This window comes from Siphateles boraxobius, unplaced genomic scaffold (genome assembly GCF_051911475.1).
Source record: "Siphateles boraxobius isolate OS27281-9 unplaced genomic scaffold, OSU_SipBor_1 19, whole genome shotgun sequence".
Classification (NCBI taxonomy): Eukaryota; Metazoa; Chordata; class Actinopteri; order Cypriniformes; family Leuciscidae; genus Siphateles; species Siphateles boraxobius.
In genome coordinates this window covers 11,023,444-11,167,622 of record NW_027508799.1, presented here as the reverse complement: position 1 = coordinate 11,167,622, position 144,179 = coordinate 11,023,444, and the positions used below count along the sequence as shown (strand labels likewise).

Here is a 144,179-nt window from a genome sequence, read left to right as displayed (position 1 = left end):
CAGAGTCTTTCTGTGTCGAGGGGTGTCCACTCAGACAGAAGAAAAAACAACTTGCGGAAGGATGAGTCAGAAGGGGCAACAGATGTAACTGTGCGGCCCTGAAGTGGTCCCAAACAACTGGACTGCCTGGGAGTCTCCACTCTCTCTGGGCCAAATGCTGTCGTGAGGCTCGTCAGCGGCACAATTGAGCAGGTCAGAAGTAATAAGTGGAATGAAGCGACCTCAGAAGCTTCTGACTCCAAGGAGGAGGTGGCGGGCGAGTTGCAACATGCGAGGGGAGCATAGCTCAACGGTCGCCATGTTGTCTTTTCGGACCAGTACATGCTCGTTGAGCATACCTCAAAGCAAGGTGAACTGAAAGCAACTTGAGGCAATGGATGCCAATGCATTCGGAGGGCCGCCCAGACCTCCGTTACTGCATGCCCTTTATACGTGGCCACTCAGGCGGTATTGATGGACACTTGTTCTAGGAGCCATTGGCCCGGAGAATCAAAAGGTCTGTTATGGACTGAGGGTTTGGCGGCAGGCCAGGGTGCTTTCACACGGAGCGTGCCGCTTTACCACGACCAAGTCAGTGCTGAAATGCTCTACATATGGAGGAAGCCAAGCGGCTGCGTCTACCATATGCCCCAGGAGCCTCTGAAGAGTTTCATGGGACCCTTTCTCACTTCTATACAGCACTAACCATCCACATACCCTTTTTCAGATATGCAGTGAACCGAATCCATCTCCAAACTAGAAAAGAGATCCTCAGCCCGTGGGCGAGTTTACTCTTTCCCAGTTGACCTGAGGACCCAACTGGCTATGAACACTTGGAGGGTAGGACTTTGTACTGATACTTCACACCTTACAAACGCATGAACACAGGATGGCCTGTGGTGCGGAAGGATAGAGATCTGAAGTACATGTCTCTCATGGTCGAACCCTGCAGACCAATCTTGGGGACGGAGCATTTGCAAACGCATCTCTGTGTAACAATTTGAACGGACGCTTTCAAAAAAGGGCCTGTCTCAATTAACACAGGACCAAGATGGTCGTGACCGTCTCTAGGGTACAATGAAGTGCGGGCTTATAGAACCCGGCCTTCATATCGGCTAAAGGGAGCAGCTGCATCGAGCAGGAGCATTGCTCAACACCTTGGTGTGATAAATATCACAAATTTTAGGAGCATATCTGCTCAACACCTAGGTATGATGAATATCACTTAGCTTGGGCGGAAGCCGAGCGAAAAGGAATTGCGAGTCTGATGGTATAGTTTGGGGCCATCTAGACCGGTTGGGAAGCATTTTTGGCTTCCATGAACCGGGCCAGGGGTAAAGGACAGGGACCCGGCACGGAAGGCCCGAAGGCGGTCCGTAGCAGGGTCTAAATGTGGTGCACAACACCTACCTGTCTCCACGAGGCGGCCAGGGATGCGGAATGACCGGGTCCTCAAACCGGCCGGCTCAATGCTGAGGCCTGGCTAGAGGCTGCTGCGGAGGCCCAGCTGGAGTGGCAGCAGGGGAACGCCCTTGGTGACTAGCAGGCAGAGGAACTGCCACCGGCGGCAGGGTGGATGCAGCAGCGGGCCGCAGGAGCAGGATGTGCCAGATGGGCTCCGTCTGCTCTTGGGCGGCAGAGAACTGTTGGGCGCAGTTCCCCGCCACGTCGCTGGGGAGCACAAAAACCGAACCTTGTCCGCATCCACCATATCAACTTGGCTGAGCCAATGATGGTGCTCCTGAACCACCAAGGTGGACATCGCCAGACCGATCGAGCATGCCACGACACTCGTGCTCCGGAGGGCGAGGTCGGACGCAGTGTGGTGCTCATCTATCATTTATACTTCTGCATCGTTGTCCGCATTGACGTGCAATTACACATGCAGAGGGAGCATGTGAAACCCAAAGGTGAGGTTCTAGCAGACCAATCACATCGCTTGCAGTCCACGTAGAATTGATGCCTTGTTACATTTTTGGAGAGGTGCACGTCAGAGTACATCATAGGCTATGTGTGCTACACACAGCCTACCAGTGGCGTGCACTAGAGTCCTGCGCGGGACTGTTTTCTTCATCCCGCTCCCGCCCGCGCCCGCCGAATTTCTGACCATTACCGCCCGCTCCCGCAACGTATGTGTTACACTCCCGCCCGCTCCCGCAATATGTATGTCCACTCCCGCCCGCTCCCGCAAAACTCGGAGAATTTATTCCCGCACAATAATAGAGATGCACTGACTTTGTGTCTTCTCCCGTCCCGCAGGAAAAAAACGCGTATTTGTATTGCTATTATTAAAGAGATTCATGGGTTTGTTATTTTCGTTTCCCTGGCCTGCATGTATTCTGATGCACTGATCAGGAAGATGAATAGTAAATGTCAGACTTGCCTTGCTCAGGTTTTGTGCTGTAAATACCCAGTTTGAGGTTCTTTTCCACATCATTGACATCTCCATCATGTCGTTAGGCAACCTCCCGATCCCGCAGGGTTTTTTTTTGCCCGCCCATTCCCGCCCGCAGCAAAGTTCAAACCGCCCGCTCCCGCGAGATTTGCGTTGGGTCCCGCGGGACCCGGCGGGACTCAATCCCAATGCAGCCCTCTAGCGTGCACATACCTCCTCAGGGGCAGGGGCGGTAGGACCAAAAAGGGCAAAAAGAAAAAAAGAAGAGTTCCTTGTTTTTTATCCTTTAATTCCTTAGCATTCTATGAAAAGATGTTGATACAATTAGAATGCATAACACATCAAACGAAAATAGGGAAATTATTATAATATTACGAAGTATTATTTAGAACACAACTTTTATGAATTTTAAAGCGTACGAACAACACCACGTTTGCATGACTTCAACATCACCATCACTAAGCTTCCGACAACTCTTTCAGGGTACGTTTACATGACAACGATGTACTAAAAACGTCTACGGTTACGTATGTAACCCTCGTTCCCTGAGTAGGGAACGGAGACGTTACGTCGGATGACCACGAATGGGGTTTCGCTTAGAACACCCATCGACTTCGAGTATTACAAAACGAGCCAATGGCAAAGAAATGCCATGGGTCTGCGGAATTTGCATAGCGTATCTCCGCCTTACCTCGTGGGTATAAAAGGAGGACGCCAGCAACATGCAGATATGTTTCTTCGCTGAGGAGCCAAGACTGAGCTCAGGCGATCCCCGCGGTACTGCGGAAAGTGGCAGGCAGACGTAACGTCTCCGTTCCCTACTCAGGGAACGAGGGTTACATACGTAACCGTAGACGTTCCCTTTCGTTGTCACTCCGAGTTACGTCGGATGACGACGAATGGGGTTACCAGTCTAATCATGCCACCTTCTCAGCTGTCTTCCAGTGCCCTGCGTAAATCGAGATCCCTGTCAGCCTGGACAAAGGACTCCATTTATCACAGGAATACCAAAGTTCACTGAGAAGCATATCCCAAGCTTAGGGGAAGTATGCAATTAATGCCAGCCCGGAGGGGGGGGACTTAGAGAATACACATATGACCCGAAGGAAGCATATGGAAAACACTGGGGTGTCCAGCCGCAGGTGGAATATTTCAACCCCAGGGGTGGCAAGGTGGCTTGCCAAGGGAAAGACACATGCTCAGAGAGGCTTACAGTGGAAATACACATGTGGGGGTCGCTCAGAGGAGGGACCATGCACACGGGAGGCACCTAGCCGACGCGCAGTCAATAGACACTGGCGCCGACGTCAGGAGTGCTGGAGGAGCTCAGGGCTTTCAGGAAAGCTCACCTGAGGAAAATATCGCACGTATCCAGTCCGTGGAGTGGAATGGCGAGCAAGCGAAGACACCTGAGCGGGTCCGGTACTAGCTGGTTGAAGCGAGTACACGAGAGGACACAGGCTCCACTCGGAGATTATAGAATCTGGCGAATGTGTTAGGTGTCGCCCAGCCTGCAGCTCTGCAGATGTCTGTTAGCGAGGCGCCATGCGCTAGAGCCCAAGAGGACGCCACACTCCGGGTGGAGTGGGCAGTCACACCAAGGGGGCACGGTCGACCTTGCTGCTGGTATGCCAAAGCAATGGTGTCCACTATCCAGTGAGACAACCTTTGCTTGGAGAGAGCCTTTCCCTTCAGCTTCCCACCATAACAGACAAAGAGCTGGTCTGAGGTCCTGAAACACTGCGTTCTGTCTACATAGGCGCGGAGAGCGCGTACTGGACAGAGCAGTGCCAAGGCCTCCTCCGAGGGCAGCGCTTGCAGGTTCATCACCTGGTCCCGAAAGGGAGTGGTAGGAACCTTGGGCACGTATCCAGGCCGGGGTCTCAGGATCACGTGAGAGGTAGCCGGCCAAAATTCCAGGCACGCTTCGTCAATGGAGAATGCGTGCAGGTCCCCAACCCTCTTGATGGAGGCCAGTGCAACCAGGAGCACTGTCTTCATAGACAGGAACTTAAGCTCGACTGATTGCAGGGGCTCAAAGGGAGCACTCTTCAGGGCAGTTAGAACCACTGAGAGGTCCAAAGAGGGAACGAGAGGAGGGCGAGGCGGATTTAGTCTCCTCGCTCCTCTCAGGAACCTGATGACCAGGTCGTGCTTCCCCACCGACTTACCTTCGATGAGGTCATGATGTGCGGCAATGGCGGCAACATAGACCTTCAGGGTGGAGGGAGACAGCCTTCGCTCCAACCCCTGTTGAAGGAAGGAAAGCACAACGCTGATCGAGCATCTCCGGGGGTCTTCTCGGTGAGAAGAGCACCAGTTGACGAAGAGGTTCCACTTCAACGCATAGACGTGTCTCGTGGACGACGCTCTAGCGGAAGTGATGGTAGCCACCACCGCTGGTGGTAGGGTACTCAAACCTGCCTCGTCCCATCCAGGAGCCACACGTGGAGGCTACAAAGATCGGGACGAGGGTGCCATAGGGTGCCCCGTCCCTGAGAAAGAAGGTTCTTCCTCAGAGGGATCGGCCAGGGAGGTGCTGTCGCGAGGAGTACTAGTTCGGGGAACCAGGTCCGGTTGGGCCAGTAAGGGGCAACCAGAATGACCTGCTCCTCGTCCTTCCTGACCTTGCGCAAGGTGTGCGCAAGAAGGCTCACTGGGGGAAACGCATACTTGCGGCCCTGCGGCCAGCTGTGCGCCAGAGCATCCGTGCCGAGCGTGCCCTCGGTCAGGGAATAAAACTGGGCGCAATGGGTCGAGTCGTGAGAGGCAAACAGATCTATCTGCGCGTCCCCGAACTGGTCCCAAATCAGCTGAACCGACTGGGGATGGAGTCGCCATTCTCCGGGGAGGGGCTGAAACCGTGAGAGCTCGTCGGCTGCACAGTTCAGCGCTCCGGGAATGAAGATGGCTCGAAGCGACCTCAGATGCTTCTGACTCCATAAGAGGAGGTGGCGGGCGAGTTGCGACATACGGCGCGAGCGTAGACCACCTTGATGGTTGATGTACGCTACTGTGGCAGTATTGTCTGATCGGACTAGTACGTGTTGACCCCAGAGCAACGCCGGAAAGCGGTGCAGGGCAAGGCGTACTGCCAGCAACTCGAGGCAATAGACATGCCATACTGCTCAACACTACATGCGAGAATCACTGAGCTTCAGGAGCAACCTTGCTCAACACCTGGGTGTGATAAATCTCACAGAATTTTTCAGGAGCATTTCTGCTCAACATGAGAGTGTGACAGCATGTCCATTGCTCATGGCGCCCCAGCCCGTGGAGGCATCTGTTGAGACAACAACATGCCGGGAAGCTCGTTCCAGGGGCACTCGGGCCCGTAGAAAACTGAGGTTCGACCACGGGGTGAGTACTGACGGCAGGTCGGAGTAACTGGTACTCGGAGGGTGCCGTGTTGCCATGCCCACCTCGGGACTCGGTCGCGAAGCCAAAGCTGAAGCGGTCTCATATAAAGCAATCTGAGCGGCGTACCGCGGCTGCAGATGCCATATGCCCCAGGAGCCTCTGAAAAAACTTCAGTGGAACCGCACTCTTGCGCTTGATAGTCTCAGGCAAGTCAGCAATGGCTGAGTGGAGAAGGCGACCAAGTCCATAACGAGAAAAGAGATCCTCTGCACGGGGCAAAGTTTACTCCTTCCCCAGTTGACCCGAAGGCCCAGACGAGCTAGGTGCCGGAGCACTGGGTCCCTGTATTCGCAAACCTGGTCTCAGGAGTGAGCTTAAGACAGCCAGTCACCGAGATAGTTCAGGATGCGAACCCCGTATTCCCATGGAGGAACAAGGGCTGCCTCAACAACCCCTGTGAAGGGGCGAGGAGACAGGGCTAGCCCGAATGGGAGAACAGCGTACTGATATGCGCGTGCCCTGACAGCAAACCGTAGGTATGGTCTGAGTCGAAGGAGAACGAAGACATAAAAGTAGGCGTCCTTCAGGTCGATCGCTGCAAACCAATCCTGTGGCCGCACACATCCAGAAATGCGTTTGGCCAGGAGCATCTTGAACGGCAGCCTGTGAAGGGAGCGGTTCAGATGCGTAGGTCCAGGATTGGCCGTGACCCACCAGACTTCTCCGGGACAATGAGGTAGGGGCTGTAAACCCGGACCTCATTTCGGCTGGAGGAACGGTCTCAATCGCACCCATCGCCAGTAGGGTAGCAACCTCCGCTCTCATGATAGGGGCATAGCCACCGACCAAAGTGGAGCAGACTCCCCTGAAGCGGGGAGGAGACCGTGCAAACTGAATCGCAAGCCGAGCCGATGGTTCGCGCGACCCAGCGGAACAGAAGGGAAGCTCTAGGCAGGCTCCCAACTGTACCAGCGGCGTCAAGAACCACAGACGTCCCCCCGGTGGTGCAGCGAAGCGGAATGACCGGCCCAGACGTGGACGGCATAGCGGCCCGGTGTGGGGGCAAGGTCATAACCGCGCCCTGACAGAGGAGCCCAGGGAAGGACCAGCGTTCCACGGGGGCCTGCTCTGTCAGGGGTCTGGCGACAGAGGGGGACAGGGGCGAAGCGGCCCGTGGACGGCACGCCGTGTCAACCGCCTCTGGAACAGAGGGGAACGAGGAGAGCACGGCTTGTGGGCGGCGCTCTGTGTCGTCCGAGAACTCTATATGCTCAGAGACGAGAGAGTCAGTTCTTTCTGAATAAGGATTCTTCGCCAGCCCTCCACCGGGGAAAGGAGTGGCCCTGCTACCAACTCCTGGAAGAACTGAGTCTCATCTCTGAGCAGCCCATCTCAAAAGTGCCGCTAACCCGGCGTTTAGCGGGGGGCGGGGCTGGAGAAGGCTGTGGCGTCCCACCTACGGTCTTCCAGAGCCAGGCCCGGGTGAATGGGCGGGGTTGGAACCGTAGGAGGGTGCCTTCGGCGGTGGGCAGACTGAGGGATCTGAGCGGACGGCGGGGCCGTCGGGCAGAATAACCTCAATCTGCTCATGGGCGGTTGAGAACTGTAGGGCATAAGCACTCAACCGCACCGCCGAAGAGGCCGACTTGGGAGATGAGGGTGTCGAGCAGACGGGTCCACCCGACATCGTGCACATCAGACCGGTCAGCCCCAGAATGGTGAACATCACCTGACTCCGAGAGCGTACGGCCACTTTCGTCGCTCGGAGAGCAAGGTCAGTGGCGGCGCGCAGCTCACTGAAGAGCCTCGGGTCAGTCCCGCCCTCCTGCATGTCCATGAGCATCTGGGTCAGGTAGACCAGCAGAACGGTCATGGGATGCAGTGAGGCGGCTGCCTGTCCTGTGGCACTATAGGATTTCGCCACAGATTAGTGTAGACGAAAAGAACTACAGGCTTTGGACGGGTGCTTAGGATTGCGCCGGGAAGCACTCTGAGGACACAGTAGCATGGCAACAGAGCGTTCAACCGGGGGGACCCCATTGTGTACCCATGGGCAGCGGCCCCTGAGGGGAGGAAAGGCGGATGAGACCAACGAGCGGACCCGTGGTCTCATCATGGACGTCCGGGAGGAAAGATATTGGGGTTTGCCGTGGACGCGGGTCGGCGGCCTCACCCAAAAACCAATCGTCCCGGGAAAGCATGGCCGTCATCTCCGGATCAGACTCAGGCACAACCGTATGCACACCAGAGGGTGGCAGCTTGGACGAGTCGTCATTTCCAGAAGAATCAAGCCCACCTAGTGATGCTGCTACAGACACAGCATCATCCTCTGTAGCTTCAAATGAAAACACACGGGCCACCCCTTTTTTTTTTTTTTTTGGGGTAGACTCGTGGAATCATCAGTTCGCTAGCGGGCACCGTCATTAAAGAGGGGGGCTGGGGTCGCGGACACAGAGTCGGCGCCTTGTTCCAGACCAACACCCTCAGGTCACCCTGGCCACCAGCCGAAGATCGGGGGGTGGATGAGGGGACTCTCACTCTTGCGAGTTCACCGAGTCTCGACCTATATATGACGCGATGATCACGTTCCCAGAGAGAACATGAGTCATCCACGAGCGCTGTTCAAGCATGATCAAAGCCCAACACACTAGACAGCGCTCGTGCCCATCAGAGTCCGATACCAGTCCGCTGCAACCAGAAATGCACGGGCGAGCCGTCTTTAAAAAGACGTGCCGCATGCAAGCTCTTTTAAGAGAGGAGAAAAAAACTCCGCGATGTTGAAGCACACAGGGAGACACACACACACTGGCAGATCACTGCACAGATCAGCAGGCACTGTGAGCTCGCTGCAGATCGCCGTCACACCAACATCGGAGAGAGAAGCTCGTCTCGTAGAGCGAAGTCAGAGATGACTATGGACTGTGGAAGAAATATTCTTGGCTCCGAAGCGAAAAAATATCTGCATGTTGCTGGCGTCCTCCTTTTATACCCACGAGGTAAGGCGGAGATACGCTATGCAAATTCCGAAGACCCATGGCATTTCTTTGCCATTGGCTCGTTTTGTAATACTCGAAGTCGATGGGTGTTCTAAGCGAAACCCCATTCGTCGTCATCCGACGTAACTCAGAGTGACAACGAAAGGGAACAGAAGTTTTCGCAAACAGACAACATAAAAAAATCCTCTTTCACAAGGATTTGCGAAAACTACTAAAAACGCTGGATATGCAAAGCAGGCCAGTAGTTGGAGGTGTCACTTGTGAAGAAACACTACACGCCTATAGACTGACCACGTAATACGCGTGCGCATAACATCACGGTTTTCAAAATCTTGCACTTTCAAACCCGAAAAGTTTTGTCATGTAAATGAACAGCCAAAACTTTTTAGTTGAAAACGGTGTCATGTAAACGTCCCGTCAGTCTTTGTTTAAAAGCATTTTCCCTGAAAGTTAAAGTACGAAATGTTTTCAAGAGCGCGATTATAAACACAACGAGGCTGCGAAAGCCAATTAGTGAGTAGATAAGTTTACCTGTTCGGCTAATGACATTTAATGTCAATGACAACCTCTGTAGCCTTTTTTAGCAACTTGTTAGCAATCGCCTTTTACAAGACAAGTAAAAGCTTAAAAAATTCACAAGAGAGTATTACTGAAGTATTTTATAAGAAAAAGTGAAAATATCTTGAGCTTGTGCTCGCCACAGACCTAATTTCAAGCATTTAACCAAAAACCCATTCAAAAAACCCATTGTCTTCAAGACAGTACAACCAAAAGTGCTAAAAATGCTAAATCTTCTGTTTCTGGGTTTTGGCCAACAAACGTTACGTCATCCCTGCACCACTCTATTGATTTTAGTGAATTTCCGCAACAAGATTCTCTTCAAATTGTTGCATCATCATGTACTTTACCGAACAAAACAGTGAGAATCAAGAAGGTAATTATGAGGAATTCATGTTTAGTTTTGTTGATGTTGTAAATTTTATCTCTGCATATATCTATATTATTATTTTATATATATATATATATATATATATATATATATATATATATATATATTATATTATATTATATTATATATATTATATGCATATAGTGTTAGCTATCATGAAATCAGTACCACTTTACAATAAGGTTTCATTAGTTAAATTTGTTAACATGAACTTATAATGAACTGCACTTCTACAGCATTTATTAATCTTAGTTAATATTAATTTTAGCATTTCCTACAACATTATTAAAATCAAAAGTTGTATTTGTTAACATTAGTTAATGCACTGACTGTGAAATAACATAAACAAACAATTAACAGGTGTATTATTATTAACTAAGATGAACAAATACAGTAACAAATGTGTTGCTCATTGTTAGTTCATGTTAGTTAATACATATATAATAAGCAAATGAACCTTATTGTAAAGTGTTACTATTAAATCAAAGATATGATTCCTTATAATTTAGAGTTGGACGTACACTTAAGATTTCATTTCACTAGATGTATTTCCCCAAGCTAATAACACTTGCCTTGGATAAAAAAGAATGACACTGTCAGACTCAGAATGCGGCTGAAATCAAGTTATACTTTTATTTTAGCTAAGCATAACTTGCATGCTGCGCAACTTTTACAGTAGCACGGTAGGATAAATATAACTTTTCCATATTAGCTTACGTTACCAGCTGCTCGTGTAGTTTGAAGACTCGAGTTGAACTGCTCCGCATGTGCTGTAGAGGAAACTCCTCCTACCACTTCATCTCCGCCAAATGCTTCCTCCAGAATAAATGTTTATATAATATTTTTTGTTTTATTATTGTAAGTGACAATAGTCTATAAGTTTATTGTTATTTATTATATTATTTATAATAATAATTATTATTATTATTATTATTATTTACAATTATCAGAGGGGGGCACAATACATTTTGAGACAAAAGGGGCAGGGGCTTGAGCAAACAAAGTGTCAATTCTACACGGACTGTAAGCGTTCACTAAAAAAAACCTCAATAGCGATAGAACTTCTAAATCAACACAAATTGAAATTATGGATAAGAAAAATATGGTCTTAGCCATAGGGAGCCTAAATTAGGAAGATAAAGAGGGGAGCATGTAAAAAAATAAAGGTGTGTATGCAGCTATCACTCATAACGTTATGAGTACAATATTATGCATAAAAAAACAGGCTAATATTTTTGATTTTGTAACTGTGGCGAGCAGGACGAGGATGAGGGCCGTGAGAGAGCGGCGCAAGGCCGGTAGCGTGATTGATAATGAGGAACCCCTGCATGACGCACCAGTCTCGTATCTCTCACGGAGGAGCGGAAGCATAAAAGGAGGCGCGACAACAGTGAAGATCAAGAGAGGAACAGGCCTGGACTTAAGTTGTGTTTTATTATATGTGACAGCAGTCGTCCGTGAGGGGCTGCTGTCTTTACTTTCATTTGGATTTGTTTATTTATTTTGATATTAAAGTTGTTGAATGTTCGCCGGTTCCCGCCTCCTTCCCACAACATATAACTTTGCTACAGTAACACAATGTAATTTTTTAAAACAAATGTAACATTGCTCACTTTATTAATGTTTTACTGTACGGTTGTGCAGTTTTGGGGTATCTATGATATTTTTTTATCTGCGTCAATTTGTAATAATTAAAATATATAGCCTACAAGTATATAAAATAGCTACATTTTTTGAAAGAAAAAAACCTTTAAAGAGGATCTTCATTTCTCTATTTCATTAAAAATGTGCCATTGTGTATTGGTAGATTGCTGCAAAAAAATAAAAATTAAATGAATTTTTAACTACAGACATTAGATGGCAGCAGAGGTTTACTCTGGCTCATATACCATTCCCAAGTTTTTCATTTAGATAAAATAAGTAATGTTTACACATTATAAAATCATTATTATAACAACAATTTAACATTTTTGTACTTAATGTGGCAGGGTGGGTTTGACCCCGCCCTATTATTTGTGGTTTTCACGTGAGTGATGTATGTGACAGCCTATTGGCAGCCGTACCTGGCCTATTTAAGGTGGAGTTCAGGCCACCTGGGTATGCGTCATTGTCGCGATCGCTTCTGTGTGAGTGCGGGCAGCTCTGCGGGAGGTTATGGCTGGGATCAGTGCGACCTTGCTTTTGGGTGCAGGCTGTCTTTTACTACAGCTGAGGTGTGTGATCCGATGGAACACCTGTGCATTTGTGGTTTGCCTATGGTGAACGAAGCTGTGAGTCATTGAATATTTTGTGGGTCTAGCGATTCACTACTGGGTATGTATATCTAACCACTTGAACATTATTAGGTGGGTGATTTTAGATTCATTAATTAAATTTGTCTGTTTTTAGTGCGTCAATCCGCTCGTGAGCGGTTCGTCTCTGTGGACTGCGGGGCAAATGCGCCCTAGACAATGCTGTTAGACTGCACTGTTTGTTCTGCTGCCATTTTAAATGTCCGAGCGAAATGAAACAAAATGTATATCTACATCTGGGGAGCGATATTTTTTTTCCTAGGATGGTAGGGGAGGACTCATAAATGGTAGTAACCCCAGTGAGGGGTAGGTTTAGGGATGAGGTAGGTCATTTATTTATATATACAGTAATGTAACGTTAAGTCAACGGCGTTGATAAACACGCTGAAAAGCGATTATGCGTGTTGATAGCACGCCAAAAATGGAAATACGAATTGGCGTGTCATACTGTTACGTTCACCTAAAGCAAGGTGAAGCAACATAAAACTGGGGAGACCACACATGGAACTCAATTTAACAATTAACATTTAATTGACAAAACATACACAAGACAGTAACCATAAATCAAAAATAAAGAAAAATAATTCAATCTGGAACTGAAGAGGAAAGAGCCAATGTCCCAGTCCAACTCCGTCAGTCCTTTTGTAATCGCCAGTTCCTGACAAAATGCAATCAGCCAGTAATCCAGCACACCTGATCACCGAAGATTCACCACACCTGTTCCTGACGCTCCTCCAGAACATAGAAAGCCACCTGGTGGAGAAAATACTAAAGACCATAACACCTCCCCTCTTAAAACAGAGGCCCCTAAAAGGGAACTCTGCAAACTCCAAACTTAACATACTCTGCATTCGTAGGCTGACATACAAATGTCACTTACCCCTTTTCTTCTCATCACCTACCCCAACTCCAACTTTCAATGTTCTCAGACACCTTGAAAACACTAACAGACAAGACCAAGATCAAGGGCAAATAACATGCGGTAACATAGATGGTCTTATTCATCCACTGGGGAACGGGAAAATGCATCCGCCATTACATTATCTCGCCCCCGAATATGGCGAATTTCCAAACTGTATGGCTGTAATAATATGGCCCAACGAATAAGTCGTTGGTTAGGTGTTCGCAACGATTTCAAAAAAATCAGTGGATTGTGGTCCGAAAAAAACAACAACCACCATCGAACCACCCCCCACATACACATCAAAATGTTGCAATGCCCACACCAAAGCCAATGTTTCCTTTTCGACAACGGAATAATTCGATTGATACGAATTAAACTTCTTCGAAAAATAACTAACTGGCCTGTCAACCTCATTATCGTCCTTTTGCAATAGAACAGCTCCTGCACCTACTTGACTTGCGTCAACTTGGAGCTGAAACGCTCGATCCCACCGAGGAGCAACTAACACCGGAGCAGTACTCAGCAGAAGTTTTGCATTTCTAAATGCACCCTGACAGCGTGAAGACCATTCAAACTTATTTTTTGACTTCAACAACTCAGTCAGTGAGGCAATTACCGTCGAGAAATTTGCGCAAAAACTACGATAATATCCGATCATTCCCAAAAATCTCATCAGCTCCTTTTTAGTAGTAGGAGCAGGGAAATCATCAATAGCTCGCACCTTTTCCCGTACCGGACCCTTGTCCCACCACTTTTCCCAAATAAGTTACCGTGGCTTTAACAAACTCACACTTCGCAAGATTTATTGTTAACTTGGCCTCAACGAGACGAACAAACAGGGCCCGGCAACACTGTTCTTCCCACGTCTGACTATATACCACGACGTCATCCAAGTAAACCGCACATCCTTCCAACCCTGAAACCACTCGATTCATCAGGCGCTGGAAGGTAGCCGGAGCGTTTCGCAGACCGAAACTCATAACCCTGTACGAGTATAACCCTGAAGGTATAACAAAAGCAGAGACTTCTTGTGCCCGAGGAGTCAAGGGAACTTGATAATACCCCTTTAAAAGGTCGATCTTCGTTACAAATGTAGCTGAACCCACGGAATCTATACAATCCTCCATCCGGGGAAGCGGAAAAGAGTCGGGCTTTGTGACGCTATTTAATTTTCTATAATCAGTACAAAATCGAAACGTCTTATCCGGTTTTACAACCAGAATACATGGTGACGCCCAACTGGAATAAGATGATTTCGCAAACTCAGCATTGATCAAGTACCTGACCTCAGCTTCCAAATACTTCTGCTTTTCAGGGTGTACCCGATAACTTCTCTGTCTAACTGGCAAAGAGTCTCCAACATCAATATCATGATAGATCAGGTTGGTACACGAAAGCGTATCAGAAAAAAGTACAAAAAACTCCCTTATCAACCTGATCAATTGTTCGCGATTTACTTCGGGCAAATATTCCAACATAACCTCCAACTTAGCCAGTTGTTCAGAATTACAAAGTCGGGGTTGAACAACACAATCAGACGTAAGACTATCGCCCTCAGTGCCATTTAACTTCGCTCTTGAGGAATCACTCACCTCTGAAACCACCGCCACCGATTTTACTTCAGCACCAAGGACAGCATTGTCACGTGTACGGCAGAAATAAGGTTTTAACAAATTCACGTGGCATAATTGTGTAGATTTTCTCCTATCTGGCGTCGAAACAATATAATTTTGGTCTGATACCCGCTTCATCACATTATAAGGCCCAGCAAATCTTGCCAAGAAAGACGATCCAATAACAGGAAGCAAGATTAAAACTTGATCTCCGGGACTAAATTCGCGACGCTCTGACCTACGATCAAACCAGGTCTTCATTCTCAATTGTGCTTTAACTAGATTTTCTCCGGCCAATTTCCCTGCCAGATATAACCTATGGCGAAATCCATTAACATAATCCAGGAGATTTACAGACATTTCAGGTCCAGTCATGTTATCCTTCAGAAGGGATAACGGGCCTCTTACCTTGTGACCAAACACCAAATCGTTAGGGCTAAAACCTAGGCTCTCTTGAACAACCTCACGTGCGGCTAGCAGCAACCAAGGAAGCCCCTCCTCCCAGTCTTTATTCAGTTCGTTACAATACGCCCTCAACTATTGTTTTAGCGTTTGATGAAATCGCTCAAGAGCTCCCTGGCTTTCAGGATGATACGCACTACTTTTATGATGTTTCACACGCAGTTGCTGCAAAATCTGCTCAAACATACGAGAAGTAAAGTTGGTTCCCCTATCAGTTTGAATAAATTTAGGAATACCAAAAACTGAAATAAATTGGGACAGAGCTTTTACCACAGACCTTGTGGAAATCGTTCGCAGGGGATAGGCAGCGGGATAGCGAGTTGTCTGACACATGACAGTTAACAAGTAGCTAGAACCCGCTTTGGACGGTTTTAACGGCCCCACACAGTCAATGGTAAGATACTCAAAAGGATGGCTCACCGCAGGAATTGGAAACAACAGCGCCGGAGCCAAAACCTCATTAGGTTTACCCACCATTTGACAAGTGTGGCACGTCTTAATAAAACTCGCCACATCTCTTTTTAATCTAGGCCAGAAAAAATAGCGCATTACACTGTTGTATGTTTTCTTGACCCCTTAATGCCCAGCTATGTCTCCCTGAGCCGTTCTCAACACCAAATCACGCAACTCCTCCGGAACAACAATCTGATATATGGGTTCACCCAAAGCACGATCATTACAAGGCGTCCACTTGCGAACTAAAACGCCATCACTCAGGAAATAACCAGAAGCCATACTTTCAATTTCGGTAGTAGATTTAACCAACGCAAACAATGTTGTCAACCCGGCATCTATTCCCTGAGCCAAAATTATCACGGGAAATCGAAGGCGGCAACAAGGATAAATTACCCAAAGGATCGAAAGAAGAATTTTCTAATTTTTCGCTGATCTGGGACACATTCTTTTCAGTGTTCATAGCTCGAGTCACTGCACAGGAAACAAAAACATCGGGAAACTCCTGGACACTCCTATCTGCCTCTGAAGATAAATTTGGATTAACCTTCACAATGGGAGGTACCACCCCACCCCAGACACGATTTCCAGCCAAATTATTTCCTAAAATTACATCTACACCTTCCACAGGTAACGAAGGGCGCAACGCAATTTCAACTTCCCCACGCACCAATTCCGAATCAAACTGAATCTTGTGTAACGGAGCAGAGAATATTTCCAACCCAATTCCCTGAATCAGAACACTATTTCCTGTACTAGACCCAGAAGAAAAATTCAACTTCGATTCTAAAATAAAGGATTCAGAAGATCCTGTATCGCGCAGAATTCTTACGGGTACTTTGACTGAACAGTCAACTAGCGAAACATACCCCGTTGTAATAAATGGACCATAATCCGACTGGAACCCACCAACCTTATCTGCGTTTTGATCTTTCCCTTCAACAGGGATTCTCCCAACCCATGATGTTTCACAAGCAGTAAATGCTGACGCAAGCCCAACAGCTTTTGCACTGGCCTTATACTTGCCTTTCAGCACCGGGCATTCCTTTTTCCAGTGGCCCCTTTCCAGGCAATACCTGCAAGTAGAATTTGATCTACATTTCTATTTGGCCTATACTCTGCTTTTAACGACTTCGGTCTATCTTGATTTTCAAGGTGATCTCTTTGGTAAACTGAATTTCTATGAATCAACACAAATTCATCCGATAAAACCGCAGCTTCTGCCGCGGTTTTCACCTTTTGCTCATTTAAGTACGTCACTATCCGCTCAGGAATAATATTCTTAAACTGCTCCAAGATTATCAAATCACAAAGACTCTCAAAAGAATCTATTCCTAAGGAAAGGCACCAACGATTAAACTGGGTTCATGAGCTCTTGCGCCACCTCCACATGCGTTTGCCTTTCTCCCTTTTTCCATCCCCTAAACCTCCGACGATAAGCCTCAGGAACAAGTTCATAAGCTTTTAAAACTGCGTCTTTCACGACCTGATAATCTTTTCGCCCTGCTGCTGAGAGTGAAATAAACGGTTCCTGAGCTTTACCCTCAAGAACGCTTTGCAACAAAAGAGTTCGTTCTGCATCATTCCAACCTCTATCATCAGCAACGCTTTCAAACAACGAGTAAAAAACTTCTAGATTTTTCTCATTAAATCTGGGCAGCAACTTGGTCATATTTGCAATATTTAATGTTCTATTTAACCCCAGTTGACCACCCAAGTCGCCAATACTCCCCATTCTCCCTTCGGCAACCAATCTTAACCGTTCGGTTTCTTGAGTCAACTTAGCCTCCTGAATTTGTTTCTCATACTTAAATTTCTCAAATTCCCTACCACGCTCTCGTTCTTCAATTCTCAGTTTTTCCAATTCAAGCTGTCTATCCAAATCACGTTCCCTACTCTGCATCTTCAAAATTTGTAACTGTTGCTCAAAAAGTAAACCCACTCTGTACTCCCGTCATAAGCGGCCTTGACGTACCGTCTGGTGAAATTACTTCTTCTGATGGTGCATCTGCAGTTAAAATCATCCTCTCCACTAATTTCTCTTTTACCATATCCCGAAACTGTTTTACCTTCGTACCTTTTGTTACCACTACCTCAAAATTAAAATGTTCAACTACCTTGGCTAATTGATCTCTTGAAAGATCATTCAATTTCTCCCCCGTAGGAGCTGCCAAAAACACCTGTAGTTGATCCATTTTAAACTTCACGTATTACCGTTTCATCTCTTTTTCGAAGTCAAAATAAACTAGTTGTTCCCCTTTTCCTAAACTCCCAAACCGGAAAATGAAAATGCACAAAGACCAGGGCAAGGCAGATAGCACTACAATGCCAGGACAAATCAAGAGCCGTCCCGTATCTAACTAAGAAATCATCTAAATAACTCAACCCTAGTCTTCAGTACGCCCACCTGCAGCTCAACGGCTAATCCGTCTACCCGCGTCCGACGTACCAAAAACAACAAACTAAAATAAAAAATTAAAACAAAAAAAACAGCGTCACCGCTCTAACACCTAACACGGGAGTTCACGTGGCTCTGATGGTCTAACCAATCTCATTAATTCATCCCGGCAATTATAGTACAAATCCGTCTTACCTCTAGTCATGCACAACAGGACTCAACCCCGTCAAAATTCAGATACTATGACTTCCAGACACATTTTTTTCTCCTCAGCCCCAGCAATCATTTACCAAATTATAAAACCAATCAAATGTTCCATGGTATTTTATCCCCAAGAATAATTTGAATCAACCTCATTCAATCACCTCCCAAATCACAATTTTGCCAAATAACCTTACCCGAAATTCTTCTCTGAGCCTCTCTCAGTTTAGTAGACGAGCCCCCATTATGTTACGTTCACCTAAAGCAAGGTGAAGCAACATAAAACTGGGGAGACCACACATGGAACTCAATTTAACAATTAACATTTAATTGACAAAACATACACAAGACAGTAACCATAAATCAAAAATAAAGAAAAATAATTCAATCTGGAACTGAAGAGGAAAGAGCCAACGTCCCAGTCCAACTCCGTCAGTCCTTTTGTAATCGCCAGTTCCTGACAAAACGCAATCAGCCAGTAATCCAGCACACCTGATCACCGGAGATTCACCACACCTGTTCCTGACGCTCCTCCAGAACATAGAACGCCACCTGGTAAATACTAAAGACCATAACACCTCCCCTCTTAAAACCCCCTCCCCTCTCTTTCAAGACACCTTGAAAACACTAACAGACAAGATCAAGATCAAGGGCAAATAACATGCGGTAACATAGATGGTCTTATTCATCCACTGGGGAACGGGACAATGCATCCGCCATTACATTATCTTCACCTGGTGGAGAAAATACTAAAGACCATAACACATACATATGCCATTTCATGAGATCAGTCTGAAATGTGACCCGATCTGAACCAATCAAATAGCTTAGAAATATACACAAACGCTGTTCATTTGTCGATGGGAGGCCCCGTAGGCCCACGCGATTGGTCCAGCCATCCTCCTGTCAGACTCTCAGCGCTCTGTATAAACAAGCTAACAAATCTCCTCAGAAAGATTATTAATGAGAAATGTCGCTGTCAAAAGAGAGCAAAGTCACCAAAGCGTTGAACTCACTGGAGGCTTCTAACCTAAGCTCTGCTGCTGGTCAGCAAGAGTGGCTAAGGCTTGTCAGTGACTTTTTTGGATCTGGAGACGTGTCAACCTCTGATGACAGCGACAGCGAAAGTGACAGCCCCGTAGAAGAGGATCACGATGAGGATGAAAATGTTGAACAGCATGTGACTGATGTCGGGGAAGTTAATAGGGTCATGTGTAGTTGTGAAGCAGTTAGTTGTGAGCGAGATGACGAGTTAGCAAAAATACGTGCATTTTGCTTTAAAGGTTGTAAACTCAACGAAGGAGAGCCTTGTTTTCAGTCATTTGATGAAGATTTCGTTCACGAGATACGTTTGTCTATGGCCTCTCTCACCGAATACGAGAAAGACCTGGTCCTGTTGGGAAAACTGAGTTGCCACTTTCACAATTCCAAGATGACAAGATGCTCAAAGAAGAAAGTGCAGCAAGATCGTCAGCACCAAAGGACAGACAATTACGTCAATGGCAAGAGAGTCTGTTGAGAGACATTAAAGTTTTTACATTGGTAAGTAACTTTAAAAATTTAAGCAGCTCTTAATTTTATTTAAACTTAAATAAATAATTTTAAACAGCTCTTAAACTTCTCTGCATTTTAGTGACAGTGGGTTGTTCATGTTTTTATTTTAGCATAAGCCAAAACAAGTTGACAGCTCTCCTGAAGCATTACAAAGAACATGGGTTGACCCCCCGTGTAAAAACATCCGGTGGCCGTCAGAAATCAGACAAGCGCCTGCTCACGCATGAGCTTCACGGACTGGTTGTTCCAGGTTGAGGCCCTGGCTACAAACGTTTTGATATCAAGTTACTGCCCTCTCATTACAACAAGGCCACAGTTTTTTGTGCCTATGAACAGACAGCTAGGTCAGGAGGTAGGTTTTCTTTATTAATGAGCATTTCAGTGCTGAATAGATAAACCTATTATGCTGAAAAATAACTTAACAATGTGAAAATGAATGTTATTCATTAGTTTTCCACATGTAGCCTATGCTTGCTGAGTGATCTTTAGTTGAAGGCTTGTCAGTTAATGACAGACTGTAATTGATGGAACATTTTTAAAGTGCATTAATAGTGCATCAAAACCAAATTGAGGAAGTTCTTCCCCAACTTTGTTTTATCAGAACATCGGGTGGTCAACATTGTGACCTTTCGGGGCCTGTGTAAGACCATTGTGCCCTACATAGTCCGGACGAAGCCAATGACTGACTTGTGTTGGGAATGCCAAAAAAATAACTCAACCATCTACAAGTCTGCCAACCTGACCGAAGCAGAGAAATCCGAGCGATGCAGAAACCAGGAAGACCACCTCATGAAAGTGATATTAGAACGCTCACTGTATCAAGACATGGTTCAGAAAGCCAAGGATACTGTAAAAGATCATGGCATTCATGAACTCGGTCCTTGTGATCCATGCTCCCGAGAAATTACAAAGCATTACTCATTTGATTTTGCCCAGCAGGTGAATTTTCCCTCCAATCCACTTCAGCCCGGTCCTATGTACTTCTTGACCCCTCGAAAATGTGGCTTGTTTTGTATTAACTGTGAGGCTATTCCAATACAGGTTAACTACCTTATCGATGAGAGTGTATGCATCACCAAAGGGCCAAATGCTGGGGTGTCATTCCTTGATAATTTCTTCACTCAATATGGCATTGGTGAAAAGCATGTCCAGCTACATTGTGACAACTGTGTAGGCCAGAACAAGAACAATACTGTGCTATAGTACATGCTATGGAGAGTTCTTCATGGATTGCATGAAACAATTTCATTGAATTTTCTCATTGTGGGCCATAGAAAGTTTGTACCAGATTGGGCATTTGGGTTGGTGAAACAAAGCTATCACCGAAAGATGGTATCATGTCTGGACGATATTGTTGATGTTGTTCGAAGCAGCACACTGACTGGAGTTAACATCCCTCTACTGGTTGGACGGAAAGATGGGGAAGTCATAGTGAAGCAGCGTGATTGGCAGTCATTCCTGAAGCCATTCTTCCGACATCTCTCGGGAATAACCCGACACCAGCATTATCGGTATGTAATTTATGGTACTCTATACTAATGGCATATGTTTATTATGCTCAAGTGCTGTTTGTGGGTGTGTGCTTCTGTGTTACATGTGTATCTGCATTATAATTGTGAATGGACCTTTTACAACTTTTCCACAATCTTCTGTGTTTTTGAGAATGAGCAGTGACCATCCTGGCTGGTTATTTTACAAGGCCTTTGCCACCTCTGAGGAACAAGGAATATGCTTGCTCCAAGAGGACGCACCACCAATCCAGAGACACCCTGTCATCAAGCCCCCTGGCCAGGACTTGAAAAGAAAGACATATCTGTACAAAAATAAAAAATCCATGAGTTTTGCACATAAAATACAAAGGACATTACATGCTCAAAACCGCCAGTTGAGAAAGTAAGTTGTCTCTTTCCCTGCCCAGCTAAAAAGAAAAGAGCTGGAATGTGAATTTAATGTCCAATTTGGAGTGATTGTATTTATTGTGTATGGATGTGAGTGAGTGCAATTATTGTGTGAGTGTATTTATCTGCAAGGAGAATCCATTACAATGTGTTTGATTAACCCAATATTTAACTGTTGGTATCTCCGTTATGACTGTTATTGTCAACTAGCCTACACAAAGATTTGATTGCATAAGCTAGCATTATTTGTTCTCTGTTTCCTTGTCTCTCTGCCTCTCTCACTCTCTCTCTCTCTCTCACACACACACACACACACACACAAACACACACACACACACACACACACACACACACACACACACACACACACACACACACACATCTGTTCAATCTTTCTGATTTTAGTAAATTTTTGTGAAAGTGCCTTATTTCTTCAATTATTTATTCAAATAAAAACTTAAAATAATTTGAGCTTCAGCCTGGTTTAATAGCATTTATATATATATATATATAATATATATATATATATATATATATATATATATATATATATATATATATATATATATATATATATATATATATATATGCGGATTGTCTTTGGTGCCAATAATGCTGAAAAGCTGACCATAGAATTGGGCATGCCAAAGTCTGTGGAAGATCTTTCAAATGAGATCAAACGTCAGTTTGATATAGAGGGGGACATTAGACTCCAGAACATGGACAGCGACTTTGGTAATAACTTAGTTAACCTTAATCAAATTAGTGATTTACAAGACAAGAGTACAGTGAAAGTCATCTCATTGTCTGATGCTTCAGATGTCAGTCCAGGCTGTTTGAACCAAGAGTGGTGAAGACACATCTTCGTCCTCTGACACAATAATACTCTCCTCCCCTGACTCAGCGACTGCTCGATCACAGTGGCCTACAGAATTTCAAATACCTAAGTTTACATATGATGTGGAGATCCAACTTCAAAGTGCAAACCAGGCCTTCATGTCAAGCAGAGTTCTCCTAAACCCCATTCATAAACTGAAGTCAGACATCTTGGAAGGTCTGGCTCAGCAAATAATTCAGTTCAAGGCGTATCCTTCAAATTTGGAAATATAATCTGTTGCTGAAGCTTTAATCATAGCTCACCCATGTTTGAGGGAACAAGGATCATCTAGTGGTTACTACGGATGGAAAATCCCCCTCAAGTACAAGATGGCCAACTATCGGACCAAGCTAAGAAACTTGGGGTGCGCAGAGATGAGCATTAAATCCCTCAAGAACATACCTGCAGATAAGTTCCATCCGGTCTGCAGATAAGACCATCCGGTCTCTCCTGCTGGAGAGACCCAGGACAGCCTTGAAGGCAAAAGAAGACACAACAATGCAGTTATCAAGGAGAAGATGGCCAATACCTTTGCGTATAGGAGACAGGAGGTAGTCAGAGACAAACCGATGATTGCAGAGTTCAAGACCAGATGGCCAGGACTGTTCACTGTGCCTGAGGTATAAACTGCTTCTTAAAACATCCATAATCAATGTTATATAATACATCAAATGACAGTGTGAAAGGATTATAGAATACAGTAACATATGGTCTTTTTACTAAAATTTTAGTACACCAATAACAGGTTGTTTGTGGACATTATTTAAAGGTGGAAGCAGAATTTATGAAGATTACCACTGTTCCCCTCGTCACAACGTTTTTTGCACAACTTGATCACCACGCTGATCAGCTCCAAAAAGTGCAGAAGAAGACGGGTGGATCTAAAGGAAAGAAAATTAACCTCACCTTTGCTCCGACTGCACAGGTAAATTGACTAATTGCATAATCAAGTAAATCAAGTAAATGGTCATTGTACATGTGCCTACTTTTATAGTTAAAGTTTCACCCATTTCACATAATTATAGAAGTGAAATAGGTTTGTATATTATGTATGTTGATACTGTTTTTTTTCTATTTAGAATGAAACTTGAAAAGAAAAGGGAGTGCCTCCTCAGGGCACTTTGTATCTATCTGCTATATTAGATGACATCAGATCATACAGGTGTACTTAATAAAGTGTCCAGTGAGTGTACAAATAGTGAGGAATCAGTTTGGACCAAAAGTTAATAATAAAGCACTATTTCAAAACCTTAATGGAGAAAACTGCAATGCAAATGAGCTCTTTGGAATTATGTAATTGGCTGGTGATTTTTATTGTTGGCCTTTTTTTGTGTGTGGAAAGGATTCAGATGGCTGTGCTGCCCAGAGGGACCTTGAACAAGTTGTCTTTGGCATCTACAGCATTAATGTAGAGGGAGGGGATGCCACCACCACTCCAGCTGATGTTGGAATAGTGATTGAGGGTGTTGAAGTGCTTCACGATTTGGGAGACATCACTTCTGCATGTGCACTCTTAATGGTTGTCATATATGCAATGAACCTCAGTTATCCTGAGGAATTGAAAGCGTTTTTTGAGTTGCTTCAGAAAATCTTTCTACAGCTGGATGCTACCAGACTCTCAACGAAGGTACAGATGCTTAAAAACAAACTGTACGAGTGAACCAACATTGAGCGTGTGGGGTTTAACATGAAGGCCTTCTTTTTTTTGTGACACATTCTGGGTGACATGTTTCTTTGTCATGTATTGTGTGATACTTAAACTGAGTGAACCAACATTGAGCATTTTAAAAAATGTATGGACTTTAACATAAAGGCCTGCTTTTGCACTTGAAAAAATTTAATAGAAAAACAATAGAAAGATTATATAACTTTTTTTTTTTTTTGTGACACGCACCACTGTTCTGGGTGACAGCTGTGATGGCCCTGCCTAGTTGGGTTTTTTAACTGTGTGTTGTTGGGCAGTTTACTGTTCTCATTTTGTCTCTGAAGGTATCAGTGCCCGTTAGCCAGACTGGGAGCACCTGCACCAGACGCTGTGGGAGGAAAAATCAATACTCCGGCCCTTTTGCTCTCCCTCTCTCTGATCTGGTCCCACTCCTGCCAGAAGCAGCAGTACATCTTTGTTTTGTTATCCCTCTTCAACACCCAAACTTCATACTCCCTCATCCACATTTATACCACTGACTAACACACTCTACATGTTTAATTATCTGTTTAATTGTTTAGGTTGTTATAATAAATGTTTACTTTTGGCAATCCTCCGTGCATGTCCTCTTCGCATTTGTTATGGCCTTTGAGCCGGGTTATGAAAAATTGAGGGCTCGTCCGGGATCCGCAATTTGTCATAACCCTGTTCAAAGGCCATGACAAATGCGAAGAGGACACGGAGGATGCGCTAGCGCACCACGCCTGGATCATGCCACCGCTCTGCTCTGCTGTCGACTCCCGCCCATTCAACAATCACCTTCCTCCGGACTGCATTAACGTCCTCCAAGAAACTGGACTACCTCGCCGTCCTCCACACAGAGGCTCTGGTCGTATGTTCAATTACAACTTTTCAACTTTAAACACCATTCCATCCATTTGGTCTTACTCGCGCACTGCAACTTCCTCATCACAACAAACAACACGTGGTCCTATCTATTCTTCGCCCTTTTCCTCTGTCCTCTCAATCCATCCCAAAGCAACTGAACAGCCATCTGAAACTGGCTTTGCTTAACACCCGCTCACTAAAATAATAAAAGTGTCATTTTAAATTAATTCATAACTGACAATAACCTTGATTTCCTCTGCATTACTGAAACCTGGCACAAACCTGACATGTCAAATTTTCGGCCCATTTCCAATCTCCCCTTTCTGTCAAAGATACTGGAACGGACTGTTGCCAAACAACTCATAACCCACCTCTGCTCATATGATCTTTTCGAACCATTTCAATCTGGCTTCCGTTCGAAACACAGCACTGAAACAGCCCTCTTCAAAGTCACCAACGACATCCTTCTCTCCACGGACGCTGGTCATCTCACCATCCTACTCCTCCTGGATCTCACTGCAGCTTTTGACACTATCAACCACTCCATACTTCTCTCCGGCCTCGAATCTTCCCTAAACATTACCGGCACCACCCTTTCCTTGCATCAATCGTATCTCACCGACAGAAAACAGTTCATCCACATTAACAATTGCACTTCCTCCACTGCTCCACTGTCCCAAGGTGTCCCCCAGGGTTCGGTGCTTGGTCCTCTCCTCTTCATAATACACATGCTTCCCCTTGGCAACGTCATTCGCCACCATGGTCTGTTATGTCTGTTATAAGTGTTATGCCGATGATGTTCAGCTTTACATCTCCATCAAATCCATCACCTCTGTCACCCACTCTACTATCTCCAATTGCCTCACTGATAGTAAATACTGGATGCACACCAATTTCCTTCAACTTAACTGTGAAAAAACAGACATGATCATCATCGGTCCCAAATCCATCACTAAAACCACTCACAGTTTCTCCCTGGCTGTTGATAACTCCACCCTCTCTCCTTCCCTTCTGAGTCGCAACCTCAGAGTCATCTTTGACAATAACTTCTCCTTTGAGCCGCATATAAAACAAATCACCAGAACTGCCTTTTTTCACTTAGAAAACATTGCCCGTCTCTGTCCTTCACTCTCATTCTCCGCTGCTGAAACCCTCATCCACGCCTTCATCACTTCCAGAATCGACTACTGTAATAGCATCTTGTACGGCACAACACTGAAAAGCTTAAACAAACTCCAATATATTTAGAACTCTGCTGCTCGTCTACTCACCCACACCCACACCCGTGATCACATCACCCCAGTCCTTAAGAACCTCCATTGGCTCCCGGTCCCACAACAAATTCAGTTCAAAATCCTTCTCCTTACACATAAAGCCCTTTATAACCAGGCCCCTTCCTACCTCACTGACCTGCTCCACCGTCACAACCCATCTCGTTGCCTTCGCTCTTCTGATGCAAACCTCTTGACTCTACCTCCCAGGACCAAACACCAAACCTGGGGTGATAGAGCCTTCTCTGTCGCTGCCCCCTCCCTCTGGAACTCTTTACCCCCAAAAATCTGTGACTGCACTGACCTTCAAAAATTCAAAACCTTGAAAAAAACACATCTTTTTAAAATTGCTTTTAATGTTTAAATTAACCCTGTCTGTTTTTAGTGTTTCTTACTTTCTATGGTGTTTCTTCTGTCTTACGATTTTCTGTAAAGGTTTCTTTGAGTACTTAGAAAATGCTTCAAATTAAATGTATTATTATTATTATTATTAAATTGTTTACAACACACACAAAAATAATAATATTCCGGACAAGCAACTTTTTACTTGGACAAGTGAATGCAAGATTTACTTTTCCACTCCTGAGCGTTAGCATGCCTCATCAGAAGTGATGGTGTCTACCACATGTTTGTGGTAGATCACCCAGAACCACCGTGTTCAGGTCGAAGGCTGCAGACCATTCTCGGAGACGGAGCATTCGAAAATGCATCTCTGTGTTCGCAACTTGAATGGGGGCTGTACCATCCGCTCTTACGCTTATGACTTGCAGGAGAGACTAGAGTCTTGATGCTTACGGTGTACTAAAAGAACAGCTTGTGTTAGGCCTCAAGGATGACTCACTACGACGTAGGATGAAGAGGAGAGTCAAAGCTGAGAAGGACCTGACATTTATCCAGCTTATGCAGGAAGCGATTACTTGGTTGGAAGAAGAGAAGGTGCAAGTTCCATGCAATTTGAGAAGCAGTACTCGTCGACACATGAGGTGTCGTCCAGGCTAGTGACAGATAGCCCTCTCACTCTGGAGAAGCTTCATGAAGCTATTCAACAGATAGCTGCCAGACAAGAACTTGGGTCATGGACAGGTGCGTCCCCAAATTGATAAGACGGCAGTAGTTGCAACCTGTCCAAGACCCAAGACCAGAAAGGAGGTGAGGCAGTTCCTGGGGCTGGCGGGATAATATAGAAGGTTTGTACCTAATTATTCGGACCTCACCAGCCCGCTGACTGACCTCACTAAAAAGAAAGCGCCAGATTCAGTCCAGTGGACGGAGCAGTGCCAGCAGGCTTTCACCCAGGTAAAGGCTGCCCTGTGTGTTACATTCTCCTAACTTTTCTCTCCCTTTTTTGTTCCAGACGGACGCATCGGACAGGGGGCTTGGAGCGGTCCTGTCCCAGGAGATAGAGGCAAGGCAAGGCAAGTTTATTTATATAGCACATTTCATACACAATGGTAATTCAAAGTGCTTAACATAGAAGAAATTAAAATAATCAAAAGAAATCAGAATAATTAAAACAGTTTAGAATAAAAGATAAAATACAGAAATAATCAAATGAAATCAGAGTAATTAAAACATAAAATAAAATACAGTGCAAACAGTCGGACGAACAGTGGCACAGTGCTCATTCAGTAAATGCACAGCTAAACAGATGTGTTTTGAGTCTGGATTTGAATGTGACTACTGTAGGAGCACATCTGATCTCTTCTGGAAGCTGGTTCCAGCTGCGGCTGGCATAATAGCTAAAAGCAGACTCGCCATGCTTAGAGTGAACCCTTGGTATTTCTAGCTGATGTGATCCTAATGATCTGAGTGATCTGTTGGGTTTATATTCAGTGAGCATATCTGCAATGTATTGAGGTCCTGGGCCATTGAATGATTTATATACCAGTAATAATACTTTAAAATCAATCCTAAATGTAACTGGCAGCCAGTGTAAAGCCCTGAGGACTGGTGTGATGTGTTCATATTTTCTGGTTCTGCTCAGAATCCTAGCAGCAGCGCTCTGTATGAGCTGCAACTGTCTTATGCTCTTTTTGGGAAGGCCAGTGAGAAGTCCATTACAATAATCCACCCTACTGGTGATGAAAGCATGCACAAGTTTTTCTAAGTCTTGACTGGAAACAAAGCATCTAATTCTTGCAATATTTTTCAGGTGATAGTATGCTGATTTAGTTATTGCTTTGACATGACTACTGAAACTAAGGTCTGACTCCAGAGACACACCAAGATTCCTGACTTGATTTTTAGTAGTTTGACCCCTAGATGAAGGTATGCGTTCACCTTGAGAACTTCATCTTTGTTTCCAAACACAATGACTTCAGTTTTGTCTTTGTTTAACTGAAGAAAGTTTTGGCACATCCAGTTGTTTACTTCATCAATGCATTGGCAAAGGGAGTCAATGGGGCTGTAATCGTTAGGCGATAGGGATAAGTAGAGCTGTGTGTCGTCTGCATAGCTATGGTAAGCGATTTGGTTCTTACTCATTATTTGGCTCATTGGGAGCATGTACAGGTTGAATAGGAGTGGCGCAAGAATTGAGCCTTGAGGGACTCAGCATGTCATAGTTATCCACTCAGACTTATGGTCTCCTATACTCACATTATAACCTCTGCATCCTAAGTATGACCTGAACCATTTTAGGACTATCCTAGAAAGCCCGACCCAGTTTTCCAGCCTGTCAAGAAGTATGTTGTGATCGACAGTGTCAAATGCAGCACTGAGGTCGAGTAGTACCAGCACTGATAATTTGCCTGTATCAGTATTTAAGAGAATATCATTTATTATCTTTATGAGCGTGGTCTCTGTACTGTGGTGCGGTCGGAATACAGATTGAAAATTGTCAAAGTATCCATTCGAGCTTAAGAATTTGTTCAGATGTTTGAAGACAACATTTTCAATGATCTTGCCTATGAAAGGAAGATTTGAGATCGGTCTATAGTTGTTTAATATGGTCTTATCCAGATTGTTCTTTTTCAGGAGGGGCTTGACAACTGCAGTTTTCAGGGAGGTCGGAAAACTCCCAGAGAGAAGTGAGGCATTTACCACTTCTAGGAGATCTGCTTCTAAGCTGTGTAACACATTTTTGAAAAAAGATGAGGGAAGTGCGTCAAGGGCGCAGGTTGATGTTTGTAGGTGCTGTACGGTTTCTTCCAAAATTTTGCCATCAATTTCTTCGAAATCAGACATAGTGGCTACTTTCTCAGGCTGTTGTCTGATCTGCCTGACCCCAGCGCAACTCAAGGATGAGCTGATCACCTTTCTGATATTATTGATTTTCTCTGAGAAGAAAGAAGCAAACTCACTGCACTTGCTCTCTGAGAGCATTTCACTGGGAATCTGGCTTGGGGGGTTTGTCAGTCTCTCTACAGTAGCAAAAAGAGTGCGCGTGTTGTTTATATTGCTGTTTATAATATTCGAGAAGAAAGTCTGTCTAACTTTGCCTAGTTCCTTATTGAAAGCATGGATGCTGTCTTTGTAGATGTTATAATGGACTACAAGTTTTGTCTTCCGCCACATGTGCTCTGCTTTTCTGCATTGTCTTTTCATATTTTGCACTGCTGTTGAGTTTCTCCAAGGTGCTTTTTGTCTGCCACTCTTCTTCCTGACTTTCACAGGAGCAATATCATCAATTACACTCTTAACTTTTGAGTTAAAAGAATCAAGGAGAAAATCAACAGAGTCAGCAGATATGCTTGGTGTTAAAGATATAGCCTTCATAAATAGTACACTAGTGTTCTCATTTAAGCATCTCTTCTTGACAGACACAGATCTAGCTTCAATGGCAGGAGAGATCAATGTATCAAAGAAAATACAAAAATGATCAGACAGTGCTACATCCTTAATAACAATTGATGAAATGTTTAGACCCTTACTGATAAGTAAATCTAGAGTGTGTCTACGATTATGTGTGGGTCCATGTACATGCTCAGTCAGATCAAAAGTTTTTAAAACAGTTTTGATTTCTTTTGCCATATTGGTTTCTGCATTATCTATGTGAATGTTAAAATCTCCAGCAATGGCAAAGCAGTCAAACTCTGAGGAAATTGTTGATAACAGTTCTGTTAAGTTCTCAGCAAAAGCTGGAGACTATTTTGGAGGCCTGTAAACACTGATAAGTAAAATGCGTGGAGCACCTTTTAACACAATACCCAGATATTCGAAAGACGGGTAATTCCCAAATGATATTTGCTTACATTGATAGACATCTTTAAAAAGAGCAGCTAAACCCCCACCTCTTCTGACAGCTCCGCAGACACTCATAAAAGTTAAGTTAGGAGGGGCTGTTTCATTGAGGACTGTTGCACTGCAGTTGTCTTCTAGCCAAGTTTCATTTAGCATCATACAGTGGTGTGAAAAAGTGTTTGCCCCCTTCCTCATTTCCTGTTCCTATGCATGTTTGTCACACTTAAGTGTTTCGGAACATCAAACCAATTTAAACAATAGTCACATAGGACAACACAAGTAAACACAAAATGCAATTTGTAAATGAAGGTGTTTATTATTAAAGGTGAAAAAAAATCCAAACCATCATGGCCCTGTGTGAAAAAGTGATTGCCCCCTAAACCTAATAACTGGTTGGGCCACCCTTAGCAGCAACAACTGCAACCAAGCGTTTGCGATAACGTGCAATGAGGCTTTTACAGCGTCCTGGAGGAATTTTGGCCCACTCATCTTTGCAGAATTGTCCTAATTCAGTTACATTAGAGGGTTTTCGAGCATGAACGGCCTTTTTAAGGTCATACCACAACATCTCAATAGGATTCAAGTCAGGACTTTGGCTAGGCCACTCCAAAGTCTTCATTTTGTTTTTCTTCAGCCATTCGTGGTGGACTTGCTGGTGTGTTTAGGATCATTGTCCTGCTGCAGAACCCAAGTTCGTTTCAGCTTGAGTACACGAACAGATGGTCGGACATTCTCCTTCAGGATCTCTTGATAGACAGCAGAATTCATAGTTCCTTTTATCACGGCAAGTCTTCCAGGTCCTGAAGCAGCAAAACAGCCCCAGACCATCACACTGCCACCACCATATTTTACTGTTGGTATAATGTTCTTTTTATGAAATGCAGTGTTCCTTCTACGCCAGATATACTTGGACACACACCTTCCAAAGAGTTCCACTTTTGTCTCATCGGTCCACAGAATGTTGTCCCAAAAGTCTTGGGGATCATCAAGATGTGTTGTGGAGAAATTGAGACGAGCTTTGATGTTCTTTTTGCTCAGCAGTGGTTTTCTCCTTGGAACTCTGCCATGCAGGCCATTTTTGCCCAGTCTTTTCCTGATGGTGGAGGCATGAACGCTGACCTTAACTGAGGCAAGTGAGGCCTGCAGTTCTTTGGACGTTGTTGTGGGGTCTTTTGTGTCTTCTTGGATGAGTCGTCGCTGCGCTCTTGGGGTAATTTGGGGCGGCCGGCCACTCCTGGGAAGGTTCACCACTGTTCCATGTCTTCGCCATTTGTGGATAATGGCTCTCACTGTGGTTCGCTGGATTCCCAAAGCTTTGGAAATGGCTTTATAACCCTTTCCAGACTGATAGATCTCAATTAACTTTCTTTCTCAATTGTTCCTGAATTTCTTTGTGTCTCGGCATGATGTGTAGCTTTTAAGGATCTTCTGGTGGACCTTACTGTGTCAAGCAGCTCCTATTTAAGTGATGCCTTGATTGTGAACAGGTGTGGCAATAATCAGGCCTGGGTGTGGCTAGAGAAATTGAACTCAGGTGTGGACAACCACAGTTATAGTATGTTTTAACAAGGGGGGCAATCACTTTTTCACACAGGGCCATGATGGTTTGGATTTTTTTTCACCTTTAATAATAAACACCTTCATTTACAAATTGCATTTTGTGTTTACTTGTGTTGTCCTTGACTATTGTTTAAATTGGTTTGATGTTCCGAAACTCTTAAGTGTGACAAACATGCAAAGGAACAGGAAATGAGGAAGGGGGCAAACACTTTTTTCACACCACTGTAAAATCCAGGTTGTATGTGGTTATTAAGTCGTTGACTAGAAGTGATTTATTTTTAAGTGAGCGGATGTTTAAAAGTGCTAACTTAACAGTCTTACTTTTTGTCCCCACAGCGATCTTAGTATGTTGTGTAATAGGCACCAGATTAGATGGGTTTGCTGTACGGCTTTTGAAGGCCTTAGACTTTCTATCATGTAATCGAACAGCAATAGAAAAAGATACAGGCACACTGGGTTCCCGGTTGTTCTGTAAACATTTGAGAAAGTTATTGTTATAATAGCGGGGACCCGACACATATCACTGAGAGCTGGTATCAGTTGCTTTTGGTTCACCTCGAGACGCAGGTGGAGGGTGTGGGCCCTGGCGCTTTGGCAGAGGCCAAAGAGCTCTCACAGGGGGAGGGAGAGGGCGAGCTGGGCCCGCAGGCTTTAGTGGTTGTGGGGCCTGACGTTTTTTGGTTGGTATCTGGGGGCTCGCAGCAAAAGAGTGGGATAGTCTAGTTCCAGCATGCACCAGTTGTTCCATTTTCTCTGAGAAGCACAGAAGTGGAGATGCTGGAGAGAGGGATAACGTTTCCGGTGAGAGGGGTTGTTGCTCTGGTGTTATTGGAGGCTGTAATATGCTGTCCTGGTTTCCCTGGCTGTTTTCCAGAAAGTTGTCCTTGGGTGGTGAATCTTGGAGCAGTGCTAGTATGTCACAGTCTGTCTGTGGTGAGCTCTGTGGGCAGGGCTCAGCTGAGATTGTGTTCGTGAGCAGAGGTTGTTGTGGCTGAGTGGTGTTGTCACTGTCCTTGTGTGATGTGTCAACCGCATGTCCATTCAGGTGCTGAAGTGAAATCCTGTGGTCATTTATACTGTATCCAGGTGTGTGTGTGCCATTCAGGTTGAGTTGATTGGCACACATTGCAGAAGGATGACGGAGGGAGAAGTAGATATTGTCATTTAGCACTCTTGAAGCAAGTTGTTTGGTCGGTGGCCATCCTGTTGAAACAGTTGCCTCTGACTCCAGAAAAGATTGAAGTTGTCAATAAAGTTCACTCCTTTTATATTGCAGGTTTTTTGCAGCCATGTATTAAGCCCAAGCAACCGTGAAAACCTGTTTGTTCCTCTTGCTGGGAGTGGTCCACTGATGAATGTCTGAACTTTCAGTCTTTTAAGTGTTTCAAAAAGTTCATTGAAATCCTTTTTAAGAAGTTCCGACTGCTCTTTATGAATATCATTCTTCCCCACATGAAGGATGAGTCGATTTGCAGTCTTATGTTTCATCAGAATGTTCTGAAGTTCCCTGTTTACATCAGATGTTGTTGCTTGTGGAAGGCAGCACGTTGTTGTATCCCTGCTATTAATGTTTCTGATTACGGAGTCGCCCACTATCAGAGTCCTGGGCCCGGCTGCGCTCTGAGCTGAGTGCCGCTGTCTGCTCGACCTTGAGCCCCAGTTAGCATCAGTGTTAGCTACTGGCTGATTCAGTCTGTGTTTGATCACATTCATCAAATTTGGGGATTCCTCATTCATTAATAATTCAAATATGTTCTCAAGATGTATAGGAGGTGGTAGGAGACCAGTATTTGCAGTCCTTGTCAGAGCCGTATCTGGGGTAGATGATACTACTGCAGTAATATGTGATGCTCGTGACAATCTGATGTCTCGAGTGCCTTTGGGTCTCGCTCCCTGTTTGTGCCATCGATTAGTAAGTCGATCGGCTTGTTTCTCTACACTCAGTATGGCCTGTCGAGGAGCACTAGATTCATGGGACTCACCGGCTGTATGCTGAGGGCGTCCATGACGAAGCTCTGTTGTGTGTTCCGTCTGGTTTGGTGGTCCCGCAATTAACTTTGTTTCAAGAATTGCAATCCTTTGTAAAAGTCTGTGGCAGTTGGAGCAGCAAGTAGATTCCAGAGGAGGCATTTTCTTATACTTATGAATGTGGGTAGTTGTGTTTTCTCTTCCCCGGAATGTAAGCTTTCAGTGGGAGGCTGGTCGAATAAAATAATTCTGCTTTTTTTGTAGTAATCCAAGCGTTTGAGCACTGTGCTGATTTGCTGAGCGTCCGAACAGTAGCTGAGCAGGAAGAAGAATGAGAGGGTAAGGAACAGCCGGTGCTGTACATCATTTGGAAGCTCTCGAAAAGAGAGACGATGTCTAGCGATTAGGTGGGCTGTCCTCTCCCTCCGCTATTATCTCCTGGGACGGGAATTCACTCTCTTAGTTTTTGTGTGTGTACAACTTTTCAGAACTGTGCTAGTTAATCATGTGCTGATTAGCATCTTTGAGTTAGGCTCAAAAGTATCTAAAGTTGTCACTACCGAAATAGTCATAACCGAAACATGTCATCATTGTTTTGGTAGTGACAAAAGGGAACACATAATCACTTGTTTGGAGGAATAAAAACTAAATTTTAGAACAGTTATGCAAATCATTAGTATCTTTGTATGTTTTAGTAGTGTTTCAGTATGCTAAATTCTGTAATGTGATGTGGTCGCTACCAAAACATTACTGTCACTAGCAAAAATGTGCCGTCATGAACGAAACATGCATGTTTTGTCTAAAATAAAGTATATTGAATTATAAACTAAGATGTTATTACAGTGTTAGGTTAAATGTATATTCAAACTAATGAATCTTTAACTTTGAAATCAGTATGATTAACTTGAATGAATGCCTTTAACAAAGAAAGATTGGATTCAAAATACAACAAATCTTATAAATCACACTTGAAATTGTCACATGTATGTCCAGTGTTTCCCCCGTTCTTCGTGTTTTTGGTTCAGTCCTGTTGCCAGTTCCCCGCTCCTCGTTAGTGTTTAGTTAAGTCACCTGTTTATCTGTCATTATCAGTTCATTTGCCCCAGCTGTGTCTTGTTTCCCTAATCTGTTCCCTGTGTATTTAAGCCCTGTGTTTCAGTCAGTTCTTTGTCGATCGTCATCTTTGTTTAGTTGTGTGAACTGAAGTCCTGGTATGTTTTCCTTCATCTCTGTAAGCTAAATGTGTAAATAAAGCATCTAAATTGAGTTCCTTTCGTCCTCGTCTTCTGCATTCTGCACAATGCCTGACAGAACGACCGACCGCTCTAAAATGGATATCCCCGCTGTCCTCCTCCTGTGTTTGGAGCAGGGAAATCAGACCTTGCAGGAACACATGCGGACCTTTTTAGAGACTGCGCATCTAACACAACCCGGACGACTGCCTCTGCACGTTTTTTAAGGTGAGCCTGAACGCCGTCTGCAGAGAGCAGTTAACCGGAGAGGGTCCGCAGGATAACTTTGCTGCCTTTGTGGAATGGGTACTGGCGAGCTGTAAATCTCCCTACACCGTATGCTTCAGCCTGTCCAGCACAGAGCCTTCACCACTGGTCCCGTCCAGCCCAGAGCCCTCGCCGCCGACGCCGCGCAGCCCAGAGCCCTCGCCGCCGACGCCGCGCAGCCCAGAGCCCTCGCCGCCGACGCCGCGCAGCCCAGAGCCCTCGCCGCCGCCGCCGCCGCGCAGCCCAGAGCCCTCGCCGCCGCCGCCGCCGCGCAGCCCAGAGCCCTCGCCGCCGCCGACGCCGCGCAGCCCAGAGCCCTCGCCGTCGACGCCGCGCAGAGCCCTCGCCGCGCAGCCCAGAGCCCTCGCCGCGCAGCCCAGAGCCCTCGCCGCGCAGCCCAGAGCCCTCGCCGCGCAGCCCAGAGCCCTCGCCGCGCAGCCCAGAGCCCTCGCCGCCGACGCCGTGCAGCCCAGAGCCCTCAAATTTGGGGAGAGGAAAAATATTCCAAGACTTTCTGAACATACAATATGATAATTAACTGCACAATACTAGAAATCTGTACCTTGAATATTATACAATTTGCATACATACAAAATTTGTGAAAAAATACTTTTTTTTTCAAGACGTTTCCAGCTCCAATTCTGTAGAATGGCCTATATACGGACTTTTTTTTGGAAACCTACCGCTTTCAATATGTTTCGGAGAGCTGACTCTTACCATCCGTTACCCTTAAAGAAGTAGTTATTGTAATTTATAGTGGATCAGATGATTTTAATAACCATATTGCTGATATAAAGAAATCTTCTTATTGTAAAGGATTTATTGTGTGCATTTGCTTTGTTCTTTTAAAATATTGTTTCGTCTCGTGTACCCAATATTGTATATCGTTTTGTGAGCTAAGTGAGTGTATTATCACAGCCCTATTAGTGAAGTTTCACAACGTAATTTTGGGAGGAGTGAACCCATCTAATCTTTCAATTAAATGGTAAAATGGAATGGAAAATAAACTGCATTTATATAGCGCTTTCAAAGACCAATGGCCACCAAAGCGCTTTACACATTGCCTCACATTGACCCATTCACTCACTCATGCACACACCGACGCACACCGACACTTGATCTACACTCAAGTTGAAGCTGCTTCCTCGAGCCCCTCCACTGCGAACAGCAAACCAAATACGCTTAACCTTATTAGCTTAAAGATTATATGGGCAAAGGAACTTGTGAAACTATAATTAAAGCCTAAAGTTGCTAATATATTTGATACTCATAGTACAAAGTAACCAAAAAGATACTTAAGTACAGCAACTAATTACATTTACTCAAATACTTTACACCACTGAATCAAACGCCTGAACAAGCAAATCAATGTCTTCAGGATTACTAGAAAGCTACAGCCTGGTGAGTGGCCCTCCAGGACCTAAGTTACCCATCCCTGATATAGACCCATGAAGATTTAAAGACTACTCAATATTTTTACCTTAATTTCAACATTCAACTAACTATAAGTAACTTTGCAACTACATGTCAACTAACTGTCATTAGAGTATTAGTAGACTGTAAGGTTATGTTCCGGTGTTATTGTTCGGGTAAGTAGAATAAGTTGACTTGTAGTTGCCAAGTTACGTATAATCAGTATTATGTCTGTTGGGGAGCATCAAAATAATGTGTTAGCAGATATTAAGCATATGGTCTACTAATGCTCTAATGTGAGTTGGTTGACGTAGTTCCAAAGTTACTTATAGAATGTCTAAAGTGGACTATTGAAATAAAGTGTTACCCATTATTTTTCTGTAATGGTGTTTTGAAAAAGTGTGCACCATTCAATGAATCAAAACTGAACTGACCTCAGCTGGACAATGACACTATTGTCATTTAATAATGCAGTGCAATGTTCAATGTCGCATTCAGTTTGTCATTTTATTAATAATCTTTAAATTTACACAGTGAAATTTCACCACGAGACAGAAGTTTTTTTTTTTAATTTTTTTTTTTTGAAACTGAATCAAATATTTAAGGGCTTCCATAATATAATCATAATTAGAGAGCATCTACCATAACTACTTAGTATTTAAAACTATAGCAAAGGAAATTATCAGGTGTGGCCATATGAGTTCATGTGTACATGACAAAAGAAAATAAACAGCCTCAAGGCAAAGTAAAAAGTGAAGGATGCAAATAAAAGATATGGAAAAAAGTGTTGTGGAAGTATCTAATCTAAGTATCTAATATGAGCCACATTAAGGCCTGTGTGGGGATGAGCAAGATAGACACAGTGTGGCTCAGATCTCAGAGAGGCATTTATTTATTCTTTGGGCTGCGGCGTGTGAGGGGGAATAGCAGTCTGGCATCCTAGTCTGTTGGCGGAAAAATTTTCCATCCGGCGACATGAGCACTTAGAGGCACAGGAATCTTCCGCACTACCCTCCTATACCCATGAGGACACCAGCAGGGAAAGAGAATGTTGCGAGTGCTTGAGTCGTCAGACCCGTGTCTGGATTGGAAAGCATGAGTGTTGCAACTGACAGGCTAGGATGCCGGGCCACCATTCCCCCTCACGTGCCGTAGCCACTGGGTAGAGCGTCTTGAAAGAAGCCGCCACCCCTCACACCCTGGACCAGAGAGAGGGAAGCACGTGTGGCCATCGGACCCCGTCCTCTTACCTGAACCAATCCTGACTGAACACTGACCCTCCTTTACAATTCCCCAGCACAGTGAGGGTGTTACAGCCCTGGCTCTAGGGATGCAACATAAAGGACACAAAGACAGAGGTCTGCCAATCAAAACAAAGTTTATTTAATCTAAAAAAGAAAAAAAAAGGCACTGTAGAAGCAAAAAACTGCTACTGCACTGCCGGCTGCAAGATGAGAGATAGAGAGCAAGAGCATGCGTCCTAGATTTAAAGTAACTCCTATCAGGTGACACCAATTAACCGGTTGATTGCAGGTGATCTACCAGGGAAACTGCAATAACATACAGATTAGAACACTCACACATAACACTTCCACCCTTAAAACATTGCTATAGAATACCCTATGGCAAAGTCAACAAGTACATGAAATATAAGCAAACACAAGGACTTATGACCTTGATAAAGCATCCGCCAAAACAGTATCCTACCCCTTTGCGCAAAAGCTGGCGTTTAACAGGATTCACCCTATACGGGTGCTGCATAATAGGGTTAGCTCAGCCTACATCAATGTCATGCTCTAGCACATTGGTACAAGATGGAACATCAGAAAACAAGGCCAAATATTGACCAATTAACTGAATAACATCCGAGCGCTCAGAAAGATTTAGATACGACAAATAAATGTCTAAATCAGCCAAAATTTTTAATTTGGCAATCTACTCTGACCAATCTCAGAGACAGCAACACTTCCTTCTCCTGTCTCAGTAGATGGAACATTCACCCCTGTAGACACAGTTTGGTTACGGTTAAAGTAAGGCTTAAAGGGATACTCCACCATGTTTTCATATTAAACTATGTTATTCCCTTAACTAAGACAAGTTGATACATACCTGATGCATCCGGAATACCATAGCAAGTGCTTGGGAGCACTTCGACTAGGCGCAGTAATATCATCACTCGTGAAAAATCCTCTCACCGGCCCGAGTGATGATATTACTGCGCCAAGTCGAAGTGCTCCCAAGCACTTGCTATGGTATTCCGGATGCATCAGGTATGTATCAACTTGTCTTAGTTACGGGAATAACATAGTTTAATATGAAAACACGGTGGAGTATCCCTTTAAGTAAATTCACATGGCACATTCGGGTTTTCCTGACCCCCAAGTGGCATGACAGACAATGATCATGGGCGAGATACAATATGTCAGATCGATAACCTTCTGGAACCACCACTTGAAATGCACTGCTCCAGTTATCCTCACATGGTATTTTTGGATCTGTCCACTTTCTCATCAAAACACCATCACTAACACAATAACCAGAAGCAGCATTTGATAGTACTTCATCAGACACTAAATCTTTAAACATGGGTGACAAAGTAGGGTCTTGTTTTTGCTCAAGTATTAACAGTCCACGAGATGGAAACATCTTTCCACTCCCTGATAAGTCCATGTCACCTAGAGCCATGAAAGTATCATAAAGTGGCATCACCGATTGACTGCTGGAAGATTTGTCTTCAGCTTGCCTCTTAGCTGAGATGGCACGAGTAGTTGCACAAACAAGAAAAGTTTCTGGAAAGGCCAACTCAAGCTCATCTGGAACATCTGACTTGAAGACAGTAGAGCTTACTTCAGGGACAGCTAGCACTTTCCCACCAGCTAAATCATTCCCTAGAATAAAGGACACACCATTTATGGGAATCTAGGAACAAAGTGCAACAACAACAATCTCAGAGATTAAATCTGATTGGAGATTAATGCTATGTAAATGCATAGACAGATGCATAGCGGATTTCTGTTTCTTACTTAGAACAGGACAATCTGTGATAAGATGGCCTGGTCTTTTACAATAAAAACAAATCCTTTCTTAAATCAAACCATCATTAGTCATTTCATTGGCAGGTGATGAGACAAAGGGCACAGACTTTACAAACTGAGACCTATTGTGCTTACTCTGCTCCTGAACCTCAGCTTGTTTGTCACCAAAATGTACCTTATGGGTTAAAACAAACTCATCTGCTAAGATTGCAGCTTGTTCTAAGGTCACTGCCTTCTGCTCATTCAAATAAACAGACACTACATCAGGCAGACAGTTTTTAAATTCCTCAAGCAAAATTAGTTGTCTAAGATGTTCCTTACTTTCCACCTTCTGAGACATACACCACCGATCAAACAGATTCTCCTTCTGTTTTACAAACTCAACATAAGTGTCTCGAGCAAATTTGGTACAACTTCGAAAGCGCTGGCGGTAAGCTTCAGGAACCAGCTCATATGCTTTCAATATAGCTGCTTTAACCTCATCATAATTAGCTCTCTTTTCAAGGCTTAGAGCGGAATAAGTTTCCTGAGCTTTACCCACCAAGATACTTTGTAAAGCAAACTCGACATCGCGATGCCGGCTAAACGATATCGTCCATCGCCCCTATCGAAAATGATATCGTCCATCGGCCCAACCCTAATTGTCAACCAAAACATTTCTAATGATTTCCTTCACACTATCCTTCAGTCGCTTCTCACTACTTGTGATGGGAATATCATAATGAGAGGACAACGGCGAAAAGTTGATCCTTTGTAAAAAAAACTCAAGTAACTCTTCTGACCACGAGGAGTCGAGAATCGAGGAGTGAGGAGGCTTTCAGAGGAGTCATAAGCGAGGATACACAGATGTATCCTATGCGGAAGAGTTTTATTGACTAAAACGTGACGCACGTATAAATTCTCCTCCCCCTTCACATCCGTGACAATAATTTTGATTTATACTTTACCTTTGCAGTTTATATAAACCACACATCTCACATATTTCAACAGGGTATCCTGCTTCATTAATGTTGTTATGAATTTCTTAAATAAACAAACAAACTTCAACAACATAAGGGCAGATCCTCTGAGCGCTGCTGATGACGCGGTGAAGTGACGCTCGGGTGATCAAGTCTTCCAATGTATTAAAAAAGCTTTCATTCGATCCCTCCGTCCTCGCATCTTTTCCTTGCAGCCTTCCCTCGCATCCTACAGGGGGGTGGAGCTGAGACACGAGGAAAGGAAGCAAGGAAAGGAAACGAGGATGCACAAATAAGAATTGAGAAGCACCCACAGATTCGAACACTCACACATAACAGAGGTCACCAGATTTCCTGTTATTTGGTCAGTTTTTACTTTTATTATTTCAGTGCCATACCCACTGTGTGTGTCTTGCTCGTCCCACCAAGTCATATTTGAGCCAAAAATCAGATTTGGCCATCATTCCGCTGGAGTGTTAGCGTAGCCTTAATTTTACACAAATACGTGTTTTCTGGTGCCATTTTAAATGGCTGAGCCATTTAAAACTCTTTCCACACATGGAACACAAATGGGGTCTCAAATCCGCATGTGTTTTCAAGTGTATCTGTAAGTGTGATGCCAAAATAAATTTTTTATTACACTGTTCACAATTAAATGGCCTTCCTCCAGCGTGAACGCACAAGTGATTTTTAAAATGGCTCCTTATTCTAAACCTTTTGTCACATTCAGAACACTGTAATTTCTTTACAGAATGAGTTCGCAAATTACGTTTCAGGTCTCTTTGATATGGGACAATCTCTCCAGCGTGAAATTTCATGTGAGTTTTGAGGCTCACATGATGTCTGAAACTCTTTCCACAGTGTTTGCACATGAAAGGCCTCTCTCCAGTGTGAAGTCTCATATGAGTTTGGAGGCTTACATTGTGTCTGAAACTCTTTCCACACTGCTGGCAAGTAAATGGCTTCTCTCCTGTGTGAACTCTAATGTGAGTCTTGAGGTTTCCTTTATGTGTGAAATTCTTTCCACAGTGATGACACATCAAAGGGTTTTCTCTAACATGAGTTATTACGTGGCTCCTAAGGTTGTTCCTGTTTGGGAAACTCCTTCCACACTGATTACACATGAAACACTTATCTTTTGAGTGAATGCTCATGTGATAATCAAGGGATTCTCTACGTGTGAAACATTTTCCACACTGAACACATATGAATGGCTTCTCTCCAGCGTGAATTCTCATGTGAGCCTTTAGATTACCTTTGTGTGAAAAGCTTTTTTCACACAGTTTGCATGTGTGAGAGCTCTCTCCAGTGTGAATTCTCATGTGGGAATCAAGGGTAGCTTTATATGTGAAACTCTTCCCGCACTGATAGCATGTGTAAGGCTTCTCTCCAGTGTGAATTCTCATGTGAGTCTTAAGGCATTTACTCAATTGGAAACTTCTTTCACACTGATCGCATTTGAAAGGCTTCTCTCCGACATGAATTATTTTGATGTGCCTGTTAAGGCATTGCTTATCTGGGAAACTCATTCTACACTGCTGACATAAAAAACAGTTCTCTCTTGAGTGTACTCTCATGTGGCAATTAAGGGTTATTTTACATCTGAAACTCTTTCCACACTGATTACATGTGTAAGGCTTCTCTCCAGTATGAATTCTCAAGTGATACTTAAGGTTTAGTTCTGCTTTAAAGCTATTTCCACACAGTTTGCAAATGTAAGGCTTCTCTTTAGAGTGAATAATCATGTGCCTGTTAAGAGTTCCTTTTTGAGTGAAACTTCTTCCACACAACTGGCAGGTGTAAGGCTTCTCTCCAGTGTGTATTCTCATGTGCCTTTTCAGACTTCCTTTTTCAGTGAAACCTTTTCCACATTGTTGGCAGGTGAAAGGGCGCTCTCCATTGTGAATTCCCATGTGGACTTTAAGGTCACCGTGTTGACTGAAACTCTTCCCACACTCAAAGCAGGAGAAATAACTTTTAGTTGTTTTCTTCTGAGCTCTGTTTTGTGAGGAATTCTTTACAGTCTTTGAGCAACTAAAAGAGTTTTCTCCACTTGATTCTCCACTTGAATCATTATGTTTCTCAATTTTAACTTTATCCTCAATTTCTTCACTCTCCTCTTTTAGCGGCATCAAGTCTAAGGCAAAAAGAGACAAAGACAAGTTATCCTCAGTGTAATGACCCACAGCAACAAACATTTAGACATTTAAAGCATCAAAACCAACAACATGCTAAATCATATACAGACAAAGCTACTGACAAGAGGTGTTCCGTTTCAGTAGGTCACATTAGACATTATGTCGATGTCACTGACGTATTGGGATCTTGCCTGAAAGCCCAATCACCTTTGAGTAGGCTTGGGTATCGAGAATCGAGTATCGATTGGAACCGGGACTAGCTTTACGATTTTCCCGGTATCGTTCAAAAGTTTAAATTTCGATTCCTAGTTTCGACTCGAGAGTCGTCCAAATGCTGCTAATAGCGCGTCAAATTCGCGCCAACCGCGTCTAGTTATACGCTTGAACACTTTGAATCCATTTGCACGTCAAGAGCGAAATTGACACACGTAAAAAAGGAATATTCGCGTCTATATAAACATAGACATTATAAACTGAAAACTGGGCCTGTCCCCATTCGCGCCGCAGGAATTTTTTACGTGCGTAACGCGTCTTTGCATTGAAATCACTCGCGCCAGACGCTCTATTCGCGTCTGGTGTGAATGCAGCATCAAACCAAGGCATGGATATGTTCCAAAAGTGCTCTTGCCGCCGTTCGGGGCACAGGTTATTTCACTGGTTGCTCTCTCCGCGCCAGATGACGAAGGTTTTACAAGTTGTTTCTTATTGTTTATTTGCTATTCTGCACTAGGTTAGCCCATCAGTGGGAGCACGGTAACATGTTTAAGTACCTGCAGCATCATACACTCATGTGTAAATGTGTTTTCATGAGGTTTTCAAAAATAAAGCTCACTTGAGGAAAGTGTACCCCTGTGAAAATATATTCATAATTTATAATATTTATATTCAAGTTCATAGATTTGATATTTATATTGTAGTTGAAAACAACCCTGTGAGAAATTCATAAAAAGTAAAAAGTTCATAGAATTAAAATTGATGGAGAAGGTTAGACTATTTCCTTCAGAAAGATCGTTGGTTAGCTAGCTCATTTAAAATATCCTAAACTTTTTTGACCCTGCCTCTTAAAAGAATCGAGAATCGTTAGGAACCGGAATCGAAACAAGGAATCGAAATCGAAATCGGTATCGTTCAAATTCAAACGATACCCAACCCTACCTTTGAGTGTAAACTAAACAAGCCAATGGAGATTGGTGTGCGAGCTTTGTATTTCCGCCCCTTAAGTATATACGGAATCAGATGCAATGCACATTTGTCTGCAAACATAATTGGCCAGTCCATATGTATTATTCCACGTTACCTCCCCACGGTCAGGATGTGGCCTCCGTAGCATTCGTTCCAAAAAGATCTGGAAAGGCATGCTTTCCCAGTGTTATCCAATAGTCACTTGCGAAACAGCAGTGATCGACACTCTCGATGTAATCTTCTGCCCCAAGTGTTGCGGGGGGAGTTCTAGGCTTATGCAAGGCACCGGAAGGGGCAGCAATAGTGGCGCTTTGTTAGAGATCTCAATACGTCGGTGATGTCGGACGTGACCGATTGAAAGGGAACGTCCCGTCGCCACAATTGCTGTACCCTGCTGGCTGACCAGGTCATTGGCTCGGCTCCTCAGTGAAAAGTAAATGTGCGTTGCATCCACTTCCATATTTATACCCATGCTGCGGGCCAGAGAAAACCAATCTCCATTAGCTCGTTTAGTTTACACTCTAAGGGGATTGGGCTCTCAGGCGAGATCCCAATACGTCAGTGACATCGATGTAACATCTCCGTTCCCTCCTTCAGCGAACGAGGGTTACATACGTTACAGAGACATTTTCTGTAATATCACAATCTCTTATCAATATTGTTAACTCTTTGTTTTCTTTAGGACACCTCCCAAAACTTTCAAGCTGGCAGATGTTAAACCCTTTATCAGAAAAAAAAAACACAGCTTGACCCAGGATAACAGCTCAAGACAAGTCAGTCCAGTGTGTTTATATTAGAGCAGCATCAACTAATTGATAATATTGCCAAAAAAACAATAATAATTGCACTAATAAATTTGATGATCAATTAACCATGACTGCATGCAGTGCATGGAAATACATCCACCAGTCATGCCACTTTACAGTAATAAATAACCCAAGCAGATTAAAACACGAGAATACATAATATAAGCACAACTCATTGAGCACTAACATAAACTAACTCATAAATAATTATTGACATTTTTTCAAACTTTTTTTTAAAAAGACGAGTAGAAAAGTTTGAATTTAAACCACTGCTTTTTATTTATTTATCCAAATTATTAAGGCAAACAACTAATTATATTAGTATTAGCAGTCAAAAACTAAAAATGTAAACAAAAATATCTTCTTTATGTTAAATAAAATATTACAAAATGTGTGCAATGTAAAAGTGTAAACGTAGAACAATCAAGGCAAACTTTGATGTAGATCAACATCTGTAGTAAGTAGGGGTGTAATGGTTCACAACATTCAGGGTTTGGTTCGATACGACACAGTGGTGTCACAGTTTGGTACGTTTCCAATACAGCGAAAAGAAGGAAATGGCAGAGAAATTTCTTTGATTTTTAAACAAGTGTGAATTTTCCTACATCTTGAAACTTTTAGTTTTATAAATGGGGGTAATATTTGAAGGATGAACAAATAATGTTTTGGTCATCACATTAAAAATAACATTTAAATATGATAACATTTGAGTTTTGAAGTGGAAAAAGATGTGTGAAAACTTGAAACCATTTTACTATTCCTGCCAAACATTCATGGTTACAGTAAGTGTTACTACATTAAATCCATGTTGAATGTTGCTGATCTGTGGACTTAAAGCCTATTAATAGCCTAGTCCAGAATAAAATAAAAATTCTGGTAACGCTTTATTTTGATAGTCCACTTTAGACATTCTATTAACTATAAGTAACTTCGCAGCTACATGTCAACTAACTGTCATTAGAGTATTAGTAGACTGTCTGCTTAATATCTGCTAACTCTTTATTGTGTTGGTCCCCCAACAGATATTCTACTGACTATAAGTAACTTAGCAACTTGTTTTCCTAACCTGAACCCTAACACCTAACCATAACCTGACAGTCTACTGACAGCCTACTACAGTCTACTAATACTCTAATGATAGTTCGTTGTCATGTAGTTGAAAAGTTACTAATAGTTAGTAGAATGTCTAAAGTGACTATCGAAATAAAGTGTAACCAAAATTCTTACTGACCCCAAACTTTTGAACGGTAGTGTTTAATGTTACCAAAGCTTTCTATTTCAGATAAATGCTGTTCTTTTGAACTTTCTATTCATCAAAGAATCCTGAAATAAAAAAGTAAATAAGTGTTTTTAACATTGGTAAGTAATGATGTAATGATGCTGAAAATTCAGTTTTGATCACAGGAATAAATTACACTTTACTTATATTCACATAGAAAACAGCTGTTTTAAATTGTAATAATGTATCACAATATTAACGTTTTTTTGTATTTTTAATCGAATAAATGCAGCCTTGGTGAGAAGAAGAGACTTCTTTTAAAAACCGTCCCGATCCAAAACTTTTGTGTACAGTTTGCGGTTTACACATTGTAGAATCTGCAAAAACTTAATTTTAACAAAATAGTTGAGATCATAATTGCATTACATTATTTTTTATTTAGTAGTGCCGTGAATCAGCCATTTCACATAAAAGATGTTTGTGATATTTGTTCATGAGTACCTTGTTTGTCACGAGCAACAAAAACATCTCCATATACAACATGAGGCTTTAAGAGTCAGGGGGTATGAACTTTGTGAACAGAATGATCAGGGTAAACTGTACTTATTTTCCCTTCTGGTAAACATGTTGAAATGTTTTGTGGTCTAATACAGGCACCAATAATTTAGCAGTATCTCACAATCTTTACCAGAATTTAGTGGGTCTAACAGGTGGCACTAAATATTGTGAGTTTGATTATGTGTTTCTTTCTTTTTGCTGTATTGAAAACATACCGAACCGTGAACCACTGTGTTGTGTCGAACCGAACCGTGAATTTTGTGAACTGTTACACCCCTATTACAGATGTTGATCTACCTCAAATTTAGCCTTGATTGTTGTACGTTTCCATTTTACATTGCACACATTTTGTAACATTTTAAGTTCAAGAATTTCTTTAACACTTACTTTTTTATCTTAATATAAGACAAAGAAGATTTTTTTGACTGCTAAAACTAATATAATTTGTTGTTTGCCTTAATAATGTGGATAAGTAAATAAAAAACAGTGGTTTAAATTAAAACTTTTCTACTTGTCTTTTTTTTTTTAAGTAAAAAAAAAGTCAATACTCAGCAATGCCGAGCAATATGATACATTATATTGTGACAACAATGCTTGTTTGCTTTGTGGTGTGCGTCTCACTAACATTTGCCTTGTTGTTGGATGTTTCAATAGTAGGTGGTTGTGCATAGCTGTCATATTGCTGTTGTATTTTAAAAGCCCACAGAAGTGCCTTGAAATGCGCAGCTGTGTATGATGTGTTGACGTAATTTCCTGAAACAGGAAGCTAAGGCGGGACATATTGAATGGCTCCTCCGCCTTTTCAAATAGCCAATAGCATTTAGTTTCCCAAAAAATCTGCGAGTTGTACTTGACAGCACCATTGAAGCGAATCCGAGCGCTGAATCTGATACATTGGATTCAATAGTAACGTTAGAGTTGTGAATAAATTCTAGCCATTTCATTCTGAAAACGGAATAAAACTCGAGCGTTTGAGCAAACAAACACGCATCTTCAACCCATATTGCTCTGTAACAAAGATATGATGTCTGGTTCTTGAACGAATCGTTCTTTTGAACCGGTTCTTTTTTTTGTGAACCATTCGAACCAGTTCACCAAATCAAACTGAATCAGCGCTGATCCAGTTTTCTAAAGTTACTCGCTTTCGGACGTCCCTGACAGTTACTCCGACTCGAAATAAACAATATCCCGGAGTATATGTTACTCCAGTAACTCCGACAATTAACTGATGAGCACAAGCAGCTGACACTGAGCATGCGTTTACTGCCGAACATACAGCCACGGTCGATTTGGCCAGGTGGTGTTAATAACATAGGGGGCGGGACGCTTCAGATTCAAGAGAGCATTTGATTGGACAGAAGATGTGATGAGAAGCTGAAGTGTGCGGTGATGTCATAAAAATCCGAAATCCATTTTAGCGGATGTGAGGGTGTACTCACACTAGCCAGTTTGAACCGTGCCCGAGTGCGTTTGACCACCAAAGCGCGGTTCGTTTGACTAGTCTGAGTGCTCCGAACCGTGCCCGGGCGCGGCTCAATTAGCCGGCCCTGGCCCGCTTGGAAGAGGTGGGCCAGCGCACGGTTCAGTTGGACTCGGGCGCGGTTCGCATGCAGTGTGAGCGCTAACCGTGCTGGAGCACGGAACAGGACGCGTGATGTACGGGAACTGTTATCCGTAATCAAAGCTGCAAAGTCCTTGCTGCACTTCAGCTGGTACCTTGCAAACCTCCTCATACGAGCAGCATGATTACATGAAAATTTTCGCGCCACTAAGGCGACACATCTGTTTAACAACAGGCTGTGAGAGGGCTGTGGACCACCGTGGACCAAACGACACAAAATTATCCACAAAGAAAACAGAGCGATGGACTCCATTGTGTTCAGAGAGCACCGGTCTTCTTGTTTATCCCGAAACCGTCGCACCATAATGACGTAAGTGTGCTCCGGCACGAATGCTGAAACCCTATGTGAGTGCAGGCCAGAGGGGGAGTGGGGAGGGGGGACAATCGTACTCGGCCCCGGTTCATGGCAACCGTGCCTAGTGTGAGTACACCCTGAGAGACTAAAGGTGTGTTCGACATCGGCTGCGGCTGGATGTAACCGATCGGCGAGAGTTGCCGCGTGCAGGCGGGGAGGAGCTGCAAACAGAGACGTGAAGTCGCACACTTTCTGTTCCCGTAGTGAAGATTCCGTAGGATTTCACGTGGTGTTTGCATACTTTACCACAGCTGAAGTGAAATAAATGCAATATTTGCAAAATATACAGATGTTTCAGAGACATTTCCATTCAATACTTTATGTACTGCTTTATACAGCGTCTGTTTGAACAAGAATAAAGTTACTACTATCAATGAGGTGGAATCAACGTTTTTTTATCAGTTTTATTTTGATAAACATGACACAATATAACATCGTGACTACATGAAAATAGTTATAAAAATGATTTGTGAGCTTTAGTGTAACTAAAGGTGTGAGAATAAACAGGAAACACATGTGATCGTTGTCATGCGGTGAATCTGGCCAATCGTGGAACAGTTGTGTCGTCATCAGAGCTCATGCAGCTACTCTTGAGAATCTGCGCTGGCTGCGTCCTGCGGCTACTCTCGAATCGCTCTCGCGCTACTTTGATGGCATACGTCACAGTCATGTGGCGTCGGCGCTGCATCAAGTCGGACAAAATTTCTAACCGGCATGCACTGCTTCAAGTCAGCCACCGATCGGTCTGCGCAGAGCTGCATGAAGTCGAACAAGCCTTAAGTTTTGAATGCTTATATCTCCTGAATGTGAATTTTGTCATTGTTTTGGAACACACCAGCTTATTTATAACATAAAGGCTAACATATTCATCCTAAGAGCTAAAAAAAAAAAAATTTACATTTTGATTTCAGGGGGCCTTTAAAGTAGTCTTAGTTCACATATTGCGTCTTTTGCGCACTCAAGTTTGTTATTTCAAATAAAAATAGGCGCAGCAAGAGCACTCATAATGGAAGCGATGCAGTCGCGACACGCATGCGGTGCAATGCTCTCGTTTTTTCCAGGCGCAGTGAGATGAAAAAAAAAAATCTCAACTTTTCAGAAAGCCGCAAGCAGGTCATGTGACAAGAACCAACCAATCAGCTTCACCCTTTCCGTAACAACATAAGACTGCCTATGCTATGACGGTCACCAGACTTGCTCACCAGACTTGATAAAAAGCAGTAAATAATATATATTTGCCTACCTGCCTATTAAAACACATGCAGAAGCAAAGTCTCTGTCTACAGATCAAGTCCAAGTTTGTCGCAAAAATCTCTCTCCATCTTGAAACCTTGTTTTATTTAGTCCTGCAGGCTTTGATTCATTTGTTTGATTTGAATTTGAATTTGATTCATTTGTTGCTATAGGAGAAGAAGAATTTTGCAAAATCGTTAACTCATCTAAATCGACAACTTTTATGATAGACCCTAAACCGACTAAACTATTGAAAGAGATGCTTCCAGAGGTAATAGATCCTCTTCTCAATATCATTAATTCGTCTTTGTCTCTAGGTTACGTACCAAAACCCTTTAAGCTGGCTATGATTAAACCGCTTGTTAAAAAAACTAAACTTGATCCTACGGAATTAGTCAATTACAGGCCGATCTTGAATTTGCCTTTTCTGTCAAAGATATTAGAAAAGGCAGTATCCTCACAACTGTGTTCCTTTCTTGAAGGAAATGCTATCTGCGAGGATTTTCAGTCCGGATTTAGACCGTACCATAGTACTGAGACTGCCAGAGCCGGCCCGTGGCATAGGTGGAATAGGCAAATGCTAGGGGCGCCACTCAATACCTGATTGTGACGGATGGCCAAATTTACATGACATATTTTAGATTAGCATTATAGTCTGCAATAGATACAGTGCCAAACGGAAGAGAAGAGGATAAAAGGGGATAAACACAGAGGTAATGTAATGTATGAACAGTTTATCTAATTGCATAGTAGTAAGAAATATAATTTAATGGCAGTTATTTTTACCAGAGGCCACAGACAGTGTGATTTGTAACAATCACGTCAGTTTTTTTTTTACGCATTCACTATCACTTTTATTAATTAATGTTTTACTCTACAGTTCTGCAGTTTTGAGGGGGATATATGGCATTTTTTAAATATATTTGCCAAAATTATTAATGATATTTATATAGGCTACAGGTTTATTAAAGGTAGCAATGTTTTATGTAAAATTAACCTTAAAGAAGACATTTCGCAGTGTAGGGTATGGACCAATCAGACACATACTAATTATTCATTATATACAAAGGTTTATGAAACTCCTCACACAGCCCAAATGAACAAACACAAGGGCAGAAACAGTGTCATGTTACAGGGCATGATAAGGAGATTTTACGACCTCCGAGGAATGTGGCCACATACTCAAGAGAGAGACTATGAAACAGAAACCCTCTTTAAAACAGACTTTGCTGCATTAATCATAGACTAACTGATCTATAAATGAACATGCATAAAACTGTGAAAGAAACAGTGTAAATGGTTTACTGTCTCGTGTACTATTAGGTATATATTATGGCATGTATCCTGGTATACAACCAACTAACGATCAATGTAACCTCACCTGTATCATGCCTCCTACCTAATTAATCCTCATTTAATGACTCACACTTTGATGTACATCACCTTCTTCTAGAATGCAGTGTGGATGTGTTATAGCTATTTTAGCATTAATGAAGGTATAATCATGCTAGGGACAAAGATCCGTAAATCAACTAAGAGGCACTTTCCCTCTCAGACATGTCCCCTTTCTGATTGGTCGAGTTCAACCCTTAGGGGAGGATCTTCTCCAGGCCTTATTAGAGACAGTCCACATGTGACCTCCCTCTCTTAGTTCTTTCATCCAGCCGCAACACTGTTCTGGTGTTCCTGGGTGTACCCCCTCCCCCTCCACGGGAGCCCCAGGGCCCAGCAGGCCTCGATCCAACCAGATATGGGCTCAGTCAGGAGAGAGATGACTCTCTCACAAAGAACCAAGGACAATCTCAAGAGTTTTGGAACAAAGACTCCAACCAACAACGACTCCAATCACCCATCCTTCCGACTTCCTCACTTCTCCTGGGTGCTCGGCGTGGCCTCAACAGAGTCCAAGGCCTTGCCCAAACCAGCCATGCGTTCCTTGAGAAAGAGAACGCTCAACCAACTTCCACTTGACACTGCCGGAACCATCAACGACTTCAATTTTCAACAACTTCAAGAATTGTTCCCATTACAAAGGCAAGTATTCAATTCAATGAAATGTGAAAATGAAATTCTGATGGTTCTTCTCATAGACCCTCTTCCGGTTTCCAATTTCATCCTATCACTAACCTATTTATGTATTCATGTGTGTATGTTGTTTAGTTTATTTATATTCATATAAATATCTATATTTAGTTAATAAAACTTGTACATAATATGTATTTGGTTCTGTTTTGTTTGCAATACAAGTCACTTTACGATCACGGTTTTTGCTACTGGCTCAAAGTACTGTACAGGCGAAGAAATAATTATTCTTCTGTGGCCATGGAAGATACCCTTTTCTTAGAATAAATTAATAATCAAAAGAGTTCGTTGGAAGAACTCATTAATTGATTGTAATATTAATTCAGCCACATCAAGTTAATCCAATTAACTGACCCAAATATTTATAATTAATAATAACAAGATATTATTGATTATTAATATTTCCAAAAAGCTGAGTTCCTTACAGCAGTTTCATTCATGGTGAAAACATTAAACGTGCCATAGTTTAGTGGAAGATTGCTGCCATCAACTGCAAAACAAACACTTTTGCTAGCACTCAATGAATAGTTTGTGCATGAATGACATTTGGACAATGACATCACTGTTTTATCCAGAGCGGCTATATATACTGAACAAAATTATAAACGCAACAAAACTGTAAAGCTGTAAATCTGCCTTGAAATAATCTATATTGTAAAAAAGCGCTATAAAAATAAATGGGACTTGACTTGAATGCTAGATGTAATGCTTTTGCTATTTGTGTTTAGGCTGTAATGTGTATATATATATATATATATATATATATATATATATACACACAAGTCCTTCTCAAAAAATTAGCATATCATGAAAAGGGTCTCTAAACGAGCTATTTACCTAATCATCTGAATCAACTAAATAACTCTGAACACCTGCAAAAGATTCCTGAGGCTTTTAAAAACTCCCAGCCTGTTTCATTATTCAAAACCGCAATCATGGGTAAGACTGCCGACCTGACTGCTGTCCAGAAGGCCATCATTGATACCCTCAAGCAAGAGGGTAAGACACAGAAAGAAATTTCTGAACAAATAGGCTGTTCCCAGAGTGCTGTATCAAGTGGGAAGTCTGTGGGAAGGAAAAAGTGTGGCAAAAAACGCTGCACAACGAGAAGAGGTGACCGGACCCTGAGGAAGATTGTGGAGAAGGACCGATTCCAGACCTTGGGGGACCTGCGGAAGCAGTGGACTGAGTCTGGAGTAGAAACATCCAGAGCCACCGTGCACAGGCGTGTGCAGGAAATGGGCTACAGGTGCCGCATTACCCAGGTCAAGCCACTTTTGAACCAGAAACAGCGGCAGAAGCGCCTGACCTGGGCTACAGAGAAGCAGCACTGGACTGTTGCTCAGTGGTCCAAAGTACTTTTTTCGGATGAAAGCAAATTTTGCATGTCATTCGGAAATCAAGGTGCCAGAGTCTGGAGGAAGACTGGGGAGAAGGAAATGCCAAAATGCCTGAAGTCAGTGTCAAGTACCCACAGTCAGTGATGGTGTTGGTCCACTGTGTTTTATCAAGGGCAGGGTCGATGCAGCTAGCTATCAGGAGATTTTAGAGTACTTCATGCTTCCATCTGCTGAAAAGCTTTATGGAGATGAAGATTTCATTTTTCAGCACGAGCTGGCACCTGCTCACAGTGCCAAAACCACTGGTAAATGGTTTACTGACCATGGTATTACTGTGCTCAATTGGCCTGCCAACTCTCCTGACCTGAACCCCTTGGAGAATCTGTGGGATATTGTGAAGAGAAAGTTGAGAGACGCAAGACCCAACACTCTGGATGAGCTTAAGGCCGCTATCGAAGCATCCTGGGCCTCCATAACACCTCAGCAGTACCACAGGCTGATTGCCTCCATGCCACGCCGCATTGAAGCAGTCATTTCTGCAAAAGGATTCCCGACCAAGTATTGAGTGCATAACTGAACATAATTATTTGAAGGTTGACTTTTTTTGTATTAAAAACACTTATTTTATTGGTGGGATGAAATATGCTAATTTTGTGAGATAGGAATTTTGGGTTTTCATGAGCTGTATGCCAAAATCATCAGTATTAAAACAATAAAAGACCTGAAATATTTCAGTTGGTGTGCAATGAATCTAAAATATATGAAAGTTGAATTTTTATCATTACATTATGGAAAATAATGAACTTTATCCCAATATGCTAATCTTTTGAGAAGGACCTGTATATATATATATCTTGCTATATATCTGCAGGTAAAATCTTGCTTAGGGCAGCAAATTGGCCAGGGCCGGCCCTGGAGACTGCTCTCATTAAAGTCACAAATGATTTGCTCTTATCATCCAATCGTGGTTGTATCTCTCTATTAGTGTTACTTGATCTTAGTGCTGCATTTGACACCATTGACCACAACATTCTATTAGATAGATTAGAAAACTATGTTGGCATTAGTGGATTTGCACTAGCATGGTTTAAATCATACTTATCTGACCGTTATCAGTTTGTAGCAGTAAATGAAGAGATGTCTTATCGGTCAAAAGTTCAGTATGGGCTGAATGCCACAAGGCTCAGTACTAGGACCGCTGCTGTTCACTCTGTACATGCTACCGTTAGGAGATATCATTAGTAAACATGGAATTAGTTTTCACTGTTATGCTGATGATACTCAGCTCTATATTTCCTCAAAACCTAACAAAACTTACCAATTCACAAAATTAACGGAATGCATAGCTGATATAAGAAATTGGATGACTAGTAATTTCCTTCTGCTAAATTCTGAAAAAACAGAGATTCTAATTATTGGACAAAAATCTTCCACACGCAATAACCTAGAATACCGTCTAACACTTGATGGCTGCTCTGTTAAGTCTTCGTCGTCAGTTAGGAACCTGGGTGTGCTCTTTGATACCAATCTCTCATTTGAAAGTCACGTGTCTAGTATCTGTAAAAGCGCATTTTTCCATCTTAAAAATATAAATAAATTACGTCATATACTGTCATATGCTCTACTGGGTGGTTGCCCTGCACGCTTAATAAACAAACTACAGCTAGTTCAAAACACAGCCGTTAGAGTTCTTACCAGAAACAGGAAGTATGACCATATTAGCCCGGTTCTGTCAACACTGCATTGGCTCCCTATTAAACATTGTATACATTTTAAAATATTACTGATTACTTACAAAGCACTAAATGGTTTAGCTTGCAGTACTTGAGCGAGCTCTTAACCCATTATAGTCCTTCACGTCTATTGCGATCTCAAAATTCTGGCCAGTTGATAATACCTAGAATATCAAGATCAACTGCTGGCGGTAGATCCTTTTCCTATTTAGCACCAAAACTTTGGAACAATCTTCCTAACATTGTCCGGGAAGCAGAGACAGTCTGTCAGTTCAAATCTAGACGAAAAAACATCTCTTTGGCTTAGCATACACATAACACATTATAGATTGCTATAATTCAATGTTAGGCCGCATAGTTTAGATCAGCCGGAACCCGGGAACACTTCCCATAAATCCTGATGTATTTTGTACATCATAAGAAGGATGGCGTCTACGCTAATATTTATCTCTCTGTTTATCCCGAGGTTTACCGCAGTCTGCCGGATCCAGGCCATATCCAGATCACGACGACAACATAATAAAATATTAAAATTAATAATAAAATTAACGAATTCTTTTGAGGTGCACTTGAAGGCAGCATTGATATTTGTCTGGTCATGTGATCTCAACAAGTCTGTCCACATGAGGTGACCCATTTCATGTTAAATAAAACAACTTTAATTAAGACACTCATTTGAAATCCTTCAAAATTATAAATTTCTGTAGGCAGGCGTAAAAAGGATCAAATGACTGTGTTCAGTTTTGAGAATAAAACCCACCTTTTTGTTCCTCAGTATCTTCTTGTTTCATGCTGAATACTTCTTCAATCTTGATATCTTCACTCTCCTCTTTAATAAACGCCATATTAATAATAGTCCCGTGGATCTCAGTTGCTTCACCAGGAGTTGACTTCACTCTGTCATGTTTAAGATGAGAATAATTAACAGAGAGAAAAATAAATCCAAACTAAATCCCTGAATGCATTTCAGTGAGCTCCCTAGTTCAGTAATCAGCGCACTGGCGAGGGATATGTCTAAGGCTCAGCTCGCAACAAGCACAGACGGACTAAATTCAGCATTTCTCCACCAATTGTAAGGATGCGTTAAATCCGTCAAAGTGATTTAATTAAGGATGTATTGATCTTGTCAAATACAAATTTTTAGCACATTTTACAGTAAATTTACTGTTTAATTGACCACTTACATGGGACAATGTATACCCCATTGCGCCATCAGGTGGTATTTCTCGGCTGTCCGAGAATGCATTAAAGCGGATATAAGGTCGTTATAGTAGAGCTCTATATGTTTATAGTTCTAAAGAAATCCAAATATTCAGCACTTTTTACTGTACATTTAATTTTTTTATGAACCATAACTTGGCATCTAAAGCAATGCACAATGAGCTGTATCATGCTTTCAGCCCGTTTTGGGGCGCTGTTTCTAAACCGCGTTAAAGTGACCATAGGGACATTATAGTAGAGATACTCCTCTTACGAATTCATTAAGGTCGCTGAAATGCAACTTTACGCACAACTGCCAGCCTGCATGGAGAGGTTTTTGAGACTCCAGCGGCTTCAAATACAAAATAGCATTCATGTAATGTAAAAAATTATAGTAAACTATCAAATGTGAGGGGACAAGAAACATTAACAAAGCCTTTTCCAAACTTATTTACCTAGCATTATTATTACTTATTTACGTAGCCTTCAGTAAATTAACTTGTCTAAGAAAATGATTAATAAAACAAAAAGGCCTAGGCTAAATATCAGTTGACTGACCTATATGTTTACTTTCTTCACTGACACAGATGAAAATGAAAAGACAAAAAATATTAAATATTAAGTCAAATGAGGGGGAGAGACAGGGCAAGATATGAAAACTGAGAGACAAAAGAAACAGTGATGGAAATGATGAGAGATTTGACACATAATCTACTGCCCACTGACATGGTTTTAAAGCTATTGTTATCCAATTTTTTTGTTGCCTTCAAACATTAAAATGCACATATGTATTTCTCGGGGGAGCATGAACCACCCTAACTACCTCAAATTTGAGACCTCTGTAATTATAAAACCATGCTTACGGCCTTGACTGCACCATTTCATGCTTTTCATCTAATGTACAGAAAGATTTTTCATTCCCATATTGCGTGAGAAATGTGACTTGCTTAATAATGTGAAAGAACCTTTTTAAATAGATTTTCCATTTACCTATATGAAGACCTACAATTTAACAAATCAGTCTGAGATAGATACCAGTTATATATATAAGAAAAATATACCCCTTATTTTGCACACTTAAGGTGGACACCCTAGCGGAGAAATGCTTCAATGCCGGTTATTTCTAACAGCGTTTGTTGCGAGCAGCGCCATAGACAATAGGGAAGCGTTAGGTCATTTAAACGGAGCTTAAACGAAATACTGGATTCTGCCTCGCTTTTCAGTTACTAGTGTGGACGCACGCACTTCGCTCACAATCATAATGTTTATTCATGTTAGCTAAAGCACTACACAATTACAATTAATAATAAATAATTAAAAGCTCTTGTAAAAAATAAAAACAAAATCCTAAAAGGTATGCATCGGTTTAAATGCTTAAAAAAACAAACCTTTCTTCAACCGAATCACTGACGCAGGGGCGCGGCGCAGTCTTAAGACGTCATGTCGCCAGACCAAAATAAACGTCCTGTTCATGCGCTACAACCAGTGCATAAAACGTTAACAAACAATAATAAATTATAAAACAAAAATAATAAAAACACATTTAAGTGAGTCAGTGTTTGTAATATAATTTCCATCGCTCCGTCCAAACAATAAGATCCACACATTTTACCACATGCCCAAAGTTGCACCCCCCCCTCTCTCTCTCTCTCTCTCTCTCTCTCTCTCTCTCTCTCTCTCTCTCTCTCTCTCTCTCTCTCTCTCTCTCTCTCTCTTTGTGTGTGTGTGTGTATTGAACACATATTTAAAGGCAATTAACAAATACCAGTCAAATACTGATCACAAATCAAATAACTGAAATACAAATCAAATACTGAGACCAACAAAAACAAGTGACAGATTATGAAATATTATGTATTTTATGTAACAAAAATAAAATAAAATAAATACCACTGATGCATATTTTTTTCCTCTGTATGTGTATAATGTTATCTTTTTGTTTGTTTGTGAAACTGTTCTTAGAAATATGATGTCATTTCAGTCCTGTAGAGGTTTATTTTTTGAAGCATAATAATGATAATATATAAAAATGAGTCTTTGATTCGGCAGAAGAAATGTGTTTTTTTAAGCATTTAAATTGTAAAAAATATATACAATAAAGGGTATTTTTACAATAATGTGATATTAATAAGTGTTGCACACAATGCTATAATTCTGTAATCTGACATCAGGTTTAACAAGCAGGTAGTGTTAAAGATTATTTTGTATGTATTTTTGTGTCGTCAGATTATATGTATTTTAAAATACATTTGATAAGCAAGTATTTCTAATTTGTAACAAGATACTTTTTTAACGTATCTGTGTCTTTATTTGCAAATTAATCGTTTTAGCATGTAAAAACTGAACTTTTATTTTGGTTTTTGGGCGATGCGACGTCATAAGGCTGCGCCGCTCAAACGTCTTGATTCGGCAGAAGAAAGGTTTGTGTTTTAAAGTATACGAAGTGTTTAAGTCAATGCAAATCTTTAGAATTTTTGCACAGTTTTTATATTAACTGCGAAGAATTTGTAACTATGAATGAATTGCATTTTACATTAATGCCTATCATAATCATGCTTTATTTTATTAAATGATAGTCACATTACAAATAATAAACATGACAGAAATCCAACCTATAGTATAAAATATTGAACAAATATAGACTACAACAAATAGGAAAAGAAAATATACAGTGTAATATATAAAATAATAATACAAGAACAAAATAAAGAAAATAATTTAAGCAGGAAAAAAGAACAGGTATGAGATCATCATATAAATAGCATAACAGCTTCATAAAGAGACCTAGTGCGTTTTGCTATACTATTTTTCAATCCAAGTAGTAACTCAATATAATTGTTCATATCTATCTGAAATAACAAAAAGTTGGGTTTTCCTTTAGCTCATTTTGGTTTATGTATATATAGTATTTCTCCATAATCAAACAAAGATTAACAGTAAAGGCCACATTTGGTGCGAATATTTGTCTATTAAAATAAAAAATACATATTTTTCATAAAAGTAAACTTTCATGCTTTATATAAAATTAACAAACTGTATTTGCGTCTCATCAAGTCTCCGTTCGTCCCCTATATCGTAAATCATAAACACTAATTCGGTCACTGGCAATTAGTGATGGGAGAAACTGAACTTTTAGGAACAGTTGAACCAATCACTTCGCAGAATGATTCACTTGAATCGCATGATCACCTATTGGTCAAGACAGTGAACATGCAACACGAACACAAACGTGTAATGACAACTTTTACAAACCAATTGCAAGTGTTTTTATGAAAGAGCATCTACTGAAGAGTTTTTAAGCAGGGTTTGGCTAATCAGATTATTTATGACTATCATCACTCTCTAACTGACATCTCACAAACTAGGGAGCTGAATGAGATTTAGCTTGGAATTATTTTATTCTTTGTTCTTTTTTGTCTCATTTTATACACAACAGTGTCCAAACACAGACAAACCTGGTGAAGCAACTGAGATCCACGTTACATACTGTTATAAAGATGGCATTTATTAAAGAGGAGAGTGAAGACTTCAAGATTGAAGAAACATTCACAGTGAAACAAGAAGATACTGAGGAAGAGACAGGTTGGTTTCATTCTCAAAACTCTAAATACATTAATCCTATTTTTGAAGAGTGTTATTAGTGTCCTAATTAAAGTGGTTTTATTTAACATGGAGCGGGTCACCTTATGTGGACAGACATGTGAGATGATCAGACAAATACTAATGATGCCTTAAAGAGCACCTGAGAAAATCAAACTTCCACGTTGGTCATCATTATCATGACATTTCATTCAGAAAACAAGAATAATCATACTGAAGTAGCCAAAGAGCTAATCATTAATCATTTAAGCTTCTCATTTAACACAATATCAACACAATAGCCACACTAGATGATTTTCAAATCTTAAAGGGGAACTATTATTCAACAATTATCTGTTCAAACATTATCCGTTCAAACACCTTATAAAAATGTGTTTCAACAGATGTGTGTCTACAGTGTGTGTAAACATCCAGCCTATAAATATAAAAATCCACCCAGTACTTTTTTATAATCCCCATAAATAATTAACAATCTCTCCAAAATGTTTCACATTTCCCCTTACTCTTACGTAAGCTCCGGCCATGGCTGGTGACGATCTGCCCTATTAGCATAGATCCCGCCCTGAGTGAGCCTCAGCAGTCGCCATTTCTGTTTACTCGCTGTAGCAGCTGGAGATTTACAATGTCTGTGCCAGAAAACAATACGTTCTGTTGTTGGATGTACCAACAAACATAAGAGCCTCCATAGACTCCAGGCATTTGAGCCACTGAGGACACCGTGGTTTAAGTTGTTAGGAACCGTTCGGTATTTATGGAATGGACTATCGGAGGACTATAGGGGAGGGTCATGTCTTTTTAGTCTTTGTTTAGGGGAGGGTCATCCAGCTTTTTTTACACTAAAGGGAGGGTCACCCAACTTTTGTATTCATGAAAACAGCAAAATTTCAAAGTGGCTTGTTTGGTGCATATTTTTCCATGTAGCTCCATGTAGCTCTCTCAGTCTCGGCCCCCCATCGTTAGCAGATCGGTCGACCCATTGCTCTTCATTCCGAATGCGAATGAAGTCCATAGGCGTAATATAGGGGTGGGACATGTCCCCACCACTTTTTCTCAGGATCGATATTGTCCCCCACCATTTTAAACATAATGGGGCACGGATGGTCCTAATACAAATAAATAAAACATCTCCAGTTAACTAGCAGAGCATTAATTTAGTTTGTTATTAAAAAAGAGTCGATCTAGTGCTAAAATGTTTTGTTTTTGAAATCAAGCTGAGCGCTCGTTGCCGCTGCTATCAGTTGCATGAATACAGTTGTTCTCTTGTGGCTTGCGCAGACTTCACTCGGACGCGCACTTCAATCTATCAATCTGTTCGTTCCGGTGAAATCACAAAACACACACAAACGTGTTTCTGCTTGAAATCTACTGTAACCACTGATGAACATATTTGGATTTGATGAGGAAAAAAAGAAGAAAAAAAGCTCTACGTGTGCAGATTAGAACCCAGAACCTCTGACATGCTTGCCAAGAGATCTACCACTAGACTTACAATATTAGTAGATCTCGTTACAAGACTAATTAAACCTAATGTAACGTTACTATTGAAATTGATTTCTAGACATCGTAATGTTATTTTATTTTTTTCACACACATGTCCCACCCACTTTTTAAAACACACCACTGGAATGTCTCCATATGAGGATATCCTCCATATCCTTCACTAACGACAAAACAACAAATTATCCGTGAATTTATATGGAACTAAGCTTTAGAAGCTTTCCATCTTTACTCTCCTCCCTGTTCAATGCCTTCGGAGATCGACTATTTTTGACTGATAAAATGCCGGCGGCCGGAAACAACAACAGCTACTAGTTGCTAGCTAGTGAGTTGTTCAAAACCTAAGTGTTTTAAAAATAGTGATTTTTTTATGCTATCATAATAGTGCCCCTAGCACTCCCATTCAAAAGGCAATTTGTCCGAAATGAAAATCTTAAAAGTGGCGTTTCCATCTAGGTTGCATTTTGGCGAATGTTACGCTTTAAGTCGTTTGTCAGGGTTGTAAAAAAACAATGGGTATCTGAACATCTTTGCCAAGTGCAAATCAGTACAGAAGTAATCAATAAATTATCGGGGAGGGTCATGCCTTTTTTCACAATCATTTTGGAGGGTCATAGAAAAATGTATTGCTGGCGAAGGGAGGGTAAAGTCTATTTTGACTATACATCTCAAAACTCCTCCGGTAGCCCCTTAAATAAAAAACTAACAGTCCACTACTCAATAGGAGTTGTTTTACGGATATAAAGTTTACCAGTTTACCAAGCACCCACACCGTTCTAGAAAGGGGGCCGGGAGCAGCAGCTCCTTTGTTTCATTTAACTGGCAATTTTAACAAAATGATCTGTGGTTTTTTTTAGCTAAAACTTAAACACACTCTGGGGACAACAGAGACTTATTTTACATCTCTTATTATGCGCAGTTCCAGGGTTAAGAAACCACAGATCCAAATCATCGTAACTGTAGCAGTTATCTAGGCTTACTTTTTTCCATCAACTTAATAATGACAGAATCCTTTAGCACATCAAATAAAAACATTTACAGTCATTTATTTAAGTAGTATTTTCATGGGGCTCTGAAGTGCTTAAAAATGGCGAATTATGATAAATCACATGAATTTGTAACTTTTAAACCAATGAAAAAAAATGTGCGGCGAGATTTTATTAATAGTTGACAGTATGTTTTATACAAGCAATTGTAGAAATGGCTGAGATTGACTGGGGGGACCTTATTTGGAGACATGTTTTATATTTTTTTTAGGGGTGTAACAGTATTCAAACCGAACCGAAAATGTTCGTATTGCAATAGTCTCATGGCGTAACGAACGTGCCCAGCCCTAGCCCTAGCCCATTGTTGAGGTTGTTAAATATATGCACGATATTAGCATATATACAGTGGGGAAAATAATTATTTGATCCCCTTCTGATTTTGTAAGTTCCACTTACAAAGAAAAGAAGTGTCTATAATTTTTTTATGGTAGTAATATTTTAACGGACATAGACTGAATATCAACAACAACAAAAAACACAAGAAAAACACATTATATAAATGTTGTAAATTGATTAGCATTTGATCGAGTGAAATAAGTATTTGATCCCCTACCAACCAGCAATAATTCTGCCTCCCACGGATTGGATACTAGATGATCTGAAAGATCTGAATGACCTTGATTTCGCGTGGCTTCATTTGATCTTCTGATTTGTTCACGCATTTCGAATTTGTTATTCGTTGAGTCACAGTTGCTTGATGTGAATTTTGGCTCCTGTAGTGCTTTTTTCTTTTTCTCAACCTTATTAGATGTTTATTTGTAATTAATTATTTGTTTTTTATTTTTTGTAATCATGTTCGAATTTACAAATTTGATTGTGAATCCGATGCAAGCTGAGCTGTTTCATATTAACAGTAGATCTTATGAAAATTGCTGCTCATTATAAGGTCAGTTTTCGTAATACTTTATCTAAAAGTGAACTTCAGATTTTGCTTGTTGATTCGTTACATATACAGGGTGACATGAGGAAAAATGTACAGATTATCCTGAATCAGCTAAGAGTAGCTAAGAGGATCTTGCGATGCAGATTAAGAAAATGGAGCTGCAAGCTAAAGAGCACGAAAAAGTTTTGTTAAGGGAGAGAGGAATGGGAGCGTGAGAGACATGAACAAGCTTGCCACCTCAAAGAAATGGAGTTGAAAGCTTGTGGAAGGGGTGTAACAGATACTCCTGATTTTAACGTGAGTCATAATATTCGTATGGTTCCTCGAGAGCAAGAGGAAGACAAGTTTTTTGCAAGGGGGTAATCCATCAGCCGGAAACTGAAGCCTCCCGGGGGCCGCCATTGTAGCAGAACTTCACCTGCTGTCAGCATTCCATTTACTTCCGTTCATTTTGGCATCACTTTGACATCGAATAACTTTACATCTGAGGCGTCCAAAGACTTCATTTGCCCATTATGTATTTCTAAAGAAACATGACAATGTATAAAAGGCTCCATTACTTTGTATCTTATGTTATGGCCCCGTAGAAGCCGTTTTTGTAAAAATAGGCTAAAGATTGCGTCATAACCACTCGACTCTGTCGCACTGTAGATAAATTACCGTATAGAGATGAGGAGAAGCTCACAGGCAATCGTTTACTGTCTATGAGGAAATCGGGGCGACAAGGGGGCATAAAGTCAAGGGAGAAGCCAATAGATAGAGAGTCCATAAAAGCAAAGGGACAAATATTTCAACAACGTTTTTGAGGAATTAGGTGATTAAGATTTGTCTTGGCACAGCTACTAGAGGATTTACAACTGTCAGACTGTCGTCAAGCTCAGTTTGAGCCTGCGCAGTTCGCTCAGCCATCAGGAAGTGAGTGCTTCTAATGGGCTTCAGTTTTCTCCATTGAAATCAAGGGGGTCGCTGTGTCCATTTCTTTTACTGTCTATGGTTTCTTTTCTTTTTGAACGTGTTGCCACCAATATGAAATGGCCGAAAACATTTTGGCCTATATTGTTGCTGTGTGTTTTTGTGCGTAAATCCAACGAACCGTTTTCTTCTCAAGATTTAGACTATCAGCTCATTAGGAGGACTCTCCATGAACTCAAATGGGTGCGTCAGATAATGCTGCGGGCCACACCACAAGATATTCGGACCAATTTCTCCCCTTCCCTCCCCTTAAGTGACTGTCAGCAAAAACATCTTCATTTACTTCTGTTCCAGTCTCGTCCGCTAAATAAATAGCATGATCTGGAGAGATACTAAATTTCTGCTTGGCTACACAAAAAAGACATTCAAAACTGAATAAGAATAGGTAAATAGAAAAACAATTGTAAAAAAGGCGTAATTATCATAATGAGGTAGTGCTGAATAGGGGTGTAACAATACATCGGTATGCATCGATCAAACGTCTAACGATACGATGAATTGATGCCACACATAAAATATTTTTTGACACTCTTCACATCCTCATGCTACTTTTCTAAGCTGAAATAGACACCTGACAAGATTGACTGAACCCTTTGTCACAAAAGCCGGTATTTTCCACTGTCAAGGCTAGGCCTGTAGCGGCGCATCGATGACGTCGACGTCATATTTTTTGGTCGACACTTCTGTAATTTTTTTATTTTTTTTCACCGTTCCTGGCAGTACAGCTTCCACACACACGTGGGAGACTGAAACATTGCAGAATGGAGGTCGAAACAGCAACCTCTTCACAGAATTCCCAACAAAGCCATGCAAAAAGCCCCAAAAAAAGAAAAAGTCCTAAAAAAACAGCTCACACTAAATCATCGAAGGTATGGGAATACTTCAAATTTAGTCCCAAATGTAAAGGTGTCGTTATTTGCGCTCTTTGCCAAATGGAGTTGACATCCTGTCTCCCGGAAGTTCCGGGAGTCTCCCGCTTATTGATAGCGGCTCCCTGATGCCCGCAAATTAGTTAAAATCTCCCGGAATCTAAACCATGTAGCACGCGGCAGAGAGGGAGAGAGCGAGAGACCTTGCTTGTGTGTGCAAATGTGCGTGTGTGCCTTATGAAGCGCATGTAAACACCCACCCCCCAAACAAAACCGAACAATCAGTCCGGATGTTTTTTATGAGCACTGAAAACATTAAAATGAGCACCACATCCAAGTGTGATCCAAACATTTTACAGTGTAGATACTCTGTAAGAACCAGATCAAAATTGTTGTGCATTGAATGTGCTCTCCTGCAATTTCCATGTTACAAAAAATAATCGTTCAATTAGTCATTAGATTAGTCGACTAATCGATAAAATAATCGCCAGACTAATCGTTTAATTAATAATCGTTTACCCCAGCCCTTGTCAAGGCATCGCAAGTTCATGTTTTACAGCAGAAACGACGAGCACCCTTGTTGTTTGTGAACACAACCCGAAAAGTCTGTTTTAGCGAATCAGTGCGCAGTATTCAGGTCAGGTGACAAGGCTGCTAGTCACTTTGAAAAGACACACTAGCTGAGAGGAGTTTCGTCAAAGCCGATTAAAAGTGATCAAGGATGGATTTCAATGAACTTGATGAACCGGTAATATCTTCTTCGGGCGTAAAAGGAAAATAAAAGCTGAAACTTTTCACGGAATCTTGCTAAAACAGCACGTCAGTGGTGAGGGAAAAGCTCTCTTTAGTCCGTGTATGTTAATCACAACAACAAAGTTTGACGGGTGTCTATGTCAGCTGAGGAGATTAACGTTACGGAGATTAACGTTACAAAGATTAAGTGTTTTATTATGTATCATAGCAATTACTTGGCTTTGTTTGACTCTGAAAGATGAAATGTGGAGTTATCTGCATTTGCCATACACACAAAAAAAAATATATAAAAAAATACTTTCAATGAACTTTAATTTTATAAGTTACCTGTAGATTTTAGTTATTATTACTTAATCAAAACAACCCAGCTGCAGTTTGATTGATATTGATATTGAAATGAACAACAAAAAACAAACCAAAAAAAACATGATATATGAAAATGAACAAGAACGGATTTATCTGTTTTTGCAAATGAACTCTTCTGTTATAGAGTTAATTTGCAAAAACAGATAACTCCGCTCTTGTTCATTTTCATTTATCATGTTTTTTTTATTTGTAACAAACAACTTCTAAATGTTCCAATTGGGAGAGGGTGAGCAATTTTCAAAGAATTTAATTAAACTTTCATATTATATATTTGTGGATGCATTTGTGAGTTAATAAACATAACTGGTTGTGTACACTTGGCACATAATAACTAAATATCGAAAAAATCGATTGATATAGCCCTAAATCGAATCGTAATCGTATCGCAGAATTTTTTGAGGTATGTCATGGTCATGGTTGTCATGGTTACTGATATGATTAGTCCTCTTTGTAATGATAATAATAATTTGTTACATTTATTTAACTCTTTTCTGGGTACTCAAAGCGCTTTATATTGAATGGGGAATCTCCTCAACCACCACCTATGTGCAGCATCCACCTGGATGATGCACGGCAGCATCCGTGCATCATCATTTTTCGAAGGGCATCCTGGGATTTTTAATGACCACAGAGAGTCAGGACCTCGGTTTATTGTCACATCCTCTTTGACAGTATAGTGTCCCCACCACTATACTAGGGCTGAGGCACGCCACCTGGATGATGCATGAACACCCACCACACACCAGCTAACTGGTGGAGAGGAGACAGTGATGAAACCAATCAGTATATGGGGATGATTAGGAGGCCATGATGGATAGAGGCCAAGGGGCAAATTTGGCCAGGATGCCGGGATTACACCCATACTCTTTTTCGAAGGACATCCTGGGATTTTTAATGACCACAGAGAGTCAGGACCTCGGTTTATTGTCGCATCCTCTTTGACAGTATAGTGTCCCCCATCACTATACTAGGGCGTTAGGACCCACAGAGACCACAGGGTGAGCGCCCCCTGCTGGCCTCACTAACACCTCTTCCAGCAGAAACCTGGTTTTTCCAGGAGGTCTCCCATCCAGGTAGTAACTACGCTCAGCCCTGCTTAGCTTCAGTGGGCAGCCAGTCTTGGGCTACAGAGTGATATGGCTCCTTTATGTACTCCTAATAAGTACACCTTATTAACCTTGTTTGTACCACTAATTAAGTTCCTTTGGTCCCTCAGTTAATTGACGGTTGTTGTTAGTGAACTAGCACGCTGTTTCGTATGTTGACTTGTTATTCTGAGTTCATAATAAATCGTATGTTCTTTTATAATCATCTTCGTCTTCTGAGGTTCAAAGCGTTACAGAACATCCGACCAAGATGGATTATGCAACCAAACTGGCTATTGTTTGCTTGTGAGAGCAAGGATTTTTTAACCTTCTCCATAAACATTTTCTGTCTCACCATCCCCTGTCCATTCGACGATGAGACCCTGAAGTCACTGTTCTGAATCAGGGCTAAATCCATCACCCCGTGAACCTCCCTGACGCCACTGGACTGAGTTGGAGAGAAGCAATCATTCAGTGTCTGAAGAGTGTTGTGCCCCGGTCCAGAACACAGCCTGACCCAGAGCCCGAATCACCACCTTCGACTGCGTAGAAACTTGTGTGATCCCCCCGCAGATGGAGAGCTTCCTCCCGCAAAGACGAGTTAGCCAGAACCCGAGGACATGTGGACAGTGCGGACCCTCGCCCTGGAGAAGGAGCCCCCCAGTGAGTCTGACCTGGGGTGTGAGCCTGCGACATCGATGGCCAAGGGTATTCTGGTGGAAATAGAGACTGAAGACTGGCTGATTGACTTCATCACGGAGGTATCATCTCCCACCTTATCCCACCTCGTTTCTCAATGTTCATTACTGTTGTTATGACCTGCATGGACAGTTTGGTACCTTAAACCTTGTCATGTCTCCATCTGCCTCCGTCACCACCCTTCTCCAGCCCCCCCTCTGCTGGAGGTTTACATCCCTACACCATCTCCGGGAATGCCATGCTGTGAATTCGAGTCGCAGGTCATGCAACCACCATCAGCGCTTGAGTAAGTGGATCTTGTGGCTCCGCCTCCAGCCTCTGATCAGCTCGCTCTGTCTCGGCCTGTCGACCTGTCGGCTCCAACTTGGCTCCTCCCGCCTTCTGCAACCACCAGACACCCTCTGGCCTTCGACTCTCCTGAGTTCCCTCACCCCACCACCTTCACCACGGACTTGAAGATCTTCCGCAATGCTCCGTTCCTCCACCCCTATGACTGCAGCGGGCTCCTCCTTCCCTTCGGGTGCGCTTCGGTCCCCATCACACCGGCATTGCCTCAGTCCTTGGGCAGTCTGGCTCCGCCTTCGATGTTCATTGCCACGGCATCGCCTAGGTCTCCAGTGCCAGCGGTATCGCTCGATTCAATCGGCTGTCCGTCTGTGCCTGTGGATCCATCGGTCTCGTCTTTGCCTGTTGTCGTCAGCCTCCATACCATCGTGGCTCCTCCTTCCTTTGTCTCAACCATTGGCTGTCGCCACTGGAAAGCTCATGGTCTGTGCCACCTGGGACATTTCATCATTACGGCTGGGGTCTTGTCGTCATCCTCCCATCACCATCCCTTCGCCTTTCTTTCACCATCACCTGTCCACTTCCAGAGCCCTCTCCGGCCCTCCCTCAGTTATTCCGTCACGGCGTGAGGTAGCGCCTTGCCGGAGGGGGGGGTAGTACTGTCACATTCATGTTCATTTTGTTTTGTTTTCATTCAGTCACGTGTTTCCTTTGTCTAATTTCCCGCCACCTATTAGTTGTCATGGTTACTGATATGATTAGGCCCCTTAGTTCAGCTGTGTCTCCTTATTAACCTTTTTTGTACCACTACTTAAGCTCTTTTGGTCCCTCAGTTCATTGTCGGTTGTTGTCTGTACACTAGCACACTGTTTTGTATGTTGGCTTGTTATTCTGAGTTCATAATAAATCTTATGTTCTTTAATAATCATCTTTGTCTTCTGTGGATCAAAGCGTTACAAGGACAGCATGCAATTAAATGGAAATTACAACTTGGGGCTTTTAATGTGACTAATGCTGGAACGATTCATTTGTATACTCTGTATTGCTCACAGACACATGAGCTCAAAGTTGATGTTAAACCAGTTATTAATAAAAAAAAATATATTAAAAAAATTATAATTCGACTCTTACCATGTCTTTCATTTGCTTTTAATCTCAACTTTCCAACGAGAGAGCCACCATTTTTTCAAAATGATTTGGTCGTCAAATGCGGACCACATTGATTAAATTACTTCAAGTTCCCGTATGTATTATTAACACTAAACAGGAGTTCGGAAGTGCAACACTAGAAAATTGCACCGCTTGGGCCACAGTTTAACACAAGCCGGTGTTACAGTATATGTACACAAGGATTTTAACAGCAAAAATTCAACACCACAGAAATTCCTGTGTGCAAGTCATGGTCTATGTTGTCTAATAGGGATGTGCATCTCCATAACTGAGGCCGATACGATACGAATATCGATGCATAGCCAACGATACGATACATTAAAGATACATATAAGCAGCTACCGTTGCGATGCAAAACGATTCACTACTATTACGATGCAGTGCGATCCGATTTCGATTCGATTCAACGCGATGCTATTCAATGTAATACATACAATTCAATGGAGAAAAATATGACGCTATGCAATTCAATATGGTATAGGTAGTTAACTTTTATTTCTTTTGTTCAGGCATAGAGCAAATCATAAAGTAGCTTAAGTGCCATCTGACTTTTAACGCATGGCTCTTTTACAAACAAAATATTTGGTTTTCTCAAAACCAAAAGATTAAATAAAAACAGACATTCTTTTCCTGCTCTTTTAACTTTTAACAGCTCACACATTTAACAGTGAAAAAAATGTCATGATGCTCAGGGATAAACAATGAATACATTTTCAATAACTTGCCAGCAGGCTAATGTGATTTCAGCAGGTATAGGTGTGAGCAGAAAGCAGGTGCTGTTTTAACATAAACAATAATAAATAAATAGCGGTGAAGGTCTTTGCGTGTTACTGTCTTTTCTCGCAGAAAAGTATTTTTGGTTAAATGCAATACATTTTCTCATATGTATTTTCTCGTTATTTCATCTGACTCCATAAATGAAAAAGGTTTTAATGATATCTGTGCATCATTAAATGTGAGCGAATATTTTACTATTCTTTTAAACTCTTGAATGAAAATAATGTCAATTAGAATAATCAAATATCACAATTTAATATGTCAGGTAAATGTATCATTACAATTCCATAATCAATTCAAGGATAATCAATGCAAAACATCAAATGCTCTAGAACAAAGAGGAAAAAGTTTACCCGACAAGAAATGCGTGAGGCTGAGAGTCTCGCAACTCTCAGCCTCACGGGCCGATCTCAAATATAGAAAAGGCCCTGAGCTCTCGCTGCGTTTCATTATATACCCAGACCTCATTTCAAATCTAAACATCATTCACAGTGGAAATTTACCTGTAAGTCACCATTTGCTAGCAGTGGAAAATTAGCATTCAGTCAAATGGTCGAAGGTGTTAACTCAAAGACACACACTCCAGTATTGGAGGGTGTGGAAGATATTTCTAAACTTCCTAAGAACTTTATTACCTTTTGGGTTTACTTATTTGAGAATGAGACATTTGTACCAGTCGTACCGAGACATTTCAAATAATACCAAATATGTATAAAACTAGATGATAATCATTCACATTAAACCATTTAGATTCTTGTGTGAGTTTGGGAGACCTCTGCCAGGATGAAGAATGGGGGACAGAAATGTAGATTAGGATGAGGAGGGGAGACCTTCGTCTCAATAGTGCATGAGGGGGAGTTCAAATGTTCATTTACTTTGTTTTCTCAGAGAGTGGCCCTCTCTTAAAGTCCTTCAAGTTTTTCCAGTCTTACAGATTGGCCTCTTGACCACGTGGGTCAAATTCAGATGAACACTTACGTGGTCACAGTAAGACGGTTGTTGTAATCCTCGAGACGTAACTCAAAAATTGTCTTTGCAATGTTAGCATCTGTAGAAGCTCAGAGGGCTGTGTTCACCTGCAGAACGCCTGGTCTCACCAGGTGTAGCTTGAGTTCAGCAGGTGGATGAATGTGTTCAGATTTTCTTCTTGCGTTTCAGCCTAGAATGTGACCAAAGTTCATAGAGTCAATCTGGACCTTTGTGACTTATTCAGTCGACGTGTCATTCCTTCATAGAGAAACTTCTGCTTCTCTGGCACCTTCCCCATGATGATAATCTGACCCTTCTTGACCAATCCTGTCACCTCCAGCGGTGCGGTTGTCTGGGCAGACCTCGATAGATGAAGGTGTTCTCCTTGGTTCCACACTGCTTCGTGTGAGACCCTGAAAATCGTCTTAAATGTCCACTTCACGATTGAGCACTTATGAACTTAAAAACGTGCGGAAATGCATACGAACACATAATGCAACAAAACAAAAACAAAACAATGGATGGGTTCATGTCAGCAAGTGCGATTGGTACATCTGGTCTCAAATGTTTCTAAAGGTCCTGAATGGTAAGGTGATCTCATTTTAAATATCCAATTCTCCATTACCACTGTGATGAAGTTAAATGGGAGTGGAATTATAAATATTCTTGGTCTGAATCATTTAAAGGAAACGCAGCAAGAGGTCAGTGTAATCTAAACAATCAAATATATCCTATGCATCAATAAATCATGTAATAATAATAATATTCAATCAAAAAGTATGAAGAAGTACACACATATACACATATATATCACTGTGTTTGTTCAGGAATCTTCTAATGCAAGTCACCTTTGCAGATCTAAGTGACTTGTTAAGGGACATGCTTAGTCATTCAATAATGTAGATAGTTCATTCCTTGCAACCGTTGGTTGTGACTGTGAGTGTGTGTGGGAGAGAGAGAGAGCGATATAGAGAGAGTGTGTGTAAGAGTGTGTTCTGGCTAAGTCACAGTCGATGAAAGGGTTAAATTGTAAATTTTGTAATTGATTGAAGCGCTCACACTTCAGATCTATCCGTTTTTTATGATGTTTTTGTTATGAGTGGTATGTTGAGAAATCTGGGGCCCTCCGATTTTCCAACCACCCTAACAACAATCAGAAAATTTTAACATTTTGAAAATTGAATAGCAGGTCTGTCTCTGCTTATAATTTGCATCATCGATTTGTGGCTGTGGCCATTCATATGTATATTACAGTGTTTTTGTGTGAGTGTTGTGAATGGAGTATGCTATGTGCGTCTCTGTTAGACTGTCATCATTGGATCAGCTCTATCATCCTATATGTGTGAAGCTATCCGGATCTGTTAGTGTGAAGATGGACAATAGGTCTTTAGTGAGGTGATCTTCTTATGATGTGTAGTGTTCAGCCTGGATAGATTTGATCTATTCCAGGTGATGGTGATGTGAGGGTGTAATGATGGAGGAGTGTGTTCAGTGTTCATGTCTAGGAGATGGGTGGAATCTAATCTATAATAATTGTGTTGTAAATTTAGTTCCAGTTCTATACTGGGAGGCCATGCTTATATAGTGATGTGCTATTGTGAGATGTTAATGGCCTCTTGAAGTGTCTTTTCACCCATCTCCCGAGTCTCAGGTTATGTTCTAACAATTCCGCTGTCCTGGCTCTGATGCAGGTTGGGTCCGGCCCATCCTGGCATCCGTCCTTCAAGGAATTGCAGTAATACACCTGAGACAGAAACAAATGCAGAGAGAACCACAGTTAATCCTGATGTTTTCAACAGTTTCAAATTCAGACATGTGGAATTCTTTTCCTTTCTCCATTATCATGTCCATTGAAATTTTAATTCCAGTTGTCACATGAAACTGAGTTTCATTGATCAGGTCTGAACTATTGCTGTTGTTTCAGCGCAGTGTGTGACACCTAAAAGCTGCTTCTGCAGTGGAGCCTTCACAGTCTGCTGTGTCATGAGCATTAGAGATCCCTGTTCTGCTGGGCAAATTTTCTGGATTAACCAGAGTTTTTCTCACACATATTTTTATGAGATCAAATGGGTCGATGCCCATGGCTTTATTTCAAAGTTGCTCTCTTTACAGTCAGATCTGTGGGCAGAAATTAGTTCACCTGTTTGGGTGTTGCCTGCTTAGCATTTGCTTTTTTGTGGTGTCATTCACACAAGTCCAGATCTCTTGTGACATGCAAAAGGCTGTGATACTTCTGTTCACACCCTCCTTGTAAATTTACTTCTCTGATCCAATTCAATTTTAGTTGGTGCGTCCCAGTTAAGGATGATTTGGTTTGCTATTACCTGTGCCACACTTCTGTTTGTGTTTTTGTAAAGGCAAAAAATAAAAGCACATCCCTTCCCCCCTTTGGCACTGGGTAGCAGGCCAATGAAATCGAATTGTAAGGATTAAATGTCACACTTCTCCAATGAATGCCCTGTTTGGCGATTACAATATAATGTATATTATAATTTGAGTTATAATACAATTATATTATATTAAAAGGAATATAAATTAAATTATATTGTTTCTGGTCTCTAAAGAGTCTCTGGAACAACTTAGTTGTCAAAGTGTCAAAGTTGTACTGGACGGTGTATTGTATGTACAACAACGGCCAGGCTGATAGCCAATGAGGAATTCTGTTGTTGTTAACACCCAATGAGCCGCAAGCACATGCTAAACACATGGTCAAATCTCTGCTCATTCTAATGTCAATACATTTGAATATGAAAAGGTTTCTTGGCTCAGGGCTGATTAGAAGCACATTCGCGGTTTCTGATGTAGATTTCAAATGTTCGTTTAATTTAGTCTTTTTAAAGATTACATAAAGGCAACGTGGCCATTTTAACGTTTGATTATTCTATTTACTCTATTTTATATTTTCCCCGTTTTTAGATTAGGAAACTGTCGCTTAGAGGTCCTCACGTTTTCTGTCTTAACGTTGGTCTCACGATCACAATTCCGATCAGTTTCATCACAGAACAGTGGTAATTGGCTATATACCTGAGATTTGCCGTATTCACACCTACACAATCAAAGACACTTTCATAGCCCCCATGGAATTGCATCTGTCTGAATTTAATTTAGTCACTTTACCTCAGTAGAGTTTTTGGCCACCATTAAAGACGCTAGTCGACCAACTTCACTTCTCTTATAATGGCTTTGGTATGGCCAAGCCCGTGGTGTCCCACGTCACAGTTATCTGAAATAAAGCTAAACCAATATAGACAAAGCAGACGCACCCGAATCTAGGTTGTTCAAACAGCATTTCGCTCTTCTAGATGGAAATAACTCGTCTTTGCAAACCATGTACACTTGAACCTGTGTAGAATATTGGTCGTCACCAATCTGATCCAAAAATTGCGGTAACATACGAATCTGTTTCTGATTGAGAAAATAATTGTAGAGCAATTCAGAATTAATTCAAACGTAACCCTTTTAAATGTAGGCGAAAACAGCTCCCATAGAATGGAGAGGTAAAGTATGCGTTCTCTAAAGCTTGTTGTTTCTCTTTTGTAGATTTCAAATGCACTGTGAAAACACATTGTAACCACATGGCAATCCTATGCTCCTGTATAAGGAGGCAAACAGATTTCTCATAGACACTTTTAAACAGTATACACAAGATACATGGCCTAGAATGCATGGCATCTACAGCCTTAACCTAAGTGCTACATCCAACACTTACAGTTAAGCAATCATGTGTTTCAAAGAATAAACTTAACTAGCCTATGTGCACTTATAGTAGCACACACAACCATAAAGTGTGTTCTATGAGCACAATGTGTTAAGCACAATTACACATCTAAAAATACAAACTAAGCTTTTTAGTCCCATATCCTGTTAATCATTTTTTGGGAGACGCATGGTCATAGCATTTAGCTTAGCCTTGAAATCTAAATTTTAACCTGTGATCTTAATGTAATCCTGTTTTTTCCCAAATTTGCTTTTCATAAACAAATGCATCGACTTGCCTTTTTATATAAAATCACATGTTTTCCGATTGTTTACAAACTTAGAATTTTCTTTCTGTTGTTTGCTCATTTTTAACCACGTGTTGCTCGTTTTTTTCAACAAGGCCATGCAACAATGGAGAAAACATGCTGACTTTAAATCTTGAGGCTCAAATTTACAGCTCTTCATCGAGTATCAGAATATAATTTGGAAGATGTTTTCCAATTTAGGTTTCGTTTCTCGTTGCGTATAGGCAAACAAGGATATCTTTAAAATCTATTAACAAGGGGTTTCATTCTTCATCTGCGCCGCCACTATCACATCCTCACGTGTTTTAGTTCCGGACTAAACAAATGGCTTTCCGATCCGTAATAATGCAAACAACATTTTCTCAACACTTCTCAAAAGGGAAGAAAAAGTTGACTTACCACAGCGGCAGAAGAAAGAGAAGATGTTCAATCCTCGTGTTGATTTTAAAATCCCCATACTTTGCTGGAAAAGACGTTGCTCGCGAAATTCATTTGTTGCGACATCACGTCGGGGTCACCACTTTGTAAGGCCGTCTAACTCTATCCAATGGCGGTATTCGAATTAGCGGTGAAGGTCTTTGCATGTTACTGTCTTTTCTCGCAGCAAAGTATTTTTTGTTAAATGCAATACATTTTCTCATATGTATTTTCTCGTTATTTCATCTGACTCCATAAATGAAAAAGGTTTTAATGATATCTGTGCATCATTAAATGTGAGCGAATGTTTTACTATTCTTTTAAACTCTTGAATGAAAATAATGTCAATTAGAATAATCAAATATCACAATTTAATATGTAAGGTAAATGTATCATTACAATTCCATAATCAATTCAAGGATAATCAATGCAAAACATCAAATGCTCTAGAACAAAGAGGAAAAAGTTTACCCGACAAGAAATGCGTGAGGCTGAGAGTCTCGCAACTCTCAGCCTCACGGGCCGATCTCAAATATAGAAAAGGCCCTGAGCTCTCGCTGCGTTTCATTATATACCCAGACCTCATTTCAAATCTAAACATCATTCACAGTGGAAATTTACCTGTAAGTCACCATTTGCTAGCAGTGGAAAATTAGCATTCAGTCAAATGGTCGAAGGTGTTAACTCAAAGACACACACTCCAGTATTGGTCTCCGTAGTGTTGTGAAACGTCATTTTCACGTAGCAGCTGCGGCAGTGGTGTTGAGAGAACGTGCTTGAGCAACAGTTCAGAAAGGAGACATCAATCTAACAGTTACATAATAAAACATTGGTCACTTTCTAAATAGTAAAAGTATATAGCACATCTACAAATAATTATATATGAATAAATCGTTTTTTACAGATGCAGATATGTTATGCCGACTTGTATCCAATGCACACGTATTTAAATCGATGCATCGCATCGTTAGTTTTTATGCCGATGCACCGATGCGAATCGGTGAATCTTACCATCCCTATTGTCTAAAGGTCTAAAAGCAAGAGAAGAATGATTTTGATGTGACAAATGCCAAAAGCAGGACATTTTTAACTTTAATAAGCAAATTGTCTGTTCTGTGATGAGGCTTACATTCTGACTGAAATTCTTGTCAAATTGAGTGGACATTTCTAATATTTTAGACATAAATGGCAGATTTGAAAGGTGTTTTAATATTGCTTTGTGCCATTAAACTGAGGTTTTTGTCTCTTTTCACCTTAGACCTGATGCCAGTGAAAGAGGAGAGTGAAGTACTGAATGAAATGAAAGAGAAAGATCAGTATGAGAAACATGATTTAATGACTGTCGGAAATTCCAAGCAGACCGAAAATACTTCTACACAAAAAAGAGAGCCAAAGACTGACCCTACAAGTTGTTTCACATGCTTTAGATGTGATAAGAGTTTCAATCAACAGGAAGACCTTAAAGTCCACATGAGAATTCACAAAGGAGAGAAGCCTTATACCTGCAAATACTGTGGAAAAGATTTCCCTAAAAATGCACCCCTCAAAAGCCACATGAGAGTTCATACTGGAGAGAAGCCTTTTACCTGCCAACAGTGTGGAAAAAGTTTTGCCCAAAAATCAACCCTTACCAGGCACATGAGAATTCATACTGAAGAGAAGCCTTACATCTGCAAACTGTGTGGAAAGAGCTTTAAGTGGAGCGTAAGCCTTGCCTATCATATAAACAGTCACACTGGAGTAAAGCCATTCACATGTGATCAGTGTGGAAAAAGTTTCAGACGCAAGAAAAACCTTAGTTCCCACATGAGAGTACACTCAAGAGAGGACTGTTTTATATGTCATGAGTGTGGAAGGAGTTTCTCAGACATAACACACCTTAACAAGCATGTAATAATTCATTCTAAAGAGAAGATTTTCAAATGCCAACATTGTGAAAAGAGATTTAGATTAAAAGTTGGCCTTAAGGTTCACATGAGAATTCACACTGGAGAGACGCCTTACACATGCCATCACTGTGGAAAGACTTTCAGATTTAACGAAAGTTTTAAGAGTCACATGAGAATTCACACTGGAGAGAAGCCTTACACATGCTCACATTGCGGACAGAGTTTCAAATATAAAGCAACCTTTAAAGCCCATATGAGAAGTCACACTGGAGAGAACCCATACACCTGCAAACTGTGTGGGAAGAGCTTCTCACTAAAAGGAAATCTTAAAACTCACACGAGAGTTCACACTGGAGAGAAACCATTCAAATGCGTTCAGTGTGGAAAATCTTTCACACGCAAAGAATCCCTTGATTATCACCTAAAGATTCATTCAAAAGAGAACTGTTTTAAATGTCATCAGTGTGGAAAGAGTTTCCCAGACAGAAAGAACCTTAAGAGACATGCAATAATTCACACAGGAGAGCAGCCTTTCACTTGCCAACACTGTGGAAAGAGTTGCAGATTTAAAGGCAACCTTAAGAGTCACATGAAAATTCACACTGGAGAGAAGCCTTTCATCTGCCCTCAGTGTGGAAAGAGTTTCACATTTAAAGGAAACCTTGAAGTTCACATGAGAGTTCACACTGGAGAGAAGCCTTTTAGATGTCTTCAGTGCAAGAAGAGTTTCACATATCAAAAAGATCTGAAACGTCATTCACTAATTCATTCTGGAAAGAAACTAGTGTGTTCTGAATCTGGTAAGAGGTTTAGAAAAAGGAGCAATTTAAAAAATCACCTGCTCATTCACACTGAAGGAAGGTCATTTAATTGTGAACAGTGTAATAAAAGGTTTATTTTGCCATCACACTTACAGATACACCTGAAAACTCATACACATGTGAGACCCTATTTGTGTTCCTTGTGTGGAAAGAGTTTTAAATGGCTCAGCAATTTAAAATGTCACCAGAAAATGCGTATCTGTGTGAGATCAAGGCTACGGTCACGCCGCAGATGAATGTGCAGCAAATATGATTTTCTGAGGCTCTAAAAGAAAAAAATTGTTTACATATGAATGCCTGACCATCTCCTATGCTTTACCTTCCAATATTGAGGGATGGTGGAAGACTGACTCTAAATTAAATTGTTTGGATGCATCTCTCATGTATTTGATTCAGTTTAATACCTTGGTATCAAAATATTAGATACAATTCTGTCTTGGTGGGAAATGCCACAATGTAAATAAAAACAAAAGGATAAACTTAGTGGAATTATGAAAACTTTATTTATCCATTTTTGAAAGAATGCACAGGTAAAGGTATGTTGTCAATCTGGTCTTGAATATGGCTGCTCATGTATCAGATTAATCTGATGTAGGCTACCTGTTTGGGGTACATCTGATTAAATCTTAGAGCTTATTCCAGCCCCGGGTGTCTCACTACTGATATTGTTACACTAATGATTCTAGGTATTTCTAGTTTATTCAGTTAGTCAAGTCGGTGTATTTACACAATACACTCAACGTAAGTTTAGGTGTCGTTGGAAAAAAAGTCTGAAGATAATTCAGAACTACTATGCACACCTAAGCTCACATGAAAAAACATACCAGAAAATGTTTTAAATATATAAACGTAAATGGTGCTTTTGTACCTTTTTTTGTAATGCAGCATTATGAACGGTTAGGATAAATATTTACAATTGTTTAAAGCTTTTTTTATAAAAAAATACTCTAAATCTGGCCCTGTAGAGTTTGCCTGTGGCCCTCCACAACTGGATTTGAGGAATGTTCATGTAAATAAAAGGAGCTTTTTTGTACAAAAATATTTTACTTGTATTGTTGTTTGATTCTAATCAAGATGATGGGGCGTGTCTGCTGTGAGACTTCAATGTAAACGCCCACTGCTATGATTGGCTAAATTATGCAAATTATGGGTGCAACTTCCATTAAGCTGTAACAATCAGTTAAGGCTCTCTCTATGAACGCAATAATATGTTTTTTTTTTTAAAACTAGGTACAATGAAATGACATTATTCTACTCACCTTTTAACCATCGAACATTAAAATGACATTTAAAAGTGTAAAAGCAACTAGATACTTTCAATAGACCATGAATAACCCAAAAAGTGTGTTTGTTTCCACAGCAATAACGGACAATTCACTGTTGTAATATATATCTGTATTATATAACCTACGTTGCCTTAATCAAAAATGTTCATTAACTTTAGCATTGCGTGATACTATTTCAAAGTAATTTCCGTCATTTTGACAGATAATAAATTGTATTTACTTGTGAAAACAAAACCTGGTGAGAGACCTAAAGATTTGAGGAGAAAAACGAGAGATGCTTCATGCATTCCAGTGAATTATTAATATGTCAATAATATATCGTATTGGATATATCGTAAATTAAATCGTGAGAACAGACCACAAATGTGCAGTTTTTGTCCTTTTTCATACTGTTACAGCGGAGTGCAAAGGGAAAAAATTAAATGATCATGAGGAAAAACTTCTTTTGCCATAGGTATTATATCTTGTCTGAAAATATCTCTTGCTTGCATTAGATATTATTGATATAACGTCACGTTAAAATACACACTGTTACGTTATTCTCATGAAGTCAGAAAATAAAACATGAAGGAAAATTGACAGCTCATTCAGTCAAACTGACGGATAAGCTTTATTTGTAGGGCAACCTTATGATTTAAAATGATTCGTTTTTGAATGGAAGTTGCCCCAACCAGACTCAAGAATAAGGTGGGTATCTATTAGCATTTTTTTTTACCCTATTCACCTGGGGTGTCTTGTCGGAATTGCGTCCATGGCTGACAAACAAATAGTGCTTTCTACAATGGCATCAGTAACTTTTTCTCTTTATGATCTGAATCTCATCTCATTGTATGAATATGATTCTCATAGGTTTCATCATAACAAACAAAATATTATTAAGTTCACCTTTTAACTCAATTATTGTGTCATCATTGTTTGATCACTGTTTTCACTTTAGAATTGTCCCAAACACGGCTATCGGTGCCGAACAGTTTGGCCACATGAAATGGACAGATGCAAAAAAAGCAGCAAAAGACCTCCTTGTGGCTGTCTTTGGAAGAGCAACATTGGCAACACACTGCTACACAGGCAAAAGTTCCAATGCCTTCAAAGAAAAAGAAGCAAAGCCACAACTGGAGGCTGAAAAAGTGTCTGACATAATAAGTGAGTAATTTATTTTCCTGAAAAGTTTTTGCAGGATTGCCATATTTTAAAGGCCACTTATTATGCCCCTTTTTACAAGATGTAATATTGGTCTCGGGTGTCCCCAGAATGTATTTGTGAATTTTCTGCACAAAATGCCCCACAGTCAATTTATTATAACCATTTGAAAGTGTCATTTTTGGGGCCTGTTTTAAAAAGAGCTTATTTGGTGTGTACCACCTTAAATGTAAATGAGCTGCATATCCCCGCCCTGCCTTTGGATGAGAGTAACTTGCAAACCTATGGCAATAAACAGTCGGTAGAAGCAGAATGGCTGAGAGTGAGTGAGAGACTCGCTGTTTTGTATGGCATTCAGCCGTACATGTTTGAACAGGAATCAGACCCAGATGATGAAGAGACTCCGGCAGAAGAAACACAAATGAGGATGGACCAGGACGTCTCGGAATGGTTATTTGATACATGTATGTACTTATAGAGTTGTAATTGCGTCCCCTTGGCAATTATGGATGTGCAACACACACAGAGACACACACAAACTGTGATACGTAACGGCGCAATTTTTTGAAACTGCAAACACAAATAATGTGATGAACGTTTGCTACGTACAAACGAAATTACATTTATGTGATGTTTCACTCTCCCCAATATCCCTCGTTCTACAGCTTCGTGTCAATGTGCGGGCCTTTGCATAAACATAGCAATTTTGATGCCTTGCCTTTACAGAAAACATGCACAGTTTTTAATACAATATCTTTAAAAAATATATTTATAAACGTGTGGTTACACACTATACAAACAAGGTTTAAATTATATACACAGACATCCTACGACGACGACAACAACTTTAGACGCATTTGTTGTTGAATTGGCTGACATCGACTGAAATGACTAACGTTATTTGCTCAAAAATCATAAAATACACTTACTTCTACTGGAGGTGACGTTGAATCGCGAACAGTAGGCAACGATCCACACTTGAGGATTAACTTTGAAGCAAGACCTGGTTTGAATTGACCCTCGTTCACAAAACAGTCTGTCAGAAAATGATTTGCGCAAGCATAAAATGTATTTTGGTAGTTTAAGTGGCGCCTTTCCTTCGTAAATAAAATCCATCCACTGCGTTTTCAGTGGCTCTGATGTCGGAAGTAAGTGAAAACTACTATTTACATTATCCGGTTGTTAAGTCGTGACGTAACCGCTCTCCGATAATACTGTTTCCGGGTCCAAATGCCGGGTCCTCTCTACCTACTTACCGCTTTCGCCCGAGTTTTAACATGCCGCAGTGCTGTGTCCCGTGTTGTATAGCAGTTCCGCATCACAATCCGTACACGAAAACTCGCTTCCGGGCATGTAAAAACGTCAGAGCAACCCTTAACGGATTAGACCAATGAACTTTTGATATGTCATTTACTGGGGGAGGGTCTTATCTTCGTTTCTTAGCTTTGATTGGTTCATTTTTGGCCTATGAAATGCTCATAAATGGCGATTTGCTGAGGCGGCGCTGGGTGGGGAACTATGTTACGCGTCACAAGATTCCGTACAGTCATTGTTGGGAGCGTAACATGAAACCGTACAACGGGCCATCATGATTTCGACGACGTGAAGGTATCGTTTATATATAAATTTATGTGAATTACCTTAACTTTTGCTGTTTGTTACTTTATATGCTATGTATATTATCTGTTGTCAGGCCGAAATAACCGATTTGGATGTGTATTTAGTTTCAGTATAAACTTCACGTGTTTTCAACGGTGTGTAGGTAGCAGCTAGCTGCTAATGTTTTATTTGATAAGCTTCTTAGCTTCTGCTGTTCATTATTTGATAGGCTGTGTGTATTATGAAAGCTTGTATCCTCCACCAAAAGTCCTTCATTTAGATCATCATTTAGTTTCAGTATGCTACTTTTTTTTTAATCACTGAGGTCAATAACGGTCACTGTATCAAACATGGCTGTTAGGTTTTAGGAAACTGTGTGCTACAAGAAAACACTGATGCACTTTTGATAAATGTTTTAGGAACATAGACATATTTATTAAAACAAATAAACAAAGAATGCAGTAAATATAGCAATATAAAATAGAACATGTAATTGATATATACAATAATATATCAATAATAATATATACAATAATAATACCAAAACTATTTATAAGCATATTTGTGGATTGCGACTCATGTCACACTCCCTGCACAGCCATGCCTCCTCTGGTACCACATTAGTGACACACTCAGTGTGGTACCAGAGGGTGCAATTTTCACATTGCACCCACTCCACTGTCTCTGTTGCAGTTCCTGGGGGGCTTGGCTGCTTGCAAGCTGCACAGATGTCATTTTGGAGCCACTCCTGCTCCCTCTCTCTCCGTATTCTTTCTCTCTCTTGTTCCCTCTCCCTCTGCTTCTGTCTCTCTCTCTGCTCCTTCACCCTCTCTCTCTGCGCCTTCTCCCTCTCTCTCTGCTCCTTCTCTCTCTGCTTCCTCTTCTTCTCTTCCTCCATCAATGCTTTCCTTTCCTTGACTTCCTCCATCCTCCTTCTCTTCGCCTCCTGCTTCTCCCTCTCTTCCCTCTCCTTCTCAGCTTGGTGAGATGCAAACTCGTCACTGGTAATGCAGCGTGCTCCACCAGGAACCTGCTTCCGCCGCCTCCTCCGGGCCGATTGGTCAAAGCGTGGCGGGACCAGGATGTGGGCGAGCCCCGCCGGGATAATTCCAGCCGCGATCAAAGGATTTGGTGGCCGATGGCAGGTGGGGCACTCTACACAGCCAGCAACAACTGGCACTGATATGCTGTCGGGAGGAGCCGTGGCGATGGTGGTGGCAGGAGGGGCTGGGTGGATCTGGGCCGTGGTGATGGTGGTGGCAGGAGGGGCTGGGTGGATCTGGGCCCTGGCGATGCTGGTGGCAGGAGGGGCTGTGTGGATCTGGGCCGTGGCGATGGTGGTGGCAGGAGGGGTTGGGTGGATCTGGGCCGTGGTGATGGTGGTGGCAGGAGGGGCTGGGTGGATCTGGGCCGTAGTGATGGTGGTGGCAGGAGGGGCTGGGTGGATCTGGGCCGTGGCGATGGTGGTGGCAGGAGGGGCTGTGTGGATCTGGGCCGTGGCGATGGTGGTGGCAGGAGGGGCTGGGTGGATCTGGGCCGTGGTGATGGTGGTGGCAGGAGGGGCTGCGTGGATCTGGGCCGTGGTGATGGTGGTGGCAGGAGGGGCTGGGTGGACTGCCACTGGAGGGATGATCATCATCTGAAATGTAAATTAGAGGAGATAAAGATATTAGTATATCTGGGCCTATTTTTATAATATAAAGATATATTATCTTATTATTGTTTGCATTGTTTCTATTGTATTTAGCCTATGCAGTGTCTATTTTTTGTTATTTTGTTTGTACCTGATCACTGTCCTCCAGTGCGTGCCTGTTCAGGGGGAACAAACCTGTCAGCCGGAACCCCTTCTTTATGTTCGCCACGGTGGCCGCCTTTGGGTAAGCAAATTTTAATATGGAAGAAAAATGCTTTTTCCCCAGGACAAGGTCTCCCCTAACCAGTCCCATATTTGTAGCCAGCTTGGTGAAGGCCTCTTTCAGTGGCCCGAAGAGGGACACATCGAGGGGCTGAAGGGCATGGGTAGTGTGGCTTGGCAGGCACACCAACTCCACACCATTGCCCCGACAGAGGTCCACCACGTCCTTGGACATATGGGTCTCGTGTTGGTCGCAAGTTAGCAGTAGTGGACGCTCTGCCGGAGCATGCTTCAGAAAATGTTCGATCCACCTCACGAACAGGGGCCCATCCATGTAGCCCTTCTCACTGATGGCATACAGGGCGTTGGGGGGGCCATCTAGCGCATAACTGTTACTGGGCAAGCATTGGCCATATATAATCATGGGGGGGATGCTCACACCTGCCGCGCTAGCACAGCAGTGGACGCTGATGTGCTCCCTTGTGACCACAGTTTGGCGATACACATGTTTTTGTCCCCTCTGTGCATACACCTTCTCCTTCCTGCTTTTTTGTTTATCCCCAAAGCCTGTTTCATCACAATTGAACACCAGGTGAGGACGATCATGCCAGCTCTTCCCGGCAAACATGGGCTCCAATATGTTGAAGAGTGCCTCCACACGAGGCACCGTCACACCGAAGACCCTCTGCCGGTCCAGGGGGTCGGGGGTCCTGGCCGACAGCTCCGGGTGGCGTTCCCGGAAACGGCACCACCACATACGGCTCAGCCCATGTTCAAAGTTCACCATTGTCTGGCGTCCTGAGGCCTTGACAATAGCAGTGGCCATCAACGTCGCTACGGCCCTTGTCACGTGGAAGCCGTGCCTGCCCATCCAAATGATATAAGCAACTAAAGATGCCTCTTCCACCGGGAGGAGGGCACGGCTGGGGTGGGGCTGGTAGGCGTAGCGGCCTCGCCGATGGTCCTGAAGAGTGTTGTGGGGGATGCCGTAGCGGACCCCCACCGTTCTCAGGCTCTGCCCTGCCTCCAGTTCCTCCAGGGCTGCCTTCATGTCCTCTTCGGACCATTTTTTATACGTTTTGTTTTGTTTTGGCATTTTCTGAAAACGCACACAAAAGACTTGAGTTTTCTGTTTTGTTTGATTTTAAAAAATAAAGAATATATGGTTCATTCATTCGCCTGTTCATTAGTTCTTTGAGATCACTATAACTATGTATATAAACTTAATAAAATGGGTATAACACTGTTCATTCATTTATTCATTAGCTAGTTATTTGAGATCACTGGGTTGAAGCAAAATGTGTAATTTTTCCTGGGTGGTTTACATTATAACTATGTATATAAACTTAATAAAATGGGTATAACACTGTTCATTCATTTATTCATTAGCTAGTTATTTATTTATTAATTAATTATGTATTTATTCATTAGCTAGTTATTTGAGATCACTGGGTTGAAGCAAAATGTTTAAATTTTTCCTGGGGTGGTTTACATTATAACTATGTATATAAACTTAATAAAATGGGTATAACACTGTTCATTCATGTATTCATTAGCTAGATATTTGAGATCACTGGGTTGAAAAAACAAGATGTTTACATTTGTCCTGGGGGACTTATTTTAATTACTGCTATGGGTGGTAAAAAAGCGTTTAGCAAAAGCTGTTTCTAGCGCAGTCAAAGTGCAGTTTCTTCTGCTTAAGCTGCTAGCTTTAACTTTGTTTATGGACACCCTACCTCATCGTGCAGGGTGTCTTATAGTAGTTAGATTTCATTATGACACAATTTACTTCAGATTTGACTCTTTGGTTGACTTTAACGTCCTTATATCGCTGATCTGCAAAATATTGTTCATTACGAAAAATGGCGCATTCAGTCACCTCAGGTCGTTTCCAAGACCTCGTGAACATAGTTTTTAAACCGCTGTTTAAAATGGGGTTTTATTAACCTTATAACACACATTTTAGGTTTAAAATGTTCAACACCAATAACCATTACGTTTAACTTCAATACTATAGACCACATGACCAAAACTTCATTCATTTCATTCGCTGACTCTCTTCCCTCCTTCACCGGAGTCTACGCGAGATCCCCGCCCACCGCCATTTTTAAACGTCACTCGGGTGTCCTTGTACTTACCGCTGAAATGTCGTCTTCAAAGGGCGTGGACTTCGACAATGAGTGAAGAAGATCAAATATGAAAAAACACAGTTTCCAAAGGTATATATAACTTTATTTGACCTGGAAGTGATTCATTGTACATTTGATTCAAAAGGTCACTGTACGGATTCATGTTACGGAAGCGCCGCTGTACGGATTGTGATGCGGAACTGCTAAATAGATCGGAGTTAAAAAAAACAAGTGACATTCAACTGTCATTCTACTGCTTTCCCTGTGACGAGAAAGATAAGAGGAAATGGCTGCAGTTGATAAGGTAAGTTACAAATCTTAAACGAATGAAGAAACTTTGGCGCCAGTGGGTGCTATCCTTAACACCCACTGGCGCTGAAGCGAAACCAGCCCTTTAAGAAAAGGGTTTATGTAGTCTATGGGTTTTATATGTTGTTTGTTGCTATAAACCCAAATCTTGCATCATGTTTCGTTTGTCAGGCCTTGTTTTGCTGCCTAGTTAAGATGAAACTAAGTTAGCTAGCTATGGCTAACTAGCTAACGTTAGCTTTGGCAACAGTCTATAGACAAGTCGAAGCATGAAGATGTGTGTACATAGCAAGGAAAAACATTAGACCAGTTATGATAATCTGCTAACGTTTCTCATTTGTCTGAGATATAAGATCAGACTCATGTCTATTAATGTACTACAACCTGAAACAAACAAACCCCCTTTTAGTGAATTACAGTATTATATTATTATGTAAGACAGTATTATTAGGTGTTATCAAAATTTCACATGTAGTAAGTCAGTCAGGTCACTAGGAAAATACTACAACCTTTGGAACATGAAAAAGTACTTTAGGTGAATTACAGTAATTATTTCATAAACCTATTTGATTGTTTTATGTACAGCAAGCAAGGTATTGTAAGAATTTTACTTGAAATAAGTCTTTCTGATCAATAGGAACATGGTACAACTTTTGAATAATAAAAAATCCCTTTGGTGAATGAATGTAATTTGATTCTAAAAATAATAAGTAATCTTTGAATAATAAAAAATCCCTTTGGTGAATGAATGTAAATTGATTCTAAAAATAATAAGTAATCTTTGAATAATAAAAAATCCCTTTGGTGAATGAATGTAATTTGATTCTAAAAATAATAATAAGTAATCTTTAAAAAAATCTTTTTTTTACAGACGTGAAAACTTCATCCCAAACTGCAACTCTAGGGTGTGCAGTTGGCATTTCCCCAATGGAAAAGCTGCTGGGCCATCAAGATTTGCTTGGAATGAGGGGAAGACTTTCCAATTCCCAGAGCACCTCAGCCATCTCCCTAAACGAAAGAAACAACTGGTCCCTAGCAATGGTGAGGATGACGGAATGGATGCTGACATGGTAGAGACCCCATGTACTTCAAAAAGTCTTGTGGCACTTGAGGTGTAGAATGAGATGCTGAGGGAAGAGAATGAAAAATTGAAAAAACAATTGGAGAAACAGAAGCATATTTTTTCCTTCAGTCAAATTTCTAATAGTCCTGACAGAGTTCAATATTTTACTGGATTGCCTGATGTTGCCACTGTCCTGTTTTTGGAAGCGCTTCTTTCTAAATTTGAGCTAAAATATCATTCTGATTGGACTGTCCAAATTATGCCCTTAGTTGATAAATTGCTCCTGACCTTAATGAAGCTTAGACTAAATTGCGGCCACATAGACCTTGCAACAAGGTTTAATTGTAGCACAGCCACAGTAACCAACATCTTCACCACCATCATTAGTGCCCTGTATGAGATTTTGTATGTCGGATTGCTTGAGAACAACATCCCCTCCACAGGCAAGAATCAAACATCGCTGCCAGACTGCTTCCAGCCTTTCCCTAACTGTAGGATCGTGCTCGACTGCACAGAGGTTGCCGTCTCTAACACAGAGAGGCTTGATGCACAGTGCCATTTGTACAGCCAGTACAAAGGACGAACCACACTTAAGGCTTTAATAGGTGTTGCGCCTAATGGAATTATTACCTTTGCCAGTGACCTGTACAGTGGGAGTGCCTCAGACAAGGCAATAACAGCTAACTGTGGACTTCTCCAACATTTACATCCTGGCGATATGGTTGTGGCAGACAAGGGCTTCACAATTCGGGACATTTTGCCAGAAGGAGTTTCCCTGAACATCCCGTCTTTCCTCGTCAATGGACAATTTACGCAGGAGGAAGTGAACAACAACCGATTCATTTCAAAAGCTAGGATACATGTGGAGCGTTCAATTCAGCGACTGAAATTGTTTCACATTTTGGACCACATTCCATACCAGTTCAAACAAAATATAAACAAGATACTTAAAGTGTGTGTGTGTCTTACAAATTTACAAACACCCATTCTCCGTGAAATTGGATGAGTTAACTATTGTATATACATGAAATTCTGGGTGTAATTCATGTCTGTATATAAATAACTGTATTTATAGTTTTATTTTAATTATATATTTTTTTATTTTAAGGTGTCATTGTAACAGTGTAATTATATATTGAAGTACTGAGTAATATTAATTAACTACATGTACTTACTATAGGGTTAGGGTAGGATTAGGGTTTGGTTGAGGGTTAGTTGCATGTAATTATGCATCATTTACTGTTATTACTATGTAACTATGTAAGTACATGCAACAAATGTAACACACTGTAAAATAAAGTGTTACCTTTATAAGTTCTGTAGCATGAAGGGCCTACCAAACTATAATAATAAATATGTAAAAATTTGTGACATAATATAGATGTTAAATAATAATTAAAAATAAATATGTATAATAAATAAATTACCTGGCTCGTGTGAAATGTCACATTTTCATTTATTTGCACATTTTACAGCACTTACAACTGTGAGAGAATGTATGGTAGGAAACAATCTTTATAAAATATTTCCAGAGTGTCAATGTTCAGAGCCCATGTAGGGTCTTTGAGCACTGGTAGAAGGACAAGGTCAAGAGGAGTCCACACAAGCAGGTGACAGCTGTTAGCTCCGGTCAGGTGCAGATTTCCCTGGATCTGATGCCAGTAGTTGTGAGTTTGTTTTAGCGTCAGGGAACCAACCACTTCATCGAACTCCATGAAAAAGTCCCTACTCTCCGCTGCCTGCAGGATAGTCTTGGTTCTGGCTGACCACGGACACTTGACTTCAATCATGCAGTTTCCAAACACCGTCCCATCCGGAGATCCACCAAGCAGGCCGCTATCAGACAGGAACAGTCCCCTCTCTTGTATAAAAACACCAGTGCGCTCAGTGTATTCCTGCTTTGCCCTTGGCTCATGCAGGATTCCCCAATCACATGCCTTGGCGGGAGGGGACAAATTCCACTTAGTCTTAATAAGTGTATTCTTAGACACAGATGCCTTCATTTTAAATATTCACTTATTAACTACAACTTACTTTAGATCCTTCTTTGAGGTTGTACTGGCCAAGCAGGGTTTTGAATAAGGAAGGAGGGTAAGACTTCTGCTTGATTGCTGCCAAGACCAAACCAAAGTTACTTGCTGTTATCCTTTTCTTGCGATATGCAAACCTGTTAAAAGAAACCAACCATGAGAAAGATCAATTTTGCTCAACAATTGGCATTACAGTTTCATGTAAAATCAATCTGACATTCTGCAGCGCACTTTCTAAATTCTGAGCAAATTTACAGCCTTTAGCAGACACTTTTATCCATATCAGCTTACAATAAGTACATTTATCGAAAGAAACTAACATTCTCTTAGAGCAGGGGTGTATTTATTAATAAGCTTTCTTACCATAATGCATTCTTTGCCTGGCCAACTGTTGCTTCCTCAATCTGCTGCTTCTCCTGATCATTAACAGCAAGCATTGACAGCACATATAGAGCCTTGTCCTCAGCTTGGACAAAACCTGGGCTGGTCACCAGCCCATCAAACATCTTGATTGGGAGAGTCTAGATTTAAAGTTAGGCAAAAGTTGTTTAGTCAGTGAGGTGTCCACATGTACATACACATACCACATAAATACACATAGTGTATACAAAATACATGCGAAATGAAAGCAATGGTTTACATACATACATGCGTGTGGTTTACCAAATTTTTGTATAACATTGTACACAATTATTGTGTTGGATGACAAAACTCTACCCAACTTGTCATCAATTTAATGTAGTGTAGTTGTGATGTTTCTGCTAATTTTAAAGGAACATGAAAGTACCAAAGTAAAAAATCTTACCTGAGGCGTCTCTGGACTCAAAATCCACCCCATCCCTGTAAAACGCCCAAGTTGCAACAGGGATGCCTGAACCCATTCTTTGTCCTCCTGGGTGACAGGTCTTTTGATGCCAGCTGAAATAATGGTATAAAACTGGTTATAACGATGAAATGAATAAAATGAGTAATGATATTTCTCTCAATATAATAGCCTTTTATTATGATCATTTATTTATAGCACACAATCTAAGCATTAAAAATATCACAGTGTACATCTCAGCCTCACATGTCTTGCAATTGGTCAATTTCAATATGGTGATAAAGCTTATGATCATGATTTTTTAGCTGCACTACAACACACCGTGAGTGTATGTTAGAAGAGTTTCATAAATACGATTAATATTATTAGCAATAGCTTTATACCACATTACGTAGTTAAGAAAATAATTGAAACCCCGCAACATCAACAAACTTATGACAAACCTAGTGTTGTGGATGGTGTCATCTCAGACACTCTCTTGGCTGCAATTTCGTCCCCCTTCGGAGTGTTAGCCTGCTTCCACACACATTCCACGTCGGTGCGGGACACATTTTTTTCTGCCCAAATCAACAAAGCTGCCATATGATGGCACTTGTCTCTGCCGATTGGGCACTCGCATGTGCTGTACCTGACTGCCTGACCCTCAACGTGCACCTGTATTGAAAACACTTTAACCCTCACCCTAAACACTTCTAAAACACATTGCTGCCAGCGCTGTTTATCATAACAATACTTCTGTAGCTAACCCGGGGCTGTCAGATCATACTACTAAATTGACTAGCCTAAGTTCACTAAACCCTATAAAACCTGTCTGTCACATTTTTACGTTTTAATCTTCGTTTTTATAATAAAAAATATATATATATTTTTGAAGTACCTCATCCAGAACAAGGAATATCACCTTATGTCAACTAACTAGCTAGCTTAACGTTACAGCTAACTCACCTCAACCTCGTAAACCTTCTTTTTCATTGATGCCTGGACTCTACCCTTAATTATGCCACCTGAATGATGAGCTACACTAACCACTCTGTTGGAGTTAAAAGAGTTTAAACCCTTTTTGACCGCCAAGGGTGCATCACTAAAGTAGGACGTGATCGTAAATAAATTAACAGGTTCCGCCATTGTTATTAGATCTGGACGAGCGGAGCGCTTGGACCCGGAAGAGGCTAAACGTCATGCGTGACGTCAGACTTAACAACCGAATTACATCCCACAACAGAACACTTATGTTTCTTAGGAGACATTTTCGACAAGGCAGCACAAATCTTCAGAACACCGGCTGTCATTGAAACAATGGAGGATGGTGAATAGATCACTGAGGGCCGGGTCTATGCCAAAACCACAGTGTCAATCAAACCACGTCGGTGTCAATCAAACCACGTCGGTGGGGCTTGCTCAATTCTACGTCACATTGAGCCGAATCGTAGAACAGCTCGTTCCGAGACAGTGCTTATGATTTATTGAGATTGTAAAAAAAAACACTGGGTGGATTTTTATCATTCTAGGGTGGTTTTGCTCACATACTGCCACACATTGCCACACATACACTCAACACACGTTTATGTTCAAACACCATGTAAAAGTGAATGTTGCATAATAGGTGCCCTTTAAAGGGGTCATACACAGCAAATTGTCTTTGGAATAACCTGAGAGTTAAAATCAACTCAATCTGAGTGTGCATGCGTGACCATCATTTAGACTCCAGCGCAGCGTTAAAATAACTCTGCTCTTGGAGTTTAATTAACAATTTTTCAGAGTTAAAATTGAACTCTTTCTGGAGTTAAAATGCTAATCCTACGCGAGTAACTAACTCTAACTCCTTAACTTAAAAATCAACACTTAAAAAATATATTGAATTTAACACGTCAATATATCAACAAGAAAATAATAATAATAATAGTTTTGCTCAAGTTGTGTATTTTTCTGTTGTTGTTTGTCTGTCACCTTGTCGTGCCCTATGTTACGTGTCACACTGTGTACATGGTGCTATAATCCCCCCTTCACTTATGTACTCTAGGTTAAAGTTGTCCTCCGAAGAGGGGGGGTGGTGGCGGGGAAAAAAAAAAAAAAAAGAATTTAACACTTCTTAGCAGGGGCGGATTGGCCATCGGGAATACCGGGAACAATCCCGAACGGCCGGTCCATTTCAGGCCGAAGACCGGCCGGTGGTCTAAGAGTTGTTGTTTTTTTTCGTTAATGATACGCGACCGGCCTAACCGGCCGCTTACTGCCTGAAGCGGAATGCTGTGTGTGTGTGATTCAGACCGGGCCAAACCAATACTTTCAATCTGAGGAGGGATGCGAGCGGCCCCTCTTAACTTGGACTGATCCTCGTTTTTCCTGACATCCGATTGGCTCTAACTAGGCGCCGATCAAAGGAGTTTACTTTTACTCATGTTTGGCGGGTTTGTGTGAATGCAATGCAACAGAGACGGACGGTAAAAATGGCGAAAAGGAGAGATTACTGTCTATGGAAAGAAGAGAAAGAAATGGGTGGGGCCGAAAAAATAAGAATTAAAAAGAAAAGATATTTGGCACAAGAGGCAGCTAAATGCGCCAAATTAACAGACCTTTTCCGTAGTGGAAAGAGTGCTGTGGCAGCAGGAGGTGCAGATGAGGAAGGACCCAGCAGCATGGACAGGACAGGTGCACGATTAGGGATATATTAGTGATTTATTACACACTGAAATTGTTTATATTTGCATTTAAATAAAGGCATTTATTAAATGGCTTGGTAGAATTGCAATGTAGCATGCGGTGTTATTTCTTGATAAGAGACCGCTGTTAAGTATAACACACCGTTGCCATGAAAAACAGCGCGTTGCCATGGATGCAGTTCAGAGACGGAACAGACTATTTTCTTTAGCGGAAGCAATACAATCGATTTTAAATCAATACACTGCTTTTTAAATCAATATTTTGTGTGAAATTATTGATTTATTTGGTAGGTAGACATGTAATAAGCGGGATAATGTATAGTGAGGCGGTTGCTATAGCGAATACAAACGCTATAACAACCGCCTCGCTATACATTATCCCTTACATAAATTATATATTTATAGATATATTATATATTATAAACAGCAGTTTGTCGTCACACACAGACAACATCCTTCTATAAGCAAGGAATCTATGTATGTCTGTATATGTATATTAGCTGTTAAGGTCAGTGTTGGAGAGGGACAGGTTGATGATGACCCCTGCAGTCATATTGATGAGAAGGGGGAGGAAGGAAAGCAGCAAGAGAAAGAAGAGCTGGAGGATGAGGAGAATGGAACCAGCACAAAAACAAGGACAGGTACAGGGGCAGAGTGCAGGGCTGGGTACTAGGCAATCATATTATGCATAGGTAGAAAATGTATTATTCTTAGTCTTATTTATTACTGATGTTCTTCTCGTGTTCTTCTCAGCTGTACAATCAGTAAGCAGAGGCAGGGAGAGTTGAAAGTGAGGACACACACACAAATCTCTATTTTATGGGACTGCATTGTAGTTTTTGAGTATCTGAGTGGGTATTTGGTAGTATTTGTAACTATTTTATCACTCCAAATGACTGTACACATGACATGCTGGTAGTTAGCAGTATACTGTGACTTAAGTGTTCGAGATTAGGTTTTGCTGACCTGGTTGTGTTCAGTGCAGTGGTGACTTGCTTATACTACCTGAAGAGGCAGGTATCATCCTAAAATTTCTTGAAGGTATTCAGTGTAATCTGATTCTCTTTATACCATAAAAACACTATTAGAATTAAAATAACTACAAAAAAATCCTTCTGCTCGTGCACCAAGGGCACTCGCGTAAAAGGCCTCTCCATCTTAAAGTCCCGGGCTGAATTTCAGTCCCAGTACGTCACTGCTTCTTAGAGTTAACATTTATTTAACTCAATATAATGTTTCATGTGAAAATGATACATTGAACATTATACTATCAACTTATTGCTTTTATTTGAGCAAATTTATACATTAGGTTTAGAAATTCCATGTATGGACACACTTTAAAATAATTGCTGTAAAAATACTGTTAAAATCTAACAGCAAAACATGTACATTTATGCAGCTAACAGAGTGGCAACTAAACATTTTAAAATTGTATAAAACATTGTCAACACATCACTGCATTATAAAATCAAGCCTGCAGGATTATTTTTTTTAAAACGTAGTGCAGTAGGATTGTGTAGCCTGAGGTGGAGACTTATAGAGACATCAGGTTAAGTAACAAGGAACAACTTCACAGTGAACACATTTGCAGATAATACAACTCTCTGATACAACTCAAAATTGTGAATCACACCCGTATGACATTTGGGCATCAACAGATTTGAAATGCCTTTTCTATAACCAGTATCTTCCATGGTATGGTTTCACTCACTTGAAAAGCATGGAAGTGATCATGGAAACACATTTCATGCTCAATAAAAAAAAAACACACAACAAAACAAAACACTTTACCATTGTGTAAAATGATTGAGGTTATTAGACTGAAAAGTGGCAGGTTTTCATCAGAACCTGTGCAAACAAAGAGTCTAACAGGATACTCAACACCACAACATTTTACCCACTTTGTGAGATTGACAGTGGCTTGTGAATCAACAAGGAGATATGCAGTTAAATCTTTTGAAAATTCAAGGACAGACCAGACTCAACAGCAAAGCTACTGCAAACTGATGTTTATTTGCAAGCGATACAGTCAAATTCTTGAAGTTCTTCAGTCTTTAAAAAAATGTGTGGTTCGCTTCAAATCTCATGGTCCAGATATGAATGAGTGGTCCAATCTTTCTAATGCATCTAGGGGAGTGGACCATGAAATTATGTTTTGGAAGCAAGTTTTTTGATGTGTACAGTTCTTTGAAGAGTTTGTGATTTTCAACAATAAGGTGCTTTAAATACACTGTCATCCCCTCAGTGATTGAGTAAGAGAACACAGTGTTTATGATGTTCAACAACAAGAGTAACAAGCGCCAGTGCAAATCATCCTCTGGTACCAAGCCACCAAATATCAAAGGTATGTTTGTGAGTGACTAAACACAGTGTTGTTGCGATGCATTTAAGTTTCCAAATAACCATAATTAAAAGCATACGTCCTGTTTAACAAGCTTTCTTTAGAGATTAAATGTTTAATTAGATATTCAAAAAGTAGTTTGATCTCATGTTGACCAACCCCTTCCAAAATATCATGCTTGATGTCAACTGCATAGTTTTCCCCTGTATTGAAATACTGCAAAGTATTGTGCATGCTTTTTCTTTTGATGCCAAAAGAAGAGGTTAGAGTTGGATCATCTACTAAACTGACATAATACTGATCATTCAGTACTGGTGATCTTAAAGTCAAACTTGGGTCATCCTCTGAGAAAACTGACTGAGCTGAAGATTTATCAATTAAGGCGAGACACCACATGTGAATAGGGTAAAAATTTTTACTTATAGATATCACCATGAAACTTCACCAGTCGATTACTTACATGAATAGGAGAAAAAAATGTATTGCAAGTTTTTTTGTAATTTTATGTTTAAATATGCTAATCAGGCTATATCTAAATAAATATGCACTAATTTGCATATATTTTGAAGTGACAAATCTGACCATTGAAAAAAACAAGGTTCAAAATTATTTTTGCAATTTGTTAATATATTCAATGAAAAGAAATTACCAGAGGGGATTATGAATATCTCCTTTTATTACCCTGTGTATAAGAAAATACATCCAATATCCTTAACAGATTTATTCCTGCACTATTTTTAGGCATAAAATGTCATATAAATCAGGCCAAGAATGATATATCAACAAATCCCTCAGGACAAACCTTCACAATATAGTTAGGAATACGACTGTAAAGTTTGGTGCATATGAGCATTGCTAAGTGGAAAATCGTCTCTAGGAGTGTGAGAAAAAACTCATTTTGAGAAAACAGCCTTTAAAGATTTTTATGGCAAAATTCCACTCATTTCTACTGAAAGCCATGAATTACAGACAAAATATGCTTTAGGTCCATGTAAAATCCATGTATCACACTGTTTAACATCCAAAACTCATTATTGCTTCATCCATCACTGATCATAACATCTAAAACAACACATCAACAGTCCATCACACAGGTGTATATGATCTGCCTGAGGGACTCACAACCACTTCAGGATCCCACATTTACAGATTTGTTAAAGGCAATTAAAAAAAAAAATTCTAAACACATTATAAATGTTCGAAATGTATTGCTAAAACACATTACAAAGACTGTGAACTGTGAAGTACTGATTTGTGGAGTTACACCGTTAAACAGTTTTTCACCATTGATATTTTACGGATTTTTTGGGCGGGGGTAAAAGGGTACTCGATGACACACTGGAGCCCCTGAGCTCCTGGACACGCCCCTACCTGATGACGCACTGGAGCTCCTGAGGTTGGCCGCTCCCCTAACAATATAAATAGAGCACATTCGCATTGCATCAGTTTGCCGCTCAATCGCGAGTTACTGTCAGTATTATTAGTTACTACAGCCTACAGTTTGCTAGTTAGCTATGTCTTCGACACGGAAATGCGTACTACCTGGATGCGTTCACGTACAAAACAGATCGGTGTCCTTATTTAAATTTACTAAATACGATCACATCAAGAAGAGGTGGATTAATTTTGTGAAGAGCTACCTTGATGGAGAGCTGAGGATCACCACCAAAACCCGCCTCTGTAGTGATCATTTTACACGGAATAGTTTTATAAACTTTCGTCGGAGACAACTGGGATTCACTGATAATCCGCTGTTACTGGTGAATGGGGCCGAACGACTATCTCCCGCCTCGGCCTACATTCTGTCGCGCCGACAACTGGTGACATCATCGGCAGTGCGTGCCCACCAATGAGTGTAAGTTGCCTTGTGTGCTTATGTTACAATTAACCTAATAAGCTGCTAGGAGCATCCATTCCGGCTGTAGCGGGTGACAGTTGATTGTGGCAACGGCAGCTTTACCACGAGTGGGCGTAGTTACAGCGCAGCTGGCGGACACGCCCCCAGCGTTTGAAAGCAGAGACTACTGCTCATTTTGTCAAGATTTTGATAGCTTATTTTATGTACTTGCCGGCTTTCACCCGATTGCCGTTGAGAAATCTCAGATTTGATTGTAGATTTTACAAATTCAACATGGGTTATAGGTCGAAAGTTAAATGAATGAGTACTTATGTCCTTTCGATTTCTTACAGGTTGAGTTGTTGTTGCCCATTACACGCTAGCATTCTGCTAATGAACGCTGATTGGTCAGTGAAGGACTGATTACGACCAGAGATACCGCTTGATGGCATCGTGGCATCCAAAGCGGGAACAGAATGTGAGTGTGTATTTTCGGCGTGGTGTTTAAAAACAACAAAACAAAAACTCTTCTAGCACGTGTATTTACCTGTGTCAGCTGTGTTGTCGATGCCTCAAGAGAAAAGAAAGTGCAGAGCACGAAACAACCAAAGTGACTGAAGGATTGCCGTAAAGCAGTATCTCTGGTGGAACGATGTGTATGACGTCATTGACATTTTTAAAAGACTTTTTAAAGCAAATGAGTGACTCTAAAAAATCTAACACCCAGCAATGAGTAATTTTTAATTTTGAATACAACATTCAAATTACTAGACAAAAAAATATATCCTGAGAAAAGTGGATTTTTAGGGGTATAGCTCCATTGACCTCCATTCATTCTGCACTTGTCCTGTGAGCGCCCTCATATGGAACCAGAGTGGAACTGCAACCAGTTCATAAGCCGGAAGTTTACTGAGTGAACGTTCTCCCCATATTAGACATTCTCTGGTATAGACCAACGCTACTTTTGCGCCATCGAACGGTAACGCCCCTTTTTTGGGGAAAACAAACGGTCTGGATTCTCCAAATTGTTACACGGTCTGAATTCTGTTTACTCCGGTAACAGAAGAACAAAAATAACATGCCCAAAAGTTGTTGCGTGGTGAGCTGCTCAAATGTTTTTAAAACACCCGGTTTAAAATGTATACCTTTACCATGCCGAATAAAACAAGCGGAAAGAAGAATGTTATGGCTTCAGGCGATAAAGAGGGAATCACCAGATGGAGGGTTATGGGACCCACAGACCCCTCACACATATGTATGTGGGAAGCATTTCATAACAGGTAAGCCGATTATTTCATTAATTCAACCCCCCAAACTGTCTGTATTTAACATGAAGTAGTGTACTTGCTAGTTACTGGCTTTAATTTCGTTACCATACCAACTAAGCCAGTTAGTGCTAGTGTGGCAAGCAGGGGAGGGGGGTTTAGGTTACGTTTAATGGACCGTGAGAGAGAGAGAAAGAGAGAGAGAGGGAGAGAGAGAGAGAGAGTCGACTACGCCACCCTGGTCGCTAAGCCAGGGAAGTATCCTACTAAGGACACACAGGTTCGAAGTTGCCCTGACACAGAGACGCTGAGAAGTGGATAATACAAAATACAAAAATATCCTTTATTGGACAAACATAAAATGCTGGCGTACCAGTCAGTTAGACTCACTCATCACCACAACACACAATAAAGAATTCACAGTACTCGTGGTTACCAGAAGCAAGGCGAGCTAGTGCCAGACGTCGCGAACACCCGCGATGGTAAAGGAGCACCCACACGTGCACTACACTTCACACCGACTCACGTCAACCAAGACCAATCACTATGGGTTGCAGACCACACACACGGTGTCTTATCAGGACCCACCACCAAAATAGAGCAACTAGCCCGCCTGCTCCGGACTCACGGTACCTAGAACACAAAGAAGTACAAATTACAAAACAATAATTGTACCCACAAGTGGGTAACCAATTTATATGACACAATGTACAAACCAACATAAAATAACACTCAGAACTAACAGAAAACACCCCGAAATTCCCTCCTCGGTTTCAGAGACTGTGAACCGGTCACTACAGACCAACCTGACTGGGGTTCGCAGGCCGGTTAACATTCACAATCTCCCGTTCCTTTAAACGAGCAGGGAATCACTCACCATGAGCGAAAAGAAAGAAACATATTATTCATAATACAAAAACACCAAAATAACAAGCAATCAGAATTAACACAAAATATGGGACAAAAGTAAATCACAAAGCCCAAAATAATAAACCAATCAAAAGACAAGCACACAAACAAATATACCAACCAAAGGGGATAAGTACACCCACTCTACTAACAACACAAAAATAGCTCAAAGCAAACAAACGACCATCAACAAAGCGAAAGGGTGCTCACACGTGAGCGACTGCCCTGAAGCAGGTTGATGGGAAAAAAATAATAAACTTAAATAATGAAAACAAGGCCATAAATTTAACTAATGGAAACAAGAAAACAAAATTCAATTAGGGGAACAAGACAGCAGCAATGAGAGTCCTAAGTCACATAGCAGTCTTCAGGTGTCCTTATACAGGCGGGTTAATTCACCTGCAAAAGCCCGAATATAAGCTCAAATACATACTTAATATAATACACATTCAATCATCATAATATAATAACCGCACCTACCAACATGTAGAAGTCGCGTCATTCATCCAGCAGCCAACAGTTGAACAAAGTTCACAATAAAGAGCTGGAAGGCACAAATGAACCCCCATCACTACACACTACTCAAATAAGTACAACTACAAGGGCCAGAAAGAAACCTACCAGCAAGCCAGTCAGCACACCAGCGATTAAAGATATATATTAATCCTGCAGCGATCATTACGTTGGAATCCGACGACGGCGCACATTACTAATGGTGGCAACACCTTATGTGCTTGTCCACGACCAGCCCAGCACCTGACGAGGGTAACACGGTTAATCGCTTGAAACCCGATATACTGAAACACAATCAACGGCCGCTGCACTCACCTCCGACCAGAGTGCCAGACAAAGACGGGGGAATACGTATGCGCTCAAGAGACGGTTGCACATTAACGCCATATCCGGTGGAAACCCTAACACCTTAATATACGCCCCGGAATTAGGCGCCAATTAGCGTCACGTGTCAGGGGCGGAGTCAACACACGCAAAGAGGACGGCACGCAACAGCAGTACTTCACTACACTAGCTAGCATCTAGCTATGGCTAGGCAGCTAGGATACTGCCTAGGGTGTATACCAGAGTTTTTATACCATTTGCATGTACTGAAATGGTATTTTACAATGTTTAACCAATTCCAGGAAATCATGTTAAAGAACCCCTGCACCCGGATTTTGTGCCCACAATATTTCCTCACCGTACTGTGGCAGACCCAAACCAGAAATTAAATAGGTATAAACACGCCAGGAAACTTGAGCAGACGTCACCCCTTCTCAAACGCAAGGTGGCAAAAACGACTGCTGTGAGCCCAGATCTAACTACAAGTAAGTTTAATGACATGCACTCGTTGAGATTGTATTAAGATGGTCAGGCTAAAGCTGGATTGGGTTTAAATGTGCGGGCTAAAGCAACTTATTTTTCTCGTTAGTTCTAGATGAAGACCATTGCCCAGCTGACAACGATGATGCCGACGATGTCCCTGATGAAATGCGTGAGCCAAGGAACTGCCTGTCATCTTATTCTTTGGAGGAAAATGATGGAAAGTGCCGACAGATGACTGGACTCAGCTGGACGATGTTTTTGAACCTATTTACATTTCTTAACCAGTTCGTGAAGAGGCGAGGCTACATCTCCCTTCCACCACGGGACCAGCTGTTTATTTCACTGATAAAACTACGTCAAAACCCATCCTTTTTTTTCTTAAGTCACGTTCTGAAAATGCCTCAAACAACTGTCAGGCAAGTTTTTATCTGATGGCTTGACCTGATGTATGGGAAAATTTCCTTTTTAGTTCACTGGCCTGATAGGGAATGTTTTTCACTGATACCTCCACAAATGAAGGCCCAGTTCCCACGACTCACAGCAATTATAGATTGTTTTGAAATCAGGACAGAGTACCCCTGCAACCTTAAAGCTAGGTGAGTGTCACAAGAAATGTCTTTACACACTCTCAGATCCCATATTGAAATAAAAGGCTAGATATCATTGCTATTATGTATGCTTTCTTGAAGCAAAATTATACTCTAACTACAAGAAATGTACAACAGTGAACAAAGTAGATACAATGCAATATTATGGTGGATTTTTTAAATCTCTAGATATTAGCAGACAGGGGGTTTACACTCCAGGATGACTTTGCCCTGCTCGGTGTCGAGCTGCTAACACCGTCATTCACTAAATGGAGGAATGGTGGAAATGTCTCGTAGGAAGTCAAACATCCGGATTCATATTGGTAAGTAAAACTAGATTATTGTAATACTGTTTTATTTGAAAAGTCAATAAAAAAACACTCCTTTTTGGTTGTTGTCGTCCTTACAGAGCGGGTGATTGGTGTGCTGAAAAGTCGCTTTCACATCCTTGACGGTCCACTCCCTCGCTGTCTGTTTCAGTCTGCATGGGACAAAAAACAAGGGCAAGCAACAGTTGGCAAACTTGTAAATGTTTGTGCAGCACTTGTGAACATGGCACAAAGTATTATTAAATAAATACTAAAATATGTTCAATAGTGTCTCTATTTTTTTTATAGATTATTTAAAAAAGATTATTATTTTTCTCACCTCACTTTGTAGTACTGTTGTCATCAATCGTGGGTGGATGTGTTTTCCCCAAAATCTGCTGATCACATCCACCATTCCGTGAATGAATTCATCATCTTTTAAGATTCTAAAGATGGTGGTCTGCTGTGGGCTCCAAGTAACAAAGTCTGCATACTGTGCTGCACACACAAACATTTGCAGCTGAACCTTTGGCAAGGAGGAAGGGGGAAAGGAAGTATTATTAAAATGTGCCTACAGTATTTGTTAAAGAATGTCACAATTCTGTTGACAGCTACTGATTTCTTTGTGTATAGCTTTGCCTTTGCAGAGTAAACTGTACCTGAGTGTAGTAAGAATTGTTGGGCTTCAAAGAAAACGATGTGGAAAGGTGCCCTTTCTCATCATCTGTCCAACTGACTGACTGCTGACCTGCCCACTTATACGGACACTTTGCCTCCACCAAACCCTTGCCGCAACAATCGCATGACACATAGGCATCACATGATGCACCAAAGTATGGTCTCTCATGGCTGATTCTAAAGCCTGATCTGTACACTCTTAATCCTTCATGCACTTAGCATACACCTTCAGTTACCAATATGTTGGTAGATAATTGGTCAATGGCTGGGCCAATGCCCAGTGCATATTTGTAGGTCTCTAGGGCATGTTTTTCATTGTCTCTTCCCCACTTAAGGTAAGGACTATTTATGTTGTTAGCCTCTGACATGATTGTTGTGATTACAGTGTTTGAGGGTTTCTCTTGATTAGTGTGAAGAACAGTGTGAGCAAACGAGCTGGTGATTCTTCCTACTCTGTGACTACGCCAGGCCTTACAGGCTGCCTCATTACAGTCTCTGCCTCCACTCTATCTGCCTCTTCCTTGGTAAAGGTTAGTGTTTCAAACCACGAGGAGTGGTGTGGAGCCTGCATATTTACTGCAAGTACTCAGCACCACAGGACATTCACCTATCGCATGTAGCATTTGTAAAAATTGTGCCTGTTGGCTTGCTGAGGCTTTGGGGATGAATCTTTTGACCTTACCTATGACTCTCCTGCCTCTGCCTCCAAAATCTATTGAGCGGATTTCTGAAGGCTCAACTTTTTTTGTTGAAACAGCGTTCCGTTGGCAGGCTATACTGGTACTTACAGTGATGGTGATGCCCAGGCGGACTGAGGCTTCCAATTTATACAGAACTGCACCCACATTGGAACAGCTTTCACCTAGTCTTGGGTAAAAAAAAATAAAAAAAAGACAGTGTCAATTCCACGAAAACGTGAGCACAAGTGTCACGGTTCATCAATCCATGTGTTCGTTTTGTATATCTGTTGGTGTGTTTTGGTTGTGGGGTTGTGTATGTGTGTAGTGCTTGTTTGTTGCTTAGCACCGGCTGATTACGCTAACTGCCGTCAGCTGCAACTAATCTACTACTTGTTAGCTGCCTTTATCTAGCTGGAGGTTTTCATGCAGGGTGTTGGTTCGTTCTGTCACAATGATGAGTCTCAAAATCCAAGTGCAAGTGAAACAGTTTATTGACGATGGACAAGACAGGGAACTCAAAACACCACGTTTACAGGCGGGCGACCTGGAAGACACAACACGAGAGGAGAGCATCTCAAAACACCACTTTTACAGGCGGGCGACCTGGAAGATACAACACGAGAGGAGAGGAACTGGACTGGAGAACAGCGAGGACACAGGACAGCGACAGGAACAACCTCCGGATGATCCCTCAGCAAACTGGATGTTCCGTGGAAAACAGGCAGAGCCCGCAAGGAACTAGGACACAGGTACTGGGTGACAGAATACAAAAAAACATGAACAACGAACCGACACCCTGCATGAAAACCTCCAACTAGATAAAGGCAGCTAACAAGTAGTAGATTAGTTGCAGCTGACGGCAGTTAGCGTAATCAGCCGGTGCTAAGCAACAAACAAGCACTACACACATACACAACCCCACAACCAAAACACACCAACAGATATACAAAACGAACACATGGATTGATGAACCGTGACAACAAGTCAACAGTACGGATCTCCTACCCTGCCATGCAGTCGCAGTGAGCTGCTCTAGCTTTGCCACTATCTTCCACAGCTACCCAGGTGTTGTGGGGCTTGTTAGTCACCCTCCAAGAAGGTTTAACACTGCTTTTAAAAACAAAGCACTTGTCTGTTTTTATGTGTAAAACAGCCTGGACCCAACCACTGACGAAAATTTATGGGCCTCCAGGGACCTTTTGTTTTTCATTGTTTCCGATGTATACAGGCCTGTCAGACACAAACAGTTACACTGTTTATCATTTCTGGCTATAGTGGTGTCAGCTCTATCTTAAGATTAGCACTAGGCCTATATGACTTTTCGACAACCACTGCTCTGGGCTACATGTAACAACACGAACGGCAGTAGATTAAGCCTTCTAGGCTAGATAGGAGAGCGTAATGTCACAACATCCAATTTGACAGCCCCAAACATACATAGGTCCAATACACATTTTTCCGTACACTGTAAACCTTTTTACAACTTTCAAAGTCCTAGCACTTTCTAGACACAAGCAGAAACCAGCCACGTCCACTTTAGTCCTAGCCTGCCACTATTTCAACAGTAAAATCAGTTAACAGCCAAGGTAGCGTACCTAGTGAGAGCTAATCACGTAACGTTAGCTGCTAGCAGCTTCGTCTTTCTATCTAGTAACTTATAGCTAGTCGACAACAAAACTGTCAATAGCTTAAATCAAGTTAAATATGATCCAAGCAACATGGCCTCATCTTCTAGTTTGTCATACTGTGAGTGTGTTAATGACAAAAAAAAGGCTAACATTACTTACTTGGTGATTCCATGAGATAGTGGTAGATGTCTGAATAGTCCATATTTGGCCACTGCGTTGGGTCATTAATCCAGTTTTCAAACATTCCAAAAGGACACCTCTGTAACCCTGTATCCAGCAGCTTCTTTAAATACCGCTCACGGTCCTCGGCCAGCAAAGAGAGTGTGTATATTTGTGACATTTTTTGAGCGAGTTCTGTTGTCAGGGGAATCCGTTTGTTTTCCCCTAAAAAGGGGCGTTACCCTTCGATGACACAAAAGTAGCGTTGATCTATTGTATTTATGTGATGTATGTATTTAATGTCAGAGCGCGTCACGTGACTATTTTGAACAAATCACGTTGTCAGAATTGGAAAGCATTGGAAAGGCATTGGAAAGGAGAGAGAGAGAGCTTTCTAACGGTGTGTGTGATGACAGGGTGCAGACATAGATCGTGGACCAGCGGGATGATTTAGAACGCCAACTTTTGATGAATTTAGGCGAAATCTACACACGCAAACAGCAGTAAAGTGTAGTGTAGTAAAATAAAGACCTAAATGTGTATTTTTGACTTTTTTCAGCACAAGTCTGAACAAAGATATGTCACAAGGTGACCAATCCAGCGGAACCAATTTCCGCTGGGAGTGTGTTTCCCCCCCGGGACGATTTCACTGACACACCGTGCGGGTTTGCTTGTTGTCAGTTGCCATGACAGTGACAGCTGATTTAGCTTAGCTGTACCAGGTGCGGGCGTTTGGTGTGGGGATTTGTGATTGGGAAACACAGCCTAGAGAAGCAGTTAAAAGGAAAAGGAAAAGGCATTCGGGTGTGGTACTTCCCCGGGAGAAATCGATTCTTTTGGCAGTGGCTTGGATTTGCTGGGATTTTTGGAGCGGCTGTGAGGATCTGACTGGAAAGGGGTGCAACAGTGGTTGTGGGAGTACAAGCTGGAACGTGAATTGGATGTGAAGTGAGTGTACTTTGGAGATTGAGTCAAGATTGGAGAATGTCATCACTCGAGAGAGAACGATAAGTAATGAAACACCGGATCCGTGTGAATGCATGTTGTGTATTGAACTGAATAAGGAATTGTGAAGTGTATTGACCACAAATATAATTACCCCCAAGAGTGTGAACTGATTCATCTGTGAAACCCTGATATCTTCTGCTGAGTGTGAAAGAGTGTTTAAGACGCTGTGTTCCATGCGGTGTGAAGTCCTCTGCATCTCTTCAGCTTCTGAGTATTGATCCAGCGCAACAGTGGAGGGATTGAACAGTGGGTGAGTGCTGGCCTTATTGCACGAAGGTTTGAGAGTGGATTGCGGTGCCCGAATTGAAGTGTCACACAGTATTGGACTTGACGTGAAGTTGCAGTGTGTGGATGTACACATTTACTTAACCGCCAGTACTCTCCAGTCCACGTCCTCGCCCAGTGTTGCGGAGCAAAGGCCTCAGGTTGAATGTGTATGTTCCATTTCGGCCACCAGGTCCTGTGATATGAGAGGAGTGTGATTGTCCTGTTTAACTTGTCTTGTCTATTTAAATAGAACGTTCTTCTGCCGCCGCCTTCGTGTGTGCTGCCTGTTCGGAGGAGAAACACACCCCAGCCTTAGTGTTGCCGTGGGAACCACCCAGCCCAGCCGTAAGCCTGAGTCTCCATTATACGGAAGGATCATGTTTGCTCCTGTATCAAATGCTCCGTCTATTTAAGATTCTCCTGCCACTGTCTTCGTGTGTGCTGCCTGGTCGGAGGAGGGACACATCCCAGCTTTAGTGCCTGTGTGGAGCAACCCAGCCCAGCCATTCTCCTGCCACCGCCTTCGTGGGTGCTGCCTGGTCGGAGGAGAGACACATCCCAACCCTAGTGCCTGTGTGGAGCAACCCAGTCCAGCCGTAAGCCGATTCTCCATTATACGAAAGGATCATGTTTGTTCTTGTATCAAAGGCTTTGTCTATTTAAATAGAAGATTCGTCTGCCTCAGCCTTCTTGTGTGCTGCCTGTTCAGAGGAGAGGTATATCCCCTCAGCAACGCTGCTTGTTCAGACCCACCCGCTCCAGCCGTAAGTCCTTACTTCACCGAAATAGAATTGAACCTATAAACTTGTCTCTATCTTGGGTTAGAGGGGACTGAAAGGCATCCGGAGGACCTCACACCTGCTGCTCAGTGACACCACGCAGGAGAGCACCCTACACGGAGAGGATCTGCCTACCCGACTACCTACCTGGCCGGCAGCGAGTCCCTCTCCTGGACTCCATCGCCCCCTGTGCCGGACATCTACCGAATAGTTGACGCTTGGGAAAAACTTACCTGCTACCCACCTGTCCTGTGGAGAGAGTCCCCTCCTGGCCCGTGGCCCCGGCCATGGTTTGCGCGGGTCGCTGCCCGCCTGTATTACGCCGAAAAGAGTCTACTTACCACGGTACTTACCTGCACGCCGGACGGGCGTTTGACTCCTTCCTCTGTGGCGGCCAGTAACCCGGGCCCTCGCAGTGAACCCCTCGGCCTCTTCCTCCCTGGAAAGAGAGACGAAGCCCACGTTAAGACTTTTAATTCTTGCTTTTATTCAATAAAGATTGTTACTTTTAGAAATTATTCTTGTCTGCCTGGTCTCTGGTATGCTCCTCGAGGTGGTCCTGGGTTTGAGGGGTGGGCGCAGTCTGGCTTGGCCCCCCCGACCTGTGACATTATTGAAGACAAGTAGCCCAAAATCTCAAAATTGACCAGTGAAAAAAAGAAAACGATGTTTTTGCCTGCCGCGTCTCGCCTTAAGCAAAATCGACAAATTATTTGCATTAAATGATTCCAAGAACCCAAGAATGCTATACATACCCAATCACCGGTAATTTGAGGAAGTGTGCCATGTACATGTTGTTCAGCAAATGGAACAGCAACCCCAACAGTTTCTAATAGGTTCAAGTCTATGTTATATAAACTAATATGTTCAAGATTTGCTCCTTCAAACTCATCAGAGTATAATTGAATTTGGAGAGCAAACTTATTATTCAAAAATAAAGGATGATTTTTAAAGTAGCTACCATCACAGAAATCTTCATATATGTCAGACTGAGTAGCCTACATGTTTGCATCATCTCAGAAATGTTTTCATTTCTGAAAATGAATTGGGTGTTTTTTTTGAGTGTCATTTCTGAGTGTCCTTATCATATATTGTTCAACTTGTTCATATGTTCCAGTTTTGCTATTTCTTCTGGTATCATACCTATGGGTTAAATTGTGATTTATTATGTGGGGGTGCTCTCCCTAGGGGGGTCCGGGGGTATGCCCTCCCTTGATTTTGTTTGAAAAATACCATTAACCATTAAATGGCACTTTCTGGAGAGATTTGTGCAAAGAAATGGAGAAATTGAGTATTACATGATATGTAAAAAACTGCAAGGTTAAGAGCATATACTTTGCATTGTTGTAGTATCAACAGGTATTAGGACATTTAGCATTTACATTACTTTTAATCAGTCATCACTTGATTACACATTGTATTACCTTGTCATGATATAGTGACCCATACAATGTGCCAAACAAAATGTGCCACATGGAGAAAGTGCAGCATATGACAGTAGCAACAGCTGAGAAGATTTGGGTCTGTGGTGACCAGGTGCTCCGCACACAAACTTCCTTCTCCCATTCTCTCTCTTTACTACTACAACGCACGCACGCACGCACGCACGCACGCACGCACGCACGCACGCACGCACGCACGCACGCACGCACGCACGCACGCACGCACGCACACACACACACACACACACACACACACACACACACACACACAGTCTAACCAGGACTCAACATAAACTCTTAAAAGCTGCCAGCTTGGCAACCATGTAGTTTTGATTTCTGGCTCCAGTGGTTGCCTCATTACAAACGGCCTATTATTAAAGCTGCAGTCCGTAGCAGGGCCGGATTCAGCCAGCCCCACTAGGGGGTGCAGGTAGAATATCAGGGGGGGCAAGTCATTTAACGGAACATTTAAATTTGATAAATATAGTGATTTGATTGATATTGTGATATATATTGATATGGCCAGAAATGAAAAAATATATTGTGAAATGAAAAAATCCTATATCGCCCAGCTCTAATCTATCAGCTCAAAGCTACCAGCTATCAGCATTTGATTTGTCTTATAGGTTTTATGTTGGATGCCCTTCCTGACACTACCCTCTGCATTTACCCGGGCTTGGGACCGGCACAAATAGGACACTGGCTTGTGCCCTGTTGAGGCTGCATTTATCTTTTTTTTTTAAATCTTTATTTTATTGTTATCTGTCTGTCTGTCCTTTCGTTTTTTATTTCAATCTTTTTTTTTCTTTTTTTTCCTTCATTTCTTTATCTCTGTACACCGCATGGCTTATATCAGTCATTATAGCATCAGTCGTCTGCTTCTCTGTGCAAAAGTCATAACTAATGCGTCCATATCTAGACCTGTTGTTATGGCCTTCTTGTGAGCCAGAATAACTAAATTTCTTTTTCTCTCATGTAGCATAGTGCGGCGGAAGGGGGTAAGAACACGAGACAAAGTGGAGAAAGAGCTCTCGCATGATGCAGATGATATTCCAATCACAAGTGAGGTCACATACATGCGATGGAGCTGAGGAAAGGCATTCTTATACCCGTGTAGATATGTGCAAATGGTGGAGAGGTCTACAAACTCTACGTTCTCATCATCATTAGTCTTTTTGAATTATTTTTCCAACATAATTTTTGCAACAGGAATCTCATTGGAAAGTTTGTCACTGTCACAGTGTGTCTGCGTGCTCCGCTCTGCAGTGACTGACTGAGACGTGAAGCTCAGCAGGTTCACCACAAGCCGGAGAAGCGGCCACGCCCTCCCTATGCATCTACCAATCAGTAGCTACTTTGAATGAGGGATAGAGAGCAGAGAGCGCTCACTCTGACCATTTTTCTTGAAATCTTTTTTAAATTTGGGATCTTTGCATGCCATCACGTTTGGGGGGGCAGTCACGGCATTTGGGGGGGCATTGCCCCTCCTTGCCCATGCCTATATCCGGCCCCGGTCCGTAGCTTTTTTGGGTTAAAAAGTTTCCAAAATAAATTTTTGATCAAGCACATATCCAGCCAGGGTTCAAAACTATCTGCTTGCCTTAGCTCGATTCAAAACGGTAAGCTTGTAATAATGTTTTGAATTCCAGTGGTACTGCTGGAATTCCGCGAGAAATTCGAGCATGTCTTTGCGTCATTACGTAACATCTGCACACTTAAAGAAGGTGTCTCGGCTAGTAGGCTATATTGCGTGTGAGGGTATTGGAGGTGGAGATTTATAGCCTTTTCTCACAGCACTTGATATAATTAAACTTATCAATTTGATGGCGGATCGACAAAGGTTCAAACGACAATCGCAGTGACAGCTGGAGATTCACCCGGTGTAAAATGCAAAAGACTTTGGACTGAGAGTCTGGAAAATGAGACTGCAACCAGGCCCATGCGAAAAGAAGGATAAATATCTGAAGGGCTTTAAATGTAGTCATCCAACTTCACATGTAACGTCAAATACAACTTCATAGTTGACTTCACGTTGGAGTTGTAAATAAATCTTCCTGGATCTCAGTCAGACATTTAAAAATACCACGATAATACTGAAAACTGTGATAATTTTGGTCATTTTCATACCGTCCCATCTCTACTGCCAACATGTTACAGAGCTAGTCATGCTAAAATGTCTGGAATATCAGCCCACCTTTTGAAGAAATAAGTCAGTTTCCGCTTCTTGGGTTGATATGCTCCACTCGTTTCAATTAATTTTGGCAGTGGATTTAAGATTAGATGGCAACCTCTTTAACATTAGGAGGCTACACGCAACCACACAAATCTGTAGAGAGCGGGTCATGGAGCTGCAGTATGCAGACAACTGTGCTTTTGTGGGCCATACTCCAGAGCATCTTCCTGCTGTGGCTGCCCCGCAGAGTGCTAAACATCATGGTCGACGCTCAGCTTGGGGTCCGAAGGAGCACTTTAAGGATCAGATGACAAACGCCTTGAGGAAGTGTAAGATCAGACCCAAGGATCTGGAGGATGTTGGTGATGACCACTGCTACCACCACCACCACCATCTAATACCCTTATAGAGCTTGTGGGTCCAGGATAGGACTGTTTAGACATTAACGATCTCACCGTTAAAGGCGCTGGCATCGTCATCGTATGTCAATAGACAACCGAAGGTGGTGTGTGTGTGACAGAGAGAGAGAGTTTTCCGAGGGCATTGTCAGTGTTCATGCAGGATTGATAGGAAATTAACTCTTGTCTTTTTTCTACCATTATGGCATTTCTTGTCAGTTGCCGTTCTGGTATGAGCTTCATAACTGAATGTCTCGATTGCGCTTTGAAACATCCAAGTATTCTTGATTCACATGGATCTCTGAAAAGTGGTTCGGTTTTTTCAAAAAGTTTGCACAACAGCATCTGGGAACCATCTACTTCTTCGCTCTCTTCGATGGCCTCGCAACAGTGTCCTTCAGCAAGAATGAAGGCATTGTTAGGCCTATTGATTTTGGACTTGGAGGCCACCACAGATAGTAGGGAATTTGATATTTCCACCAGCCGTTTGGCCACTTGAATAAGCGGCCGCTTTCCTGACCTTACGAGTCGTTTCAGCTTCCCAAGATAGTTCTCAATGGGAATGCACTGCAAGCATCAAGACTGCCAATAGCCAGTGCCTGTTCTGGTAGATGTACCATTGAATGTACATTGTACACCATGAACTGATCTCCGTACAGTTCTTTTGTTTTTCCAACAAAGTATGTCAATAGCTCTTTACTGTAGCTGTTGTGGTCCACTGCCAGTGTAGGGCAAAGCAGATGACTCAAGGCAACACTAAACGCCATGAAATGGTCATAGAACTGGTCAGCCAGAATCCCCTTCAGCACGATCTTGCCAGTATATACAGCAAACTGCCACAGTTCAGTTGCCTTCCATCTGTCAATGTCTACTAGATTCCTTGGTTTCTGGGCAAAACAGCTTGGAATGGCCTTCCTGAGTGACAGTAACTGTTGGGTCACCTAATTTATTAGCCCAGCAGACATTCTCACCTTTCTGTCTCCTTTAACCCACATTGGAATGAGTTTTTTCATTACACCCAGGCAGGCTTGGTGCATGTAATCAATCGGAAACTGCTCTACCATGTCCAATTGGAGGCTCAAAAGGGAGACATTGGAATGTCCTCAATATGCTGACGTCTTATGTCATTTCACCACGGTATGTGTCATTGGTGTGTAGAGTGAGGTTGTCCACCTCTGGGTAAGTCCTTCGCCCAGAAACCCATGTGCCCTTCTGTGTGCATTTGTATTGATGTATCAAGTTTAAACCATGATCAGCAATGCAACGATTGGCTGGCATCAAGACAGCAACACAACAACATTGTATAATTAAAAAAGGAAACGGCCAAGCAGGCAAAATTATATGAAATGTCTAATAGATAAATAAAATGTACAAATGATTGTTTCACGAATTTTTATAACCTAAAGAGAACGTTCTGGGAACCTTCCCTGCTGGTTATTTTTAGGTTTAATTTTTATAACCTAGGGCCAGTTGTTCAAAGGTAAACTGATCGGATTTTGGTTATCGGATTGGATCAAATCTTGAACATGGGTTGTTCAAAAGGGAAAGAATGAGTCTGAAATCAGATTAGATCATGGAATCCAATCCTAATTTTAATCTGGATCAAACCTTCAGTTTGTGTAGTTCAAAACTTGTCAGTATGATTTGGATAACTTTGATCCAAAAAAACAGTATTATCCTGATCCCAACTGGGGGTAGGATTTCAAGTTGGATTCCAAGAAGAAAATGTAGTAAAACTTTTAAATTGGTCAAATAATACTTTTGTATCATTTAGTGTATATATACTTTTATTTATATTTTGCACTTGACTTGTGTAACCGTTGTAACAGTGATAAAGTAGATAAAGTAGACATAGGCTACCAATAAAGCCATTCAGTAAAGTAAAGTAAAAATAAAAATGATCTTGTCCCCATGAAATAATTTCAATAACAAACAAAAATAATATAATTCCATTTTTCTGTCATTCATCACCGTATATTAATTTCAAAGAAACAATCATTAGAGATGAGCCTGTCAAAAATAATTTCTAACAATTGCATACTATACGTCCAGTCAGTCCCTCATTCAGAAAAATGTTTTAAGACGTTTTCAAAATATCCACAATGTATTTTTTTTTTTTTTTTTTTTGTGGCTCAGATGAGGGGTCATAAAATAAATTTATGAATGGAAGTGGATGTTTTTGTTATTTTTGTGTTTTGTCTCAAAATAAGAAGCATTTACAGTGACTCCATGTTGGCTCTTCTACCTGTTCTTTACATAGCTAAAGGATATGTTGTCCCATTAAGAGCACTGGTAATCCGGATTTGGTAATCTTGTAAACTGTGTATCTGGATCAGGGTGATCCAGTCCAATGTTGCTTTGAAAAACCGGAATAAAAGTTAGACGGATTACCTGATCCTGAATAAGAAAAAATGGGATTTCCAAATCCGGATCATTTTGATCCAGATTAAATGTTTTGTACAACTGGCCCCTAAAGAGAACGTTCTGGGAACGTTCCCTGCTGGTTATTTTTAGGTTTAATTTTATAACCTAAAGAGAACGTTCTGGGAACGTTCCCTGCTGGTTATTTCTAGGTTTAACTTTTATAACCTAAAGAGAACGTTCGGGGAACGTTCCCTGCTGGTTATTTTTAGGTTTCATTTTATAACCTAAAGAGAACGTTCTGGGAACGTTCCCTGCTGGTTATTTTTAGGTTTCATTTTATGACCTAAAGAGAACCTTCCCAGAACGTTCCCTGCAGGTTATTTTTAGGTTTAATTTTATAACCTAAAGAAAACTCTCTGGGAAAGTTCCCTGCAGGTTATTACTTTAATATCACCATTAACAGGCTCATATTTAATATTTATAGGGTTTCCTTACCATTTTCCTGGAATGTTTCAGGTGTTTAAGTAATTTACTACTCAACTGATAACTTGAATCAGGTATGTTATACCTAAATCATAAATTATAATTAGGGGTGTAACGATTCATCGATGCATCGATGTATCGATTTATATTCCTATGATCCAACTACATCGATCTGTGCTCGGCAAATTGGCATTCCGTACGACATATATCGATCTAATATCGTTTTAAAAGGTAATCAATCGATTGTATCGATACTAGGAAATAACGTATTAGATTTAAGCACGTCAGACTTTATATGGCCGTTTTTTCTTAGCACTTTTAATGATAAAGGCGTTAAACATTACTCGATTTAGTCTGCCTATATGTGACGTCATCGCCACGCGCCAGCAGCGGCGCAAAGTCAAAACATAGCATGGCGGAATACAGAGGAGATGCCGACGAGCGAGAAATCATCAAGCCTCCATTGCGGTCCAGTGTGTGGAAACACTTTGGATTTTGCAAAGACGGCGATGTTTTAAATAAGTCGCTCGCTGTTTGTAGAATATGCAAAGGTCAAGTAAAGTACAAAAGTGTTGTCTTGTTTGTTTATATCCATAATTAATTGATACCTGATTCCCTTACAAGAAACAACAGGAATCTAGGAAACTTTACCTGCACTGTCCAGTATCCAGGTATTTATTTCAGTCACACTGGTTGCATTTTTGGCTAAAAAGTTACTGAATCGATTTCAAGTCACTGAATCGTTTCGGATCGTATCGTTCTAAATGAACCAATATCGTCCTTGAATCGTATCGACAACCACGTATCGTGATACGAATCGAATCGTTGTTAAAACGAATCGTTACACCCCTAATTATAATATAGAAATTATATAAATATTAGTTTTTTTCATGGTTTATTTTGAAAGATCTTTCATTATGCTTTACAATTACACACATTGTTGGGCCGAAATCTATTTGGCAAGACTGAACAAAACAACACTACGATTTCACAACAGAGTTTAACAGTTTTATTTAAAAAAAGAACAAATGGGAGGGGAGGTTTTATTTCAACAAGAACAATAACATAAAAACACAAAAAATGACTCTGTAGTATTCCAGATGTGTTCCTCAGGGGACACCAACCCCAACTGCTGAATACAGGGTAAGCATTAGTGTGCATCATTCACTTGTCACCCATCTGTGTCCTTCATGTAATACAGCCTCCTCCCAAATCAGCAAAATGAGAAACTGAGGAATAGATGAACACTTGCAAAAGTAGACACTGGATTAAAAATATAAAAAAATACATCTAGGTTGGAATGCATGGATGTGAAAATGGTTTAGCTCCTCAGGTTATTTGCCAGTAGTAAACAAGTAGCTACTAATGTTGTTATGAATGCACACAGGAGGACACATAAGTGTTGGGCCAACCCTGTGGTGGATAACCTCACTTTGCACCATTGAGGCTTTCAGTGGATAAAGCAATGTCCAATGAACTACATGCATCTAACCTGCCTAGGTGTTTACAAAGAAAACACAAAAAGAACTGACCTGTGCTAGTTTTCCCTTTATACAATGGCAACGAATGTATACCATGTGACCAATATAACCCAGTTGTAGGTTAGAGACAGAAAGATTCATTTGAATGTGACTTTTACAAGTTGATTTACCATTACATCATGTAACACAATATATAACAATTACAAATTATCCATGAGTGTTTTAATTTTTATAATCTTAACATTATTCACCTCAGAATCCTATTTCATTTTACTTTACCATTACGTTTCGCTGTAAGGTTGTTAAATATGGTGTGCCACACCCTCGGAAGTGATGTCATAGCCACATAATCTATTTCTTCTTTTTTTTTATCAATACTTGCTGATGATGAGCTCAATGTTGATTTTCTGTAATGGAATAATTTACATGTAAAGATAGAAATTAAGAAGCTTAACTGTCTCACTTTACCCATAGTCCCACTTTGCCAGTATTCACCCTATATTTGACTTCACATTTCCAGGTTTCTCAAAAGCAGGACGTCATACTTGTAAACAAAAAAAAAAAAAACATTAACCCCTGGTGGTCTTCGATAACTTTTGTCCGAAAAGTTTGTTTTGAATTTTTAAAAAACATAACTTCATCGGAATGGTATGCACGTGATCTAGTGTTTACACCATGAAATTACATGTTTTATTAAAATAGTACAAGAAGTTGATATTTTTATGGACGATCTTATAGTTGAACACCTCCAGAGGGACAATGCAAAAAGAGCCGCAATGTCCTAGACAACCATCAATGTCCTAAAGACTTTTACGTGTTTGTAATTTTTGTCTTTGTATCATACTACTTACTTCTCAACCATTTGCACATCAAAACCGAATGCTTCCACCATAAAGGCTCACACACGTTGATAGGGTAACCCGCGTCTGTGGGCTAGCTGGTTCTTCGCTTGCATCCTACATAGACCTACATAGTCAAACAGGATTAACTACGACAGTTAGTTTGGTTTTGCTCTTTTCCATGGACACTGAGAAAAGTAAATGTTTAACTAAACTTACTTGTGTTGTGTTTCATCTGCCTCTGGTAAAGAAAGTGTTAAGTAAAACCCTTTCTGTTCTTCCTTGTCAGATATTCTGTTTATCTGTTGTACACATGTACATCTGTTGTGTGTGTGTGTGTGTGTGTGTGTTGGACATGACACCCCATATATGCCCCATTCAACTATGGCACTGCTGAATGCAGATAGAGGAAACTAGCTTTCAGCCACCTGTGCCTTTCCTGTAATACTGATACTTGGTCCTTCCAAATGAGGAAATCTTTAAACAGATGAACATCTGTAAAATAATGATAGGATATTAAATTAATAATGGTAATAATAATAATAACAATAATCATCCTCATCATCTCCAAGCAAAATAACAGGGGCCTGTTCTTTATACGTGGATTACATTAGGATTAGTTAACAGTATTTTACTGTTGATGCTTTGAGATGATCCAGGATTGTTATGTTCTTCGAAGTCAGCAAACTCAAACTTGCTCAGGAGCAAACAAGATGAGACGGGGTAGCTGCAGCCTGGAGTAATGGGCGTGGCAAGAGGTAGGGGCGTGGCAAGAGGTTTCTCATTGGTCAAATGAGTTTCCTCCTGGCAACTGCGTCGGCCAATCAGCAGTAACCATGGTTATACGTCATTTCCTTTAGCTGAAAAAAAAATCGTAATTTCCTTTAGACAGAAAGAAGATGGTGGAGGTAATTCACATTTGCGATATAATATAATTAGCTTTGGTAATTATTTATTGTTGTTGACAGACACTTTACAGTGAGAATAATAAACGACTGCATCTGCTTCGAAGACATCAGAGTCGGCGATTCAGTCAATCAGTTCAGGTCAGTCAGATGTGATGCCTGTGGATTCCTCTACAAAAACACCACTGGATATTGCGGCAATGGAAAGAAGGGGGTCTTTACTGCGTTCTATTCAGATAGAGAATTTGATGGCTTCTGTTCTAGGACTGCTACTATAGTATGAATGAGTAATAGAGGAATGAATAATAGTGGAATGAGTAATAGAGGAATGAGTTTAGACTTAAGGTCCTTTCACACTGGACGCGTAATGAAAAAACTAAACGAAAAAGCGAATAGTTCGCTTCAACACCATTCACATCAGCCGCGACGCGAATTTGCGACGTTTAGAGCTTAAAACTTTCGCACCGACAGCTGAGAAAACATGGACACCTCATCGTCATCATCCAGTGAAGACGAGCTTTTCATTTTATTTAAAAGACAAAAAAGAAGGTTTTGGGTGCACCCGATCTTAAAGAACAGAGAGTCTGAAGGGGAGTACGCTAACCTTGTACAGGAGCTAAAACTTTATCATGGCCGGTTCCGAACTTACTTTCGGATGTCTGTGGGACAATTTGAGGAGCTTCTTCAGACAGCATCTAACGAGACAAACCACAAACTTCAGGGAACCAATCGACCCGGAGCAGTGTCTGGCAGTCTGCTTAAGGTGAGCTGTCCTCTTAAAATCATCAGGGGCTACGTTTACATGCAATCAAATAACGTTAAACAATCTATTAGTAATCAGATTGAAGTCTCAATTGGACCGAAAAGCCTTCATGTAAATCACATCGATCCGGTTGGGCTCGATCCGAACGAAATTTCGATCGGATTGAAAGGGGTTGTTTATTCCCCGATCGAGAGAACATGTAAACTAAACACTTGATCAGATTGAAAACCGGAACCGAAACGACTGCGCATGTGCAATGAAGTCGAAATAGCGTAATGACGTATGTCACGCTGAACAAGCTGTCATATAAATGAGTGTCCCCCAGTCATTCTAAAATGTTCCTGTCATTGTGTCTGTGAAGTGGAGCAGGACAACGTCCCACCAGTCCTTGTTTCAGACTCTCATCCACAGACGACTGGTTTTGGGCATTTAATTTTTTAAAATATATTTGTAGCTTGTACACGCACATCAACCCGATCACATGTTTAGCATTTATGTAAACACTAAGTACGGATTCATTGATCGGAATGAATCCAGTCCGATTGAAACAAAAGTTGTGCATGTAAACGTGGCCTGATTGTCATGTTCAAGTGTTGATATTACGATGTTTTCAGTTGAGTCACAATGTGACGGCAAAACATTCACATAGTCACGGACACAGTAGTTTTTTTTTGTTTGTTTTTTAACCATTTTTAGCTCAAAAGGTTGTTATCGTTGGACATTTCGTTTACAGAAAAGAAACCTTTTGATATGACCCGTTTCAATATGTGGGAAATGTGAGTTGTCCAGGCTATAAATAGGCTACTGTCTAAGATAAGAAAACCTTTATTTGTCCCACAGTGGGGAAATTGTATGCCTATGGATTTAGACCTATTGTTTAACTAAACATTCAAAAGGTACTGTAGTTTTCAATTGTTTAAGTAGAGCTAAAGAAGGTAACAAATGTAGTATAATAACACACAATGACAGGATATAGCCTAACTGAATAAAAGCATCACAGAAGACCCAGGAACAGTTTTACCTTTTATTGTTAATAATCACTTCTAAACAACACATTTTTACTATAGATAAAATATGGTTTATTTATACTCTCAAATGTACATTATTCTAATAAATTAATTCTCCTCATTTATAGTCCTCAGATTCCTTAGCACGGGTATTCTTTCACCACCATAGCCGCCAGTTTCCGCCTTGGAATTTCCACTGTGTCCAATATTGTGAAGCAAACATGTGATATCCTCTGGGAGACCTTAAAACACACCTACATGCCAGTCCCCAATGAGGAGCTCTGGAAGACAACCGCCCTGAGATTCTCTGAAAAATGGAACTTCCCCAACTGTATCGGTGCTTTGGATGGGAAGCACATTGTGATTCAGGCACCAGCTAATTCTGGCTCCCAGTTCTTTAATTATAAGGGAACCTTTTCTGTGGTTTTGCTTGCCTTGGTTGATGCCGACTACCGCTTCCTAGTGGTGGATGTAGGGGCATCAGGCAGCAACAGCGATGGTGGAATATTTTCCAATTCTTTATTGGGACAGGCCCTAAATACTGGGAGTTTAAACGTTCCGGAGCCTTCTCATCTGCCATCTGCACCAGAGCTGGGGGCGTTACCATTTGTAATTGTTGCAGATGAGGCATTTCCTTCTAAAACGTTCCTTCTCCGTCCCTACCCTGGAAGACGCCTGCCAGATGACAAGCGCGTGTTCAACTACAGGCTCTCCAGGGCTCGACGTATAGTTGAGAATGCTTTTGGCATTCTCAGCCAGTGCTGGAGAGTCTACCAGCGCCGTCTGCAAGTGGCTCCAGAGACAGCCGACAGCATTGTAAAAGCAACTTGCATCCTGCACAACTTCCTGCGAAGGGCCAATGGGAACCACGGTGCAGAGTCTGACAGTTCTGATGGCGCAGAGGGCAGTGAGCTGGGAGACATTAGAGGTCTTCGAGGGAACAGGGCATCAGCCGAGGCACTGAGGGTGCGGGACACATTCAGACGTTATTTTAGCTCACCTGCGGGCCAAGTTCCATGGCAGCTTCCTCATGTGAACCGAGGTCTCCCTCAATGACCTGACTGATTTATTTCTGACCATAGGGGGAAACATTTTTTTTCCTGAAAAAGCAAACATAACATGATAAAATTGTATTGTTCAAAAAGTAAATAATTTGAGTTTGCCTGTTAAAGGAACACTCCACCGTTTTTTCATGTAAATGTATTTCATGAAAGTAAATCTTGTATTTGTATACGTGTTAATATTTTGTACTTTGATCATTTGAGACCTTTAAATCCAGTGAAAAAAAACACCAATGTCTTGATTATTATTTATTTGTTGGAATGTAGCTATACAGTAACTAAACAAGAACAGACAGAACTTAAAGGACACAAAATAATAATAACTGACAACACAATATTAAAAAATAAACTTATAGGACAGTGTACGTTGACGTAGACGGAAGGCTAAACTCCACCCCATGAACCATTTCCTGCATTTAAATTTTTAGCCAGGACTGACGCTCTGAAGGCAGCCTTCTCATGGCAGGGGCCAGGCTCATTAAAAAATGATAGGTCTCATCTTTCTCCTCTCGCTGCCTGACTTTCTGGTCCTCGCTGGCCTCTTTCCTTGCTAAATAATCCTCAAAAAAGTCCTTAGACTTCCTTTTCTGAGGAGGTGGACAGAAAGGCTCTCCCTGGCTCTCAGATGTGCCCTGACCTGCATCATCTACCGCCTGCTCCTCCTCTTCAAGATTGCTGCAGACCCTGTTCAAAAGCATTCTGTAAACTTTCCTGTGCCACCTCATTATACAAACTCTGTATTATTTTTCAACTTCATCACTGTATTTCAGAGAACTTTAAAAAAAAGAAAAAAGCTTATAAATCTGAATAACCGAACAGGCTACAGGCTACCTTCTGAAAGAAGTAGAAGCCTCAAGGAAGCTCATGCACTCCATATACTTCCACCTCTTCCTCTGTTTTCCAGCCTGTCCACTTTTAGTTTCCTTTTCCTCTCTCCTTTTTCTCACATAGGTGTCCCTGAGGTTTTTCCACAGTTTTTTTGCGTCTTCAACTAAACAGTACGTTTTGTAATGTCAATGCACATTACATGTAAACACGAAGTAACAAGTTAAAATCATTCGACTAGAAAAAACTGTAGATATCACACAGTATAGTATACTAAAAGCAGCCCTAAATAGTCTCACTACATTTTGTTACATTTTCAAAGTAAACACGGTCTCTGTCTCAATCTTTGACGATAATAGTGTTAGCTTTCTATCCCAAATATAGTTTAGCCTGCTAGCCTACACAGCACAGGACTATAAAAACGACTAAAACTCTCACACAACATACTCACAGTCGTGATAACCGAGTTGGTTGGCAATGCTTCGCCACACATTATCTTTCAGTTCGTTGTCCTTATAGTTTTTATTCATTTTGTCAAACAAAACGGGGTTTGTTGACACACACGCAATCAGAAGATCCGTCATTGTTGCTGTGACGTCACCTTTCTTTCCCATATGTGATTGGCTGAAGCCTTTTCTGTCGCCGCAAAAGTAAAAAAAATCGACATCGAAGCGAAAAAAATAAAAGTCGTTTTTTCGCCGCAGCAGATTCGCGTTCGGTGTGGAAGCACTCATTACACAAACAGCTGATCAAAAAATAAAACCATCGCGCGAATTATTCGCGCGTCAAAATCGCGTCCAGTGTGAAAGGACCTTTAGAACAAAAGCCTTTGATGACAAATTCAAAAAATTATTTGTAAAAATGACAACTGAATAAATGGGGTAAAATGGTGTTTGTTTTGCTTAATTGATTAATGCCACTTAGAAGTTTATTAAACCGTTTTTACTTAATTTTTTTATTATATGGTGATTTTTTGTTATTATATGGTGAGTGTTTGATCAAACACGTGTATGTATGCATTTATACAGCAAAAATATCGCTTTTATGCGGATCAGGAAGCTTTCGCGTCCAATTGTAAAGACCTTACGGCACGCCCCATTCCTCATGGCACGCCCCATTCCTTTCTGACCTTATGGCATGCCCATTGCTCCTCTACTTGAACAAGATTAGAATGAACATTCTCAGCCAGTGTTACTTTCTTAAAATAGCACCCTACAGAACCAGGGAAATGAATAATTAAAAATATAAATGCACTAGTCCATAATAATAGAGCCGATTTTACTGATAGAGAGATTTATTTGTGAGGGAATAATTATCCTAATTTTATTGGAGCCTTAAGACCTATTCGCACGGGATAAGTATTACCTGGTGACCTCTAGTCATTTGAAATTATCCCATGCGAATGCGGCACATGAAATTCAGATGTGGCGGGGTAATTTCTAAATCACACAAGGTCGCCAGATAATACTAATCCCGTGCGAATAGGCCCTTGACACATATTAAATACTGTAATAACTCTGTTATAAATTTGTTCCTGGTCCTTAAGAAATGAGAATTGCTTATTGATTACCGTACTATACTCTTGGCACTGAAAAAAAATTGTAATGCCTGTTCAATTACACAAATTTGTGAAAATTTTAAATAATTAGGAATCGTGTAACAATCATTTATACATATTATTTATCTATTAGACATTTCGTATAATTTTACCTACTTTGCCATTTCCTTTTTTAATTATATGATGTTGTTATGTTGCTGTCTTGATGCCAGCCAATCGTTGCATTGCTGGTCATGGTTTAAACTTTTAAAGTATTGATACATCAATACAAATGCACACAGAAGGGCACATGGGTTTCTGGGCTACTGACTTACCCAGTAACTCACCAACGACACACACTGAACTGACAAAACATCAGGAGAATGAGGACATCCCAATCCCTTCTTGATTGACATTGGACATGGTAGAGGTTTCCGACTGACTACATGCACCTAGCCTGCTGGGTGTAATAAAAACAAAACGCAATTTAGCATATGATATGTATTTTTCAGGCCATTAACTAAAATGTAACAATTAATTCTTAGAATTAATCAGTATATGTGAGTACAACTGAGGTGCCCTTGCCATTTACCCCCTTAAGTCATTTTTACCCCTTGTATTTGGCTTCGTCTCAAATAAAATAGTACAACAAAATATTGTACCTCTACAAAATGTTTGATTACTTATTTAATAATTAGCCTTTAACATAATGTCATGGGTTTCTTCATGTATGTTTTTCACACACACAAAAATAAATGATCAAAGTCAATATTAGGCCATTTATAGATGTACTGAAACATTTATTTAAAAACGAACAAAATCCTACACATGCGCTGGATGTCCCTGCATGTCAATGTATACCTGGCTGCAAATACTGCACAAAAAATAAATAAAAAAAAACACTTGCAAGATTCCTGTTTTTTTGTTTGTTTTGTTTTTAAGGAAAACGGTTTTCATTCGCACCTAATTACATATGGATGCACCTTGCACTTTCCTTACGTTTCTCACATGTTTGATTTACTTTCACAGATTAGAAATTATACATCTCCTTTAACAGGGCCGCTTGCAAAATGCGTTAGACAGCTCTGGGGAAAACGCTCACAATCCAACACATTATCATATTATGATAAAACCATACATTTCCACGTATTATTTCATATCATACTACTTACCTTTAAAACATTTGCACATCAAGAACATCAAATGTTGCCACGAGGAGGTCGCGTGCTTACACTCCGTGCAGTTCTTCTCTTTCAGCATATGGCTTATTGGCGACTCGCATATCGCCACCTATGGGTTGTTGAATATTAAATTGTTATGTGTACCGGTATTTATTTTCCCATCCCCTCTAGGTACTCGGCACTGCCTGCACAACTTAATTTGAGTAGTTAATCAATTATGTAAATCTAGCCAATTTTATTTTTATATTCTAAAGTAAATATCACTTTTATTTTATTATTTAAAAAATGTACATGACAATGTAAAATGTTCATATGTGCAGTAAGTGAAGGTGACAGTTATTTATCTTAGTTATTTATCTGGCTACCCTGAGTACGCCCACCTATATAATGCTACAATTAGATTTTCTATTTACTTTCTTCAAAGTTTTAAGTGTAATTTACCTTTGTATATATATATATATATATATATATATATATATATATATATATATATATATATATAAATAAAAATATAATATTCTGTCACAATTGACATTCTTCGCGTGCCAAGCCCGCGTCACCTCCAGCGGGCATATACTATAAGCCGAGGTAAAGTACTTTTTACTTAACCGATTTAACGTTAGGTATATTACTTTTAAAACATACGAGCCCACTACAAAGGTAAATTACACTTAAAACTTTGAAGAAAGTAAATAGAAAATCTAATTGTAGCATTATATAGGTGGGCGTACTCAGGGTAGCCAGATAAATAACTAAGATAAATAACTGTCACCTTCACTTACTGCACATATGAACATTTTACATTGTCATAAAACTGATTAACTGTCCTTTCAAGGAAATGTACAACTAATTTTCACATAAACAATGGTTTTCCGGCAGGGCCGGATTCAGCCAGCCCCACTAGGGGGTGCAGGTAGAATATCAGGGGGGGCAAGTCATTTAACGGAACATTTAAATTTGATAAATATAGTGATTTGATTGATATTGTGATATATATTGATATGGCCAGAAATGAAAAAATATATTGTGAAATGAAAAAATCCTATATCGCCCAGCTCTAATCTATCAGCTCAAAGCTACCAGCTATCAGCATTTGATTTGTCTTATAGGTTTTATGTTGGATGCCCTTCCTGACACTACCCTCTGCATTTACCCGGGCTTGGGACCGGCACAAATAGGACACTGGCTTGTGCCCTGTTGAGGCTGCATTTATCTTTTTTTTTAAAATCTTTTTTTATTGTTATCTGTCTGTCTGTCCTTTCGTTTTTTATTTCAATCTTTTTTTTTCTTCATTTCTTTATCTCTGTAGTCTGTACACCGCATGGCTTATATCAGTCATTATAGCATCAGTCGTCTGCTTCTCTGTGCAAAAGTCATAACTAATGCGTCCATATCTAGACCTGTTGTTATGGCCTTCTTGTGAGCCAGAATAACTAAATTTCTTTTTCTCTCATGTAGCATAGTGCGGCGGAAGGGGGTAAGAACACGAGACAAAGTGGAGAAAGAGCTCTCGCATGATGCAGATGATATTCCAATCACAAGTGAGGTCACATACATGCGATGGAGCTGAGGAAAGGCATTCTTATACCCGTGTAGATATGTGCAAATGGTGGAGAGGTCTACAAACTCTACGTTCTCATCATCATTAGTCTTTTTGAATTATTTTTCCAACATAATTTTTGCAACAAGAATCTCATTGGAAAGTTTGTCACTGTCACAGTGTGTCTGCGTGCTCCGCTCTGCAGTGACTGACTGAGACGTGAAGCTCAGCAGGTTCACCACAAGCCGGAGAAGCGGCCACGCCCTCCCTATGCATCTACCAATCAGTAGCTACTTTGAATGAGGGATAGAGAGCAGAGAGTGCTCACTCTGACCATTTTTCTTGAAATCTTTTTTAAATTTGGGATCTTTGCATGCCATCACGTTTGGGGGGGCAGTCACGGCATTTGGGGGGGCATTGCCCCTCCTTGCCCATGCCTATATCCGGCCCCGTTTTCCGGGTTTTTTTTCCTCAATAACTTAGTCACCACAATTAAATACCGTTAAATGTAAATGTCGTTACGTCTGTGTGACTTCATTTGGGAAATCCGTTTAGACTGAAATAAACTTTTTTTCATCAGTCATGTCTGTGATGAAACGTTTATTTCAGTCATGTCTGTGGTGTTATATCGTTACTTTAAATAAATAATTATATAATTGTTTGTTAATAATAATATCGTTACTTTTTATGGAAAGAGCGTTGTCTCACAGGCTTGGCTGGGAGCGCGTGACGTGAGCGCTGGCGCGTACACCCAGAGCAATATAGACAAGTTTCCCGGGCACTTCCGGTTTACTTCCTGTTTCTGCCAAGAACTTCCGGCGCAGGCTGAGTAGTGGTGTAAACATGGCTTTGGAATGGCAACATTCGACCGAAAATCTCGTTAAAAATGGTGTTTTGACCATTCCGCATCCAAGTAAGGTAACATCATGGGCGGACAACATGTCGATATGGCCCAGCATCACAACATCCAAGATCTTTTCTTATTTTATTGATTCCATGGCGGTGGATGGGAATGCAATTAATAACCTGAAAAGCTCAGAGGCGTTTCAGTACCTCCATTCCGACAAAGTGGGCTGTGTACTTTTACACGATATGGGCAGTTTAATTTACGTAAAGGCCGATGTTCAACCAAGCCAGTCCGTTAACAATTCAGCGCATAACGCCTGGGTTTTGGTTACCAAGACGGGAGATGTGGAGACTGCCGGCTGTACCTGTATCGCTGGACCTGGACGTTCCTGTTGCCATGCAGCCGCCGTGCTTTGGAAGGTACGTTAGCCCATCTTATGCTTTTATTAAGATGTTTTGTATGTATCCGTGTGTTAATCTGCGTAATAATGAGTAGACTGTGTTGACTTCCGCGAATGATAAGCCTTCCGTATTTGAGTGCAAATCTATAGCATTTTACCGCAAAACAGAGAAATGTTACTTCAGCCTATCTAATGATATATAATGCGGTTGGTGTGTGAACCAATCACAGACCAATATAAAACAAACACTAGGAACGATACTTTTAAACAGAACAAAACAAAACAAAAGAAAACGGTGTAATCTGTATGAAATGGGCAAATTTGCAACAAACCCTTTCTGGCTTTTGTTTATTTTATTTATTTTTATCAAACTGATTTATTTTATTTATCTATTTGCTTTTACTCATTTTTTTATATTACTCACTTATCATTTATCACTTTATTAAATGTTATTTATTTATTTAATACTTAATTATATTTTCTTTTATTCTTTTATTATTCTTTTCATATTTTTCCAGATTTTTTTTATATAAGTCTAAATAAATGCAGGCATTAAGGGGTTAAACATTGATGTTGATGACTGCAGGCCCAGCTCATTAATTGTTTTTAAAAAAGTAACAAAAACACTCTACCTTCATCATACCCTTGTTATTTTGATTTACAAAATGTTGTCTCTAAAAGAAGTCAATTGTGCTGTGATGCTCAAACCATTATTTAAAAAGTGTGTGATTTTGTTTCTATCTGTCTGCAGGTAGAAAATGCTGTGAGGCAAGGGAAGACTGATGTGCAGAATTGCTGGAATGCCGGGACAAAAAGCAATACTGGGCAGCAAAAAATCAGAGATGTGTCTTTCCGAAGACACAGCAGAAATAATTTATACCAACGAGCATCACAGGCATCCTCCTCCAGCTCTACACATAGTCGCAAGGTAAAAGTCCATGAGACACTGGAAGAATGGCAAAATTACTGTCTCTCCACACCAATAGCGGCACTTTTTACTGCACCTGGCAGTGGACTAATGCAGCTCACTTTTAACACCAGCCTCCCTGCTCAGTCTGCCGAGACATCAAAAGCTCCACTGCCCCTACATCATGGTGATCACAACACACAACTTGAATGTGAGAAATGTAGGGCATTCTACACCACATACATTGACATGATCACAACCCAATTTATGTACATTGAGCAGCACACAAAAGAACAGAGCAGGGAACAACTGTGGCATGACATGCGACGGGTACGGATAACAGCAAGCACAGCCAAGAATGTGCCAGTTCGGGCTACCACAGCACCAGACAAATTCTTGTCTGAACACCTCCATCCTACCTTTCACGGTAACGCGGCAACCCGGCAAGGAGCAGAGGGTGAAGAGCACGCCAGGCAATACCTGCAAGACCAAGGTCATGACATCGATGTGAAAGGTTTGGTGGTTTGCCCGAGTGAGCCATGGCTTGCTGCGAGTCCGGATGGTGTCATGAACAGAGACACACTACTGGAGATCAAGTGCCCTGTCTTAGTCAAAAACCAGTCCCTTACTGAAGCACTTGCTGCTAAAAGCAGTGAGATCAAACGCATGCCCACAGGGGACTTCCATCTGTCCTTCAATGGGCCAAAGGGATATTACATGCAGGTGCAACTGGGCATGCACTGCACAGGCCTACGGCAAGCCTTGTTGGTGATTTGGAGTAACACTGAATGTCTGCAGCTCAACGTGTCCTACGACCAAACCTTTGTTGAGGGACATATCTCAAGGCTGCACTCCTTCTATTTCACCCACATGTTGCCAAAAGTTGTCGATGACTTCGATGATGGAAGACTGGAGTTGTGCTCCAGGTACATGAATGTTGTAAAATCAGTATGACCTGTTTATGTGTACTGGGTTGATTAGTCATTCCTTTTTTAACCCCTTGTCCCCTGTTGTAACAAATTGGTGACAAATCCTTTCTAGCTTTTATTTATTTTTATCAAACTGATTTATGTAATTAATTTTATTTTACTTACTCTTATTTATTTTTATATCAGTCACTTATCATTTATCTTTATTTGTTTAATGTATTATTTTATTCTTTTTGTAATATTTTGAGATTTTTTCCTGTATTTACTTTGTTTTTTATAATTATAAAAAAATGCAGCCAATAAGGAGTTAATGAAATTGTCCCTTTGTTATGGAATAGGATAAATAAAAATTTATTCATTTCTTCTCAAAAAACAATTTGTTTATTGTCATGTGTCAATATTTACAATACAGGAAAAAGAATAGCACTCACACAAGTCTTTCTTAGTTAAAACTGTTTTGGCTTATCAATCATAACACCAGAAAGGGTACAATAACATAGATTTACACAGGTTTTTCTAGCTGAAATTTTATATATATATATATATATATATATATATATATATATATATATATATATATATATATATATATATATATATATATATATATATATAATATGTACAATTAAAAAAAAAAAAACCTGCAGGTAACCCAGGTTTTACTTTTCATAGGGACTTACACCTCATGTGGCAGTCGGATAAGTCTGGACCTCATGTTTGCTAAAGCAGCACATATGATAAGAATCTTGTCCAACCTCGGGGTCATGGAGATGGGGACAGTTTGGGACAGAACTTTGAAGACTTTAAGTCTTCGGATTGCCCTCTCCACATGTATACGGACATTGGCCACTCGTCTAGTGCGCGTTACCTCCTCATTGGTCAATTGACCACGCTTGTGGGTAAAGTCAGGAATATTCAATTTCACTCTCCTTTCATGTAGTACATCTCGAATCGTGAAACCCCTGTCAGCCATTACCTCATCACCAGGCCTTAGGGCCTCCAGAAACCCACTGTTTATAGTGATGAACTTATCACTGCTTTTACCAGCATAGGCCTCTGATATAAACATTATCAGCCCATGAGGTGACACAGCAACAAGATATTTGACAGTATTGGTTCCCTTGTAATGACTGAAAGTGGCACTCCTACAGTTAAGGTTTGTAGCTCTCTGACTAGCCGTTTCAGCACAATCGATGATGCAAGTGGTCTGGGGGTGGTTCTTTTTAAAGGATGGTGGCATGTTAGCACGAATAACACTTCTTGGCAGCCAGGCAACCATGGGTTCAAGCTGCTCACCCAATGTATCAATCCAGTGAGCAATCACCTTACTTACTTCACCTTTAGACACTTTAAAGCGCTTTGCCACATCCCCTAACACAAGGTTCAGTTTCAGTTTCATGAGGGTCATCAGTATTTGGTCAACAACAGGAATACTACATGATGGTTTACTAAATGGCAACATCGTTTTCACCAAAGTAAAAAAATATAATAGACGCAGTCCTGTGTACAGCAGCGAGGTATCATCATCCAGGAGCATATCATCAGCCACAGTCTGATCCCCAGTCTGCGTCGATTTGTTCACGTGGTCCAACTTTGCCGCGTAGCTATGGTCAGTTTTTGTTAGGTCCTCCCATTGTGTTGCAGCATCTTTAAACTTCGGCTCGATGCACACTTCTAAAAGACAAACAGCATCAACTATAAATGTATATACCCTACTAACACAGGACAGAGACACATATATAAACAGTCGAACTTATGCTGCAAACTTTAGCTAACCAGAAAAATATCAAGATACACTTACCATCCGATTGCGTGTCACTTGTGTTTCTGTCGAGTTTACGTCTCTTTTGCTGGGGAGGTCGCTCGTACCCCAACCAAAGTTCCGGGAAAGGGTTTTCCTCAGTGGGCTTTTTATCAATGAAGTGATAAGAACAAACAAACAGCCTTTGGGCGGATTCTTCAACTTCAAAGCCGCTAGCCACTTCCGAGATTCAACATCTGTTTTTGGTTTCTCATACAACGCATACGGGGGAGCACATCCACATTGGCGCCTTGTAGATGGTTGATGGTCGAAACATTCTCCTTCCGACCAAACATTCAGCAATCGCCACGAGTTGTTACAACCGCGAACAGCACAATATGTCCCGGAGTCGTGTCGGCGTGTAACACCATCCATAGTTTACTGTTTTTCAGCACGCTAACCAAAGACAGTAAAAGACGCACAACCAGAAGTCGTTGGCAGAGTGAAAGGCTAATGGCGGCCCGCCTATTTCACTCAGGAAACTTGTCTATAGAGAGAGAGTTGCGACAACGGAAGTTCTAAATGCTTGATCGCCACGTGATTCATGTAGACCTCAGATAGTTCCAGGAAGTGCTTTGGCGGGCATTTCAAACTGTTAGAGTAGAGTGACAGAACTACGATTTCTGGTAATTAGTAGTCAATAAATGCATTTATTTTATATATTTATGTAACACACCGACATATGTAGCACGAGTATGTTGTTACAGCGATGTTGTTTTTTTAAAAGATCAAATCAGCTAATATTTGAGGATTAGTGTTTGCTTACCGTTATTTGCCTCAACTTATTTCAGGCTAACTTAGGGTTTCTGCTGCCTTTTTATGTTACCTCATGTTCATTGTTTTCACTAATCTCATGGTAACGGTCATATTTATGACTTTTCAGATAGTACAGAGACAGGCTGGTGACAGGTGATTTCCAGCTCCCACCACACAAAGGGTCAATGAACTATTAGCAGCAGTTACGTAAATGTAAAATTTAGTGAAATGAAGCTTATTGTTTACAATTCTATATATATATATATAATAATATAATTATTTATGTATTATAAATATTATATATCTAATGTATAATTCTTACAATACTTATTCATATACACAATATATTCAGCTTTAAAACAACTTTAAAACAACTTAAGCATACTCGTATATAAACTGCCGTTCAAAAGTAATGAGGCTGAAAATTCAGCTTGGCATCACAGGAGTAAATTACATTTTAAAATACATTAAAATAGAAAACAGTTATTTTAAATTGTAATAATATATTACGATATTACTTTTTTTGTATTTTTATTCAAATAAATGCAATAACTATTTCCAGCAATTCATGAATACATTTCTAATAAATTAAATAGCATGCCAAGCATTTTGTATGTGTCCTTTCTTTCATGTTGTCGCATAGTCTTCACCATGGTTTGCTGTGCTGCATGGGGATGCTCCAATCGCTCAGAGAAAGGTGTGCGAATGTATGGCTTCCCCACTGACATGGAGAGGAGAAAAAAATGGTTGGCTCAAGTCAGCAGGAGCAATCTAAATATAAATAAAAATTACAACAACAAAAAAATGTGTGAGGTAATTATACATTTATTTGCACTTTTTCATATGGAAATACCCCAATGGGATTTTTTTTTTACTAGAAATAAGCACTAAGCAAAGCCTTGCAAAACCCAGGGAGCTAAATCTCGTTGTAAGGGTGCAGTCACATTGCAGGGAGTCATCAGTGTTACCTATAACTGGGCCTAACCATCATGCGATATGTACAGTATGTGGGTAGACAAAGTTGTGTGTGGAAACTAAACTCAAATCACTCTGCAGGCACATTTTGAGGCAAACCAATTTGTCATTACAAAAAAATTCAAGAGTAGGCTGAGACCAGATGCTATTCCCACCATCTTTGAGCATCGTCCTGTGGTCAAAAAGAGGAGGGCCCCTGCACCACGATGCACCCCTAGACCTGTAAACATACAGCACATCGCTGCTGATCACAGCTATAGTATTACAGGTGACACATATATAATAAGTACAAACTCATACTAGTTGAAGTAATATTTCTAATTTTGAAGTTATGTGATATTTTCAATACTAAAAATGAGCAATACCATGTATTCTGCCTCTATCAGTTTCAAAGGTTGAGGACAAAAAGGATGAGGACACTCAGAGAAGGGAAAGTGACAGTGAAGAAATAGAGGACATGGCTAGAGAGGAGAGACAGGGACAGGTGACACTACCCAGTCAGCCAGCAGCCAGTCAGCATACCAGTGAGCCATCAGCCAGTTACCTGGGTCTATTAAAAAAATTAAAGAGACAAGAAAGAATATCAAAAAATGCAAAGGCAGCACTAAGAAAAATAAAGAAGGAAAATGCAGCTCTCAAGAAAACAATTAAAATTAGGGACAAAAATTTAAAACAAATTTTATCAAAAGACCAAATTATGGCATTAGGAAGACGAACCACAAAAGGGATGAAATGGAGCAATGACACAATTAAGAAGGCATTAAAAATTCGCTTTGCAGCCAGTCCAACTGGTTACAAGACCCTACAGGAATTGCAGATTCCCTTGCCAGCAATCAGAACCCTGCAAAGAAGGATGGAATGTGTCAAATTTGAGCCTGGTGTGTTGACAGAGGTATTTGATATTTTTTTAAACTGAAGGTAGATGGATTGGCAGACCTTGAAAGGGAGTGTGTGCTGTCCTTGGATGAAATGCCAATCACTCCAAGTGTGGAGCTGCACATGCTCACATGCAAACTCTATGGTGATGTCACTTTGCCAGGTCACACAGGAGTAGCAACACATGCTTGTGTGTTTATGTTGGCTGGAAACACCACTCGGTGGAAACAAGTAGTGGCATATCATTACAGTGGTAATTCTACCAATGGAGCAGAGTACAAGCCAATAATTATCGAAATAATAGAGATGGCAGCATCCATAGGGCTACATGTGCTTGCTGTCACCACCGATATGGGTAGCCCTAACCAGGCCATGTGGAAATCCTTTGGGGTCGACCACACCAAAACATCTGTGCCACATCCAACAACACCAGATAGGAATCTCTATTTCATGCCTGATGTCCCACATCTGGTAAAAAATCTAAAAAGTGCCCTTGTCCGTGGACAGGTGTTAACAATTCCAGAGAATGTGGTTAACAAAGAGAACCTACCTTCCAACGAGGTTTCAGTGGTCCCTATTAAGGACTTATTGTCCTTTCAAGAAGGAATGGCATTAAAAGTGGCTCCCCATCTATCAGCTGCAGCCATAGAGCCAAGCCACTTTGAAAAAATGAAAGTTGGTCCTGCTCTTAATGTTTTTAGTAAGGCAACAAGTGCTGGGCTGAAGTATATGGTGCAGCAAGAAAACCGCCCTCTCTCCTACCTGACTACAGCGTGGTTCCTGGAGCAAGTGGATCACTGGTTTGATCTAATGTCATCTCGCCATCCAATTACAGCACTGAGCAGGGTCAAGATAGAGGAGTATGAAAAGGCCATCATCTTCCTACAGGATATCATCCATCTGTTCCATGGGATGAAGATTGGTCATAAGGGAGTATGGAAGCCTGTTCAAAAAGGGGTGATAATGGCAACAAAATCAGTTTTGGGCATACAGGAAGAGATGCTGACACGAGGACACAGGTTTGTGTTAACTTCAAGGTTCACACAAGACTGCCTTGAAAATACATTCAGCTGTGTGAGGTCTAAAAATCCCATACCAACTCCAGTGGAATTCCATCATGCACTGAGAATTATATCAGTAGGGCAGTTCCTCACCACCATCAGGTCTGGGAGCTACCAGGAAGATGACAGTAGCTTTTTGGCAGACTTCCTGGACACAGTGAAACAAAATGTCACTCCATCAGTCAGAGTGGAACAGCTAATCGTGGAGAACAGAACAGCACCCGACCTCACCAAAACTGAGAAATGTATTCTCTTCCATCTTGCAGGCTACATTGTCCACAAATTAATCAGATTTGCCAGCATCTGTGGAAAAAGCAAAACTGCAATACGGCAAACTGATGACAATCCTGCTAGAGATAACAGCATCTTAGTAAACTTAAAAGAGTTCAAGGCAGGTGCTCTTTGTCGTCCCTCCCAAGAAGCCTATGACTTCACCCAACAAATTGAGAAACTATTTAGGACCAAGACTAGTTCCTACCTCATGGAGCTCCCCAATGCAGTGGATGTCTTGGAGAAAGAAGCTCAGTCACTCTCCAGCAGGCTTCCATCATGCTGTGGAGTAGAAGAAAAAATCTCCAAAAGATTTATACGGCTGAGGTTGAGGATTGAGGCTAAAAAAATACGAAATGACAGAAAAAAACAACACTTAAACGATGGACATCTTGGAAGCAAGAGCCAATCTAAAAAGATGAAAAGGACCAACAGTAGCCAAGCTTCAACATCTAACAACCAGCAAACAGCTCCTACACCTACCAGCACTCAGCCAACATTAATCATCCACCTACCAGTCCAGCACCCAGACAACATCACTGCTCCTCCACCTACCAGCACTCAGCCAACACTAATCCTTCACCTACCAGCACTCAGCCAACACTAATCCTCCACTTACCAGCACTCAGCCAACACTAATCCTCCACTTACCAGAACCCAGCAAACATGACTGCTCCTCCACCAGCATCCAGCCAACATCACTGACCCACAGCCTCTCATCATTGGTCCTCAGTGCAGTATGATTCCCTAAATTATTATTTATAATATACATTTCATATTTAGTTTAGTATGATTCCTTATATGAAGCAGCAGTACAATACACATTTAGCACAATACTTTACTGCTGGCTTATTTGAAACATACCTTTTGTTTTCATTCTCACCATGGTTCCTGCAGCACTCCTGACCTGCATCATCACTGATGCTTCATCACAGAACAGTCCTGTGGCATCACTAATCCTCCATTTACCAGTGCATATATTTAAAATACATGTTAAGTATGATTACTTCTATAATAAAGTAGTATTATATAATACAGTTCTGGCATTTAGTATGATTCCCCATTAAGCCTAGTATGCTTCCTTTTTCAAAACTGCGCCCCTATTTTAAGAGTTTTTTGTTGTTGTCCAAAATTCAGCTGAGCTGAAATATAGACAGGTAACTGTTAATAGTCAATTGAATCACAATGCCTAAAAACACTCAACTCATGTTTTGCAAACTCAATTCACACTAAATCTATATCAATAGGGTGCAATTTATTATTAAGGAATTTTATTATTTAATACGTGTAATAGGGAACAAACTTGATATCCTCATTTTTACCACTTCTACCCACCGCTGTCACACGTGGTCAAACGCTATATTTAAATAATATAACTTACCTCACCCTGCAAAACATATAGGGGCGGTTTCCCGGACAGGGTTTAAATTAAGCCTGGAGTAGGCCTTAATCTAGAATAGTTAACCGTGTCTTAACAAATGGCTTTCTGTAACACAGATTAAGTACAGATTAGTTACACCAGGACTATGGAGTCCTGAACTAAAATAAACCAGATTAATTTAAAACCAACTGTACTAATCTGAATTAGCATGACAGGTTGCCTATAAAACATGGAATGAACCATGAACCAGGTTTTAATTTTTTATCTGTTGGTATTTGCTAGAATCAATAATACCATATATCTGAACAAGATGTTCAGGACCTCCAGCAAAAAAATAAATAGGCCCACAACATATCCAGCAGTATATTTAACCGTAGGCATAGGGTACTTTTTATCCCTGTATATCCCTTGGAGAGTCTTTGGCCTCAAACATTCCTCCTCGCCGTGCATTAAGAAAATATAGACACACGTCCTCTTCCTGGCAGATTCGTAACATCTTTAGTTGATTGGAACTTCTTAATTATTGCCCTGATGGTCAAAATGGGGATTTTCAATTCTTTAGCTATTTTCTTACAGCAACTTTCTATTTTGTGATGCTCAAAAATCTTTTAATGCACAGAACTATATTCTTTGGTTTTACTCATTGTGATGGATGATTAAGGGAATTTAGCCTTTGTGTTTCCTCATATTTAAACTCTTGTGAAACAAGAAGTCATTCTTGCAAAGTCAAGAAGACAATTTCATGTTCCTAGTCACCCTGGTGTGCTAAAAAAAGTAAATATTAATGGAAATATACTTCAGAAATATTTCACTCGTAAAAAAAATCTAGGGGTGCCAATAATTGTGGTCAAAGTGTTTTGGAGAAAAACATTTATTTCATAATGTGATTTCCCCCCCACTTTCAATTATTTTACTTCAATGAAAGGTTAGATTTTAGATTTTTTTGTTATATATATATATATATATATATATATATATATATATACTAGTAATAATACATGTGTCTTCTTTGAAACACAATGTTAATCTGAAGTTAAACTTGCCTCCTGGTAGGTTTAATTTAAGCCTCAATTTAGTCCTGGGGTAACTCTAATCTTCCTCCAGGAAATCAGTTTATTAAACTCTGGACTAAACTAAATCTAGGACTATTTAAAGCCATGACAGAGAAAGCAGATTTCTGTTAATCTGGTTTAAAGGGCCATTTTAGTCTAGGACTAGGCTTAATCTCTGTCCGGGAAACCGCCCCATAATGTTTAGACTCCGTTTCTCTAATTCCAAAAACGATGGATGAAACTGAATCAAGAGAACAGATTTTAAAATGAATAGGGTGTTCGTTACTAACTTTATCCAGCTCCAATCCTTGCCTAATCTGTTAGTTATCCGATAACATCCCTTTTCTCCTAATTTAATAAGTAATACTCAACTATAAGGTTTTAATTTACAAGTTATTTTTATTTAGATGTACTGATAATATACAGAATAAGATAATATTATTCTTTAAACGTCTCACCTTTTAAAAGTGCGTCGCAAACGGTTTGTCCTGCTGCATTTCTACGGCGCGGCATGTGTTAGCTGCTACTTCCGGGAACTATTGAGAAGCTCCATGAGCTCCATGAGCCGCCATTGCTGTAAAAAAAAGCGTTCCATTGGAGTCAATGGAGTTGTCACAACTCTCACTCTATATGGCTCTGCGTACACCTAAAGAGAGAGAGACGCGTCTTGTAAAGATAAGATCAGATTTATAATAAAATCGGCCATCCATCAGTCATTTTATTAATGTTATTAATACCACTACATTTATTTAAATATGTAATAATATTAATATCGTTTCATTTATAATAATAATAATACAAATCAGTAGTAGTAGGTAGTATTTTCAAGAATGAAAATGTATTTTACTGACTTAACATGGTTTCTTTGTTAGTGGGTTGTAAAGTCGCATCAGATAGCCTATATTAATATATCAATAAATCAAGAGACTTTATTAACTTTTGGAATTTAGCTACTACACCCCAAAGGCTCTTTTAAGAGCCCAAGCAGAGAGCGACTTTGGCTTTGTAAGTATGTTTTGAATGCCTGTCACATAACTTATAGTATAAAGGTTATAAGTCAGATGTTGGGCTGGGGGACTGATAGATTTCATGATTCAATTTGATTCACAAGCTCTCGGATTGTCTAATCTTGTTTTGATTCATGATACCATCAGCAGCATTAAACCAACCTAAACCAACCCAATCTGATGATGATCTTTTTTTAATTTATTAAATTTTACATCGTTCTCAACTGCCTCCTCCTCAAAGTTATTTTATTTCAAGGTAAGAAATATTCTTTAGCTTCACTTCAAGGTTTGTTCATTATTTTTATTACGTATGAAGTAAGCTAAGTCTTTTTAGTAAGTTCATGTGATTTTTATTATGGATTACCTATTTGGCCATATACTATGTTCACAGACATAAACTATATTGATGTTGATATTGTCTACGGTAACAGAAGTTTCCATAATAACAGTTGAGTAAGAATACTAATCATTCTCTACTTTCCCCTAGGCCCTCTCCCTCCAGGGCTCCATGGCACTGGCAAAATTCAGATTTTATCCCACCCAACCAGAGTGCCACCTGGCTGGGCTTGGATTGCTCCTGGAGGCCCTGTCCCTCCAGAGCTCCATGGCACTGGCAAAATTCAGATTTTATCCCACCCAACCAGAGTGCCACCTGGCTGGGCTTGGATTGCTCCTGGAGGCCCTGTCCCTCCAGAGCTCCATGGCATACCCTTTCCCCCAGCCTCTGGACCCATCAGTGCCCAGGCTTCAGCAAGCACTGTGTGCTCAATTGCTCTGGTCTCAACAGTTTAGGGAGAGGTAAGTGCTACTTGTGAACAAGTAATACACTTGAAACAACATTTCTCTGTCTTGCCGTCTTCATTTGTGATGTGGAGGCAAACTATAACGCACACTTTGATTCTTTCCATACATTTTTATGTTTTAGAGATTGAATTAAAATTCAAATATTAACATTACTGCCCTAACTATCACTGAATAGGATGCCTACTTCATAAATATTTGAAATAGTATGCAAATATAAGGGTAAGATCACTAAAAACATATATGGAAATCGAAGAGTCTGGATGTCATCTAGTGGGAAAAAAAAAAAAAAATCTTCCCTAAAGCTCATTTATTGATGGTTATTATTGATATCAACCAAAAATCTGGCCCAGAACTTGTCCAGATATTTAGCATTGTTTTTTTTGAAGTTTTGGAGTTGAAAATGTTTTGTAAATATATATAAAATGCAACAATATTTTTTATATATATATTAAAATTTTCATAAACTTAAACTTCTTAAAATAACTTTTTTAAACATTACTTTATGGCTTTGTTTTACTTATTTAATAATCTGAGAAGTGTACCCTTTAAGTACCTTGTGTGTATTGAAGGCTGTAGAATGCACTGATTGCTATTATGGTTCTAAATCACCTTAGAGTATTAATACACAATTAATGTCCAGTAACTAGGAGAGGAGTAAAAACCAGAGCCAAAGATCAAATTCACTCACTGTATTGATTGATGCATTTTCTCACAATGTCAACAAAATGTAAATATCACAATAATCAGCGTAGGCCTATGTAAAATAAACAAACAATAAAAACAATGGTTATATTCAAAAGATACAACTATATCAAGAAAGGGCAACGCAGTGGTGGTAATAAGTAAGTGTACTCAGTTTTAAGTAGTCCCGAGTATTCCAGAGGAAGTTCACTTAATGAAGAAGGGTGCAGAAACATAGGTCCTCAGACGCGATCCCGTCTGGTCCTGATAGGGTTAATATGATGATGTTCAAAAGGGCCTCTAGCTTCGTGTGCTGTGATGCTCTGTGTAGTTCGTATGATGGGTTTATGTGATATGGTCAGCTGGACAAATGTAGATAACGTGTGTGGGTCTATAATAAAACAAACAAACTCAATTAGTTTCTGTTACAACTCTTACGATAAAAATGCTGCGTCATTATCACTTCACATGATTGAACGTGAAAGACATCACAAACTTGTGGTACTGTTATAATATAGCAGCTGTTCTTTTATGACTGAATAAATACCTTATCGATGCATTAAACAGAATATCAAACAATGATTATTAGACAGAATAAATGTAAGATAAGCACTTACAGTCTGCAATGACGCACGCGCGAGTATTCACCACAGAAATCCAACAACCTCAGAAGCGATCACACAACATCAGCCGCCCATCACATATGAAATACCAAACTGCTCACCAGCTATATTGTCGATCTATAACTTTATGGCCTTATTTATGCACCTTGCTGCATTTACTCACAATACAACTCATCGCGCACCACATCTCTTCTTTCTTTCCTCTATTGCCGCGTAGGGGAGAGTGGGGTAAGATGAGCCAGTGGGTAAGTTGACCCACCCCCTGTTTCTAGGCAACTATAAACATTTGGTGTCATGTGACCATACATTCTGAAGGACTCAATCATTTCCATTTTGGTGTGAAGAGGAGAAGCACTTGGGACAAAAGGTAAGTTTTTTTTTTCTCACAAAAACACTGTTTTGCTTGTTAAAGTTAATTTTCTGCATTGCAGGTATACTAGCTGTTGTGCCAAAGCAAATCTATCTAGGTCTAAAGTTGTGTATGGTACATGTTGGTGATTTGTCAACATATAAAACCATGTGAATCATTAAGCTAAAGGTTAACCTGAATTGCTAAGTTTGGCCGTTTTTACCAAAATGGTGTCTATGGGGCAAAGTGAGCCAGATGATGTGGGGTAAATTGAACCAGTGGTTCAACTTACCCCTAACTTAAGGCACTGAAGTTAAAGCTGCAGTAGGGAGTTTTGAGAAAATGTTGACTTAGCCTGAAAATTTGAACAAGCACAACTTGCAGGTCCAACCCACTTGCTCTCTGCTGTGCTACAGCCCTCCCTCCACAGCTCCTCCCCCACAGCGGAGCCTGCCGTGAACGCGCAGGCTAGTAAGCAGGACCACCGATGACGGCGGATTATAAACAGTTATGGAACATTCACTAATAGGGACGAAACATCAACAATAAGCTTTACATTGACTATGGCCTGCCCATACTTTGACTACAAACTTGGTCCTCAAATTATGTATTTTGCAATACATGTAACTTTATAACGTTGCACTCTTTCTATAAGTTATAGATAGCTAGTAAGATAACGTTAAAGGATTAGTTCACTTTAAAAAAAAACTTTTGCTGATAATTTACTCACCCCCATGTCATCCAAGATGTCCATGTCTTTCTTTCTTCAGTCCAAAAGAAATTAAGGTTTTTGATGAAAACATTCCAGGCTTTTTCTCCATATAATGGACTTCAATAAGACACAAACGTTTCAAGGACCAAATGACAGTTTCAGTGCAGCTTCAAAGGGCTTTAAACGGTACCAGACGATGAATCAGGGTCTTATCTAGCGAAACGATCGATCATTCCAAAAATAAATAAAAAACTTCGTTGAACGAACGAAATGACTCCGAAAAAGACTCGTTCAAAATGAACGAATCTTTTTTCCGAGTCATTTTGTTCGTTGAATGAACGAAATGACTCGAAAAAAGATTCGCTCATTTGGATGAATGAGTACGAACAGGAGAGTTATGAACGACGGTACGCGCTCGCGCTGTGCAAGAGAGGGGTGATCAGCGAGTACACGAGCGTGATTGACACTGCTAACACATTCCTCCTGGCTCTGATTGGTTGTTTCTGACCGGAAGCGGTGTATTTCTGCAAATGGCAATAGGACCACAGGGAGGAGCCAGAGGAGCTTGATTTTTTCACAGATTATCTGTCTCATATTCTACTGTCAGGACATAATGACAGTTTGAACAAATATCTCGTTACAAAAGTTACCTACTGGAGCTTTAAGTTAAATTTTAAGCATAACATTGTTTTAAATATAGTATGTTACTGTTAACCATACATTATACATTTCATAAAAGCTATCATGCCAAGAACCTACAAAAGAAGACACCCTTAGAAGAGATGGAGAGAGCAGCCATTGATGTTGAGGGCGGAAAATCAATCAGATCAGTGGCGAAGGATAGAAATATTGACAGGTCAACACTGCAGAGATACATAAAAAAGGAGGTAAAGACAGTCAAAACAGTAGGGTACAGTGGAACAGCAGAAGCCAAGAGGGTCTTCACATTAGAGGTGGAAAAGGAGCTTGCCGATCACATCAAAAAGTTGGCTGAGCAGTTCCATGGCCTCACTTCAAAGAAATGCTGTGAACTGGCATTCCAGTTTGCACAAAAACAACATCCCTGTCCCCAACAACTGGAAAGAGAAGGGTTTAGCGGGTAGGGCGTGTAGAAAATTACATTATTCATTAATACAGGAAAGGCTGAAATCTGTGGTTTCATGCCACAGTATCATGCAATTAATTAATTCTATTTTGTTAGGTCGAGATTGGTTCAAGAACTTTATGGCACGCCACCATCTTTCCTGTCGTATGCCTGAAGCAACATCTTTAGGAAGAGCTACAGCCTTCAACAAAACAACAGACGGGGAGTTCTTTGATAATCTGACAAAAGTGATGGACAGGTGACAGAATTAATATATGCCATAATATTGAAACAAATGAATGGCAACTATAGCAAGATACAAGAGTAAACTACATTTACTATACAATAAAATGGCATGTGTTTTATTATCAACCACAGTTACCAGGATATGCATTCAGGGCTGTTTAGTAGGATTTTAGCATTGCTTGAAAATCTTAACTATTCTGAATTTTTGCATCATGGCTCTTGTCTTTGTTTTATAGGTTTAAATTCCCTCCAAACATGATTTATAATGTTGATGAAACAGGTGTCACAACAGTGCAGACACCAAAGCAAGTTGTGGCAGAAAAGGGAAAGAAACAAGTGGGGGCCATCACATCTGCCGAAAGAGGAGAGCTTGTGACGGTGGTCTGTGCAGTCAATGCTACTGGGAATGCAGTGGCTGCTATTTTCATCTTCCCAAGGGTTAGATACAAAGACCATTTTATTACAGGAGCACCACCAGGATCAATTGGTTCCTCCACCAGATCTGGCTGGATCAATGAAGACATCTTTGCTGAGTTCCTTGAACATCTGGTTCAGCATACCAAGTGCTCCTCTGACCATCCCATGCTGCTACTCCTTGATAACCACGAGGCCCATATTTCACTGAGGGCACTGGATATAGCAAAGAGTAAGGGGATTGTTATGCTCACAATTCCACCCACACATCTCATCGCCTGCAGCCTCTGGACAAGAGTGTCTATGGTCCATAGACCTATTACAACAGAGCTCTTGATGGTTGGATGAGATCTAACCCAGGCAAAACAGCCAGCATATACCACATCCCTGTATGTGTGAACGAGGCTTTCATGTCGGCAATGACACCACGGAATATCTCTTCTGGATTCAGGTCCACAGGGATTTTTCCTTAGAGATATTTTCTCTGATGCAGAGTTTGAACCATCCATGGTGTCAGACAGGCCAAACCCTGATGTGCTGTCTACTTCTGAAGAAGATCCACCCATGGCTTCAACCTCCACCTCGACTGAGTTGCCTTCACAGGCATGTTCTTCAACATGTGGGACAGATTCACTCCTCACCTCCCCTGGATATGTGTCTCCCACTGAAATTCTGCCCTTACCCAAAAGCCAGCAGCCTAGGGCACAGACAAAGAGAAAGCGAGTGAAGACAAGGATCCTGACTGATACACCTGAAAAGCAGGCAATAGAAATGGAACATGAAAAGAGAAAAAACAAAATGAAGGGGAAACAAGTAACCAACATCAAAGAACAAGGAAAGTCCAAGAAGAAACAAACCAAGAAGAAAACCCTAGTGTACAGCAGCTCTGAGAAGAGTGATGTTCCCATCCCACTTGATGACACATCTGAGTGTGACAGCTCCCAGGATGAAAGTAGTGAACCAGACATCTCAGATCTGTCAGTTGGTGACTTTATTATCGTGAATTCCACGACCAAATGCAACAGCTACCATTATATTGGCTTGGTTGAGAGCCTTGAGGGCAATGAAGTTAATGCAAGATTCCTCAGAAGAATCCGAGGGAGTACTGGCAAAGACAAAGCCACCTTTGCATTCAAAGAAAATGATGTGGGATCTGTCCCACTGAATGATGTGCTGAAGAAGCTTCCTAAACCTCGAAAGGTTGGAGGAACTGCAAAACTCATATTTCCCTGCAACCTTGATGGATGGAATGTCCAATAGTCATTTTCACTGTGCTGAGGTCTGGAAGTTCAAACTGTTCTTTTGTTCTCACAAGTTCAAAACTGTGAAACTGTTCAACAAAATTGGAAATTAGAACCAAACACACTGGAGAGACGTTCTTTCTGCCAAACACATTTGTTTGTGTGTGTGTGTGTGTGTGTGTGTGTGTGTCTGTGTGTGATTGGACTTGACTTGATTAACCTCATAAGAAATTCAGCATATAACCATATTTCTTGCTCCTGAAAACTATGCTGGCAGTCCTTCACTTAACAGAAATATGTAAAACTATTGTTCACCAATACAAAAAATAAAAGATTAAAGGGAAAATTAAACTTTAATTGGTTTGTTTTGTGTTGTTTGAAGTAGCTTCAAAAAAATAACATTGTTTGCAAAGGTAAGTGTATTGTTATTATTATTTTTTTAAAGAGGCAAGTTATTATTATTTTTATGCTTGCATTAAAACGTGAAAAATAGAATGGGTACCCGTGAAAAACACTTTTTTTCTGAGGTCATATTTTCAAGGCTCTTTGTCATAGGTGCATTCTTATATTTTCAGTTGATAGGCAACATCCCAAATTAACAGTAGATGTCTTCATTGTACTTTGTCTCAATTTCCCTTGCCTGGAGATCCACATAAGTAAAAAATGGCTCATCTTACCCCACCCTCCCCTATATGTGTTCTCGCGTCATTCTCGCGAGCCTTCCTATTCAAACTCCGCCTACTCAGCAGACACTTCAAAAGAACACTATACAACTATATTATACT

General features: G+C 41.0%; 2 protein-coding genes, 2 long non-coding RNA genes and 1 pseudogene across 6 annotated transcripts; 3 read left to right on the top strand and 2 right to left on the bottom strand.

Annotated features, from left to right (window-relative positions):
- Window positions 1–41,110: 41,110 nt before the first annotated feature.
- LOC143742441 (uncharacterized) lies at window positions 41,111–57,722 on the bottom strand. Of its 2 annotated transcripts, none has more exons than XM_077235299.1 (3): window positions 57,606–57,722; window positions 55,778–55,914; window positions 41,111–42,887 (listed from the first exon to the last, which is right to left on the bottom strand). In XM_077235299.1, the coding sequence occupies exons 2-3, from the start codon at window positions 55,860–55,862 to the stop codon at window positions 41,227–41,229; spliced, it is 1,746 nt and encodes a 581-aa protein (XP_077091414.1). In that variant the 5' UTR covers window positions 55,863–55,914; window positions 57,606–57,722; the 3' UTR covers window positions 41,111–41,226. The 2 variants fall into 2 exon arrangements, with proteins under 2 accessions (XP_077091414.1, XP_077091413.1); XM_077235298.1 differs by lacking the exon at window positions 57,606–57,722 and adding an exon at window positions 57,081–57,160.
- An 863-nt stretch (window positions 57,723–58,585) lies between these two features.
- On the top strand, window positions 58,586–79,358 carry LOC143742445 (uncharacterized). Its single transcript, XM_077235304.1, has 3 exons — window positions 58,586–58,637; window positions 59,654–59,799; window positions 76,868–79,358. The coding sequence occupies exons 2-3, from the start codon at window positions 59,715–59,717 to the stop codon at window positions 78,553–78,555; spliced, it is 1,773 nt and encodes a 590-aa protein (XP_077091419.1). The 5' UTR covers window positions 58,586–58,637; window positions 59,654–59,714; the 3' UTR covers window positions 78,556–79,358.
- Window positions 79,359–82,022: 2,664 nt separating this feature from the next.
- LOC143741496 (uncharacterized) lies at window positions 82,023–88,706 on the top strand (annotated as a pseudogene).
- A 9,853-nt stretch (window positions 88,707–98,559) lies between these two features.
- Window positions 98,560–101,071, top strand: LOC143741495 (uncharacterized). Its single transcript, XR_013205086.1, has 3 exons — window positions 98,560–98,671; window positions 100,705–100,887; window positions 100,992–101,071. It is a non-coding gene; the product is annotated as an uncharacterized LOC143741495 (long non-coding RNA).
- A 30,163-nt stretch (window positions 101,072–131,234) lies between these two features.
- Window positions 131,235–132,564, bottom strand: LOC143741494 (uncharacterized). Of its 2 annotated transcripts, none has more exons than XR_013205084.1 (5): window positions 132,530–132,564; window positions 132,311–132,434; window positions 132,088–132,143; window positions 131,749–131,813; window positions 131,235–131,339 (listed from the first exon to the last, which is right to left on the bottom strand). It is a non-coding gene; the product is annotated as an uncharacterized LOC143741494 (long non-coding RNA). The 2 variants fall into 2 exon arrangements; XR_013205085.1 differs by lacking the exon at window positions 131,235–131,339 and adding an exon at window positions 131,348–131,389.
- Between the last annotated feature and the right edge of the window lie 11,615 nt (window positions 132,565–144,179).

Excerpts from the sequence above, each read along its gene's own strand:
- LOC143742445 (XM_077235304.1), top strand. The coding sequence starts at position 59,715 with ATGGCATTTATTAAAGAGGAGAGTGAAGACTTCAAGATTGAAGAAACA. Across the intron at positions 59,800-76,867 it reads AGATACTGAGGAAGAGACAG|ACCTGATGCCAGTGAAAGAG; the intron begins GTTGGTTTCATT and ends TTTTCACCTTAG.
- LOC143742441 (XM_077235298.1), bottom strand. Across the intron at positions 42,888-55,777 it reads AGATACTGAGGAACAAAAAG|ACTTGATGCCGCTAAAAGAG; the intron begins GTGGGTTTTATT and ends TTTTTGCCTTAG.